The following is a 144,179-nucleotide window of genomic DNA, read 5'->3' as shown; positions in this document are numbered from 1 at the left end:
ATTAGAACGAATTCTCATGAGCTCCATAGTGAAACAGGTCATTGGGCAGTTCCTAAAACGCCATGGACGGAAAGGATCTGCCATATATGTGAGAATAGGAACATCGAGGATGAAAACCACTTCCTCTTAGAGTGCCCCGCGTATAACCACATTAGATCTCAATTTCACAATCTTTGTTACAATACTGACCTTCCTAGCCTTTTACAATGTCAAAATTATAGTGAGCTCGGGAGGCTTCTCTCCAAGCTTTTTGAGCATAGGAATAAAATCTTAAATCAAAATAGATAATTTGTTTATTTAGATCTGATAGACCATTATTTGGTCTCAGCGGACGTTAACCATCATCATCATCATCATCAATTGATTAATTATAAAAGAAAAATTATTTATTTATTATAATTAACAAAAAAAAAATTTTAATTAAATAAAATAGGAATTAAATAAAATAAAATAAAAATTAATTAATTTATTAGTTTTAGCTTAATAGGTTAAATCTTTAAAAAAATTAAAAAAAAAAATTAATTAATTAAATCAATGAAAAAATTTTAAAATTGATTAATTAAATAAAAAAATTTAATTGATTAATTAAATAATAATAAAAATAAAATAAAAAACAATAGGAAGAATTAGAATTAATTATTCAATTAAATTTAAATTAATTAATCAATTAAATAGATAAAAGCAATTGAAAGAATTATAAAATGATTACTTGATTAATTTTAAAATAAAAATTAGAATTATTAAATTAATTAAATCAAAGCTTATTAATTTAATTTAATCTAATTAATTTAATTTAATTTAATTACATCCATTTTAATTAATTAATTAGATTCTAATAAAAATTTAATATAAAATAATTAGTCAATTAATTAAACTAAAATAATTATTAATAAAACAAATAAATTAAAGATTATGAAATATAAATTTATTAATTAATTTATTAATTAGAAAACTAGGGCTAAATAATAAATAATAAATATGGTAAATGACGATAAATAAATAAATAAAAATTATGAATCAGATTAAACTAACTAATCAAACTATAAACTAATAAATTAAATTATAAACTAATAAATTAATCTTTGAATAAAATAAATAAGAAATCATACATATGAGTGTCGGCTTCTTTAAAAAATTAGGGATCTAGGTTTATTTATTCTGAGGTCGTTTGACTCTTCTCTCAATAAGCTTTCGTTCATATTCTATTAGCCCTGATGATGGACCCTCTTTAGGGTTTGAAACGTCGACAGAATGAACACAAAACTGTGGATAATCCAGATCATACCACTGCAAGAATCAGGGAGATTTCCGAAATACCCTTGCCTCACAATAAGAAAGCTATGCAATCCTTCCTTGGCTAGATTAATTTTGTAAAGAGATTTGTTCCAGACTTTTCAAGGATCATATATCCCTTACAAGCAATGATTAAAAATAATTAAATCTTTAAATGGGGCCAAGAAGAATATGAAGCATTCAATCTAATTAAACAAGCGGTTGTAAACGCCCCATCTTTAACCACTCCAAATTTCTCCAATCCTTTCATTTTGTATACATTTGCCTCTGATAGATCATATGCTGTAATTCTCACTCAAGAAAATCAAGATAAGGAGGAAGCCCCAATTGCCTTTTTCAGTTCAAACCTACAAGGGGCTGAATTAAATTATTCTGATGTCGAGAAGCAAGCTTACGCTATTTTTAAAGCGATCAAACATTTCAGACCCTTCCTACTTAAAAATTATACAAAAATATTGTGTTGTTTCCAGCAATAAGAAATCTTTTAGTACAGAAAGATGTGGGTGAAAAGAGAGCAATTTGGGTTACTGCTTTACAAGAATACGATGCTGAAATTAAACTAGCAAATATTGTAAAAGGTCAAGGCTTTTGTAAAATGCTGGTTGGAGTATCACTTATTTCCGAAATACCGTCTTCAGAAGTACAAATGTATGAGGTAAGCCTAAACGATATTGAATCATTATATGCTAGTATCATATTTTATCTAAAGAACGGATATGCTCCTTCAAACCTAGATTATACAAAGAAAAGAGCCCTAAGGTTGAAGGCTAAGCAATATCAACTCGTAAACGATGTACCTTTTAGGATGAATTATGATTTTGTTCTCCTTCGATGTCTCGAGAAAGCTGAAGCTGAAAAGGTGTTGCAGTAACTCCATGATGGACCAGCAGGTGGACATTATGCTGGAGATACTACAGCACATAAAATATTGTGCGCAGGGTACTATTGGCCTACATTATTCAAAGATGTGCATAGCTACGTAAGGAAATGTCAAGTTTGTCAAACTGCTACTAGGAGACAAAAGAAACCATCATTGCCCTTGCAACCAGTCAATATTGATCAACCTTTTGATCAATGGGGATTGGATATAGTAGGTGAGATCGTTCCTCATTCTTCTAAATAGCATAGGTATATCCTTACAGCTACATATTATTTTACTAAATGGGTAGAAGCAGTTCCTCTCAAGACAGCTAATGCCGAACACATCATTGATTTCATAGATCAGTTCATAATCACCAGGTTTGGTTTACCCTCCGCTTTAATGTTTGATAATGCATCATATTTTTTTGGCAATGCTATGACTGAATTTGCACTCAAAAGAGCTTTTAAGCTTAAATACTCTTCCAATTATTACCCACAGGGAAACGGGTTAGCTGAATCAACAAATAAAAACTTAATCAGAATCATTAAGCGAACATTGATCAAACTCATAAGAATTGGCACAAATCCTTAACATATGCTCTATGGGCAGACCGAATAACACAGAAAGCATCCATTGGCACTTTTCCCTTTAATTTGGTTTATGGGAAAGAAGTGGTCCTTCCAACTATTCTAGCAATTCCCTCGTTGGCCTTAGTTCAATTTATTGATGAAACACCAACTTCTTCCTTACAACTAAGGCAGCTACAAATCCTTAAGCTAGAAGAGCAACGAGAACAGGCTAAAATAACTCATGCCCATAACCAAGCATTAGTAAAAGCTTCTTTTGATTCAAACATGATATCCAGAAAAGACTTTCAGATTGGAGATCTAGTTTTAAAATGGGATAAGGCTCACGAGGAAAAGGGTAAACATACGAAATTTCAGTGAATGTGGCTTGGCCCTTTCCAAATAGTAGAAATCATAGGTCCATCTACCTTTATGTTACAGGATTTAACAAGAAAAAGAGAATCTTTACCTGTTAACGAGCAAAACCTCAAAAAATACTTTCCATAGGAGATCATTCTTCTATTTTTGTAAATTAGCTTTTCCTTTATTTTGATAAATAAAACCAGTTGTAAATGGTTACATTTGGAATTCACGAAAAAGACTAGAATTTCTTTTAAATTTTGTTTTTTCGCTTGTATAAATAGGACTGATTTAGAAAATTGGACATTATTATTGAAAGATACAGTCAAACGCTATAAGCTTGAAAATGATACTAGTTTCAACCTTGTAAATTTTCATAAAAAATGACCTTTAGTGGGAATTTGTTTTATATCAATCAAATGAATAGTATCAATAACAAAAACGAAGATTCTCTGTAGAAAAGCTCTTTCCAAAAACTCTACCATTGTCGTCCAAACCTATTCTTAAGGAAACAATGACTTCCTCCCCACCTAGGGAATTACGAGCTTCAAGGAATAATCCAGCGATACACTTTAACTTAAAGAATAAGAGGTTTCATCACGAGCTGACTTATCATGACCATAGATATTATAGCTTGTTGACTTTGCCAAAACTGCATATCACAACAGGGCAATGACTCAAGATTATTGCAATCAAAAGACAAGGGGTCTCATCATGAGCCAGCTTGTTCAACAAATTTATAAATCAAGTGAGTGGCACTGTCATAATTTGGCTACCAAACCAAAGTATTGTTCTTTAAGGATTAAAAGAAAATAAAAGAAATAAGTGTGGATATGGATTTCCCTTTGAAAATCGTATATTTCTCCAAGTAGGATACAGGATCATTGCTGGGTAACAGATAACGCTGTCAAGGTTATAAACACCTGCTGGCAGCAGAGGCTCTACCTATGACAAATGAGCATATTTAAAACTAATTTACGGAGAAGACTTTGCTTTTATCTTTATAAACCAAGTAGTGGCTGATGTAAATACAATGACTAGCTCTAGGAAGTAAATAACCAAAGTTAACATAGAAGAAACAAACTATCCTCAACAACTCAAAGCATGATGTACTTTATCTTTCTATAATAAATTTTGGTTCTCTAAAAAACCTTCTATTTTGGAAGTTTAGAAAAGTCAAAATAAAAGCAGAGATAATTGGTTCTTCCAAGTGAATCGCCAATTGTTGTGGCCAGCAACAACCCCCCCTTCTTATTTAGTTTTCTCACTAATACTAAATAAGTGGGGACCCTTATCCATGAAATTTTAAAAAATAAATTAGGAATTGTATTGCCTTTTTGAATAAATCTTACTATCATAAACTTATGAGAATACCCAATAATCTAAAAAGACTTAAGTTTTATGATAAGTTTGAACAAAACCATTCTCTCAATAAAAAGCGTCGCATCGCATCGCAAAAAGGTAATAGATGCTTTCCTACAAACCGAATCCTAACATTGCGAAATCACGATGTGAGATCACATACTAAAGAAATTCATCACATCGCAGTTTTCATGTGTTTCAAGTATCACTTAAAGTGAAATACCTCAAACCGTCAATATCAGGGAAAATTTTAAGAACCCCCCCTAAATTTATAAATATAATAAATGGGCGAATCTCCATGGTATATAGGAAAAATGAAAGGCGATTTTATCAATAATATAATATGTATATATAATTTTTTGGCGAATATCTCACCAGGCATGGCGAATATTTTACTCAATTATAAAATCTTGTAAGATCTTGGCGAGTCTTTCACTAAATAATAAAACTTTGTAAAGTCCTAGTGAATATTAGCATAGGCTACATGCTGGTTTAATTCCCCCATTTAAATAGGCTACATTCCAGGTGAATACCATGGGTCAATACCATGTGCCATTTTGGTGAATACCATGGGTCAATACCATGTGCCATTTTTATTTTTATTAATTCTAATATTAGGGTTAATAATGGTTTTTTGCATGGTATTAATAACAATCTAGTCCATGGTATTTGTCCCATAGTATTTTGGCCATAGGTTTCACCTAAATATAACCCATTTTTTGAGTGTTCGTAAATATAAGGTGACTTATGGAGTAAATATAAAAAAATGTTTTATTTGTTTACCATACCTCTCGTTTATTTATATTTTTATTAATTTACCATACCTCTTTTACAAATATGGTATTTGGCCCATAGGATTCACTTAAATCTAGTTTATTTATATTTTTATTTATTTACCATACCTTTTGAGTAAGTATAAAAAGATGTTTTATTTATTTACCATACCTCCACTTTACTTATATTTTCATTTGTTTACACCCTTACATGTATATAAGGTGACTTATGGAGTAAATATAAAAGATGTTTTATTTATTTACCATACCTCTTATTTATTTATATTTTTATTAATTTACCATACCTCTTTTATAAATATGGTATTTGGCCCATAGGATTCACTTAAATAAAACCTATTCTTGAAAATGGGCGAATGGAAGGTTATAAGTCCTAATTTCAAGGGCTAAATTTACCTTTTTTACCCTGAATGGAAGGTTATAAGTCCTAATTTCAAGGGCTAAATTTACCTTTTTTATCCTCTCCCTTAAAATAAGGCAGGCTATTTGAGGTGATTTGTAAAAATGTACTATGATACAAAATATTCGCCCACTAAAAATTTAAAACCCCTTAATTTCGCCAAAAGGCAAACATTCGCCCCTAAAATTATCCTTGGTCGATATGCGATGGCGTGTCTCGCAAATCGCATTGCACAGAAAACATATGGTAATAGATGATTGCCACACATAACGGATCAGCGATATTGCGATCTGTGATATTGCGAAGAAAATCGCAAAATTGCCTTATCGCAGATCTGCAGGGCTCGTCGTTCGAAAAAGCTTTTCCATAAACCGATGCCTAGTTATGTGCGTTAATGTTAATTTAATGAGTTAGTTGGAAATCATTAATGAAATATGGTTTTGATCTGATCGAAGAGCCATTTCACGTAAGGTGATATATTTTATATGATTTCGACATTTAAAGCTTTCCCGTCACCTTTTTCTTATCATTACTCTTTCCTCATTTGCAAATTGCAGGAGCGAAAAGTAGAGAGGTATACATAGCAGTGTTCAGAATATTATGGGAAAGAAAGGAAAGGCTCCGAGTTCTGAAGACAAAGAAATGACGCCCTTATACACAGACACCACTTGTAATAAAGATGCCGGCATTACTACTTGGGAAGGCATGCACAGTCTACTCGAGGAAGAAAATCCCAGAGTAATGGAGGTTACAGCTACTGCAGACTCACGCGGGTCGTCTGAGGCGTCAATTACAGAACTAGCATGCTCGTTCTTGCACTGGATAGCGGCAAGGCCCAAGATTCTTCCATACACGGACATGGTCAAATGGGTACTGGATAGTGCTGAGATAACAGACCGATAGTTTAAGACTCAGAGCTAAGAACTCATGGAGTCATTCTTTCCACAAAATTTAAGGTTTACATCCTCTAACAAAAAGCGCGCAAGAGGCGAAAAATAGCACCAGGGAAGCCCGGATCAAGAAACGGAGGCAGTTTCCGATGCGCAATTAGCAAAACCTCTTGAAAAGGAAAGCCTCTAATCACTCAATCGCCTGTGAGCCCAGAAAATTGTAGGAAAAAGTACTAAAGGCGAAAGGAAAAAGCCGAGCTCTAAAAACAAGTAGTATTTATCAAGGATATCTTCAAGTGGTATGTAAATTTCTACCAAATGTGCAGCATCTACAAACAAGCTGGAGACAAAAGGCTCAGGAAAGAGTAGATTCCATCAAAAGGTTAACCAAGTTAAATTGGGATTCTTACTGGCAGTTCTTGGTTAAACCACACAGTCAATGCATGACTCTCAAGTGTCTCACTAACTCTGCCGAGAAAATGGCACCAGCACTTGTCGATTCCGTTTTCGCAAGATAGCTAAAGTCGAAGGTTGGCTAGCCAACTCTCCTAAAGCCGATGTTGGATGCTTGCGACTACAAAGATCAGATACATAGATAGTTAATTTCCAGTTTTACTTTTAGACTCAGTTTTAGCTTTAGTTTTGCTTTATTTTTGCCTGAAATGAGGACGGTCATAAAGCACCTCCTATATTTTTGTAATAAACGATTTTTAGATTTAGCTAGTAGTATTTAAACCCTTCTCATGCATTTAGAGAAAGGTCCTGAAATTTATCAAAAACATGTCCTCAAAACATGCACTTCTGCACCCTCCGAGGAGGTTTTGATGAACGAATGGAACAATATTTATTAATATCTGTTTAATATCTGCTACTAAAATTGCACTTTTGTACTCTTAGTAGATGTTTAATTAAGAAGAGATAAATCATTATTGCTGGAGCTCATCAGTAGAACTCGTTATAAATGGTACTTTTATCTCTTAACAATTTATGCTTATGTGTTAAGGTGATATTCTTGTTTAGTTATTTATATGTGAATGCCTGAATGCTTGAGTTATCATTTGGCACTTCTATACGGTGATAGCCATTTATTTATGCTTAATATATGAGTGACTTATTATGTGATATGTTTTTCAAAGTTCGGCTAACTTTTTATACGAAACAGTTCATCTTTATTGAATTATTTTCTTATAGCAATTGAATGATCTTTATTACTAATTGTTGTAGAAACTATTGTAGATAGCATAACTAAAAGATTAAATCCCAGGTTAGCTTTAGTATTAGATATTTCTGTTCATTAGAATACAATTGCATGTTGTTAAATTAGATTTAGAATAAAGGCATTTTACTTAGAAATTATTAGGAAGGAAATATCAATTCTCAACACACACACAGATAAATTGGGAAACTGGTCCCATATCCCCAGTCGGACCCACTACACCAAACGGAAACGGAGCTGCTAACCAAGGTCTGGACCGGGTGGGTATCCCCCTTGTTGTAGACCCGATTTTAGGGGCTTCAACACAACCCTCCTCTCGCATTCATTGCATTTGGTATGTTGTCTTCAGCTGTTGTTCATGATGCTACTCAATGTGATGCTTCCGCTTGATGTCTTCGTAAGTAGGCAAGCTCATAGACACTTGATCGACTGCATCCCCAAGCATGCTCTAAACAGTGTCCTCGTCTCTGCTCTCATGGAAACCATTGTACCTGTACTGCTGAGAGGCAGATGAACACCTATGATACCTGGAGACATGGAAACACTCATAGCAAGCAATCTGTCAGTCAAAATCCAAAATGAACATGAGAACTGACTTGCAACATACCTGGTGAATGATCATGAAGGTTCCGCAATTTCAGCCGGGAGGTCGAGAGACCGATTGCCAAGACTTCTCAAGGCACAGTCTAGGCTACTGGGAGACTGGCTAACTGTTGGAACTGCACAATGCACATTCTAGTCTGGCTACTGACTGTTGGGATTATGCAATGTGAAATTCCAGCTGGGAAGGACTGATGGCCTAGGGATAGATCTGCGTAATTTCTTGGGCTAAGCATCCACTATCCTCCAGAAAAGCACAAAACAGTTCTAGAGGCTAGTGTCAGGCAAGAATGCGCAAATCTGTAGAGGAAGGTGAGCCTTCCTTTCCCAGATTGCGCAATGCAGCCTTGGTGAAGGCGGAGCCCAAGCCAAGGTTGGCACAACTCACCAATGGGTGACTGAAAGCAAGTAAGTCAGTGAATGCATGGCGACACTAAGTGATAGTAGAAGTGATTGACACTGCCTGAAAAACATGAATGAAAGATTCAATAAACAAATCAACATGCATGTGGGTGATGTAGTTCGTCGGTTGGGCGAACATTCATGCAAAACAGTTTCATGCATGCGACAACAGTGAGTTAGCAACGAAAACTAAAACAGAGCTAGGACAAGCTAGTATATATGTAAATGACAGCAAATGTTTAAAGAAATCAAGCAAATATTACTCCTACAAGCGATAACACAAAAAGCGATAGAAATGAAGCATAAGGCATGGGAAGCAGGCTTACCCCAAAAAAATTGAGCTAAATGTGCCGATTGCTCCTAGATGTGATGTGGGATGTCAGAGCTGCAAGGTTGATGTGAGGGATGAGCTCTACAACATCCAGTTGAGGAGTTTTGATAACATCAAGGTTGTGACACGCATGCCACGAATCTAGGGGAAGTGACACTTAGTGGGAGGTTTTAGAATTTCTCCTTGCATGTAACCTCCAACTACTAAACATAGATCCCTAAAATAAGGGATGTCTTTGCATGCTTCCTTGGGAGAAGCAGCCCATGCATGCAAGTCTGTTTTGCTCAGTCCCAGAGGGAACCGATCAACTCAGCTGCACATGCAAGAGATTGCTCGACTGCTGGAGAAAAATGTGCATTTATGGCTGGGAACTAGGCTGGCTGCCTAGGATATTTGCACAATTTCTGGGCAGAGCAGTTGATTGTTGCCCAAGTTTGCGCAAATCCTGGGCTGAACAACCTGCTGCTGGGAAAATTTGCATAAATCCTGCTGGGAGGGTTGGCTGGCAGGATTGCACAATCTTGGAGCCCAGCAGTATGTTAGAGAGGATTGTGCAATTCCTGGAGGGAAGGTTGGTTTCCCTCCAGAAATGCACAATTTTCAAGGGGAATCCACTAAGCCTATGGCTAGACCAAGTCCGAGTGAGCAGCCTGTGAGGGGAATGGATCAACTGTGATCGACAGGCTGCCTTTGTGTGAGGAAAACACAAATCTTGAGTACTTGACAAAGCAAGACAAAGTGTTGTGTAAGGTTGGTAGGGAGGCTCCAAAATAGGGTAAGGCAAAATTTTGGAGGGTGGTCGTAGTCGCTATAACACATCCATTACACGTTTGGGAGGTCAAGTGTTTGATTCTCGCAGAATCTTGTCGGCCAGTCAAACTAATGTCTGGCACCAATCCCAAGGCCACATGGCACCCTCTCATTGGCCTACGTGGTGGCTCAGGATTGTCCCAACTCAAGTACCTACAACCTAATCATCGTGTGCCACATGCCTCACGCCATTGGTCCACTTGCCTATCCATACAACCTAGTCAGCTGATGACATCAACATTATTTCATCATACATACTGTCGTATGGCATCCATACCCTGTACAATCAACCCTGCAAGTTGACTTTTTAGTTGTTTGCCAAAAAACTTCATAACATGACAACTTCCTCATACAGTTTTGGATTGAGGTTATTCAAGTTTCATTGGAATCAGAACGACGAGATATACAATTTGGTGCCAATGTCAGGAGATTTTAAGCACTTTCATTTTTTAGCATATTTGTTTATCCCTTGGATCATTCCTCCACATTGGAAGATTTTGGACCGCCAAAAGTCAATTTTTACTCAGCAAGTGAGAATATAACTCCTTCACTTTACCAATCCCTATCCACCTTACATTTCTTGGGTTGGTATCTTTGAGCCCCACATGAAGATACTCCACATTGCCTCTACATGAAGTTCTTATCCTCCTGTCAAGAATTGAGTCTTCCTGCAACACATTTAAAAATTTAGGGGAAAAATATTCTATAGATGGGATCTGAACATTCTCTTCTTGATAAACAATCATAGGAGGCTCATACAATCTCAAGTTTTCCGCATTCATAACAAAATAAATTTACATGTAAGGTGGAAAATCTAAAAAAAAAGTGTTGTTAGCAGTATTCTCCAAGATTTTGAAAGGACCATATTTGATTGGCTTGATATTTTTGCCTTCACCTTGTAGTATTTCCTTGCTAATGTACAACCAAACTTGATCTCTCACTTGGAAATCATGATCAACTCGATGCTTATCATGTATTGATTTGTACTTGGTTTGGGTTTTCTCTGGTTGTTCATGTACCTTTTGATGCACTAGCTGAATTTGTTTAATGAAATGCTTGGCTTTATCCACATCATTATGTCCATCTACTGCAATATTTTACCAAAGATGAAATCCAAAGGAGACTTTGGAAAATAACCCAAACATGCTTCAAATGGAGATACTTGTGTAAATGAATTATTGGTACAATTGTAGGCATGTTAGATGTAATGCAAATGCTCATCCCAAAGTTTAGGATGCTTACCACAATATCCTCTGAGGAGATGCACTATTGTTATGTTCAGTACTTTTATCTGGTCGTCAGCTTGTGGATGAAATTTTGTGCTCTTCTTCAACTGTGTGTCCATGAGTTCCCATTAACTTGACCAAAACTTCCTGATAAATCGAGAATCTAGATCGGAAATAATCGAAGTAGGTAACAAAAAATGAACCCATACATTTTGGAAGAACATATTTGCGTCGTATTCAGTTGTAACCTATTTCTTACATGGAATCAACACACACATTTTGTTGAAATGGTCCACTACAATATATAAATATTCATGACCTTTCCTAGAGATTGGTAGTCCCCCAACAAAATCCATAGAAATACTTTCCCAAGGATGAGAATGGATATGAAGTGGAGTGTACAAACCCAATTTCCTATTGTTTGGATTTCTAGTAATGCACATAGAACATCCTTTTACATATTTTAATATATTTGCATTCATGTAAGTCTAATTAAAATACCTCTGTAATTAAGCAATTGTTTTGCCTACACCAAAGTGACCATCAATAAGAGAAGTATGGGCTTCCCTTATGACATTGACTCTTTCACCCTATGGAACACATAATTTTCCAAGATGATACAACAATTTTTTATGAACATGATAATCCAACTCTTCAACATGATTTCCTTGATTCAAAGTTGCATAAACATCTTTAAAATATTCATCTTGAGCATATTGTTCAATATAACTTTCATGCATGATTGAGTTATTCTTAAGAATAACATATGCATTAACAATAGGCCTTGATAACATATCTACAACGTTTTTGTATATACATTTCTTATACCTGATTACCAAATGAAATTGCTTTAGGAATCCCATCCATTTGAAAAATCTAGCTTGTTGTAGCTTGGTTTCCGATTGTAAATATTGGAAAGGTTGATGGTCAATATGAATAATCGTTTCTTTACCCATCAAATAGCACTTCCACTTCTTCACGCTTTATACCAAATCATATAACTCTTTATCATATGTTGGATAATTAATCGTTGCATTGGAAAATGTTTCAGAATGATAACATATTGGCTTACCATGTTGAATCAAAATTTCTCCCATAGCATATTTTCTTGCATCAGTTTGAATTTCAAATGGTTGCTTAAGATCTGGAAGTGATAGAACTGGTGTTGTACTAATTTTCTCTTTCAAAGTATCAAAGGCTTTATGTTGCTTGCCTCCCCACTAAGAGACGTACTTCCCACTTTTTAAAACATATAATGGTGTTGCAATGAATGAGAAGTTAGTGAGAAATTTTCTCCAATATTGGGTTGCTCCCAAAAAGCTCCTAACTTCTGTTACATTGTTGGGTTTAGGTCAAATCACAATAACATCAACTTTGGAGGGATCAATATTCAATTCACCACCTCCTACAATATGACCCAAATTAACTAAAGAGGCTTTCCCAAAATTCACATTTAGACATCTTCAAATACAAATTTTCTTTTTTCAAGACATCTATAACTTGCTTTACATGCTTGACATGCTCTTCATGAGCCTTACTGAAAATAAGAATATCATCTAAGTAGACTATGACCAAATCATCAAGGAATGGTTGCAATCCATCATTCATAACTCTCATGAATGTGGCAGGTGCCAAATGGCATAACGAACCATTCAAACAGGGTTTGTTTTGTCTTGAAAGCAGATTTCCAAATATCATTTTCAGCAATCCTTATGTTATGATAACTGCTTCTCAAATCTAACTTAGTAAAATAAACAACACCATTTAGCTGATCTGGAAAATCATCAATGTAAGGAAGAGGATAGGGATTCTTTACCTGATCTTGTTCAAGGCACATAAATCCACACATATGCACCATGTACTATCTTTATTTGGAACCAAAATAATAGGATACCCACAAGGAGATGTACTAGGTCTGATGACCCCTTTGTCAAGCAGCTCTTTAATTTTCTTCTTAATTTCTACATTCTCTAAAACTAGCACTATATACATGCCAATATTTAGAAGTGGTGCATCCAGTTGTAATTGAATCTCATGTTGGATTCCTCTTTTTGGAGGTAACGCTTCAGGTTCCTGAAGCATCTTGTCGTAAGTGTTAACAAATTCAACCAATTCATGTTTGAGTTTAGAATCACATCCTGAGAAAGCTTCAGATTCATCAGTATCTTTAGTTAATCATCAACAACACAAAATTATTACTAGAATTCACAAGCCTTTTCATTTTACCAGCACTAACAATAAATAAGTTCATCTTCTTGTGATTTTGTCTAACAATATACTCAACTACATATTTGAAAAGATGATATTTGTTCTTATGACAATAGAATATGGCTTTTCAGTCATATAAATATGGACTCCATAAGACAATCCCACAAATATCAAGTGGTACAATATCAAGCTCTACCTCATTTATAAAATTAGCAATGATGGAAAATTTGAGTTTACATTTCCTTGTCACTTGCAATTTGGCATCATCACTTTCCCAACCCAAATGGTAAGGTTTTGCATAAGGTGTCGTCTCTAAATTAAGTTTCTTGAAAATTGCTTCAGAGATAAGATTGACTTGAGATCCACTATCAAATAATGTATCAACCTTTGTATGTTTTGTAATGACCCTGATATTGAAAATCTCACTTCTTTCTTTATCATTTTGAGATTTAATAGGATTTTAGAAGAACTAGTACTTGCATTATAAATTATACCTTTCATTCCCATGGCTGTGATTTTGGTTTCGTCACCTAAATCAGATCCTAGATCTTATTGAGTTGTAGTAGCATTCTTTTGTTTCCCCTTGCTATTGAACTTATTTGGTCTCAATTCTGGATGTAATTTCCAGCAGTGGTATTCATCATGGCCATATTTTGAATAATGTTTACAAGTAAGTTTCTCTCCCTCTTTCTTGATAGTAGCATTCTTCTTACCCTTTCCTTTAAACTTACCCTTTCCTTTGTCTCCATATTTAAAGGGTTTCTTGTTGGACTCTTGAGGAACATTCTTTCCTCTTGATTCTAAATGAGTTTCTTGAACACATACTTCATCTAGATTGGTGGGATTAAACATAAGTATAGTATGTCTCAAATAACTATGTAATCCACCTATATACTTAAGGAGAGTATCTTGTGAGGTTAAATCAACACCCAAGATTAAAGCTCTTCTTCTAAATTCTTGTGTGTAACTTTGGACACTCTGACCTTTAGCTTGTCTAAAAATTTCCAATCCATAATTTCTTTTTGCATGTAAGCTAATGGATAAAATTTCCTTCTTAATGCAGCTATAAAATCATTCCAAGAAGAGATAATTTTACCACTTTTCTTCAAATATTCTTGAGTTTTGGCCTCCCACCAGATGAGAGTTGCACTTTCCAAGTGAAGAGAAGCAAGTTGGATCTTTGTAACATCATCATCAATCTTTTGAATCCTACAATAGACTTCAATTTAACGAACCCAATTATCCAACTTTTCAGCATTTACTTCCCCATTATACATTGACAATTCAAACTTGACATCAAGCTTAATCAAAGGAGTCTTAGCATGTCCTCTTGGAGATGTAGGAGGAGTAGTTCTATGGGGTGAAGGAGGTTAAGAAGGAGGTGAGGATGGAGGTGTAGATGGAGTTGAAGGAGGAGGAGGAGGTTGAGGATTTCTCCCATTACCACCCTTACATTTTTATTTGATTAGAACTTCTCCTTGCAACCTTGTTGCTTTCTCATTGTAAGACACTTTCACCATCTTAGTGATATAAAAAAAATCCTTTCTAAAAGTTCTCTCATCCTTAGAAATGTGATCATTTCTTTGTCCTTCTTCATGTGCCATGACGTTTGGATTTTGTGGCCTCCTTCAGCCAATTTGAGGGTTAGGTTCTTCAAGTGCTCCTTCTCCTCGTCTCAATTTAGACCTTATAAGAATTTAAAACCCTTGCAAATTCTATCAAACCATCACAAAAAAAACCATTCTCTGGTAACAAACTAATCCAAAATTAAAAAATGAAGGTTTCATGAAATGATTTGCAAGCTAGTTTATGTGTTTTAGGCAATGGATCGTGATTGAAAAAGCACACAAACTAAAATAAATTTTGGAGATTTTCAATAGTTAAAATGGACAATATGCAACATCAAATCACAACAAACTGATGATAGACGTCAACTCTCCTAGGCTACGTCTCCGAGTCCACCTTCTAATGGTGGCCTTTTTTATTATATGCTCACATGCTCAATTACATCAATATACAAGTCTCGATTTACAAAAATAACATTTCCATTGTGTCCAGAATGCCCAAAAAACCCTATGTAGGTTCTTCTTAGGCTCAAAAAGGTTGAAAAATGGCCAAGATAGATCTTCTTCAAATTGTCTGCAATGGCTCTACAAATTGTCTTGCTCTGCAAACATGGAAATAAAGTGACTTTGTGGTGTATTAGTATGGTGCTTAGTTTGGAACCAAAAGGTCTTGGTTTCGATCCATGATTCTCGGCGGGATTGGTGTTTTGTATTAAATATTAACCAAAAAAAATTAAAGGTTGAAGCCCCCTCAGACTCCCACGCATATGGTCATGTGGGATCATATGACCGCGGGGTACGGGCCATAGGCCACGCACCCTCTCGTTACCTCCACCCCAGTTATGTGGAATGGAATGTGGCCTAGGGTCATTGCCTTAGGCGTGGGTAGGGTGACACGTGCCATCCCCCTTATCTCTATCAATGGTTCTATGTATGAGCCACATACCAAGGGTCAAGCTAGTCAATGGCACCCACAAAAATGCACTTCCCCCCAACCATCGAACCATACCGCTTTAAATAAAAGTCGTCCACCATGGTTAGCAAGAACCACATGTAGTCTAGTTGGTCGGGCACCCGTTGTGTGTTTAGGAGGTCATGCGTTTGATTCCTGCGAAGGCTTATTGATTAGTCAAATCAATTTTTGGCGCCAATCCTAGGGCCACGTGGCACCCTCTAATTAGCCCGCGTGGTGGCTCGGGATTCACCCAACTCATGTACCTGCAATGAAATCACTGTACACCACATGCCCTCATTCCATTGGTCCACTTGCATATCCATACAACCCATTCAATTGATAGTGTCAACATGACTCCATCGTACGGACTGCCACGTGGCATCCATACCCTGCACAGTCAACCCTACAAGTTGACTTTTTAGTTATTCGCCAAAAACTTCATAACACGATAACTTCCTCATACAGTATCAGATTGAGGCGATTCAAATATTGTTGGAATCAAAACGACGAGATCTACAATTTGGCACCTAATTCATGATATTTTGAGCACTTTAATTTTTTAGCATATTTTTTATCCCCTAAATCCGGTTCTATAAGGAAAGAATTATTTCTAGTAAATATTTGGTTCATAACATGGTGAGAGATTGGGTGTGGCAGCCAAAGTCGAAGGTCAGGTATGCGTTGAAAAATCCAAACAAGAATTTTTTATAGGCCAAAAGTTTGTTCATTGGCTCACTCTTAATTAAGTTAGGCCTTCAAGCTCATATGACCTAGTGGTAGGACTAAAAATACAACACGACTATGTCTTTCATTAAGTGAAAGTATGTAGATGGTTATAAATTGTTGTGCTCGAGACCTATTCTTGATGGTTGATTGAACACATAATGGAGTTTCAAAATAAAAGAGAAAGCATGGATCTTAAACTATATAATATATGGATATCTATCATGGAACTCTATAAAAACTTACTTTGCATGGTCATTAATAATGGGGTGCCTGCTTGTAAATAAGAGACATACCCACCTTGGGGTTTAGAGACCTAGTTATTTTTGGTGTTGCGTTGAAGTTCTTGAACATCTATTATGGTTTTGTCCTTTTTCAAAGTATGTATGGGACACACATAAGGGTTCAAAAAACCTAGTTATCTTTAGTGTCAAGCTAAATCTCTCAAACATTTAATCAAATTTTTTCCCTTAACCAAGTATGTATGGGGGTGGGTTGAGTCCTTACATGTTCAATTTATCCCTACACCCACTACGTAGAAAACAATTCAATTGAGAGATAAACTTTCATGGGTTATGCAATTCTAGACCTCATTGCAACATATTTGAATGAAAAACCTTTTTTTATTAAGTAAATTGTAGCATGGTGTAAGTTTATCATGGTTTGACAACTTCCTAACTAGTGTGAACATGTCCTTGCAAGTTATTGTTCTATTGCATAGGACAAAGATTGATATGGCCAACATATGACAACCACTAGAGTTCTATTGAGGTGCCCAATGCACCATGAGTATTGAACCATTCAGTGCCTGTTGTACCTGTTTCCCATAGGCATTCCTTGGCTGCAAAAACTACGCTAAGAAACCAACTCAACTAGTCTTTAGGCTCAAGTTGGCCCTTGAACCAAAGGGGGCTCCCTCAGTTGTTATGAGGCTTTGTTTAACGTTGTTCACTTGTCACTGAACAGTAGCCTTTGAAGCACAATGGCCAGATTTATGGTTTTAATTGGGGGTGGTTGGCGATCAATGACAATCCCTATTCATAGTAAATGCCTCTATCATATGGTCCCTTCTGAACGTGTCAGCTTCCAGCCTGACAGAACGACTTGATTTGTATAAGAATTTGACAGAAGAATGTAAGAAGATTCCTAATAATTGAGTAGTGAGACCGATTACTTAACAACTAGGAAGATTTGGATGCGTGTAGAAGATTTCTTCAGCCCGACAAAACATATTCAGGAGAAAATAGAAGGACAAACAATAACCAATTTCAAAGAGGAGCTAGATCAGACAGACAGTCTTTTATACTAATATCTTTAAGAAATTATAAATCTGCAAGGGATTTCAGAGAGATTGAAACACAATCTGTTCTTACCCAAGTCTTCTATAATACTGTGAACATGTGCAGAAAACGGATATGGAAATACTGAAAAACATACAAGAAACACAAAATTTTGTCAAACTAGAGCCATAAGGCTTTCATTAGAATTATACAAAAGAAGTTATTACATAGTTTAAGCGCCTTGGCATCAAAAACGCACCCCTGTTTATTACAAATAAAACAATATATAGACTAAATATCCCCTAAATTGTTACAATAATCTTGGAATGAAATTCTAAACTGTATATTAAAAATAAATAATATTTCCTTATTAGTTGCAGGGAATCTGGAACTGTTGCAAGTATCTGCCTTGAAATTTGGAGTTGGTTGAATGACTATTGAAAATCTACAAAATTATCCTCAATCTGTTGATCTTTTGATGTTCTGAATGTTGATATCTCCATGCCTTTAAAACCTAGAGTTGTTGTTTCTATCATTTTCCTTTCAATTGATATTTATGTGCCTTGAAATCTAGGGTTTGTGAAGTTGTTGCTGAAGATGTGTTTGGAATGCATTTATGTCACTTTTTGACAATGCTTCACTAATCTCAAAATCATAAATGTTTTCAAATATTCCGTGAATAAGTTTGGTATTTTCATGAATTTAATAAATAAATTCATAAAGTATCTCCTCAAATAATAAATTTATGGATAAATTCATCCACATTTGAAATTATGTGGTGTTTTTATTTCTCATGGGTTTACAAAACTATGTGTGGTTTTGTAAATCCATGTCTTGTTTCTCCTTCCCTATAAAAACTCATTTACTTTCACACTGTAAATTTCCTTTTGAATTTCATTTACAAATTAAAAATCCATATGTGGTTTTGTAAATCCATGTCTTGTTTTCTGTAGTTGGTAGAATATTTTACTTTTCTCTTTACTTTAACCTCATCCTGATTTCATAATCTTACTTTTGTAACTCTGACTTCAATTTCAATCACCGGTAACTTGATTTCACCATGCCTATAAATTATTCTTACTTTTGTAACTCTGACTTCAATTTCAATCACCTGTAACTTGATTTCACCATGCCTATAAATTATTCTTACTTATGTAACTCTGACTTCATTTCACATGTATTGACGTAAATATCTTTTTGCTCTCTTGTACATTAATTTCATTAATATATGATTGCAAAGCTTCCCTTTATTCATTTTCATGCACCCATAATTTATTTTACCTGCAATTCCATTTTACCCACTTTGCCTTCCATCGTGAAATAAATTTATATTTATTTCATAATAGTATTCCTGCCATATAAAATTCTAATTAATAGTGGTTATGGTTTTCGGGCCCCCTACCAGTATGGTTTTCGAGCCCCCTCCTCAGTGGTAAATGGTTTGGGATTTTAAGTCCCAAATAACTAGAAGTCGGGGGTTGGTAGTTTCAGAGGGTGGTTTCCAAAATTGCCAAATTCGGACCCCCTGTGTTAACGGGAAATGGCCAACGGGGTCCGAAATCACTTTTTAAATGTTGGATTAAATTACCCATATCTCGAGGTATGAAATATAAGGGGAGTTTAATTAGTTAAATGCACGGTGGGCCATAGGCTTTGACCTTTAGCTTTGAGTGAGCTTATGATTAGGATTAAATTTTATTTTTTATAATATAATTTTAATTTTAAATAAATATTTTCATAAAAATATATAATTATATTTTTATAAAAATTAAAATAATTTTTAAAATTAAAATTATTATATATAAAAAATGAATAAATCATTCAAAAGCATAAAATTTATATGTGCCCTCACTATTTAACTAAGAAGGAAATAGCAATTTCACACTGAAAATTAAAAATTCTTAGTGTATGTTACAACATCGGTTCCAATGGGGACTGCTTCCCCCCATGGGATGCAGAGAACTAGTAGACCAGCTACCTTATGTGTTGGGCCTGGAATCATACCATAAAATCATTGATCATTGATTGCCATCATGTAATGTATAGTCAATCCCCATCATCCAGCTACTGCATATTAAACCTGCAACCGTAAATGAAAACTTATATTTCCTGCACTAATCCAGAGACTTATTCATTTTGAAATCTAAAAATTGAAAACAGCTGAAGTGAAACAACTGCCACTGTAAGTGGAAATAAGCACAAGATTCCCTAATTCATGGGCTATGGAGTCAATCATTGAATCCCATGGAAGTCATTGCACTCAACCAAACCAAACTTAAAACTGCAATCTTGAAATATAACTGAAATAATTGTAGATCTATTGCACCCTGAATCTGAAAGTAGTTAATCAATCATGTCAGGCCAGGGTAACTCCACATTGAACAAAGGAAAACTGAGATATTATTTCATAAGAGAACAATTGTTTATATACACAAAGTGGACGGAACAGTTCATCTTCTTGATGACTGTTCACGTTCCAGTTTACCCAACCGCCTTCAGATTAGGTGTGAACATTCCCCCCTTAATCTGAAGGGATGTTGGTGAGTCCACGCATCGTTCTGAATCTTTCAAGCTTTTCTCTTCCAAGCGCTTTGGTGAAGATGTCTGCAATTTGCTCATTTGTGGAACAATGACGGAGATGGATTGTTTTGGCCTCAACATGATGTCGGATCAGATGATATTTAGTATTGATGTGCTTAGTACGATCATGAAACTTTGGGTTCTTGGCCAACTTTATTGCAGAGGTGTTATCAATCATGAGTGGAGTTGATTGTACTTGTTTTACCTGCAAATCTTCAAGAATTTTCCTGAGCCACACAATTTCTTTCGTTGCTTCAGCTGCTGCCACGTATTCTGCTTCTATTGTGGAATCTACTGGTACTGATTGTTTGCGTGATCTCCAGGAGACAGCTCCTGATCCAAGACTCATAGCATATCCTGAAGTAGATACCCCAGTTTCTTTGTCTCCATCGAAGTCTGAATCAGAGTATCCAATCAAGTTGAAGTCGTCCACCTGTGTATACTTGATTCCAAGGTCTTGAGTTCCCTTCAAGTACCTTAGAACTCTTTTTGCAGCAGACCAATGTCCCTCACAAGGCTTTTGCATAAACCTGGAGAGGATTCCAACAGCAAATGAAATGTCTGGTCTGGTAGTAGTGAGGTAGATGAGACTTCTTATAAGCTGTCTATACTTTGTTGCATCCTCAAATTCCTTTCCTTCAATAGATGTGAGCTTCAAGTTTTGTTCCATTGGAGTAGAAAGAGGATTGCACTCTGTCATGCCAAATCTGTTTAACAAATCTCCAATGTATTTTTTTGAGAAAGAAATATGGATTTTGGATGTTGGGTTACTTCAATGCCAAGATAGTAATGAACATAACCCAAATCAGTCATTTCAAAACTTTTTCCTAATTCTTTCTTTATGGATGCAATATAGCTTTCATTGTTCCCTGTCATTAAAAGATCATCTACATATACCACAAGATATACAACTGTTTTGCCAACTTTCTTGACAAATAAAGTTGCATCATCAAGATCAAAATGTTTGAAGTTGAGTTTCAGAAGATGCTCAGTTAGTTTTTCATACCAGGCTCGCGGTGCTTGTTTGAGGCCATACAAGGACTTCACAAGTTTGCATACTTTGTGTTCATGTCCTTTCACAGCAAATCCTTCAGGCTGGGACATAAAAACATTCTCTTTTAGATCTCCATTCAAAATGCAGTTTTTACATCCATTTGATGGACTTTCCAACCGTTCTGAGCAGCTAGTGCAAAGAGTGTCCGGATGGTTGCCCATTTTGTTGTGGGGGCAAAAGTTTCCTCATAATCGACCCCTTCCTTCTGTGCAAAACCTTTTGCCACAAGCCTAGCTTTGTGCTTGTCAAGTGAGCCATCAGCTTTGTACTTGTTCTTGTAGACCCACTTGCAGCCAATTGGTTTGGTTCCAAATGGAGGATCAACCAGCTTCCAAGTGCCATTATTTATGAGGGCATCATACTCCTTTTGCATCACTTCTTTCCATTCATCATGAGAAGCAGCTTCTTTGAAGGAAGTTGGTTCAAAATCTGTCGACAAGTTCAATTCACAATCATAAGTAACATCCATATCAACAGGTGAATTAGAGTTATCTACATCACCTCCATCTTGTCGGTTTATATTTCTGGTTCCTGTTTTTCCAATTTCATCAGGATGAACACTTTCAAGTGTCTTTGTCAGCCACTTTGGGGGACCTTTCTGAGATGGTCCAGGCTGCTCTGTTGATTGAGTTGGGTCTGAATCAAGATTGAGTCTCCCAATTCTATCAATTACATCACTTAAAGCATCATCCGTTGTTGGAGTGTCATGCAGGGGAGATTGTTCTTCAGAAGAAGATTCCACATGTTGATCTAGTATAGGAATCCCCCCTTCAAGATGTGGAATCTGATTTCGGTTTTGTGAATCTATCCAAGCGATCAAGTTTCCGCTCAACAACACTGTCAGATTTGGATGATTCAAGAAAAATGACATCTCTAGATAAAACAAATTGTGTATTTACCTCATCATAGAGGCGGTATGCTTTAGATGTGTTTGAATACCCCAGGAAGATACACTTACGACTTCTAGCACCAAGTTTGTTTCTATGTACCTTTGGTATTAAAGCATAACAGGTGGAACCAAAGATCCTGAGATGTTTTACCGAAGGAACATGTCCATACCACAATTCATAAGGAGTCTTGTTTCCTGTTAGCACTAGATGGACATCTATTCTTTATATATGCAGCACATAGAACAGCATCAGCCCAAAACATTGTCTTTACATTTTTGAAGAAAAGCATGGATCGTACCATATTCAAGATTGTTCTATTCATTCTTTCTGCTACACCATTCTGTTGGGGATTATAAGGTACAGTTGTTTGATGTTTAATCCCATGTTGGCGAAGATAGTGTTCAAATTCATTTGATGTATATTCTTTTCCATTATCAGTGCGAATAGACCCAATATGAGATTGTGCATCATTTTCAATCCACTTATGAAAATTCTTGAATGTTTGAAAAGCATCAGATTTGTTCTTCAATAAATAAACCCAACACATTCTGGTGTAATCATCAATAAATGTCATGATATATTTATTTCCATTTGCAGAAGAAATAGGCATTGGACCACATAAATCTGAATGAATGAGTTCAAGCTTCCTATGTGCTCTTGAATGTGAATCATGAAAAGACTGTTTGCTATGCTTTCCTAGAATGCAAGCATCACATTGCTTATGTTTTCTAGGAATTGTAGGCAAACCAACAACACCATTTTTCTTCAACAAGCGAGACTATCATAGTTTAAATGTCCAAATCTAGCATGCCATAATAAACTTGACGGAAGTGTACCTTCTTCATGATGAGAAATATATGAGAAATGTTGTGCATGAGCAGAAGTTCCTTGCAGTTTAAGAAGTCTTTCTTCTTCTATACCCCTCATGACAAGTGAGTGGTCAGATGCCTTTCTTACCTCAAGCTTGCCATCAAACATGTGAATGGAGTGACCTTGCTGGTGGATGTGGACCAGGGACAACAAGTTTCTCTTGAGCTGTGGGAGATATAGAACATGATCCAGAAGAAAGTCTGGAAGACCAGGCAGTTTAAGCCTGATTGTGCCAAGCCCTGATGGCTTGATTTTTGACTGATCTGCAAAGTATACTGCTCCATCAACATTATCAGTGAAATCTTCAAAAAAATCTTTCCTATGAGTCATATGACAGGTTGCTCATGAATCAAGCAACCAATCATTTTTCGAAGAAGCAAGTGAAGCATTAAACAAATCTTCATTTACTCCAATGTTACATTGTGCCTCAATATAGTGAGCGGATTCAGGTGCTTTACCTTTGTCTGTGTCATCAGTTTTACCTTTCTGCTGATTTCTTCTCTGCTCAATTTTGTCCCATGGTAGCTTGCATGTAGAAGCATCATGTGATCCATTTCGTTTGCAGCGAATGCAATGTAGATCTGCCTTTTCTGCTTGAAAATGTCTGCCCCCCCTGCCTCTGGAGTATCTTCCTCTTCCTCTTCGTCCACCTCTTCCTCTTGTAGAATCTTGAGCAGGATGCTTTTCTTTATGAGCAAGGCAAACAGTCTCTTCAGAAGATTCAGGGACTGTTTTCTTTCCAAAGGCTTTCTCTCTTTCAGCAAACTTTTTCACAAGAGAGTCAAAGGTTATATCTTTAAGATTTCCATTTGCTTGTAATGACTCAAGATAATTGGAGTAGGTAAAATAGAGTGCTTTGAGAAAGGCAATAAGAGAGATATCCAGCTCAACCTTAGTGGATTTAATATCATGCATTATGGACTTTATTTCAGATGCAAGAGCAAGAGGATCATTATTTTTCAGTTCAAGAGTGAAGAGTTTAATCATGAGCTGAACAACTTCAAGTGCAGAATGTGTATCATAGAGTTCTTTCAGCTTTTGTAAAGCTTCAAAGGCAGTGGAATAGGATGAAATATGACGACTTACTTCTTCATTTACAGATGCTGCGATCAATGCATAGGCTTTGTTGTTCTTGTTTTCCCAAATGACAAGTTCTTTATCTGATGTAGGCTGCACAGGGTCTTTGTCTTCTTCTCCGACACACACTCCTTTCCACAACTCATTGTAGATGAGGGTGTGTTTTACCATTCGAGACCATTCTGAATAGTTCTCCTTGCCAGTGAGAACTATTCCTACCATAGAAATGATTGAATGCATTCTGTAAAAAAAAATATCTCTGCCAAAAAAACTTTTGTTGATAAAAGACTTCTGCTAAAAAAAAAATCCTTATGCCATAGCCTTATGCACTTTATTTTCTTCTAACATTTGCATCAGCATTTCTTATATCACTGCAACACTATTATGTTTTGAAAAAAAGCGCAAGGGATCACTTCAATATATCACTTTAATGTATTAATATATCACTTCAATATATCAATGCAACACTACAAATGTTTTGAAATATAAACACTCTGACTGATATAACTTGAATGCTTTGAAAACTGCCTTGAATGATATATATATAAACGCTTTGAAAAACAGCGTAATACACTGAATGCTTTGAATGATACAGCGCAATACTCAACACTTTCAACTATCCCAGTAGCATGGAAAATGACACAGTAGTAGACATGAATGAGCCTCATTCTATGTAGATTTTCTTTCAGTGGTATCTTAGAGATTATATGCTATCAAGTTTGAAATATACCATCTTGCATCCTTCGTCAAGGGATATGATCGTTCCCTTTTTATATAAAATCAGAAATAAGATATTGTACAGACTCTGCGAAGTTTATAAGTTATCCATCTGCGAAGTTTACATTAGACTAAAAAAAATACTCTTTCCAAATAGCAGCAGACAGGAATGAGCCTCGTTCTACGACAGATTGCCAACAGAATCTGGAATATTACCCACTAGATTACAAGAACGAGCAAATAGAATCTGTAACTTTGCTCGTTTCCCCAGCTCCGGAGGTATCACACCGAGGACAAAGCTGCAAGGCAGACAGTCGAAGCCAAGAAAAAGAACAAGCCATTTTAACGCTCTCTATCTATCACACAGCAAAAAGACGCGAGCTCCCTTGGATTCAGAGGAACAAACCACAGTAACCTCGATAGCTTGTTACAAACACAAGGTGAAAACACAAATAGGCGAGAAGTGAAAACCGATTGCTGTGAGGAAGCACAGGGATGAACGATATTTAAGTCGGGGAGGCTGTGCAAGTGGGGCGCGATTATCAAGAGGTGAAGGCAATTACGAATTTGCAGTCAATGGCACATCTTGGGGGAGGAGCCGAGGCTCACGCCCGTTTCAAGCAGTATGAATACAGAGCAAATTCCAGTTTAGTTCTAACTACAGACTCTAGAACCAGAAATACGCATGAGCCCACAGGAGAACCGGAGCCTCTTTTGGGTAAAATTGATCCTAGGAATTTCGATGATACCAGCGGAATGTACCTGAATGTTTCTGAGAGCAACGTGCTGCAAATCGGCGTCAAATCTCCTCAACGGAAGAATCTTCAACGTTCTCAGAGACAGAGGCAGCGCTGGTGCGCCAGAGAGCAGAGAGCGTTATGTCAGGCAAACGCTCAGGCAGATGCAGCGCTAGTGCGCCAGAGAGCAGAGGAGTTACAACTATTTTTGGGACTTGTGCTCTGATACCATGTCAGGCCAGGGTAACTCCACATTGAACAAAGGAAAACTGAGATATTATTTCATAAGATAACAATTGTTTATATACACAAAGTGGACGGAACAGTTCATCTTCTTGATGACTGTTCACGTTCCAGTTTACCCAACCGCCTTCGGATTAGGTGTGAACAAATCCCACACCTCTATCTAACTGAACTAGAAAATTTTACATTGTTAGGTGTAATATGCTTTCCAATGTAACCAAGTGCAGAGTGGATTTATTGACAAACCACGTTGCCAGTAGCTGAAAATCTGAAGAATATATACAATATGAACATAAAATCCTACAGAAAACTTATACTCACAAGTGTACTTTAAAACCTGCATCCTCTGTAGACATTTTAGATTTATGACCATGGTTGAGAGGGAAATACATATACTGTTGATTGCAAGTATCAACGAACCTTGCATAGCAGTAAAGGCAGCTGAAATTTTGAAATAGTGGGATTAGTTACCCAATGGAATTGCCATATGATAAAGTGGAGTTGTCAAGTGAAAGAAATGCAACGAATAATAAATGCCTACTCCTTGTTCACCGGCAAGGAATAGATCTAATCTTTATCATTCCCCGAAGAAAGATATCTTCGTTACTTTGTTCCCCGACAACAACGCCAAATGTTGTACATGTTTCCTGTAGGCAGTCCTTGGCTGCAAAAACTACACTAGGAAACCAACTCTACCAGTCTTTAGGCTCAAGCTGGCCCTTGAACCAGAGGGGGATCCCTCAGTTGTTACGAGGCTTTGTTTAACGTTGTTCACTTGTCATTGAACAACAGCATTTGAAGCACAGTGGCCAAATTTATGGTTTTAATTGGGGGTGGTTGGTGATCAATGGCAATCCCTATTCATATTAAATGCCTCTCTCACAGGGTCCCTTCTGAATGTGTTAGCTTCCAGCCTGACAGAACGACTTGATTTGTATAATAATTTGACAGAAGAATGTAAGGAGATTCCTAATAATTGAGCAGCCAGACCGATTACTTAACAACTAGGAAGATTTGGATGCATGTAGAAGATTTCTACAGCCCGACAAAACATATTCAAGAGAAAATAGAAGGACAAACAATAACCAATTTCAAGGAGGGGCTAGATCAGATAGACAGTCTGCTATACTAATCTCTTTAAGCAATTATAAATCTGCAGGGGATTTCAGAGAGATTGAAACACAATCTGTTCTTACCCAGGTCTTCTATAATACTGTGAACATGTGCAGAAAACATATATGGAAATACTGGAAAAACATACAAGAAACACAAAATTCTGTCAAATCAAAGCCAGAAGGCTTTCATTAGAATTCTACAAAAGAAGTTATTACATAGTTTAAGAGCCTTGGCATCAAAAAGTTAAAAACCCACCCCTATTTATTACAAATAAAACAATATATAGATTAAATATCCCCTAAATTGTTACAATAATCTTGGAATGAAATTTTGAACTGTATATTAAAAATAAATAATATTTCCTTATTAGTTGCAGGGAATTTGGAACTATTGCAAATATCTTCCTTGAAATCTGGAGTTGGTTAAATGACTGCTGAAAATCTGCAGAATGAGCCTCAATCTGTTGATCTTTTGATGTTCTGAATGCTCATATCTCCGTGCCTTTAAAACCTAGAGCTGTTGTTTCCACCATTTGCCTTTCAATTGATATTTATGTGCCTTGAAATATGGGGTTTGTGAAGTTGTTATTGAAGATCTCTTTGGAATGCATTTATGTCACTTTTTGATAATGCATCGCTAATTTCAAAATCATAAATGTTTTCAAATATTCCGTGAATAAATTTGGTATTTTCATGAATTTAATAAATAAATTCAAAAAGTATCTCCTCAAATAATAAATTTATGGATAAATTCATCGAGTTATTTGAAATTATGTCATGTTTTTATTTCTTATGTGTTTACAAAACTATGTGTGGTTTTGTAAATCCATGTCCTATTTCTCCTTCCCTATAAAAACTCATTTACTTTCACACTTTTCCTTTCTATGAAATTCATTTACACATTAAAAAACCATATGTGGTTTTGTAAATCCATTCTTGTTTTGTGTAGTTGGTAGAGTATTTTACTTTGCTCTTTACTTTCACCTCAATATAAATATCTTTTTGCTCTCCTCGACATTAGTTTAAAGCCTCCTTTTATTCAATTTCATGCACCCATAATTTATTTTACCTGTAGTTGTAATACATTACCCTGTAATTCCATTTACCCAATTTGCCTTCCATCGTGAAATAAATTTATATAAAATTCTAATTAATACATAAAATTCTAAAATTCTAATTAATACATAAAATTCTAATTAATACTGGGTATGGTTTTTGGGCCTCCTCAGTGGTAAATGGTTTGGGACTTTAAGTCCCGAATAACTAGAAGCCAGGGGTTGGCAGTTTCAGAGGGTGGTTTCTAAAACTGTCGGACCCCTCCTATGTTAACAGGAAATGGCCAAGGTGGTTTCTAAAACTATAAATAGAAGCCAAGGGTTGGCAGTTTCAGAGGGTGGTTTCTAAAACTGTCGGACCCCTCCTATGTTAACAGGAAATGGCCAAGGTGGTTTCTAAAACTATCGGACCCCTCCTACGTTAAATGCGGGGTCGGCCATAGGCCTTGACCTTTAGCTCTGAGTGAGATTATAATTTTAGTTCATGATTAGGATTAAATTTTATTTTTTATAATATAATTTTAATTTTAAATAAATACTTTCATAAAAATATATAATTATATTTTTATAAAAATAAACATAATTTTAAAATTAAAATTATTATATATAAAAATTAAATAAATCATTCACAACATAAAATTTATATGTGTCCTCAATATTTAACTCTCAGAAAGAAATGGCAATTTCACACTGAAAATTAAGTGTGCCGAAATATGTTACAACAATGCCTCTACTATACTTGTTTCAAATATTCACAACAATGCCAAAGATCAAAAATTCAAACATGTCATTTTTTCGGTTAAGAAATCAAAGAAATAAGAGGGTGAAGGCATTAACGACCCCTCCAACATACACAATGCAATGACAAAAATCCAATTTTAACACTCATCATATTTTAAGTTGATAAGCCAATCAAGCTCGAAAAATACTATTGGGATTTAATCATCACAGTTGTTGCACGCCTGGAGCTAACCAGCCATATATTGGGTATTTAATGCCCTCAGAGCAGCACGCCACTTAGCCCGATAACACGGGAGCGGGCAAATATTATTTAATACCGAATTTGCCCGCTCCCGTGTTATCGCAGTAAGTCGCGTGATGCTCTGAGGGCATTAAATACCCAATATATGGCTGGTTAGCTCTTTCCGTTGTTGCACTTGCTTATACTAGTTGGGAGCCAAGCCCTAAATACCATGATGACCCGTTTCCCAACGCTAGGTTCCTTCCTATTACAACTTGATTTCTTTGTTTGTATGTTTATACCTAGCACAAGATCACATTTATGTCTCATTATTATATGGACTTTTGTTTATCCCCTTGATTAATAAGACATAGGGGTGTTTCAAGTGATTAACCAACTAGTTCTTATACATAATTCATGATTTATGTCCATAGTTTTAATTAGATAAATAGTTAAGGGAAGTGTTTTAATGGTTGTACTAGAGTTTGAAGTGAGATATAATGAGGGTGTACACCCTCACTGCATCTTGTCATTGTCAAGGCCTCAATGGTTGCTTCATTTGTTTTGTCTATTAATGCAATTCATGTGCCTCCAAGGTGGAGCACTCCCTTCTCCTCCAAGACATGACATGTTATTCCCTTCAACACATGCCTTTGATCAATTTTAAAGAAGTCACCTCTACAATGAAGATCACACAAGTCCTAATGGATCCATTCCCTAGTTCCCCTCACAAGATAACAATCTCCTTCAAATTTGGACCATCCAAATCTATGTCCTCTTCAATATTACCAATCTTATACCCCTAGTAAATCTCATAAAAATTTCACTTAGTGGGTTGAACCAACTATAGAAGAGTACCTAATCATTAGGGGACTTTTGAGGTTAAAAAAATGGCATCAAAACATAAAATGTACTAGCAAAATCAACTTTAAAAGAGCTAATAAGATTCAAGATGATGATGTCATTTGTAGGGGTAAATATTTTTTTGAGGAGAAACAAGAAAGTTGTATTTTTAATTTAATTTTTAGTTTATCTCCTTATTTGTTTATTCAAATGTTAAGTGTAAGCATTCCGCATCGAACAAGCACTGGCTTTGCATATTTTTAAGTAAACCCACATTGAATGAAATTGAAAACACATTAAACAAATTTTTTCATGAATTTTCAATTTTTTTAGTGTTGTTATACTCAAAGTAAGTAGTAAGTATGTAGAGTAGGTACTTGTTGGATGAGAAATTAAGTTATGCATCCAACGTGCTACACTTAACGAGTAAACCTATAAAGAGAAAAATCGAAATAGTTTTCTTTCTTTACACTTAACGAGTAAACCTATAAGGAGAAAAATCGAAATAGTTGTTTTCTTTCTTTTCCCTTTAAAAACGTACAACTTTTATTTTATTATTCTTCTTAGGAAGCCCATTTTAGACCTCAAAATTCTGCTAATGTAGATATGGCCTTCCCATGACTACCTTTAGAGACCAATCTAACCCTAATTAAAAGCACTCACACCAGTATCAAAAGGAAGAGGAAAGGACTTTAGTGATTCCAAAAAGTCTACAAAACAAGCTCTTTCAGTTGAATCAATACTACAAACTCCACTCCAGAAACATTAGGACACAAAATTGTTGCAACCTCTAGATCCAAAGGAAGTTGCAAATGCATAGAGACAAGCAATGGGAAATAATATTAACCCACTACCTACTTAAGATTAAAAGTTGCTACATCTCTTCACACCTACTCTTTGAGGAATTTGCCTCCTCATTCCTCCTCATAAAAGGAAAGAGAAAGTTGGTTGATGTGGGAAAAACACAGAATCGAACCAAGAGATGAAAGCACAACAAATTAGAAGATGGCGAATTGCAAGAACCAATTATACTATTCCAAAAGCAAATAAATCTCGAAATTAGAGGATAATGAAATTAGAGGATATCATTATGACATTTTGTAAAAAAAATTATTAAAGAAATACATAAATTTTTACTAAATATAATTGTATTTCAAAATAATCTAATTAAAAAAAACTTATTTTTCAGAAATAATATATTAACACATATATAAATATTTCCTCTTGTTAAATTAAATAATTTAACACATTTCAACATTTTCATACTTCATCAAATTGTGGAGATGTTCAATCTCACCTTCCACTACATTATTTGTACATAGCTTTCTCTACAATCTTTTCAAGGCAACTTTCCTTAGAGTACAATCTTTTCATGGCAGCTTCCCTTAGAGTAAAATTATATTTAACCATGGATAACAACTTAGTCATGTAATAATATATATTTTTTAATTAAAAATAAAAATAAAATGTTATTTAATCAAATTTCTTTTATTATCCATTATTTCAATTTATTTTTCTTTAAAGATCATTGTCCAAATCAAACAAGTCGAATTTGATATTGGTTATGTGTTAATTGTTTGACTATTGGCTGAAAAATAAGAAGTTCATGTTAATTCTTCAAATACCTTTTACCAAATCCGAATAGATTTAACAGAGTGGTGGAAAAACTTCTCATTATGTTGAGTTCCGTGAGAGGTGAGGGTATACTTGACTTCGTAGTTCTCCACCTCAACTTTTGAATGATAAATTTCAACCTCCTGATTGTTTTGGTTAGGTTATGTGAAAGCATGGTGAGTGATTCCATATTTGGTTTCTTAGTTCTTTAAACTTTTAAATGATAAGTTTAGTTTTTGAATTCTGATGCTCTGTAAAAGTAATAAATAATATATAGTAAACAGGGTTGGAATTCAAAATTCAAAATAAATTTATTTGTTAAATGTGATAGTTTTCACACTTTCCTGGCCAATCAATTTCTACAATTTCAACCAAAAATCTTAACTGTTTTTGTAAAATTTCAAACTATATTTGACAGGCAAATTACCTTGCCCATCAAATTCCACCCTTATATAAACGCTGGAAACCAAAATAGTTTTTGCTATCCTAATTGTTCTTGCATCTCGTAAAGAAACGACACAATCTAACTCTAAGCAAAAATACAAAGAGGGAGATAGCAAAGCTAAACTTAGTTATACACTGATATGTAGTTTGCTTTTTGCATAAGCCTTGTTGTATGACAATGTTGTTTTTTATACATTGATATGCACCCTGCATAAAGTATTTTTGCATAGGCCTTCTTCATGAGCTTTGCAATGTTATTTTTATATAGAATCAAGTGACAAAAAGAATGGCTCAGGATACAGTAAGGTATGTATTTGAGATTTAACAAATTCTAGATTTGGTTTAAGTTTTGAATGTTTTTCTATTTTTATATGGGAAAGGAAAATTGACAATGCTTTTAATGATAACATCAATATTTTTCCTTATTTCTGCATGTCCATTGTAAATCCCTTTCCAATATGAGCTCCGTGGTCTAAAGGCTGCAGGCTCATTGTAAATATCCAATCAGTACTAAGTCATCCAGAATGACCTGTATGAATATTATGAAAATGTTTAGGAGCATAATTTTCATTTTCAATTCAGAAGATAGTTCCCTGAATTGTAGGTTTTGTCTGTTGAACATGAAGCAGCTATAACAGTGTACTCTTATGACTTTGCATCTGCATAATGCAAATACGCATCTTTCATATTTGTACTACACTTCCAAGGATCTCATAACACTTAGACGATCTATTTTACTTCAATTTTTTTTGTGACATTCATCAGATTTGGGCCAACAGCTTGTCATCTCCGTAGATGCTTTTAAGCAAGTTCTGTTCTATTAAAATTTAATCTATTCAAGCAAACAGAAGTTGAGTTTAAGGGCTCAGCTGATTCTAAAAACTGTACAAAGTGGAAGAAAAAGAAACCAAGGTTGTGATAATGCAGATAATCTTACAAGAAAAGCCAAGAAAAAGAAGCCAAAGGTTGGGTGAATACAGATAATCTTACTATATAAACTTGACAACTAATGGAAATAATCTTACAATATAAGCTTGGACAACTAATGCAGATAATCTTACAAGAAAAGCCAAGAAAAAGATGCCAAAGGTTGGGTGAATACAGATAATCCTACAAGATTAACTTGGACAACTGTCCCAAAATAATACACATGATATATTTTCTCCGCTACTGCGCAATAATTGATATAGGCAGTGTCATATTTCTACCAGTGAGTAGAATTTGTATGTCTTTGCGCAGTGTCATCTTTCAACTTAAGGAAGAAGGTGTATGTCTTTGCGCTTTGAATGATATTGTATAAACCCCCAATAGATGCCACAGTCATGAGTAGAACCCCCAAGATGATGCATATCTGCATAAAAATTAAATTAAATATATTAGAGATATGTATATGCTTCTATATGTGCATCTTTAGAAAAGTCAATAATATTAACTTGCATCATATATCCAAAACAACTTTCATGAATTCTTATGCCCTGTTTTCTTTGTTATAGTTTTTTTTCACTTATATATCTTTTATATTGTTCCCTTTGTCTTTCTTAACCACTGGAATGTTTATTCTAACACATTACAGAGTGATGCCTTAAAGGACGGTTCAGAAACTAGAAGACTAACCCAATTGGTCATCCACGACAAGCTGAATCTTTTTGGTTTGTATATTGCGAGCCACATGATGCAAGGAAGCTGCCATGGTGAAATACATAACACAAGTTAATGACAGTTTTATATACATATGTACATATAAAAGCAAGTTATATACAAGAATGACTAAAACAAGGCCAATACACTAAAGAATGAGTCAAACAAGGTCAATAAACTAAATTTGAAGACTAAAAGATGAAAGTCTCATCTTCATTATTATAGAGTAAAGAATGACTCAAGGTCAATAAACTGAAAGATGAAAGTCTCATCATAGTTGTTAGAGTGTACTTACAAAGTAAGTTGTTGGAGCGAAAGCAAATCCTCCAAAGAACCCAAGCAGACTCCCAAAGAAAGGTAATGATATGCCAACGAAGCAAGTTAGGGCTGGCATTAAGAAAGGGTGTGTTAGAACAATCTTTCATTTAGAGAAAGTAATTTAAAATGTTTGTGAGAATGCAAAGTTTCTGCTTAGTTTTGTAAGACTGATTCCACTTACCAACGTAGGTTGAGCGAGCAACCAAACGAAGTGGAATCCCTGGAGTAAAGTGAAGTTTCTTGACCAGCACTGTTTCCATCATATCAAATACTGGCATAGCATAAATCTACAAGAAACACTAAACAATGTCAGAAGCTGAATAAGTTACATTGATATTTATCAAGTTGTGCCTCGAAATGAAAAAATAATGTACAGGTTTCCTGGCATCTCTTGAATTCATTAATTTAAGTAATAGGATTTTTTAAACTGCGGGTGTATTGTAACAGAGAAATGAATTTTGTACTGGGTTATAATCCAATAACGTCAGCCGATTACTATAACCAGCACAAGATTAAAAGATTAGAGCTATACCTGATAGCTTCCAATCACATGGACTACCACCATCATATTGGCCATTGCAATAAGCCATGTGGGCTTTGCAACTGTATCAAGAATATCGTCGTCAACAGTATTTCCGAAGGCCCAATAGCCGACTAATGCGACTGGAAAATAACAGAGAGCAACTACGATATATGCAAAGATAACTCCTCGCCACATAGGGATCTTGGATGGCTTCCCTGGCTTCGAAGGAATAGTAGCTTGGATCTCTAAGACGACATTATGTCCTGCATAAGCAAAGGCAACGTCTCCCAAGGCATTGAACACATTAAAGACAACATCCTTAGTTGATTTGTTTGGAATACCATAATCCACATTTGGCAATTGTCCTTCATGAGCAGAGGCTGCCCAAGCAATTGTAGAGTAGCTGAGCAATCCAAACAGAGTAAAATAAGTATGGCTCCTCAAAGAACACAAACATATTTCCCTATATTAATTTTGCATAATTGCCCAGAAAAAGGAGGAAGAAAAGTTATTACTTAGGTGAAATTCAACTCTTTAGCCAAATAATGTGTTAGGGAAAAAGGTGGACACGAATGAATAAAGCAGAAAACCAGTTGGCAAACGCAACCAATAATTTTCAGACACTCAAACTACAACAGAAGCATCTACTTCCGGCAACGACTCTTAAAAAGCATACCTTAGGGACATGACCGCTGCAGCCAGCGAAATTCCAACCACTGAATTGAAATTAGGCAGTTGTGATAGCACAAAATGGACTGAACCAAAAATAGCAATGAAGTAAGACTGCCTTATTTTTTTACAACTTGGACAAACAATATCATGAAACCGCTTCAATGATTTCCCCCCAGTAACCATGTAGACTATATCAACACCAATTTCAACTATCAATTGTTGTGGAACAACAATCCATAAACCAAGTTTTTCACCGAAAGCTTGTTGCCCCAACTCATGATACCGATCAAAACGTTTTCCTGGAATCATCTCATGCATCTCAACCATCTGCCAAAGTGTATATAGGGTAATTACCCATGATAGGACAAGCACTACAACACCCGGGCCCCTGCAATACCATCAAAACTGTTCAGAAATATAATGAGATAATCTTGATGAATGATGTGTATTCAATTAGTGACTAAATCCTTCTACCAGACAAACATAAACTCCAGAAAAGAGTACAATAAGCATGCTAGCATTTTGAAACCCTTCTTGAAAACATAAATGGAAGCTGCCGCGTACAGAGTCAGTTCATGGCTATGCCTTAAAGTGTGGGAAAGAGTTGGATAGGTGTACTGGGTCATCATTACACAGTTCCAGAAAATTCTATGGTAAGAGTTAATGACGTTACCATCCTAAGCTTGCCATCGCAGAGGGCAAACTGAGTACTCCAGCGCCCACCATGGCAGTGACATTGTGGAATGTTGAGTACCACCACTTGGCATGACGAGATGATGTAATTGGCAGCCAGTCATCGTTAGATATTCCGGTTTTTTTACTCCCTTTGGTGCCATTTGCATGATCCTGCGAGGAGTATCACAGCCATCTTCAAAACTTGACAAATAAAAAGAAGAGAAGACGGACTTCAGATTTCTGCAATTCAGTTAACACTTGAAAACCGAAAAAGATTTTATTTAATTTCCGTTGTCCGAGAGAAGAGGATAAGTTCTCTAATTAAAGCTTAGAAAATGATTTGTTCTATGCTTGGGATAAGCAGCGGTTAAATTACTGTTACATAAAAATGGAGTTAAATAAACGGGCTAAATTACTCTATGTGCCTGATATATAATACATAAATAAGCATGAATCTGCTTATGATTATGTATACATTTCAGTGTGTATGATACCAATCGCTCTACTGTGATATTAAATAATTTAATGAAAGAGTAAACGCCTAACGGTTCAAACTACGGTCGGAATTAGAGCAATTTCAGTGTTTAGAAACCAAGATTTGGGAGTCCCGCGATCCGGCGGCCATTTAAGACGAAAATGGAAAAAAGGCGCGTAAATTTTCACAGAAACAGGAGAGCACCGACCTGTTCGGCAAAAGAACCGTCGTCCACTGCGTTCTCGGACGCCATGGTCGATCTTAACAAAAATCTTCGTCTGCAAGGGGATTTCAAATTTCTACCAAAACTTATACAGCAACAGACTTCCGCTTTGAGCTCTGCTCAATCCTAACTCGATTAGTGCTTTATCCAAACTGAGAGCAATTTAAAGCTCTGACCTACGGAAGCTGGAAGCTGTCAAAGGGAGCTTCCAAGAATGCTATTCCGCGCAGCATAGACCCGGGCTTTATAGCAATCTAATCCACCGCAGAGCTAAACCCATGTTCAAATAAAATATCTGCATAGTAGTATAGCAAGCTCCAAATATTAGTCAACGCTCAAACGGCATGATTTATCCCTCTTTCGGAGTTCCAGCCGTGAAGTTTCAAATACTTCACGCGGAACGCGCTACTGTCCAAACTTCAGAACAGCACAAACTGCTCAGGCCATATATTCCACCAGCTCACGCCACTGCCAGTTGGCTGTCCGTCTCACGTTCTTCAATCAATCACGTTTTTCCACGTTGTTTCCCTGATCTCACGTCCCACCAATCGCTGACCCAATCTAGCGGCAGTGTGCTTTACCGCGTTTTCCACCGCAGTTTTGCTGATAGGGTTTGCCACGCTGGAATTTGATTCTCACCATAAAGAAAGCGAGGAAAAAATATTTTAGCAGTATTCTAAACATTATGCTTTTTTGTTTATGGAAATTTTGACTATATTTTGAAAAAATTTGGCAAGGATTTTTGTAAATCCAAGTAAAAGCGGTCTAAATTCATAATTTTAGGTGTCTTAGATATTTTTGATGGTGTTGAATCTATTTCCACCTTAAAAAAAACAATTCAAACACTACCTTTATAAAAAAAATTGAAATATTTTTGCCCATTCCAGCCACTTTCGGCCTCTGACTCCATTATTTTAAAGCTCATGAAATTAAAGATAACTTACTATTAAAGTATTTTTATTTTTAAAACACCCAATTGAAATACAACACTTATAAAAAGAAGTTAAAATTAAAATTAGAAATAGTAATTTTGAAAAAAATTATTTATGATGATGATGATGGTTAACTTGGACTGAGACCAAACGTTGGTCTATCTGACCTAAAGAAACGAATTATTTAGTTTGATTTAAGATTTTATACCTATGCTCAAAAAGCTTGGAGAGAAGCCCCCGAGCTCACTGTAATTTTGACAACGTAAAAGGAAGATTTTGAAACTAATATCTAATGTGGTTGTACGCGGGGCACTTTAAGAGGAAGTGATTTTCATCCTCGATGTTCGTATTCTCACAGAGATGGCAGAACCTTTCCATCCATGGTGTTTTAGGAACTGCCCAATGAGACGTTTCACTATGGAGCTCATGAGAGTTCCTTCTAATCTTGGCTATATTAATTTTCTTCTTTGAGCTAGATAAAATAGAGAGATACTTTTGATCTTCTAGGGTGGGTTTAATGAGAACTTATAATATCTTAATTTTCTTTTAGCTGCTACATCTTTCTCACACCACATTTTTTCTTTGAACTTAGAAGTAACAATATTTTTAATGTTATTAATGTTTTGCAATGCAACATTCTCGTCGATCTCCCAATGGTTTAACCAGGCACTGGTGTTTTTATACCAACCTCGTTTGAGCCTTAGGTGGTTTTGGCTAGAATTCAAAGCTAGCTTAGGAAGTCTATGGTCTCCTATGTTATTGAGTTTGCGCTTGTATAACAGAAGCCTAGTCATAGCTAGGCTCTCGATAGGGGAAAGACCCACTTCTATAAGGAGAATAGGATAGGATGTGTTGCTTTTAATCTTGAGGTTATATGTTATAAAACGCTTTTGGATTTGCTCAATCTTTCTCTAGGATTCTCTAGAGATGCTACAACCCCAAACCTCACATCCATATAAGATAACCGGAGTGACTAAAGTTTCAAAGAGGAACTTCTTTCTATCCCATATTACGAGGTTTTCCATTTTACAATTATTTTAAAAACCAAAATAAGCTTTCCATCCCCCATTAATCCTTTTCTGTATGCTATAGTTCCAATTGAGCTTGTGATGAATATCAATTCCTAGGTACTTGTAGGAAGACACTTCCTCCAAGTTACTATTGTTATACATAAAATTAGAGTAAGTGTCCTTCTTGGATTTGACAATCATAACTTTTGTTTTGTCAGTGTTAACAATCATTCTCATGGTAGAGCAGAAATCCTTAAGAAGTATAAGTTGCTTATCAAGATCAGATGGGCACCTTGCGAGAAGAACAATATCGTCAGCGTAGAGAAGAAGGATGATGACTATCCCAGCTAAGATCATGCCAGCATATCCTGCTTCCTCTAAACAACCTTCTAGCTTGTCAATGTAAATGCCAAATAGGATAGGGGAGAGGGGGCAACCTTGTTTAACTCCGATATTACACTTAATATCTTTTGACCACCCCTCATTGCTCTTTAATTTGGCAATTACATTCTCGTATAACCTTATAGCGGCAGCTCTCAACTCAAAAGGAATCTTTAGCTCTTCTAAAATGTTCCAAAGGTTGTTTGTAGGAACCATATCGAAAACCTTTCTAAAGTCCACAAAGCAACAAAAGAGATTGGATTTATCATTGTGGCATTCCTCCACAATGATCCTAAGCATAATGAGGTGGTCTGTTATTGAGTGCTTCTTTCTAAAACCCGTTTGGCCTTTAGCCCGCCTACCTTCACTTTCAAGTCATATGCTCAACTTCCTTTCCAAAATAATACCATATAACTTGGCTAAGAGAGCGCTGATCATAATTGTCAAATAATTAGAGGGATTATTTGTATCCCCACTTTTAAAAATAGGGATAATGAGGCTTTGAGTCTATGGTTTAGGGAACCCTTGCTTGACCGCTTGATTGAAACGCTTGTGAATGCGGGGGACGAGGACAGGACCTTCAATTTTTAAGATTTCTGCTTGGTAACCTTCAATGTCCTTAGCTTTTCCATTAGCCAAGCGATTAACCCCAAAATCAATGTCTTCCAATGAGAAAACTTCTTTCGTTGTGAACAGGGTTTCAAAGTTACCCATGACATTTGGAGATTCATAAAGCTTTTTAAGATAGGAATTCTAGTCGTGTAAAACAATTTTATTATTATTTTAAGTTTTCCTAGTTAGAATCCGCCTCCAGAATTTCTTAGGAGCTACCTTGGAGAGGTGTATGAGATTCTCTTGTTTTTTATGAATATATTGCCTTTTTTTCCTTTTAGTTAGGGCTTTGTATATTTTTATCTTGCCAATTTTAAGAGATTGATCAACAACTTCCTTAATAGTTCTCCTCGCACTTTTACAATCTATGTCATACCATGGGTTGGTTTTGCTATTTCTTTTTTTACTTGAAACTTCAATTGAGAACTTGTTAATAGAATATGAGAGGGTTGTAGTAAAATTATGATAGAGATCTTCTATGTTGTCTATACTAGATAAAGAAAGCAAATTAGTTTTTAATTCATTTAGAAATAGATCTTTTTTATTTCTATCAAAGATTAACTTCTTTTGGCTATAAGGATTATCTTCTATGGGAGCTCTATGCATGACAAAATTGAGAATTATAACGAAAGGCCTATGATCAGAGTCAGGCTCGTGGTTTTTTAAGATGTCAAAATTTATTATTTCGTTGTATAGAGGGAGATCGGAGATAACATAGTCTACCACGCTGCTACCAAGCCCATGGATGTAGGTCACCTGGCTAGGATTGGGCCACTTCTTTAGACCGTTGCAAATTATGAGATCTTGAGCACTACAGAGCTTAACTAGCTCTGACCCAAACAAATTCTCCCCGAGGTCTTCAGAGCTCCTTTTGTACCGGCTAGCCAGAGGAAGGTCTTTGTCTAACCAAAGAATATTAGGGTTGGAATGATTGCTTAGAAGAATAGCTTGGTTGCTTGAAGTTCAAGCATTAAACTCACCCATTAAAAGGATATTGTCTTCATTCATTAGGCTAAAAATATCATTCTCTAAACCATTGTAAGGACTATTTTTATCTAGATTCTTTTTCTTATAGAAGTTAGAATTGATGGGGGGGAATAACAGATTGCTACGTAGGTCTTTTTATCATAAATGTCAGTGATTTCTATCCAACTATATTGGTTGTAAGGGTTGTTTTTATAAATCCTAGCATGGGGAGAGATGTTCTTCTTAATGTGACAAGATATACCCCCAATGCCTCTACGGGAGGATCGCTTATTTCAGGTAGACCATGTAAAGTCATCTATGTTAGGGACCTTAGATTCTTCATGCTCCCAAGTTTCAACAAGAAAAATAATATCAACATCATTCGAGATCCAACTTAGCTTGGGGTCTTTGTTCCATGGAAAGCCCCGACAGTTCCAAGAAAGAATATGAAGCATGTTGAATTGCTATTTATTATTATCATTTTGGTTTCTATCTCGAATAGCGGTTTTTCTATTTCTGATTATTGCCAATTTTCCTTCCTTCCTAGCTTCCTTTACCTTTTGAACCTCCTTTCTCAATTATGCTTGATTTTCTGGAATGAGATCTTCATTTATAAATATTCTCGTTCCTTTTAAACTTGAGGTTTTACTAAATATGTCATACTTATGGTCAGTGGATCTCACCTTTATTCGGATCAGGCTTCCTTTATTCTCAGTTAGTTTCCCCAACCTTGTTGCTTCTATGAGAAACGTTGTTTCAATTTGTAATCTATTATGTAATTTTGTATGGGCTATAGCTAAAGTATCTTTGTCTACCTTCTCTTTCAAACCGAAGATTATAAAGTTCAAGTACCTTTTGTTACGCTCATGGTCTAATTCTATCAATTTTTTCATTTCATCTTTAATTGGTGTCCTTCATTTTAAGACTCTCTAAAGTATCAGCATCTACTTGCTGAGATGTTTGGTTCATATTTTGGTTTTTTTCTATAACCTGCAACCTAGTCTCCATTGCCTCCATATTATTCTCCAATAGCTATATTTTATTTTCTATTTGTTTTTGGATCTTGTCTTCAAGAAACGTGAATTTATTTTCCATCATGGCTGCTAAGTTCGTTTGTAGCTTGACTTCTCTTTCTTCTCTACGTTTCTCTAAAGAATCTATATACTCATAGAGGCTCTGTAGAGTAACTGTGCTAAGTCTACCTTTGGTAATCTTTGGTAATTGTGGTGAATTATTCATACTTGAAAATATATGAGCAGATATGTATTAAAAAAATATAAGAAATCTATACACATGATATCAGCAAGCCGGACCACAAACGCATGTGCCCCAGATTGTTTTTCTATTACCGCAAAGAGATCATGAATTATTACTACAGAGAATTCGTAAATTATGACCGCAAAGATTGTAAATTATTACTACAGAGAGATCGTAAATTATTACCACATGGAGATTGTAAACACATCACCCTAAATTATTACCACATAGAAATGGTAAATACATCACCCTAAATTATAGTTAAAATTAGAAACAGTAATTTTGAAGATTTTTATTTATATAAATGGTTAAAAATATTTAGAGGATATATTAATGTAAAATATATTAAAGTAGTGAGGAAGAAGTTTGTAATTTTTTTAAGATTGAGAATTATTCCTCAAGTTTTGAAATGGGACGATTAAATGGAAAAATGTATTGTTAAAAAAATTTGTTAGTGTGACATAGGGAGGTTACCAATGTAGTTATTTTGTAAGGTATTGTTAAAAAAAATTGTTAGTGTGATATGGGGAGGTTACCAATGTAGTTATTTTGTAAGGTATTGTTAAAAAAAATTGTTAGTGTGATATAGGGAGGTTACTAATATAGTTATTTTGTAGAGAGTCATATTTGGATAGAAAAGCACAATTTTGCATATATAAATAATTTTTTATATATTAATTTTTTTTTATATATAATTATCGAGTTGTCACTAGTCTTTTTTTTGTTTCGGCTTTTTCACATTACAATGAACATCAAACTTACTAAATATGGAAATATGCAATATCTAACTATACTTGACTCCTCTTCTGCTAATTGTGAGTTGTCACTCTTTTTTCTTGTTTCGGCTTTTTCACATTACAATGAACATCAAACTTACTAAATATGGAATCATGCAATTTCTAACTAGAGTTGACTTCTCCTCTGCTAATTGTGAGTTGTCACTAGTCTTTCTTCTTGTCTATGTTTTTTCACATTACAATGAACATCAAACTTACTAAATATGGAATCATGCAATTTCTAACTAGGCTTGACTTCTCTTCGGCTAATTGCACATTACAATGAACATCAAACTTACTAAATATGGAATCATGCAATTTCTAACTAGGCTTGACTTCTCTTCGGCTAATTGTGAGAGTTGCCACTCGTCTTTCTTCTTGTCTTTTTCACACTACAATGAACATTAAACTTACTAAATATGGAATCATGCAATTTCTAACTACACTTGACTTCTCTTCTGGTAATTGTTTCATGCAAAATGGACTACATTTGACTTGACTTAACTGAAACCTTCATGCATCACTCTACTTAACTTCCTTAACTCAATTCATCATCCATTGCATGCACATCTAGTAATTATTATGTCTAACAACTTCACCAGGGGTGGAATTTGACAGGCAAATTTAGTTTAAAAATTTACAAAATCGTCAAGATCCTGGCTTGAAACTATGAAATGTGCAAATTTAGTTTAAAATTTTACAAAGCTATCAAAATCCTGGCTTGAAACTATGAAATGTGCAAATTTAGTTTAAAATTTACAAAACTATCAAAATCCTGGCTTGAAACTATGAAAACCCGTCAGGGAAGTACGAAAAACAGGGCTCTTTCGAAATTCCAACCCTGAGCTTCACTCCTTCATTACTTCACACAAAATCGACTACACTGGACTTAACTCAAACCTTTATTCATCACCCGACTTAACTTCCTTAATTCAACTCATCATGCATTGGGTGCACATGGGATCAATTATTGTTTCTAACATATTTTATGCTTCACTCATGTGTTTAACTTCTATTTTAAATATGTCTATTTTAAAATAATAATACTAAAATGTTCTCTAAATATAAAACATTGTCAGTGATAATAAAAAATAAAAAGAATACACATGTTTAGTTAGTACTAATTAAAAGCATTATAAAACATCAAGAATGTCACTCGTTCGCTTAGTTAGTTGTTAGTATTATAACTCACTATAAAAGGTAAGTGTTAAAAATATCTCTCACTCTCAATCATAAATAAAATATTTTGACATAGATATGAAGTAACGCAATTTTATATCAGGTAAGTGTTAAAAATATCTCTCACTCTCAATCATAAATAAAATATTTTGACATAGATATGAAGTAACGCAATTTTATATCAACATGAGAAGAAATAAAATAATTAAAAGTAAAAAACATATATTTTTATTTCTAATGTGAGAATTATACTTTTTAAAAATCTTTCAATATAAGACTTAAATAAATAATTTGAATATGCATCATATATATATATATATATATATATATATATATAAAGAGAAAGTTATGTGTGTACCATGATAAAATATCTGGATACCAAAAAAAAGTTTAAAGAGAAGAAGTCATTGAAAGTTAAAGAAGTCAAGTACTTTATGTAAGAGTGATCATAGGAAGATGTTTAATTCATCCAATTCTTAATATAAAATTAATACGTAACATTTAAAAATTATTAGTAATAATAAATAAAATTATATTATATTAACATTTAAAAATTATTAGTAATAATAAAAAATTCAATATGAGTCATAAATAAAATATTTCAAAATTTAAATTAAGTAATATTGACATAGGAAGATTTTTAATTCATTCAATTCTTAATATAAAATTAATACGTAGCATTTAAAAATTATTAGTAGTCCCTTTTAGTTATATATATAAACAATTTTGTCTAAAATATAATAAAGATTTGTATGCAAGTGTCCAACTAGATTTTCAAAGAGTTGGATCCATTTATGCACTCAATATATCTATATATATATATATCTTAACCATGTATATATTAAGTGCACAAATGGATCAGATCTCTCAAGATTCAAATATTTTTTTAAGTTTTGCACTCTCAAAGAGGTTTGCAGCTCAAAATATTTGATCCCTCTCATTGCTTGTTAGATCTGCAATTAAGATGGGTCTATATTGGTATAATGTAAAATGGTTGGTAAATTCTGAAAGCACTTACTTCATGATACATCCCAAATTTCCAATATTAAAAAATATTATAGAATTTAACTAAATTATAACTTTATTTTAAATTATTATTACTTATTTGTTAATGGGGGTGGAACCCGACACTCTGTCGCCTTCCATTGCATTTAAGAGAGGAGGTGTTGTGGCCAACCCAACCAATGCAACATACATACAAAAAACTATTTCCACCTTTCAATCTCATGATAGTCTACTCTCTACTTGAGCGCTCAAAGATGAGAAACCATGCTCTTTGGTTTTTTTTGCCATGTCCGGGTTATAGCAGGTGGGACAATTCCTTGTGGGTTTCCTCTTTTGGTATGGGATATGGCTTTTTACCATGGTCATGGCTCAACATGCATCGAAAATTTGGGAGACTTAAGTTCTAGGTTCGAGCTTCTCCAACTCATACATTGGATGTTCAACAACAATGAGGGGAAAAGATGGAGGCAAGTAGTGGAGGCATCACCTAGGACACGGATGGAAACCACGGTGAAAGACATTGTAGGAGCGAGAGACGAAAACCTTCAACCAACTCTCACGATGATGTAGGTTCATGCCTAGTAGGTCGATCAACATTGAGTAATCCATTTTATGCCCAATTCCTTTGGTTTTGATAACTTCTTCACAGGTTTTGGTTCTACCTGGTGGGTGCTAGCATGTAATGATTTGAGCTCAACAAGGGTGAGTAATGGTTTTGATGTTGTTGCCTCTCGGAGGTTGTTAAAGCCTACCTGGAGTATTTTCACTACTCACCCCCTTCCCCGCCCCGTCCCCCTCTCACAATGTTTTTCATTAGGAAGCCATCACAAACCTCCCTGGAAATTCATGACTCCCTAGGTTTTACTTTTATTTGTTTTCTCAACCTCAATCTCTCATGTTTTGGGTGTTTTGAGCGAGAATTCTATCCTAACCCTTGGTAATCCAATGCGACATGCTCTGACAGTGAATGTGTTGTCATCGAGGCATTAGGGGAATTTTGAGGTAAAATATGGGCCTCAAAGTGAAAAATGCACTACCAAAATCAACTTTAGGAGAACCAATAGGATTCATGATGATGATGTCATCCCCAAGGAAGAATATTTCTGGAGGGAAAAGAAGAAAAATAATTTTGTAATCATATTTTTAACTTATCTCCTTGTAGGTTTATTCAAATTTCAAGTGTGTACACTCATTGGATGTGGAATTCCAATTCCACATCCAACAAGTACCCACTCTGCATAGTTCTGAGTAGACCCACATCGAGAAAAAACATGAAATAAGTTTTTTCATGTATTTTTTTTTCGATGTGGGTCTACTCAGAAGTATGCAGAGTGGGTACTTGTTGGATGAAAAATCCAATTTTGTATTCAACGAGCGTACACACCTGAAATTTGAGTAAACCTACAAGGAGATACATCGAAAATACAATAAAAAATATAGTTTTCTTTCTTTTCTTTTAAAAATTTAGAACTTTTGTTTTATTATCTTTACTATTATTTTATAATTTTCCTTAGGAGCCCCATTTTAGACCTCAAAATTGCCCTAATGATTTGCAGGTAGAGATTCTCAAGGCAAACCGCAAGCCCAAGCCCATGATATCATAGTCAAGGATCAAATTTGAAGTCATCATTGCCCTTAAAGAGCTCTTTAGGTTGTCATAAAGGCGATAAAATTGTTTCATATGCAAATGGAAGTTGAAATGAAAAATTACTTGTCAAAGTTGAAATCGAAATTGTTTATGATTTATTTAAGTGAAGGGTAAAGAAATTTTTCATAATATGTTTTATTTATCATTATTTTTATAGAATTCTCCTTTATTACTCATTTTGCCATGTATCATAACATATAAAAAAACAAATAATGTTAACATTTTTTCTCCATATCATAATAGTTCTAAAAAGGAAGTGTTATCATTTTTATACAATAAGACCCTTTTGTTATGGAGCCCATGCATCCATGTATCACCTATTTATTTAAATTATATCTTAGTGGTAAGCATTGAAAATCAAATACTTTGGTTGTTGTGAATCATTTTGCTAAATCAGATACAATTCCAATTCAAATCAACTCCCCATCCTCTGGGGTTTGGATTCAAAAATGGTACGTAAGAATCCTCCATGGTTCCATCTATAAATATTCTTACTTCTTAGTGGACTTGCTTGTATTTGTTGCATACATAACTTGTTTGCATTTACTACTTGGTATTCTTGCTTGTATTTATGAATATTACATTCATGTCTTCTTTATGCCTACTTAATATAAAGACACTAAAATAGGCACTAGGTATCAAAATTGATTCAATGCATATACGATTCTTTATTTTTAGAAATTCAATGCTAAATAATAAGTATTATTCTTTCATTTTTGTTGAAAAAAATAATGTTATATAGTTCTTGTTGTTGTTGTTGTTTTTTTTTTTTCAAATTGGAGATTGCAATGATATTTATAAAATAATACTATATTTTGATTTCTTTTTAAAATCTATGGAAATTTTTTTGAACTACTAGGAAAAAACAAATTTATTGTATTTAAAAAATGATATTTTTGAGATGAAAAATTAAATGGTCCTATTAAATTTCATCCATATGATTCATATATAAGTTATAAGTAAATGGTCCAATTGAATTTCCTCAATATGATGGCAATATAGAATGTAATAGTGGTGAACCAATGTCGTCTATGTGTACTCATTCAAGTCTACCTAGAGTTTTGGTTTGTATATAAGATTCTTTGTTTAAGGTTTGCACAACTTGAAATAGTAGAAAATTTGATGTGTGAGTTAGATATGAAATTTAAAATTATTTTTCATTTTCATATGGAAAAAATAACTTATTTTAACTTGTCAATATTGAAAATCTAAACTTAAGTTAATCCTTCAAATTGAAATGTAACCATTCCCTTCAAATTTGATCCCTGGTCATAGCCATTTTCCACTTTACCACTCCTCCATAAATTCAAAAGGAAATTTATTAACTTGAATCCTTGATCGCTAGTGACCAACAAGCCTACTCTAACTCAAAATATCAAGTTGAGGTAACCAATTGGGTTCCTAGCCCTAGACATACCATGGGAAAATGGAGCTAATACTTGAATTCCATCACCCTTCACTGGCAGATGAAGGCACTCTCGAGCAGGGTCCTGAAGGATAAACATCAAGAAATCACAATAATATAATCTCTTCCCTAAATGGAATCAAGCTTGTGCAATACTACCAGTGTTATTGTATAGCTATTTTCGATGCTCGGCTTGCTCACCTAGAAAGTCATAGCTGGAACTAGTGCTCAAGATCTGGCCCTACTTCATTTTAATCTTGATATTATGTTTAGTCACTTTGCAGTTGTCTTTTTTTTGTTGTAGTCCAGTCTATGTTAGTTGTCATAAACATCATAGTGATAATTGTTATCATTTTGCATTATCTAAACTATCCATGGTCAACATATATGGCTTCCCTTGAGGCTGACTATCAAGGAAAATTTTAGGGGCTAAATTTCACATATGGGCAAATTTTTCATGTTTTTTCCAAAAAAGATTATTAATTTCCATTTTTTCAAAAAAAAAAATGATTCGCCCAAATTTTCCAGGATAACTTTTTTTTCCCTTTAAAATATGTCAAAATTTTATAGAGATTATATAAAATCATTACAAATTTTGAGTATTTTTGCAAAAATGTAGTCAAATATTTTATAATTTGTGTATTAGGGAATAGTAAGGTTCGCCTAAGTTTCTACATGTTAAAATAAATTGATATCCTTAAACATTTCCTTGCACACTATGACGAGACATAGCATGAACAATGATATATTTTATTGTTGTATGAAAACATTCTTAAGCAATACAATCTAGATTCTCGCACACACACATATTACATGAAAATATATATATATATATATATATATATATATATATATATATATATATATATATATAGCAAGATTCTTTGCCATGAAGATTTACTCCCATTTTACCATGGATATTATTAATTTGTATATATGTTGGGTGGCTCAATACCATGGTTTACTAATACCACATATCCAAAAACAAACATTACTTGTTCATATCACATTGTTTTAGTTAATTAATTTAATTAAAAGATAAAAAAGACATAATGTTTTAGTTAATTAATTTAATTAAGAAGATAAAAAGACATATTTACTTTTAAGATAAATCTCAAACTTGAATTTGTGATTATTATTAAAATATTTTATGGAGTTTATATTTCTACCATTTATTTAATAATTATTGATAATTAAACTAAAATTCTAAAACACCCTATTTCAAAATAAACAAAATTATTAAATTGTGTTATTATTATAACTAAATATAAATATCACACTTAAACTTTTAATAAACCATTTATCACATATGTTTTTAATTAAATATAAAGTAGATTGTGGTTAAAATGTTTTTTAAAAAAACTTAAATTTATCCATTACAAAACTTTAATATAATAAATAATAAAATTTTAATATATTAAGTAACGTGACAGTAAAATTTCAAACTGGGGTTAATTATTATAAAAGTATTAAAAATAAAACAATATTTTAACATTATTTTTCATACTTTATCTAATTTTATAATTATTTAAAAATAATAATAATAATAATTATATATATATATAGAAGATAGTATTATATTATAAATTGAATAATAATATTAATAAGTTTAGATTTAGAGGGGTAGCTAATTTGATCAAATTTAAAATTATAATGGATCTAAATTGGCACTCTTGTATTCTATAATGGATTTCTTCACACTTTTAAATAGGCTTCATCCTAACAAATATCAATACCATGGGTTTGTAAACCACTATCAATAACTCAAACTTATTTTAATAATTATTATTTTTTAATTTTACTTTTATTTTAAATAGATGATCTAGATCCATCATAACTCTGGATCTACCAAGCATATCCAAGCACCCAGAGGGATCAAATCTCCTTTCACTCTAAAATAGGCTTGCATCTCAAAAGATTTGATCCCTCTTAGCACTTGCTAGATCCAAAGTTAAGATGGATCTAGGTTGGTTTAATTTCCCTCTTTAAATAGGTTATATTCACATGAATACCATTGGTCACTTTTATTCCTATAAGGTTATTTTTTTTCTTCTTTTATTTTGAGTGAGTTAAAATGTTCGCATTACATTACATTAACTTTTTATTCAATTTCATTTTTATTTTATTTTTATTTTTATTTACAGGACATTACATTACATTATGTTACAACATCTCTACTATTCTAGGCTAAAGAGTGTCACAAGGTGCAAAAACAAAGTAATAATATTATTTTATTTAACATAATATTGAAATAATTTAAATTAGAAGAAACATAGTTTAAATATTTTATGTTTGGGATTTGATCCCTCTCAGTGCCTGGTAGATTTGGAGTTAAGATGGACTTAGCCTAGTTTAATCCCCCTTTAAATGGCCTATATTCCACATGAATACCATAGGTCAATGCCATGGGCCATTTTTATTTTTATTATTCTTTTATTTTTATAGTTATTTTTATTTCGTTATTTTTACTTTTATTTTCATTTTCTTTATTTTATTTTGACTAAATTAAAATGTTTACATTACATTAATCTTTTTATTTTATTTTATTTTTTAAATTTTGTGTTTATATTTATTTTTATGTAATTTGACTTAGTCAAAATGTTAAACATTAAATCACAACATCTCTACCATATTGGGTTGGAGAGAGCCTTTTGGCACAAAAACAAAGTAATAAATACTATTTTATTTACCATAATATTGAAATAATTTAAATTAGAAATAACACTGTTTAAATATTTTATGATTGGGATTTTTTAACCTTTTTTCGGAAAATAAAAAACCAACAAGCTTTTTATTAATAAAAAATTGTTTACATGTTGCATATATGCCGAGATTTTCACCATTTCTGGTATTGTAGCCCATGTTCACAAAAAAGGTATCTCATCCAAACATATATGCCGAGATATTCACCATTTTGGTAATAGCCTATGATCACACAAAAAATATCACATACCAAATTGAATTTTTGTCTTTGTATGTAGTATATCAAGTTAAAACATAATATTTTCCCTACATCACAAAATTTATCATTGATACTATAAAATGAAAAACAAATGTTCCATATCAATAGGAGAGAGTCTATATAATATGAATTTTAGGATAAAAGCTATGAAGGTAGAATTTAAAGCACCAGATATTTTATGAAGGGTCCTTTACTCCTCCACTAATGAAGCAAGTTCGACCCCATGATGTCCATGAAATGAAGAAATAATTCCACAAACCACATGCTTGGACTCAAACTTTTGTCCTTGTCGAGAGACTTACAATCTATTCCATTTAATCAAAAGTGATCGTTTGCCCAATAATATGGTTGTCTTCTTCACTGAACATTTTTAGAAATGCTTGGATGATCCCCAATTGATTATCTATGTCCATTCCTTCTTCTTCACTGAACATTTTTAGAAATGCTCAGATGATCCGATTATCTATGTCCACCCCTTCCTGAGTTCAATATGGATTGCCAAAATGATAGATAAACTCCTTATGTAGGTATTTTAGGGAGGATATGTTCCTACCCTCACCATCCTTTAATTCCCAAATAATATTTTCGCTCCACCTTTTTGAGGAGAAATTGTGACAAAATTTAGTGTTTTTGTCACTTCCTACAATCCAAATGGGATATATTTTTAGCCTCCATTCTTCCTCTTGTAGCTTTAAAATCAAAGTTTTATGCCCTTCAAGAGCTAGGGCCAATTTCTTTTGTGCATCAAATATAAACCCAATGCTATAGGATTTGATATCTCCAAAAGTTTTTTGTCGGCAATTAATTATTTTATGTTGTTCCTATTTTTTCTCTTTCCCACCTTCTCACCACCTTTTTCAGTTCAATAATTTTTCGATTAACAAATTCCATCCGAGAGGTCTCCCTATGAAAAATTGTCTTTGTCCATGTATCCAAACCAAACTTTCAAATTCCCCATTTTTTAGCCAAGAATGATTGAATTTAAAAGGAAGGCCCTTCCAATCACATTCCCCATACTAATGAAGGAAAATTGGTTCATGATGAGACAATATCGAGGGGGAAACCCAAGATCGCATCAACCCAAGCCACTCCACCATGTTTTCATGGAGCAAGAAATGATCCAATCTATTTGCAGTCCCATCCATACCTAAACAACCATTCCTCCAAGTAGGAATAAGAGGATCCAACAAGATAACCACTAGATGGTTTTGCCCAAACAACTCTTTAAATTAACCCCCCATCGGGTCCAATTTTCATTTGAGCCCCAAACTTCATTTGCAACCATAGTCAAATTGAAGTCTCTAGCTAAAATAAGAGAGCCAATCTTTAAAGAAACCACTACAGTTCAACATATGGAGTCTGGAGTCACATGGAGCATAAACATTTAAGGTGTGTAGACAAAACTTTGAACCCCTAGAAAAACTCGAAAGAAAAATCCCTAAAAATTTATATAAGCCATGAAATTAATGATCTGAGGATCCCATATAGCAACCCAACCCCAGATTGATTGGAGGCACTCGTTGCACAAACCATCCAACCTAGGGACAACTTCAAAAAATAAGGCCAAGCCTTTTCCCCAAACACCAAAGTCTCCTATATGAGGACAATCGATGGTCGATGTACCTTAATTAAATGACACATGGAAAACCACTTTGGGGCATTTCCCAAGCCCTAGATGTTTAATGACAGAATCTTCATGGAGGTATATATTTAACGAGTGAAGAATCTTTAAGAGCCTGAGATGAAGATTACACAGGGGGGAATTAATGTGAGATTCTATACCCTCTAGAAATTTTAGTGCTAATCCAAAAGAAGTAGGACCCCTTGATGAAGCCATTTTATGTTTACCCCCCCCACCCCCCCGAACTTCTTCCTAATAGTAACATTCCCCCTCAAATTTGGACTAATGTGCAAGAAGACCAAGGGGATGAAGGATGAATGAATGGGTAATGGCTCCATGTCCAAAGCTAAATTATGTTTCAGTATCTTTAAATCGCTACCAAAAGAATTTGTGGGAGAGAGTCCCCCCTTGAAAGAGCCAAAACAGATAATAGAAGAAAGTTGCAACGAGGGAGGACAAAATTGTCTAACTCGAGGGTCAGGGGCACAAACCACTGAAGAAACCACAAAACAAGTCGAAACTGAGGCGAGGGGGCTAGACTGCAAAAGGGAAGGAGATGTAAAAATAGTAGAAACCTTCACAGATCCCTCTTGAATCACAGATTCATACATGAAGATTTGGGTTTTCCTACATTTTCCACAAATTTATGGATAGAAAAAATCCACAAACTTTTCAAAATCATCAAATGAATCAAATGAGGGAAAATATGGATCGACATATTGTTCAATACCTATATTAGAATGATGAACAGAAGCATGATTATCAGCGAACAACACTTCAAAACGCACAGACCCGACTTGTTTTCGCGGCCACGAGATTCGCAACTATTGGTGTGCATGATGAGCAACCCAAAACCTATGAGGGAATTTTGCAATTAGATGGCCCATCGAATGACACCCCAAACACAAAAAACGGATTCCCCTATAATCTATCCACTAGTGAAAAATTGTGTCACCCCATGTCAGGTCCCTATAATACTAGTGATTCCCTCATTATTATTGTCATTGTAGCCCTTATTATTATTGTTGTGCCCCTATTGTCCCCATATTGTTATTATTGTGCCCCATAGAAGCTCGCTATTGTTATTGTTGTGCCTTTATATTATTATTGTTATGTTGGATTTGATTATATTGTGACCCCTTAGTCTCCTATATAAAGAAATGAGGTTTTGTCATTTGTATCATCCAATAATTGGTCCTTTGTGTAATGTAAAGGAGGTTTCCCCCTCGAAGAGTCTGATTTTGAAGTCATTGATCTATCTTTTCTTCTATTTTATGATTTGGTTGCATAACATTTGGTATCAGAGCTTTGGATTCTAGGGTTTCGTTGCTCCAAACATGTCATCAAGGAATTTTCGCTATAATTTTTTTTCTATGATGTTTCAGAAGCTTAAATTAAAACCCATTTGAGTCGAAATCTTGATGAAACTTGGGTCTGAATTTCAGATATTTTCTCACGAAATTTTCGGAGATATGATCCATGGAAGTTATGGTTTTTGCAGACCGAATTACATCCCAAACAAGTGACCTTCGGAAAATCGTCATAACTTTCTCTCTAAGAATCAGATTGAAATTTCGTAAGAAGTTACAAAAATTGGACAAACTTTAGTTTTTTGTGTATCATTTTCATGTTCGAAGGTCAAAACAGTGACACGTGGAACTTCGTACAAATTCTCTCTACTGAAAAAGTATATAATCAAGTCATTTTTGGAGATTGAGCATAACTCTTTCTTGGAGAATCCAATTTCGATCACACTAGTGGCATTGGAAAGAGGACGTAGAGGCTACTACAGTTTTCAATTTCAGACCTTGGAGATCCGAAATTTCAGAGATACAAAAGATTCAATATCTATCTCCTACAAAGCAAAAAAAGGTGTGTAGTTTTTTTTTTTAATTTGCATAAGTTTGGTTTGAAAAATTAGTTTGAAGTGATTCAAAGGGCCTAGTGAGGCATAATTATCATTAGTTGGTGCCCTGAAGAAAGAAAATGGAAAAACCTAGTAAGAAACCTGAAATCTCTACCATGACTCATGAATAAGAAGAAGAAATGTAACATGATATATCAAAATTACGAGACCAAGTGCAACATCTCACAAAAAGTAACATAAGCTAAGATGGATGGATTAAAGAAAGGCATGGAAGCTAAGATGAATGGCGTAGAAGCTAAGATAAATGGCGTGGAAGCTAAGATGGATGGCATGGAAGCCAAGATGGATGGGATAGAAGTAAATCTTAAAGGCAACATGGAAGATTTGAAGATAGATTTGACAAAGTTGCTACAAGAAATGCTTACTAATGGTGAAAGGGTAGTAAAGGAAACTCATGAAGATAACAAAATAAATGTTAATCATGATTTCATAGACTCTAACATTGGATTGAAGACCCACCATGTTCCAAAGATTGATAAGAGGAAGTTTGATGGCAAGGATCCCGTAACATGGATACTACAGATGGAACAATATTTCGATCTCCATAATGTGCAAAACACTCAAAAGGTACGCATTGCAACTTTATATTTGGAACCAAATCAGTTTGTATGGTATCGATGGCTTTTCTCTCGTAAACAAATTGTCACTTGGGAATTTTTTACGGAAAAAATGATAGCACGTTATGAGGATACAAAAAGTAACACCTTTTTTAGCCAAATGATAAATCTCAAACAAAAGGGTTCAATAATGGAGCACATTGATGACTTCCGAAAATTGAATATAAGGGTAAAATATATTTCAGAGGAGCATAGGATTGATGTGTTCATAGGGACTTTAAAGGATAACATCCAACATGAGGTTCGCCTTTGGGAACCTAATTCATTGTAGAAGGCATTCAGGTTGGCAAGAAAAAATGAAAGAAAAAACATGGCAACAATGAATCCTACCACTCACAACTATAAAGATGGAAGTGTTGTTGCTCCTAGCCTTCCACAACCTACAAGGTTGACACCACAATAATTGGAAGAAAAAAGAGAAAAAGGGCTTTGCTATAGTTGTGATAGAAAATACACTAAAGGTCATAAGTGTGCTGAGAAGAAATTATTTTACATAGATTGTGAAGAGGAGGAAGAAAAGGAACAAGAAACATCAAAAGAAGAGGATATACACTAGGAACAAACCCTAGAGAAAGAAGAAATGAATCTGACCATATCTTGTAATGCATTGGCCAGAATTACCACTCCTCAAACTCTCAAGATAGAAGGACATATCAAGAAGAAAAAGTAATAGCGTTGATTGATTCGGGCAGTACACGTAATTTTATTCATTGTAAGATAGACAAGGAATTGAATGGCTTCCTATATCCAACACCAGAGTGTCAAGTGATGGTTGCAAATGGAGGAACCATAAATTGCTCTGGAAAGTTCCATAATATCAAGCTATCCATGGGAGAATATGTATTGAATAGCCCAATGCTTTCCATTCCAATGGGTGGTGCTGATGTTGTACTGGGAGTCCAATGGCTATAATATTTGGGTACGATAACTTTTAATTTTCAAGAACTTTTCTTGAATTTTTTTCAGAAGAAAAGGAAGTTGAATGAAGGGGTATCGCAGGGAAACCAGGAAATATAATCAGCTCTAACAGCATGACAAATCTTCTGAAGTAAGAACAACGAGGCATAATTGCACAATTATGTTCGCTAGAGGTTTCCACATCGAAATCACCTATTTCTCCAAATCTCCAAAAAGTCTTGGACAATCATTCCAAGGTATTTGAGACTTCCAAAGGCCTCTCACTTATTCATGATCATGATCATGCTATTCATTTAATTCCAGGAAGTGTTCCTCCAAACATCAGGCCTTACAGATATCCCTATTCCCAACAGAGTGAAATTGAACGTATGGTTGCAGAAATGCTAGAGGCTGATATAATTCAACCTAGTCAAAGTTCTTTCTCTACTACAGTAGTATTGGTGCACAAGAAGGATGGATCATGGTGCATGTGTCTTGATTATAGGGAGCTCAACAAGCTCACTATTAAAGATTAATTTCCATTCCTGTCATTGACGAATTATTGGATCAATTGCATGGATCAATTTACTTCACCAAGTTGGATCTTTGTTCAGGATATCATCAAATCAGAATGAAGAATAAAGACATTCTGAAAACAATATTTAGAACTCATGAGGGTCATTATGAATTTTTGGTCATGCCTTTTGGCCTTACAAATGCACCTTTTATATTTCAAGGTTTCATGAATTCCATTTTCAAACCCTTCCTTAGAAAATTTGTGTTAGTATTTTTTGATGATATACTAATCTATAGCAAGTCTTGGAAGGATCATGTTCAAAATGTTGACAGGGTGCTCAAACTATTGGAGGAGAAACAATTACATGCAAAAAACTCCAAAGAAACTCCAAATGTTTCTTTGGAGTACAATGAAGTTTCTTTGGAGTACAAGAGGTGGAATATCTGGGTCATATTGTATCTCATGAAGATGTTAAGGTAGACCCTAGCAAAATTAAAGCCATTAGGGAATGGAAATCCCCCACATCCATAAAGCATCTGCAAGGATTTCTCAGGTTGACAGGGTATTATCACAAGTTTATTAAGAATTATGGGAGAATAGTAGCACCTCTAACAACATTATTGAAGAAAGATGCATTTTCATGGACTCCAAAAGCAATGAAGGTCTTTGAACATCTTAAAGAGGAAATGTGCCAAGCACAGGTCTTAGCTACGCCGGAATTCACAAAAACCTTTATTATGGAATGTGATGCCTTAGGAAATGGAATTGGTGTTGTTTTAATGCAAGAAGAAAGACCCATTTCTTTCGAAAGTCGTCCAATCAAAGGAAAGTATTTACACAAAGATATTTATGAGAAGGAAATGTTGGCAATACTACATGCACTTAAGAAATGGTGACCCTACCTAATGGGAAGACACTTCAAGGTAAAAACGGATTATGATAGTCTTAAATACTTTATAGAACAAATATTATCTTCAAAAGAGCAGCAAAAATGGGTCACAAAGATGTTGGGTTATGACTTTAAAATCATCTACAAAAAAGGGAAGCAAAATGTTGTTGCAGATGCACTCTCAAGAAAGGATGAGGATGTGGAAGCATTGCTTTGCGTCATTTCTATTATCCTACCAGATTGGATAAACGAAGCAAGGGATGAATGGAAGAATGATGAATAAGTGTGGGCACTCATTCAAAATATACAACAAGATCCCTGTACATTTGATACATTTAGATGGAAAAATGATTCTTTATGATACACAGATTGCTTATACCTCTATAAGAATTCCCAACTCAAACAAAAGATTCTTGTGGAATTGCACACCTCTCCCTTAGGAGGGCACTCAGGATTTTTAAAACTTACCACAAGGTTAAAAAGGGTTTTTTTTGGGATGGCCTTAAATATGATATTCAAAAGTTGGTGGCGAAATGTTTGGTTTGCCAACAAAATAAAGTTGAAGCAATTAAGACCCCGGGTCTATTACAACCTTTATCAATTCCAAGTCAACGTTGGGAGGAGGTTTCAATGGTTTTTATCATAGGTTTACCCAAGTTCGAAGGAAAGAGTGTCATCATGGTGGTAATTGACAGACTTACCAAGTATGCACACTTTTGTGCATTATCTCATCCATTTAAAGTCAGTACAGTTGCTACTGCATTTATGGAAACAATTCAAAAGCTACATGGAAACCAAAAGATTATTGTAAGTGACAGAGATCACATTTTCACTGGAAATTTTTGGACAGAATTATTTTCTTGTTTGGGTACTCAGTTAGCTCATAGCTCATCTTACCATCCTCAATCTGATGGGAAAACTGATATAGTAAACAAATGTTTGGAAGGATATCTTCGTTTTTTTGTATCTGATAAACATACACAATGGGTCAAATGGTCGCCTCTGGTTGAATGGTGGTATAACACTTCCATACTGAAACAAAAATGACCCCATTTATGGCACTTTATGGATATTATCCACCGTCCATCACATCATATTTAAGAAGAAATTCCAAGGTTCAAGTAGTGGAAGATCACATTGAGCATCAACAACAAGTTCTCCAACCCTTAAAGGATAACCTCACTTTGGCACAGAATAGAATGAAATAACAGGCAGATCAACATCGCAGCGAAAGAAGTTTTGATGTAGTAACTAGGTATTTCTACGACTACAACCATATAAACAAATGTCCCTCAAGCAAGCTAAGAAGGATAATAAATTATCACCAAAGTATTATGGTTCGTACAAGGTGTTGCAAAATATTGGTACTATGGCATACAAATTGGAGCTTCTTGCAGCTTCCCAAGTGCACCCAGTTTTCCATGTTTCATGCTTAAAGAAGGCTATAGGTGACAAGCTCCCAGTTCAAACAATATTGCAAGAACTTGACGAGGAAGGAAAACTCATATTGGAACTTGAAGCAGTCACAGAAACAAGAACTCGATAACTATAATCAATAAATTTCATAGCATCTCATCAAGTGGAAGAACTTACCCCACTGAAAATTAGGCATGGGAGTATGAGAATTTTATACAAAAGCATCCAGAACTACTCAAGCGTTGAGGAAAACACTTTTTTGAAGAAGAGGGGCATGTTAGGTCCTTATAATGCTAGTGATTCCCCCATTACTATTGTCATTGTAGCCCTTATTATTATTGTTGTGCCCCTATTGTCCCCATATTGTTATTAGTGTGCCCCATAAAATCCCACTATTGTTATTTTTGTGCTTTTTATAATAATATTATTGTTATGTCAACTTTGATTATATTATGACCCCTTAGACTCCTATATGTAGAAAGGAGGTTTTGTCATTTGTATCATCCAAGAATTGTTCATTTGTGTAATGTAAAGGAGGTTGCCCCCTCGAAGAGGTTGATTTTGAAGTCATTGATCTATCTTTTCTTCTATTTTATGAGCTAATTGCATAACACCCCATACCAACTCCAACTCCAGAGGAAGATCACCCATTTCCAATCCACCCAAGTTGTGGTACTCTAGAAAATATATGTTTTCCAATAAAATTTTTGAACACCATTAAAGTCTATCATGACCATAGATCCAAAAGGAACCCTGAGAGCTTAAGCTAGATCATTTTCCATCTCAGTACCTCCTTGAAAGGATTAAATCCCACATACCAATGCTGCAAAGATAAGAATCTTCGACCTTACACCCAAGGAAGATCCATGATTTTGGCCACATCCTCCAAATGGAGGAAGTGAAAATTTAACTAACCATTCGGAACAATATACTAATTTTTGGATTGTAACTGATAATGGGGACTAAGTGGGAGTTGACCCATTTCTTCGTTGACACTCCATTCATCTTAGCGAATTCCCACAGCCCAACGAGTTCACATTGTTGCATCCTTGAAACCTGATCCCAAAAAACATCTCTACCAAAAATATGTTTTAGGATGTTCTCAACAAGCCAAACAACTTTAATTCTACAACCACGGGAAGAAGGAAAAAAATGACTAGGAAAATTCCAAGCAATACAATGTTCCTCCACCACCACAGTTTCCTGTATTAGATCCCTTGTATCTGGGGAACTAGGAAATTGCATGGCAATTCCAACTGTCCCCAGAAACAGTACCCAAGCATACCCATCACATGTCAACCCATATTTAATCGAGACACACGTAACACCGATACATGGGAAGATACTTTGCGGCAATAAATAGGCATAAATCACCCATCAAAGGCAATTGCGGAAATCCTCCATGTTGGACCCAACAATAAAATCCACTCATATCTGAATTGGAAATAAACAAGAAATATGTACCCAACAAAAAATGGAAAATATGAGAGGGTACATGCACATTAGATAATCCAACCCAAAATTATAGCACCAAGTGGATTCTCCATTAGAAAATAGTAATCAGACCATCCAACAGCCTGCCAATACGCACCCAAAATCCAATTAGAGAGATAAGGTCGGCGACAAGATGGACATGAAGAAATTATTTTCCACCAATGGATATCTTAATAAATCAACCTACCAGCAAGTATGGTGAAATGACATAAAACAATCCCAACCACAAGAAGTTGAAAAAATTAAGCCACCCAATGTAGACTGCAACAAACTTGGAATAGAGGTGCATCCCCAACACAAGAACTAAAACAGACAGGAGGAAGAACAAAAGCCATCATGGAACCACATTTGCTCTAAATACCCAGAGAATAAACCCACCTATAATCCCCTCCAATTTCAACCAATTAGAAAACACAAAGATGTAATATAACACCCGAAAAGGGAACCAAAGAAAAAGTTTGATAAAACGTTTGATATGAAGTTCCTAATATCCCCTAGTGACCTTAGAAAATACACGTAAATCAGGAAACATGGCTCGATATAGAATCAATATGCATGTATTGATAACCCATCCCAGACAAAAAAAACATTATATCTACATATGCCTACATAACGACCAAGTTAATCCTTGAAAAAATTTACATCAAAAAACTAAAATGATCAAAGATGAATAACCACCATTCTCAATGTATTGCACCACCCCCACAACTGCATCCAACCCTTGTAAATGCAACAAGACTCTTACAATACCACTAAACCTGACCACCAGTCTCTACTCACATCCAAAGCATAGTAAAATTGAGAGATTTTCCAACCAAACCATATATCCAGAAACTTGGGATTTTGTTCAGTTGTCACATTAAAACCATCATATGTATAAGTGATATGGAAAACAAACCAAATTGTTTCTAGACATAAGAAAACCATTTTGAAATAGAAAATGGATCAAAAAACCTCCCTAAATAATAGCACAACAAGAGTGTATAATGAGAATCAAAGCCATTACCAAAACAAAACTCCCCTACAACCAAACCCAAGAGCACAAGTAAACAACGACTCTTTTAGCTCTATTCATGATTTCTATACTACTCCATTGCTCCCTCCCCAATGTTATCTAGATGTAGTTAAAGATTGTTGAAATGGAAGATTTCAATTATTAAATTTATATAGACCAAGCATCTTAAGAATTTTTAAGGTTTTGAATCCATGTATGTTTTTGAAATTACATTTCAATAATAATTTAACAAGAAATTGGATTGGTTTATGGGAATTTAGATTAATTGTGTATAGGTGTACTATTAAGACATTCCTTGCAATGGATCATCAATTTAGTCTCTTTTGTAGTTAGTGCATGGCGCAAATTTACATTGATAAGGGTGTCTATTTTGGAATAGGACTTCTATATTTTTAATTTAATTATCAATAAACTAGCCTAGATCCATCTTAAATTTGGAACTACCAATCATTGAGAGGGATCAAATCTCTTTTATTTTCACTATAAAAGAGGTTTGCATCTCAAAAGAGAGATTTGATCCCTCTCGTTACTTGGTAGATCCAAAGTTAAAATGGATCTATGCTAGTTTGATTCCCCCCTTTAAATATGCTATATTCTACATGAATACCATGGATCATTTTTATTTTATTATTATTTTTAATTATAGTTTTTATTTTATTTTATTTTATTTTTATTTCATTTATTTTTCTTTTTATGTAATTTAAAGGACTCAAAATGTTTTAATTAATAATTATAATTATTTTATTTTAATTTTGTAATTTTAATTTTGACTTTGAGTAATTTGACCAAGTCAAAATGTTTACATAACATAACAGGATAGGACAACATCTCTACCATTTTGGGCTCCAGAACACTTCTCTTTTTGCACTTTTAATTAAAATCAAAGTAATGAACAAGTGTCATATGAAATAAGTTATGGTTTTTTGGGAATGTTTAATAAAGCCTATTTACAAATTAAGCATCCTCATGATAAAGTGAGAGTGAATCTCCATAATTAAGAACCTTGATATGTGTGTAAGTGGGGCCGAACTTATATACGAAGTGGTAGTTTTAGAGCATTTTTCTAGTTATTTAATCGATGGAATTCAAGTGTCCCATGGGTTTCCCATTTATACATTTAAAAATATATTTTAAACAACAATAAATCACAATCTTGCTTGAGAATGTGTGGTCATATTCCAGAGAAATCACCATTATATATATAGTCTAACTTATAGAAGAAATAGACTTTTTCGTGGGAATCCACATTACAATTTCAAGCAAGAATGTGATTTTTTGTTGTTTAGAACACATTTTTGAATGCATAAATTGACTTAGCTCCTTGATATACCCCTAAGATGTTCAAATTCTAGTTTTTAAGAAATTATGTAGATTTTTATTCAAAATAACTAGAAAAAATGTCATGAAAAAAGTCATTTCCCCCCCCTCCCCCCCCCTCTCTCTCTCTCTCTCTCTCTCTCTCTCTATATATATATATATATATATATATATATTAACAAATAAAATGACATTTTCCAAATTATGTTTGCTAATTAATTTTAATCAAAATCCCGTAAAGATTTTAAAAATCTTCAGTTTAAGTTGTTTAATCTATATAATTCAAAAGTTTTAGGGGTTTTGTAGGGCGTTGAATCCATTTAGGCATTTAAAATTGTAATTTAAACAACAAAAAATCATAATCTTTGTTGAAACTTTAGTGTTAGATTTAGGTGGAAAAGGTTATATATAGAGAGAGAGATAGATTTTCAGGGATTTTGTAGGGCAATGTATTTTAAACAACAAAAAATCACAATGTTTGTTGAAACTCTAGTTCAACATTTAGGTGGAAAATCTATCATAACTCAACACTTGTAACAACCATCACTAGCTGCTATCCCAGAATGTAGATTAAGTCATCACCACTATGCTTTTGGATTATTCACTTTTTCCTTCCAAAGAAAAATTAACTCATCACCACTATTCAAGGAAAACCACACCACCTCGAATTATCGCTGGATACTCAGTGAAAGAGACTCTTGCTAGATGCTTTTGAATTATTCACTTGTTCCCTTAATTCAAGGAAAACCACACCCCCTGGAATTATCAGTGGATAATCAGTGAGAGAGACTCCTGCTAGATGCTTTTGGATTATTCACTTGTTTCTTTACTTCCAAAGAAAAAATATCTAGGCCAAACACAAGTAATTTTAAGCATAATCCAAACTCAATATTTTTTTTTTTTACTTATATATCCATTATTTTTATAATATAATTAATTTTTATAATTTTTTAATTTTAATGAATTGATTATGGACATTTACCCACCATGGCTATTCTAGTAATTGCGGTTTTTAACAAAGTCGTCTAGATACAACATTCACTGTCGTTGAATATAGCCTCATTTCTTCGAGCATGTGACGGCGGGCCCACGGGCAAGGGCCAGCGCAGCTGTTTTGTTTTAGATTAACAAACCTCCACATCCCGGGATCCATTCCCACTGCTTCCAAATTCCCACCGCCACCCAACTCAGGCTGATAAATTGGTGGCGCCCACTGAGTTGACTCTCAACTCTACCTGATTCGGATGATTCCGTGAAAGTCGTGGGTTTTCTCTAAAATTGGAGGTGCTGCTCCCTAAAGGCGGAAACGTACCTTCACGCTTCCGTCATTTGACTCGACTTCTTGTTTCAAAGCCAACCCCCTCTCATGTGAACGCCCAGAAAATCTGCCGCATTTCGCCATCGAACACGGTGTCCCTCACATCCCTCACAATTTTTATTTGGAATGCGCATGACTTGAGCCAAAGTCATGGCATCAAATGTTGCGAGTCAAACACTAAAAGAGTGTGAGAACCGCGGCTGCAATATTAAATGTTTCTGAGCGCAGCGGCTGCAATCACATTATTGGCCACCACTCTCACTGACAGCGATTTGGAAAGCTATTGAAAAATAATATGGATATTTTTTCCGATTCCAACGGCGAAAATCGTTAGAGATTCCACAATTACGACTTCACCTACCACCACTGATCGAGTACAAAGAATATGTACATTGAAATGCACTCGTTTCGGAAGGTGAAGGAATTGTTCCGATGGTTAAAAGCCGCTGGTATTCTGGTAAAAAATGTCCAAAATTTTTATAGAGGTAGCATTTGAATCATATTTTTTATGATAGAAATGGATTCAGCGCCATCAAAAACTTCTAGGACACCTAAAATTATGAAGATTGACAATTCCTAGGATTTTTTCAAAATATAGCCGGAATTTCCATAACTTCTAGAGCAGAAAAACATAATCATTGAAATAGAAAGGTTGATTTTCACATAACCACAATTTGAAAGCTATTTTCATGTATTTCAAATTTTTGAAAGCTATTTATATGTATTTCAAAATAATTTTAAATTTGCTATAGATCATTATAGATTTTTAATCTATCCTAAAATGATTAAAAATATAGATTAATTTGCTTCAAAGTTTTTGAGTCAAGAGGCTCATTCTACAGCCCAGTGTGATGTGTAATGAAATATATTAATTTTATTTAAAGATGATGTGTAACAAAATATATTAATTTGCTTTAAAGTTTTTGAGTCGAGAGGCTCATTCTACAGCGCAGTATGATGTGTAATGTTGTACGTATGTCATCAAAGTTGAAAATTTGCTCATGTCGACCAAAAAAATAAAATCTATAAAAAACATTTAAATAATGTCAGTTCATAAACAAATTGTACATGAAGAAATTGGATCCCTCTCGTATTGAAAATGGATCTTTATATATTAAAATTTAATTATGTTTATTTTGAGATCTTTTAAATTTAATAGAAGTGTAACACTTCTCGTTACTTTAAATACTTATTTATTTACTATCATTTATTTTTATTGCACAAGATTTAATAACTTATGGGCTTAGTTAAAAGCCTACTAAAAACTTTATTGTTTAAAAATTTATTCAATTATTTTTGTTTAACAAAAGTTTATGATAAGTCTTGGAATTTACACCTTAAATTAATTTTCAACTTCCATACAATTAGATAGAGTTACCTTCTCTAACTCCCTAGAGATAAAACATCTTAGTGGGAAAACCAAGGGTGGTTGGAGAAGAAAGTTGAAGATACCTTGGAGAGAAAGAAGAGATAAAAGAATTTTGAAAACCTAAACAAGACGTTGAGAAGGTGTGGCAGGACGTTACATGTGGGGTATTCTTAAGTTGGATTTCGAGCCAATGGAAACCCTAAGACAAACTTAACTTTGTAAGTTCTAGGTTGGACTATGTGTTAAGTTTATAAGTTCTAGGCTGGATTATGTGGCCTTGATGCCTGATCTTGATAGGTGATTGTCAATTGGATGTTCTAAATTGAAATCTCAGGGGAGAACTGGACGTAATTTCCATTCTCGTGGTTGGGAGGAGTGTTTTTTATCCTAGTCGAATTCTATGACTATTTTGACTAAAATAAATGAGCACAAATACTTTCCAGAAACTTTTTAATCTAGGATCATTGTGTTTTTTGTACTGTTTGTAAATATAAATTTTCTTAAATAAAAAAAGTTAAGAGTACCTAGATGATCTCAAGATGCAATGTGCTTCTATATGAAGTTTGTAGACTGTAAGTGTTGTTTCAAAGGCGAGAGATATTTGGAATTATATGTGAATATAAAAACAATGGAATTCTCTCTGAATACTAAAGAATATATAATGTTGTGTTTTCTTTTTAAATAGAAAGGTAAAGGGATTTCTGTAATTGCTTGTATCTAGAAAGATTTTTTTTGAGATACAGATCCTAGACGGAAATTAATGAGTTGAGTACACGAGGGAATTTGGGCAGAGTTGCAAGAGCCAAAAAGACAAAAAAGAAGAAAAGGTATCCATGCATAATAATAAGTAATCGAATAGGTTAGTCCTAACCAACGAACTGGAGTTCATGAAGGAATCATCCTAGTCCTGAGTATACAAATAGTCTAAGACCAGTGGGCAAAGACAAGCCCTGGAATGAACCAAGTCCTGTTCGACCCTGACCTATTATTGAATCAACCTAACATTAAAAAGAAAATATAAGTGGCATGACTAACCAGCGAATAGAATCACAAGTCCCTTTCCATGAAGGAAATAAATAAAAAGACACAATAAATAATCTTTTTTTGCAAACATAAAGATATATGTCAATTCTCAACAAAGATGCTCAATTTACAGGTATGTTGATATTGTATAAAGCTCAACGACTGAGATGCAAACAATATATTTCTACAACATATACAAGAAATTAACCAGTCGATTGTATACATATATAATAATAAATAAAGTTCATACAATTGAAACCCTAGGTCGGATGATCCCCTGGAAATGATTAACAAAGCATATGAACAAGCTCGTAGGGTTCATAGTGAACTCTAAATTTGACATTATGGAAACTTGTTCTAATGGCCTAATGAATGATCCGAATTTAAATAGGAACACAACAAATTACAGATATAACCATAAATACAATGATGCAGTAGAAATAACACTTCATTTCATTAATATCAAATACTCAAATATGCTTACAAACATAATGGAAATAATACTAGCTCATGTGATGGTAGCTTATCTCTGAGAAGAGATGTGGTAGCTACATGCCTCTGAACTGTGTTACAATGAGGCTCAAGGGCCTATTTATTATTGAAAAACATGAGAAAACCCTAAACAATCAAAATCATAACCCTAGGAGATGTAATGCCAAGAGTTTGTGGACCCCGTTGGGGTTAGTTGAGCAGCCAACTTCCCGGGGTTAGAAAGGTCTCTCTGAGTACTATAGGTTTTGCCGCAATCCCCTACCTACTGCTATGGGCCTACAACAGACCTCAAAAAAACGTTGTGTAGGGGGTCAAAACTGCTCCAGAAGCTCAAGGCCCGAAAAAATGCTAAAAATAGTAAATGATGAACAAAATAAATTGATTAGAGATCTAGGTGGGATAGGTGGGTGGGCACCCATATCCACCTAGACCATTCCTCCCCCCTTAGGAAGCAATGGTCCCCATTGTATGTAGAGCCTCCATGAGGTGAGGAAACTTCTGGTGAACCTGGTCCTTGGTGAGCCACTTTCCTTGGTGCAGGAGTTGGTAAGCTTAGAAAACCCGATATATTTGGTCTTTTGTTGGCGAGTGCTCTTGACCTGTGTGTCCATAATCTGATCAGTTGTGGCACGTTCCATGCAGTCTGGGTTTAACTCTATTGGTGTGAGTTGTTTTGCAATGTTTTTTGTGTCTAGCAATGGTGGGAATTATGGTCGAAAGCAGTCCACATTGAACACTAGATATAGGCCAAGGAATGGGGGAATGCTAAGCTCAAAAGAATTGTCTCCCGCAGCCTTGATAATTGTGTAAGGACCATATCGGAGTGGTCTCAGCTTCTGATGGGCTCCAGTAAGGCATTCTTTCTGCAAATGCAACCAGACTTTGTCGCCCACCTGAAATTTTTGTGGCACCCGATGTTGATCATGTCGCTGCTTGTACTTGGAATTTGACTTCTCCAGGATGTCGTGAACCTACTGTTGGATGTGTTGGATGTGTTCAATAAATATGTTCGCTTTATCAGCCTTGTACAATGCATGTGTGTATTATGTCTACGTAGTCGCATGAGGCATGACAACATCAATCAGACACAATGGTTGAAATCCTAGACCCACTTGAAAGGAACTATGACTAATTGAGCTATGGAGAGCTCTATTATAACTGTGTTGCACATATGGAAGAATCTCATCCCAGGTTTGTGGATGCTTGGAGTTGTACATGCGGAGTATGTGCACTATCATCCTATTGACGCCCTTCCTCTGACCATCAGTCTAGGGATGGAAGGCAGTTGATTTGGTGAGCTTGGTGTCTAGTGTCTTGACCAGAATGTGCTCAAGAACCTGCTATTCCGATCTAATATAATGGTCTACGGGATCCCAAAATGTACCCATACTCATTCAAAGAAGAGTTTGGCAGTGTCCTTTGGTGTGATACTCTTCTTGCAGGCCGCCAATATAACCATCTTAGAAAATATGTCGACAATGACAAATACACAAGCATTACCATGCTTGGTAGAAGGGAGGCCAGATATACAGTCCACGGAGATGGATTCCCACGACTCGTTGCGAGTAGGCATAAGAGTGTACATGCCTTGCTTCTTGATGGTTGGCTTGGCAATGGCACAGGCAGTGCAGGATCTAATATATTTCCCAACATCCAGTCGGAGTTTGGGCCAATAAAAGTACTTTTGTAGTACAACCATTGTTTTCTCCACACCAAAGTGTCCTGCTACCTGATTGTAGTGTGCCTCCCAAATAAGCTTGGCACGCTCACTTGAAGGAACACAAAGGTGGCCCAGGTAGCATAATAATACGTCCTGGAGGTGGAAATCAGGAACTTGCTTTCCAGCTACTAGCATCTAGTATGTCGAGTCGAACTCTAGATCATTTTTGTATAGTTGCGGCCATCCAGAGGTCTTGTGACCATAAGAGTTGAGAACATTAGTCAGTGCTGCAAATGGGGCCGGCTGAGACAGTCTGCAACATGATTGGTGTTACCCTTTTTGTATTTAATGTTAAGGTGGAATTGTTGCAGATATGTAGACCACTTATGAAGGCGATCATTTTGCAACTTCCCCTGTGTCTGTATAAACTAAAGATGTCAATGATCGGTGTGAATGACCGTCTCCTTCCCCATAATGTAGTGCTTCCATTTTCAGCAAGCCTGCATGATGGAATACATATCTTTATCATAGGTGGGATACTTTCAAATTGTGTCGAAAAGTGTCTCACTATGATAGGCCACTGGATGCCTGTGCTGGGTGAGGATTGCACTAATAGCATAGTTTGAGGTGTATGTCTCAATTTCATATGGTTGTTGCAGGTTTGCTAGTGTGAGTATCGGTGTAGAGCAGAGGCGATGCTTCAACTCAACAAATGCCTTCTGTTGGGACTCAGACCATGAAAACTTTTCTTTCACCCCACCCTTAGTAATCTGACTCAAAGGCCAAGTGATATGGGAGAATCCCAACACGAACCTCCGATAGAAATTTGCAAGGCCCAAAAATTTGCGAAGCTCCATTAGAGTGGTCGGGGCTGGCTAGTCTTGAATGACTTGGATCTTGGTTGGGTCCACATGCACACCATGCTCATCTATGATGTAACCCAAGTATTGGACCTGGCTCATGCCAAAGGTGCATTTCTCTAAGTTGGCACACAGTTTGTGTTACCGAAGGGTTTGAAGGACCTACCAAATGTGTTGCAAGTGTTCTTCCCAATGCTTGTTGAAGATGAGGATGTCCTCCAGATAAACCACCACAAACGAGTTGGTGAAGGCCCACAAGATGTCATCCATTAGCCTCATAAAAGTAGCAGTGGAATTTGTCAACTTGAAGGGCAAACCAACCATTCAAAAAGGCCTTCCTTGGATTTAAAGGCAGTCTTCCATACATATGTGGATTCTATTGGAACCTGGTGATAACCAGACTTCAGATAAATCTTGATGAAATACTTGGCCCCCTTGAGTTGGTCTAGCAGATCATCAATCTGTGGGATTAGATACTTATTCCTGACAGTGGTTCTTTTAGTGCCTGATAATCAATGCAGAGTCTCCAGGTCCCATCTTTCTTCTGTACAAGTACAATCAAGCTCCCACAAGGTGAGGAACTTGGTCGGATGTGCCCTTTCTGCAACAACTCCTAGATTTTCCACTTGATCTCTTCATTTTCCAGAATGGAACGACGATATATTGACCCATTTGGTAGAGGTGTTCCCAGAGTTATATCGATTGAATGCATGACCTAAAATGCAAGGGTACTCTTGTGGATGACGAGAAGTTATCCCTGTATTCTTCCATGACCGTATCCACATGTTTCTGCTTCTTGGAGGAACCCTTCCCGGGGGCCATGGTTGTGGCTACAACCTCCCCCTTACTTTGAGAGTGAATCAGGAAGAAAAAAAATCTCGGTTTGGGAGATGACCTTGCTTGCATTTCTTAGCGGAGATCAAAGAGATGGCGGTAGGTGGGGTTACCTCTGGTATCATGTATAACTTAGTACCCAAAGAAATAATAATAGAGCGAGGTCTAGACTCATATACAACATGTCACTTCCATAAGTATGGTTGTCCTAATAATACATCACAAACTTCAAGAGGAGAAACATCACATAGTACCTCATCTGTGAAGGGCTTGATGTTGTAGGGAAGGCGACATTGCTGGTTGACACAGAGATCTCGTCCTTGGTGAAGCCACCCGATGGTATACGGATGCAGATGTGTTGTAGTCGGTAGGCCCAACTGCTTCATGACCTCTGTTGAAATGAGGTTCTTTTGGCTCCCATTGTTGACAATGAACTGTCGCGGAGAACCCTTCACCCACATCTATGAGTGGAATAGGTCCTCCCCCTCTTCTAGATCTTCAAGTTCAATCTTCTAGATCTTGGTGGTGGCCACAATGGCACTGTGCTCCGCATCAATGATCTACTTCCCTTTGTCATTCCCCTTGTTGGGTTCTGACTTAGAGTCAAAACATGTGTCAGACTCAGAAGCCTTCATCTCGTCCACGAGTGACTGCTTGGCCCGAAACTCACGTGTGTTGTGAGTGGATCTCTTATGGAACTCACACCACTTTCACATGTCCTTCTTTGTCTTTGTGGTGTTGTTCTTTGTTTGCGTCTTCAACAGGTTATCTTGGGTCTCCCCGCCTTGGCTTTTCCCCTTTCTTCGTGGTTTGGGAGCACCTTTCCCTTGCTTCGGATTCACAAATCCAAAGTCTATCTTTTTTTGTTTAAGCTTTTGCTCGATCTTGACAACGTATCAGTATGTCGTGCCAAGTGAGGAGATGTCCAGGAACTCCATCTCATCCATGGAAAATTTTAGGGGCTAATGTTCGCCCAGTGGGCTAATTTTCCATGATTTTTCCACAAAAAAGATTCGCCAATTTCCAATTTTATAAAAGACGATTCGCCCAAATTTTAGAATATAAAATTATTTTACCTTAAAAATCGCCAACATTATATAGAGACTATATATAAAATAATTATAAATTTGAATAATTTTACAAATATATCAATAAACATTTATAATTTGCATATTAGGGATTAGTGAGATTCGCCAATGTTTTAAACTTCAAGAAAATTTTCCATCCTTAAAATTTTCCTTGAGATTCTCATCTTAGATGTACCTATGTAGACAACCGCGATACTTGAGTACCAAATGTTTCTTAGAATCCTTGATACCCAAATTTGTGCGAAGGGTATGAAAAACATTGGTAAACTTCAACACGTCTTGGTCCCTTCCCTGTCACAGTGTGGTCCACTTTTTGTATTTATCCTCATAGCTCCCGACAGGGTAGTACTACTCCTTGATGGCGTCTTGGAACAAATCCCAAGTGGGTGCGGTTGAAAATAGTGAGGGCGTACATTCATCCTTCCTCTCACATTAGGTTTCCAACCAGTCCTTAATGTGGGGGGTGGATTTGAGAAGAGAAAAAGTAATCGTTTCACGGCTGGAAAAATCATGAACAGAAAAATATCCTTCTAGCCTATTTCACCATTTATCTACGGCATCTATATCTATCTGACCCTCAAATATGGGAATATCAAAGTTAACATGTACCTTAAAGGGTGTGACACTTCCAGAGTAGTTGTTGGAAGTAGATGTGTCATCCTTGGGTAGACGCTGAAGGATCTGGGCAAAGTTGTCTATCATTGCGTTCCTTTGACACTCGAGGGCTTCTTTTAGCAAGTTTTTGAAAGGATCTCCTACCCCCTCGTCTTTATTTTCGTCCCCATTGGGAGGCCGTCAGGATTTGCGAGGCTAGTCTTGCAAAAGGTTCGACCAGTTCAAGCCCTAACTCCTTATCCTGAACTCGTCGGGGACGTGCAAAGAAAAATAGAGAAAGTGCAGACCGCTCTGATACCACTGATCCGAATTTAAACAAGAACGCAACAAAGTATAGATATAACCATAAATACAAAGATGCAGTAGAAATAACACTTCATTTCATTAATATCAAATACTGAAATATGCTTACAAACATAATGGAAATAAGAGTAGCTCAGGTGATGGTAGCTTATCTATGAGAAGAGATGTGGCAGCTACATGCCTCTGAATTGTGTTACAATGAGGCTCAAGGGCCTATTTATTATTGAAAAACATGAGAAAACCCTAAACAACCAAAACCCTAACCCTAGGAGACGTAACGCCAAGAGTTTGTGGGCCCCATTGAGGTTAATTGGGTAGCCAACTTCCCGGGTTCATAACTTAGACATATTATCTTCGTTAGGAATGTACAATACCTTGTTAGAAAGGTCTCTTCGAGTACTACAGGTTTTGCTACAGGTCCCTACCAATAATTACGAGCCTGCAACGAACCTCAAAAAAATGTCGTGTAGGGGGTCAAAAGTACTTCGGAAGTTCATGACTTGAAAAAATGCTAAAAATAGTAAATGTTGAACAAAAGAAAGTGACTGGAGATCTAGGTGGGATAGGTAGGTGGCTACCAATATCCACCTAGATCAATGAAAGAAAACCCCTTCACAAATAAACGACAGGGGGATGTCGTGAATGTTTAACTAATACCCATGTTCAGCTGCAGAAAAGACGACCAAAGAACCTGAGAAACAAAACGAAAGGAAAGAAGGGTGAAAACCTAGAAAGATGTGAAATATGGCTGACCCTAATTGTGCATCCGATCAGACAGCTCTTTGTTCTCACCTACAGTTGTTAAACAAAAAAATCAGTTTAGATATTTTCCACAAAACCCATAAAATAGGAAACAATGTCAATGATCCAGGTATTGGTGGCCACCTGCCTATTCCACCTAGACCTCCATTCAGTTTCATCTGTTTCCTTATTTATTGCATCATTTACTACTTTTAGCAATTTTTCATGTCTTGAACTTTTGGAGCAGTTTTAACCCCATAAACAGTGTTTTTTTTTTAGGTCCGAAACAAGCTTATTGCCATAGGTAAGGGCCTACTGTAAATCATGTAGTACTAGGAGAGATATTTCCAACAAGGTATCATATGTGCCAAACGAAGATAATATGACCAAGTTACAACCCCGAGAAATTGGCTACCCAACTAACTACAACGAGGCCCACAAACTCTTGTCTTTCCATCTCATGGGGTTAGGGTTTTTGTTGTTTAGGGTTTTCCCTTTTTGTTCAATAATAAATGGGCCCTTGAGCCTTATTGTAAAAAATTTCAGAGGCATGTAGCCACCATATCTCTTATCAGAGATAAGCTACCATCGCCTGAGCTAGTTTATTTCCTTTATGTTTGTAAGCATATTTCAGTGTTTGATAGTAATGAAATGAAGTTTTATTTCTGCTGCATCTTTGTATTTATGGTTACATATGTAATTTGATGTGTTCCTGTTTAAGTTCGAATCAGTGATATCATAGAGGTATGCTCTTTCTTTGATATTCTTTGAATGTCCCCAACGAGGTCAGGATATAAGGAGTTAGGGCTCGAACTAGTCGAACCTTTGCAAGATCAGCCTCGCAAATCTCGACGACCTCCCTTGGCGGAAGAGAAGATAGATGAGGGGGCGGGAGATCCTTTCAAAATCTTGCTCGAAGAAGCCCTCGAGCGAGAGAGGAACGCAATGATGGACAACTTTACCCAGATCCTTCAACGTCTACCCAAAGGTGATGCATCTCCTTCCAATAGCCACTCTTGAAGCACCACACCCTCTAAGGTACAAGTTAGCTTTGACATCCCCATATTTGAAGGTGAGATAGATGCGGATGCCATATATAAATGGTTAAATATTCTAGAAGGATATTTTTTTGTTCATGATTTTTCTAGCTGAGAAAAGATTACTTTTGCACTTCTCAAATCCACCCCCCACATCAAGGACTGGTGGGAAACCTACTGTGGGAAGAAAGATGACAGTACACCCTCACTATTTTCAGCCACACCCACTTGGAATTCATTTTGAGACACCAACAAGGAGCAGTACTACCCTGTCGGGAGCTATGAGGATAAATATATGAAGTGGACCATGCTGCAGTAGGGAAAGTTCTAAGACATGCCAAAGTTTACCAATGTTTTTCATACCCTTCACATGAAGTTGGGTATCAAGGATTCTGAGTGACATTTGGTACTCAAGTACCACGACTATCTACATAGGTACATCCAGGATGAGATGGATTTCCTGGACAGATCCTCTCCTGGCACAACGTACCGATACATTGTCAAGATTGAGCAAAATTTTAAACAGAAGAAGCGAGACTTTGGATATGTGAATCTGAAGCAAGGGAAAGGTGCCCCCAAACCATAGAGCAAAGGACAAAGCCAAGGCAAAGCGACCCTTGGACAACCCGCTGAAGCTCCAAGCAAAGAACAGTACCTCAAAGACAAAGAAGGACACATGAAAATGGTGTGAGTTCCATAAGAGCTCCACTTAAAACATAAGTGAATGTCGGGCCACCCAGTCACTGGTGGCTGAGATGAAGGCCTCAGAATCTGAGGCATGTTCTGACTCTGAGTCAGAACCTGATAAGGGGAATCACAAAGGGAAGCAAATCATTGATGCGGAGCCTAGTGCCACCGTGGCCACCACTAAGATCTAGAAGAATGAGCCTGAAGATCTAGAGGAGGGGGAACGCCTCTTCCACTCATAGATGTGGTTGAAGTGTTCTCCACTGCAGTTCATTTTCCACAATGGGAGCCAAAGGAACCTCATTTCAATAGAGGTCATGAAGCGGCTAGGCCTACCGACTACTGCACATCCGCATCGTACACCATCAAGTGGCTTCACCAAGGACAAGATCTCTGTGTCAACCAACAATGTCGCCTTCCCTACAACATCAAGCCCTTCACACATGAGGTACTATGTGATGTTCCTCCTCTTGAAGTTTGTGATATATTATTAGGACAACCATATTTGTGGAGGCGACACTCTATATATGAGTCTAGAACTCACTCTATGATTATTACTTTAGGAAATAAGTTGTACAGGATACCAAAGGTAGCCCCGCCTATCGCTGTCTCTTTGATATATGAAAAGAAATGCAGCAATATCATTTCAAAAACTAGGAAATTTGTTTTCCTTATGATTCACCCTCAGGGTAAGAAGAAGATTGTGACCATGGCTTCCAGACAGGGCTCCTCCGCATAGCAGAAGTAGATGGACAAGGTTGTGGAGGAGTACAAGGACATTTTCGCCTCACCTACGGGGGTACCTATGCATTGTTAGTTCATGCAGTCCGTCGATATGACCCTGGGTGTGCCACTACCGAAAGGACCAATCTATCGATGCTCTGTTCTGGAGAACGATGAGATAAAGAGGAAAATTCAAGAGCTTTTGCAGAAAGGGCACATCAGGCCAAGCTCATCACCCTGTGGGAGCCCGATTATATTAGTACAGAAGAAAGATGAAACCTAAAGACTCTGTATTGACTGTCAGTCGCTGAATAAGATCACTATCCAAAATAGGTACCCAATCCCATGAATTGATGACCTTCTGGACCAACTCAAGGCGACCAAATATTTCAGTAAGATTTACTTAAAGTCTGGTTATCACTAGGGGCCTATCGAACCCTCTGATGTGTGGAAGGTTGCCTTCAAATCCAAGGAGGGCCTTTTAGAATGGTTGGTCATGCCTTTCGGGTTAACAAAAGCCCCTGCAACCTCCATGAGATTGATGGACAACATATTGTGACCCTTCACCAATGCATTCGTGGTGGTTTATTTAGATGACATCTTGATCTTCAACCACAGTTGGGAAGATCACCTCCACCATATTCGATAGGTTCTCCAAACCATACGACAACACAAGTTGTGTACCAATTTGGAGAAATGAACTTTTGGCATGACCCAGGTTCAATATCTGGGGTACATCATTGATGAGCAGGGTGTGCATGTGGACCCAACCAAGATACAAGTCATTTGGGATTGGCCAGCCCCAACCACTCTAACAGAGCTCTGTGGATTTTTTGGTCTTGCTAATTTCTACCGCGGGTTCGTGTTGGGGTTCTCTCATATCACTTGGCCTTTAAGTCAAGTCACCAAGGGCAGAGCGAAAGAAAAGTTATTTTGGTCTGAAACCCAACAGAAGGTGTTTTCCAAGTTGAAGCATCGCCTCTGCTTTGCACCAATGCTCACATTACCATACCTACAACAACCATTTGAGATTGAGACAGATGCCTCTAATTATGCTATTGGTGCAGTTCTTACTCAGCAGGGACATCCAGTGGCTTACCATAGTGCGACACTTTTAGACACAGTTCGAAAGAATCCCACATATGACAAAGAAATGTATTCCATTGTGTAGGTCTGCCGCCAATGGAAGCATTACATTATGGGGAAGGAAACGGTCATCCACACAAACCACCGACCCCTACAGTTCATACAGACACACAAGAAGTTGCAGAATGATCACCATCAGAAATGGTCCACATACCTGCAACAGTTCCATTTGAACATTAATTACAAGAAGGATAACACCAATAATGTTGTGGACTGCCTCAGTTGACCACTAATCATGGCGCTTATAACTATGCTCGACTCGTGTGGGCACGAGACTTTGGTGTTGCCACATCTTTACAAGAGTGATCCAGAATTCAGCAACACATACCATACACTCTTGGAAGGTAAGAAAGTTCCAAAATTTGACCTCCATGATGCACTATTATGCCACTTGGGATACATCTTTGTTCCTTCATGTGAGTGTGCCAAGATGATTTATGAGGCGTACTGCAATCGGGTCGCTGGACATTTCAAAGTAGAGAAAACAGTGGCAGTACTGCAGAAGTATTTTTATTGGCCGAACCTTCGTCAGGATGTTGGGAAGTGCATTATATCTTGTGTTTCTTGTGCCATTTCCAAACCAACCATCAAGAAACAAGGCATATATACTCCTCTTCCTACTCCTAGTCGACCTTGATAATCCATCTCCATGGATTACATGTCGGGCCTTCCTTCTACTAAGCATGAAAACGATTGTGTTTTCGTGGTCATCAATAGATTCTCTAAGATGGCCATTATGGCGGCCGGAAAGAAGAGTATCAGAGCAAAGGCCACTGCTAAGATCTTCTTTGAGCAAGTGTGGATACACTTTGGGATCCCACAGTCCATTATCTCATATCAGGACAACATATTCCTAAGTTCATTTTTGTCAAGTCTCTAGTCGATGTTGGATACAAAACTTACTAAGTCCACGACTTTACACCCGCAAATTGATGGAAAAACAAAGGTCGTCAACAGGATGATCATACACATTCTGCACATGTACAACTCGAAGAATCCATGCCCATGGGACGAAAGCCTCCCCTATGTCCATCACAGCTACAACAGAGCTCTCCAAAGCTCAACAATCCACAACCTGTTTCAGGTAGGGTTGGGATTTCAGCCATTACGTCCCATTAATGTTTCCATACCATTTGTAGCTCCTCAGGCAGATTTGACTCACGTCCAATCTAAAGATGACAGGGCTAACAACTTCATTGAGTGCATTCAACACATTCGATAGCAGGCCCATGATATATTGGACAAAGTTAATGCTAAGTATAAGCAGTGCCATGATCAACATCTGGTGCCACACAAGTTCCAAGTGGGTGAAAAAGTTTGGCTACATTTGTAGAAGGAGTGCATCACTGAACCCCCACCGCAAGGTTCGCCCACTCCGATATGGACCATACACCATTGCCATGGCTGTAGGGGACAATGCCTTTGAACTCAGTGTTCCACCGTTCCTTGGTCTGCACTCAATGTTTAATAGACCGCCTTTGACCATACTTTCCACCATTGTTGGACACATCTGACATTGCAGAACAACTCACACCAACAGAGCTAAACCTAGACTGCATGGAACATGAAAAAATTTCTTAGATCATGGACACACAGATCAAGAACACTCTCCAACATAGGATCCAGATATATCAAGTTGTCAAAGAAGGCAAATTCCTTCACTAGGGAAAGTGGTTCACCAAGGACTAGGTTGAACAGAAATTTCCTGACCTCTGTAGGTTTTAACCCTGTACAGAAATTACATGCATACGAATTCTAAAACACATAAAATAAACAATGCGAGAGCATAACACATAAAACACATATACACAAAGATTTTCCCCTGGATCCCAAAACCGAGACTACCAGCTTGATTTTTCATTTACATTCCTTTCAATGTTACAATACATATTTATACATGTCGAAGCATCCAATACCATGGACCGAAAACCATCGCGTCCAAAACCATGGACCAAAAACCATCGCGTCCAAAAACATGTGCAAAAATCATGCACAAAACCATAGGTGGGTCCGCCCAACCTAATATAGGGTCCAAAACCAAAATTTTCTGGGGCGTTGCCCCGAACCCATAAAGTGGGGTTACAAGTACCCCTCAAACCCCCTATGACCCCCCCCCTGCTACATAATCGGCGCAATGAAGGGAGGCTCCGCCTCCCTTCTAACCCCCCGGTTAACTATGTGGGCTAGTCGTGGAAAGAATATAACACAACCCGACATTCTCCCACTTGTTGTTTTCTTTCCACAGGGGGCCACAAGAGAGCTTAGTCATTTTTACAGTCCTGAAATGCCCATTGTCTCTCTACAACAAAAGAACTTCTCAGAGCTCACAGATTTTGCCAATGCATCTGCAATATTCTTCAAAGCGTCCACCTTTACCAGCAACACCTTTTTGTCTTCTATCATATCCCTCACAAAGTGATATTGAACATCAATGTGCTTTGTCTTTGAATGATATGTGGGGTTCTTTGCCATGAAAATTGCACTTTGGCTGTCACAGTCTATCCTTATAGCTCCCTGTACTAACCCCATACTTGAACACAATATCTGCAACCAAACTGCTTCCTTGCTTGCATGAGTGGCTGCCATGTATTCAGCCTCTGTAGTTGATAGTGCCACTACAGATTGTTTCTTACTCATCCAACTGACTGCACCTCCAAATAGGTTAAACACATACCCACTTGTAGATCTTCTCTGATCCAGATCTCCAGCCCACTGTGCATCAACAAAGCCATGAATATCCAATACTCTATCCAATCCTGGTCTTCCTTCGTAGCAAAAACCATAATCACTAGTGCCACGCAAATACCTGAAAACCCACTTCACTGTTGTCCAATGCTCCTTTCCTGGTTTTGACATAAAGCTGCTCAATACTCACACTGCATGTGCAATATCTGGTCTAGTATAGACCATTGTATACATCAAGCTACCGACTGCACTTGCATATGGAACACGAGACATGTCCTCTTCCTCTTCTTGTGTCTTGGGACATTGTTCAACAGATAACCTCACACCCACAGGAATAGGAACCTTCACCGGTTTACTATCCTGCATATTAAACCTCTGCAGTATTGTCTCGACATACTTCCTCTGGTTTAACCAGAGCTTCCTCTTTGCCTGATCTCTTTTAATTTCCATGCCCAAAATATAGTTTGCAGCACCAAGATCTTTCTTGTCGAATTTGGAGGACAATTGGGCCTTCAAATCCTGGATAATTTCTTTGTCATTTCCAACAAGCAACATATCATCCACATACAAGACCAAATAAATAACACGGTCACCAATTAATTTAAAATACACACAGTGATCTGCTTTGCTTCTGGTGAAGCCAAGTCCCCATATAAATGTATCAAATTTATGATACCACATCCTTGGCGACTATTTTAACCCATACAGAGACTTCTTTAACTTGCATACCAATTCTTTCTTACCCTTCACCACAAAGCCTTCAGGTTGCTTCATGTAGATCTCCTCTTCTAGATCCCCATGAAGAAATGTTGTCTTCACATCCATCTGTTCTACCTCAAAAACAAAAGCAACAGCAACAGATAAAAGTAATCTAATAGAGGTTACCTTGGAAACAGGAGAAAAAATATCACCAAAATCAATTCCCGGCACCTAGGAATAACCTTTTGCTACCAACTGAGCTTTGTATTTCTCCACCTTTCCTTTTGCATTTGTCTTCTTCTTGAACACCCATTTGCTGCCAATGGGTTTCCTTCCAACCGGCAACTCCACCAGATCCCAAGCCTCATTTTTGTGCAAAGATGCCATTTCATCAACCATGGCCTCTTTCCAGAGCTTTCCATCCTCTGAATATACTGCTTCTTTCACAGTTCTGGGATCATCATCAGTAATAGATAAAGCAAAATTTGAATAGAAAGCAGATGGACTATACCTTTCTGGCTGCCTTCTTTCTCGAACTGATCTTCTCACACCCGAAGTTTGTGGTTCTTCATCTTCTGATTCCTCCTCTACTGTAGAGTCTGATTCTTCCTCCTTTAGCTCAAACTCTATCTTCTTAGGTTCCTTTGGTTGAACTTCATGTTTAATAACATCTTTCACCTCTCTGAACAACACATCTCGGCTATACACAACCTTCCTTGTTACTGGGTTCCAAAGCTTATAACCCTTTAAACCATCCTTATACCCAATAAAGATGCACTTTTCAGATTTACTATCAAACTTGGTTCGTTTCTCCTTTGGAACATGTACATATGCATCACATCCAAATACCCTCAGATGTGAAAGAGAGGGTTTCTTACCAGTCCATACCTCTTGTGGAGTATTATCCTCCAATGCTGATGAAGGTGACCTGTTGACCAGGTAACATGCAATATCCACCGCCTCTGCCCAGAATTCTTGTCCTAACCCAGCACCACTGAGCATGCTTCTTGCCCTTTCCATCAACATCTTGTTCATTCTTTCTGCAATTCCATTTCGCTAAGGTGTATATGGAGTAGTCTTCTGCCGTGCTATACCACACTTCTTATAGAATTCTTCAAATTCCTTACTGCAAAACTCTCCACCATTATCTGTCATCAACACCTTTATCTTCTTCTCTGTCTGGTTTTCCACTAGAGCCTTAAATTCTTTAAACCTGTCAAAGACTTCAGATTTCTTCTTAAGGAAATATATCCATGTATTCCTTGAGAAGTCATCTATAAATTATAAATAGTACATAGAGTTACCCAGTGATGGAACCATCACAGGTCCAAACACATCACTGTGCACAAGCTCTAATATATGTTTGGCCCTCTTACCACTAGAGGGGAAACTCACCCGATTCTGCTTCCCGTATACACAATTTTCACAGAAATCAAAATCCAGAGAGCTATTACTCATACCTTCTACCATAACTTTACCATGAAGTATTCAAAGGCCCTTCTCTCCAATATGTCCAAGCCTTTGATGCCACAACATGGTCTTCTCTCCAGAGACCACAAGATTTTCTTCTCCACTTTTAGGAACCACGGAACTGTTGCACCCATCAACAACAGTGCTACCTTGCAGCTTGTACAGAGTTCCAATCCGAACTCCCCGCATCAATACCAGTGCTCCTCGAACCATCTTGCAGGTATCCTTCTCGAACACTATTTTTACACGTGCATCATCTAGCTTGGTAACAGAAATCAGATTTCTAGCTAATGCAGGAATATGCAGAACACCCGGAAGTGTTCTAACCCTTCCACCTTGCAGCTTCAACTTTACTTTTCCACGACCAATGATTCTAGCCTTCCTGTCATCCTCCAAGAAGACATCACCACCATCATATTTCTCATACTCGCAGAACCACTCTCTATGGGGAGTGAAGTGAAAGAATGCACCTGAGTCAATTAACCATGCCTCGTGATCTACATGTGTACTTGAAGAAACTAAGTACACATCCCCACCTTCATCTGAGGTGGTTTTCGCCTCTGCAGAAGGAGCATCATCAGATCCATTTCCTTTATTAGGAGCTTTAGATTTACAGTGGCTTTTGTAGTGCCCTTCCTTTTCACATTTCTAGGACACCACCTTTATAGGTTTTCCTGGAGATTTAGATCTCCCTCTAGATTTAGACCTCCCAATCGATGACTTATTTTTGTTTCTATTCTGGGACCATCCTCGTACAGACAAGGCATCACCATTTTGGCTCTCCTTTCCGTCTCATCTCCTCCGTTAGCAAGGATGAGATTATTTCATCAAACTGCAAGGCAGTTGCATTGCTACCTATTGCAATAACCAGACTATCCCACGAATCTGGTAGAGAACACAACAAACTGATGCACTTATCTTCATCTGAAATTTTAATATCAACAGATGCTAACTGACTTACCACAGTATTAAATGCGTTTAGATGCTCTGTCGACGAGTCTCCATCTTTCATCCTCAGGTTATACAACTTTTTCTGTAGAAACAGTTTATTCACCAGAGACTTAGATTGGTACAAAGTCCCTAACTTGTCCCATAAAGCCTTCGTCGTAGCTTCCCCTGATACATTCAGCAATACTGAATCTGAGACACACAATCGTATTGTGCTCTTTGCCTTCCGATCCAACTTCTTCCATTTTTCATCGGACACTCCCGTTGGTTTAGTACCTGGATCTACCCCGATCCATTGATCTTTATCCACCAATAGATCCTCCATCTTGAGTTTCCAAAACTCAAAACTATGACCATTAAATTTCTCGATCTTTATCTTTCCACTGTTCGCCATCTTCTTTCACCACCAAAATCGATCTTGCAGATCTCCCACTGAATAGGGTCTACCACAGGCCCGAGCAAAACCCCTTAGCAACAAAGGCATCCCCTTGAAGCCAAAACAACTTTGATACCAAATGTAGGTTTTAACCCTGTACGGAAATTACCTGCATACGAATTCTAAAACATAGAAAATAAACAATGCGAGAGCATAACACATATACACAAAGATTTTCCCCTGGATCCCAAAACCGGTACTACCAGCTTGATTTTTCATTTATATTCCTTTCAATGTTACAATACATATTTATACATGCTGAAGCATCCAATACCATGGACCGAAAACCATCGCATCCAAAACCATGGACCGAAAACCATTGCGTCCAAAAACATGTGCGAAAATCATGCACAAAACCATAGCTGGGTCCGCCCAACCTAACATAGGGTCTAAAACCAAAATTTTCCAGGGCGCTGCCCTGGACCCCATAAAGTGGGGTTACGGGTACCCCTAGAACCCCCTGTGACCCCCCCCCCCCCCCCCGCTACACAATTGTCGCAACGAAGGGGGGGCTCTTCCTCCACTCTAACCCCCTAGTTAACTACATGGGCTAGTCGTGGAAAGAATATAACACAACCCAACAACCTCATGGAGGCTCTACACTCAATGCGTACCATTGCATCCTAATGAGGGAGGACTTATCCAGGTAATGGTGGCCCCCCACCTATTCTACCTAGAACTCCAGTCAATTTCATCAATTTCCTTGTTTATTGCAGCATTTACTATTTTTGACAGTTTTTTCGGTCTTGAACTTTTGGAGCAGTTGTGATCCCCTAAACGACGTTTTTTTTTACGTCTGCAACTAGCCCATAGTCATATTTAGGGGATTTTCGTAAACCCTCTAGTATTAAGAGATATATTTCCAACAAGGTATCGTACGTGCCAAACATAGATAATGTTTACTAAGTTACAACCCCAGGAAGTTAGTTGCCCAACTAACCCCAACGTGGCCCAAAAACTCTTGGCGTTCCATCTCCTGGGGTTAGGATTTTGGTTTTTTAGGGTTTTTCCTTGTTGTTCAATAATAAATAGGCCCTTCAGCCTCATTGTAACACAATTTAGAGGCATGCAGATGCCACATCTCTTCTCAGAGATAAGATACCATTGCTTGAGCTAGTTTATTTCCTTTTTGTTTGTAAGCATATTTCATTATTTGATAGTAATGAAATGAAGTGCTCTTTATACTTCATCTTTGTATTTATGGTTATATCTTTAATTTTTTGCATTCCTATTTAAGTTCGGATCAGTCAAAGGGTAGAGTAGAGGTAAAAGATAACATTACCTTGAGATCCTATTTTCCGCTCTAGCGTACTCAACCTTTGTCCTAGGCTAGCCATGGACCAATATCATCAAATATTCACAATTGGAAAACAATTTATTAAAATGAAAATACCCTCTCAAACAAATTCAAATATGTTCTCACCTCACTCCTCGATGATTAAGGGTTTCAGTCATCCTTTGCAAGTCTGGGAGCCTCCTTCTATCTAGAAGCATGTAACCAGAAAAAAGAAAAATGCTTAAGTAACGTCACCCATGGAATTGGTAATTCCTATTAACACATGTAAGAACATTGAAGGAACATAATTAAGATGTTAATGACCATATTAATAACTCACTATGTCATGTAACATAGCTATAGGAGGAATTCTCAGCAACCTCATAGAGCCTGGGGTTTTTGATGAGTTGTAGAACCTCCTGACAACCCCATCAGAGTGCAAATGATTAAACTGTGCAGCGATGTGGGTAGGAGGTAGTAACCCTAACCTCCCCATAGATATTTGGGATAGTATGATCTAGGGTTTGGATATCAACGACAAAAAGAATTTCACCTAGGGCATGTCCCATCAGATATCACATCCCCTCATGCATGACAGCTAGAGCTAAGGAGCCTTCGAGAAAACTCACGTGGCAAGGCCAAACTCACCCGAGAACCTTATTCATTTGAGTATCAATCTTAAAGTAATCATATGAATCATGGCTAGATCATGTTTAATATTATTAATAACAACATAAATCTAATAAACTATGAATAACCTTGCACATGAGGTAAGACGAAATAAATCAATGAAGTTCAATCATATCTTTAAGGAAACATGACTATGAGCTAACAAAACTCATACTTGCTAAAAGTAACATATGTAAAACTATGCCATATTCAGATAATAGCTTAGTAAAAGTAAGTAATTATGCATATTTTTTTTTTAACTTGGTGGGTGTTACAAGTGGTATTAGAGCCATGGTTCCGATATTGTGGCCTATTTGGGCAAGTGTGAAAATAGAAAAATGTGTTAATGATGCACATAGTGGAACCAAGATGAGGAGAGGAGATGTAATCACACCACCAATGAGACCAATTGTGGGATATGGACCTGTACCATTTGCAGAAGCCAATCTAAAAAATGTTGGTTCAGTTGGGGGAGGAACCTTGCAATATAAATGTGATGCTGCTGGAAACAGTTCAACAATTGCGACTTGAGATGATAAATTTAAGGGCTGACAATGAGAGATTGAGGAAATAACCTAAGAGAATCATGAAAATTTTATCTAATAGACAAAATCAAAATCAAATAAATCCAAATCCAAGTCCTGGTAATGGAAATAGGATTAAAGCACATCGACAAAGGGAAGACAATCTAGAATTTGAAGGAGGCCAAAATGATAATGAAGAAGGATCTAAAAATGTTTATGGTGGAAAAGGGACTAAGAAACAAAAGATTGAATTGCAAGGGGAGTTCAAGAAAATCAAACCCCCAATGCTTGACAGAGAAGTGGAAGAAGCTATTGAAGGCTGAATAATTAACATGAATAAATACTTTTATATTTATGAGTATGATGACAATTTAAAGGCCAGGTTAGCAATTTTCCAGTTACAAGGTAAAGCCACCCTATGGTAGGAAGAAATTAAAATTGTGCAGGGAATCAACGAACAAGAAGTGACTTGGGACAATTTTCAAAAACATTTTAAGGATAAATATTTAATAGAATGTTTCTACAATGAAAAAACAAAAGAATTTCGTGATCTCAAATTAGGACAATAGTCCATGGATGAATTTGTAACCAAGTTTAAATCTCTTTTGAGATATGTTCACCACATTCTTGAAGAGAAAGCTAAGGTGCAATTTTTTGTTAGTAGTTTACAAATTTTCATGAATGAGAGGTTAGAGTTCGATAGTCCAAAGAAAATGGGCGAAGCTATTCAGAAAGCCTGAATTCGCTACCAACAAATGAATCAAAAAGAGGGAAGTGGCAGGAACTGGCCAAATAAAAAGGGACAGAAAAATTTCCAAACCACTAAGAATGAAAAAGATACAAGGTTAAGAATGCACACAGAAAACAAAAAATATACTTTCGGAGAAGAATAAACAAAAATTTAAGTTGCAAAGGGAAACTAGACAAGTTGAGGTGTCAAGCAAATGAGAATCTAGTCAATTGCAAAAATCCCCCTTACAGTGTTGGGGTGGTGGGGAGCCCCACTATTATAAAAACTGCCCTCACCACACTTGAATGGAGCAAGCTGCTAATATTCAAAAAGCCTCTACAGTTGGGGAGATAACGAGAAATATTCCAAGAATTAATGCTGCTTTAGATGATCATTAGGCTAAATATCAATCGACGATTATAGAAATTGAAGGTAAAATAACTAACCATGTTGTTTCTATTTTAATAGATACAAGTGCAAGCCTGAGTTATGTCAGTCCAAAAATAGTTGAGTTGTGCCATTTGCAAGCCATCAAATTTTTAAACCCCTAGTTAGTACAATTGGCTACTGGGATAAAAGAAGAGTGATTACTAAAGTAGAGAATTATCCTATTGAAATAGTGAGACAACAGATTAAGGTGAATTTAAATGTTCTTCCTTTAGGATCCTATGATGTGCTAATTGGAATGGACTAGTTAGAAGGACATTGGTCCTTGGTGAACTGAAAGGATAAAACCATTAGTTTCCTCACTGAAGGGGGTATTAGACAAGAGATACATGGAATTAAAAGGCCTATTAAGTTACGACCTATCACAACTACCTAGCTAAGAAAATGCACCATGAAGGGTTGTCAAGTATATGTTGTTCAAGTAGAATATACTAATACTAAGGATAAGATAACCACCTTGGAGAAAATACCAGTCATTCAAGAGTTTACAGATGTATTTCTGGAGGAGATTCCAGGGCTACCTCCTAAGCGGTATATTCCTTGGAGTGACCCTAGTGTAAAAATATCCCTACCACATATGCATACCTAAACTAACATAACTTAAGATGTAGTTGCAAGAATTACTTGACAAAGGGTACATCTGCCCAAGTGTGTCACCTTGGGGAGCCCCTATGTTGTTTGTGAGGAAGAAGGATGGCACTTTATGATTATGTATTGATTACAGACAACTCAATAAATTAACTATAAAAAATAAATACATGTTGCTAAGAATTGACAATTTATTTGATTAAGTTAAAGGTGTTGTCGTCTTCTCTAATATTGATTTGCGGTCGGGTTATAACCAAATAAGAATAAAAGAAGAGGACATTTGTAAGACAACGTTCAAGGCTTGTTATGGTCATTACGAATTTGTTTTTTTTCTTTTTCCATTTGGCCTTACTAATTCCATAACAACCTTTATGAGTGTGATGAATGGTATTTTCCACCCCTACTTAGACAAATATGTTCTATTTTTTATTGATGGCATTCTTATTAACTTAGGAACTTAGAGGAACTTAAGGAACATTTGAAGATAGTGTTGTAGACCTTACGATAAAATCATCTATATGCTAAGTTTAGTAAATGTGATTTTTATAAGGACCAAATACAATACTCTAGACATATAATTTCATTGGAAGGGATAGATATAGACCCCGAGAAAATTAAAACCATTATGGAATGGCTAGTCCCCAAAAATGTTGCATATATTCGATCTTTCATAGGTTTGGTTGGGTATTGCCGTCTTTTTTTTTCCGAAGGATACTCTAGAATCGCTTACCCCATAACTTCTTTGCAAAAGAAAGGAAGAGCCTTCAAGTAGACATCAGAATGTCAGCACAATTTTGAATAATTAAAACAATTATTGACTACAAACCCAGTGTTGAAAGTTGCAGAACTAGAAAAAGAATTTTTAGTCTACACAAATGTGTGCCAAGAAGGAGTGGGAGGGGTTATGATGCAAGAAGGCAGAGTAATAACTTATGAATCATGTAAGTTGAAGGATCACAAGCAAAGATATTTTTCCTATGACTTAGAATTGACTGTGGTAGTTCATGCCTTGAATGTATGGTGACATTACCTACTAGGTAAAATGTTCATTTTAATGATTAATCATAGCAGTCCGACAAGTTTCTTTAAGCAGCCTAATATTACTGCAGGTCAAGCCAGATGGACCAATTTTTGGAGTTTGATTTTGACATAAAGCATCTTAAAGGAAAAGAGAATCGAGTCGCTGATGCGCTAAGTAGGAAATTGCATTGTGTGTATGATAGGTCCTAGATTCATATATAAGTTAACTTCTTTGATCAAATCAAAGAAGTTTCCCTAAAAGATCCATAATATAAATTCTTATGGTAGCAAGTTAAACAAGCAAATAATTCTGAAAATCGATATGAATATGGTATAAATATAGATAATTTGTTGAATTTTAGGGGAAGGATATATGTTCCTAATCAAATGACTGTTAGATAATTGATGTTGGATGAGTTTCACAAAAGTCCCTATACCACACATCCAGGCTATAAAAAATTATTCTCTGCAATGAAGAAATATTATTTTTGGCCTGGTATAAGGAAGGATATTGCTGAATATTTAGCCAAATGCCTGGAATGTTAGCAAGTTAAGGTTGAGAACCAACACTTAGCTGGTTTTCTTCACCCATTACCCATTCCTAAGTGGAAATGGGATACCATTACATTATATTTTGATAACATGCATGTCTAGATCCAAGAAACATAATGATTCAATCATGGTGGTGGTAGACAAATTAAGCAAAACAACCCATTTGATCCCTATCCAATCCGCATATAAGACTGTACAAATTGCAAATATATTTATCAAAGAAATATTTCGGTTACAAAGGATGCCAAAAGTGGTAATTTTTTAAAGGGATGTGAAGTTCACTTCCACATTCTGGAAGGCTCTTTTTTCTAGAATGAGTACTAAGATTCAGTTCAATACCGCATATCACCCGCAAATGGATGGGAAAATTGAACGGGTGAATCAGGTACTTAAATACATGTTAAGAGTGTATGTAATGCAACAACCAACTAAGTAGGAGGAATATCTTCACCTGGTTGAGTTTTCATATAATAATAACTACCATGAATCATTGAAGATGAGCCCTTTTGAGGTATTGTATGGAAGAAGTTGCAAAACACCTATTAATTGGAGTAACCTTGAGGATAAGTTAATTCTAGGACCTGATATGCTAGAAGAAATGGAGTATACTGTGAAAAAGGCTCGACGTGACTTGAAAGCTTCTCAATATAGACAAAAGACTTATATAGATGAAAGAAGGACTTGTAGATAATTCCGAGTGGGAGACCATGTATATGTGCTAGTTAAACCCGAGGTGGGGTGGTTGTGAAAACTAACACCACGATATTGTGTACCTTTCAAAAGTTTGGAAAGAATTGGACCTTTAGCATATCAACTTGCACTACCTAGTCACATAGAAGTCCACAATGTGTTTCATGTTTCATTATTAAATAAGTATGTGTATGATCCTAGACATATCATTAACTAACAAGATATGTAGGTAAAATTTAATGTTGAAAATTTTGATGTATGTATGTTGTAACACCCTCCTCCCACAGTTACCCAAGCTTACAAGTCCACTAGGGTAAATATGTGATGAAGAATTACTATGATATGACTTGACCTCCTAGATCACCTTAAGTAAGTGGAATCGACTCAAGCAAACCTTACTAACCTCCCTCAAATGCTTCTTGACCCCCAAGGGTTAACCCACCCTTCCAAGTGCCCAAACCCCAATTTAAGCCTCCTTTTCACCAATCTGGACCCTTGGATGCTGGCATAACACTACCTTGTTTCGAATACAACTCTCTAGTCACATGCACAAGCCTGCAAGGGAGCGACTGCAATATTTTTTTCTTAGTATTGTGCCAGTGGCAACGAGATCTAATCTACTTTTTTAGGGCTATGATCCAGACCTCTGCCCAGAACTTAATGAAACTCTCATAAATGGTAAATGGCACATGTACAAACCCTTACATTCAAAACTTAGACAAGAACTTAATCTAACCAAGCCTAACCATGGCGAACATTCCATCAAATATGTTGTACCTCTGAAGATAATTCTAGGTCAGGAATTATGGCATAACATCTATAATGTTTTGTTGTTTCTTAAACTTTGTGGATGGCCAAAGCTCTAAATTGTTTAAACATGTGCAATTTCTTAATTACTTATGATTTATTAGAAGAGTTAATTCTTTACCTCTAACAGTAATTTAGCTTTGATAAGATATGTAAGGTTGAAAATTTAAAACTATATGACATGTTAAACATCAAACATATTATTTAACTAGCCATATATAGTGGATGTGTGTAAAATATTTTTACATCCAAACAATATATGTTTGAAACTTAAGGTAATATGACGATTTAATGATGTAGAGGAGTTAAATCAAACAGATTTGTAATTAACTAATCTCTATAAAGGATTATAACTTCATGGGGGATTTCAGATAAATTGAAACTCACTATTATCATACCCAGAACTCCCATAAAATTCAAGCATATGCAGATTAAAATAGAGTGAAAATATAATGACAAAGAAGAACTTACAAGGACACAAGCTGTTTTGAAATGAATCCAAAATCCTTTTATTATTTCAGAAATAACTTCGAAGGATACAAGTCTGCTCAAAAGTCTATCACAATGGTTCAACCATTTCTAAGTCTCTTTTCTAAGTATTTATAGAAACTTTTACATCTCAGACTAGACTTCAAATAAAATATATTTAGAAAATAATATCTGTTTAAAGACAAATATTTTTAGATATAAAGGGAAATATGCTGAAAATTTGTTGTGTTGTTGAGGCTATGTAGGAGTCTGGTGATGACTATTTCTACTTTGCTGGAAATGTTGTTCCTTTAGTTATAATTCACTCGATCAATTCTAGCAACCGGTCCCACCTTTCTTCACTTGAGATAGAAAAGCTAACCATATTTCTGAATCTTTCATCCACCTCAGTTTGAGTGTCAAAAGTTTGTTTATTTACAAAAGGGTGGTGGACCTCATGCTGGATATTTAAATCAAACTGTATTCCCTGTATGAATGCTTCCCCACTGATAATTCCTTTAGCTTTTGTAAACTTGGAAGAATCAGCACCTATGTTGCACAATTGTTCTTGGTAGTTTTCTAATGGGATCAATTGGCCATTAGAATTCTTGAGAGTAGGCAAGCCTTTTTCCTACAGGAATGTAAATTTTCTGTTGAACCTTCTGACCTGCAACTCAAGATCTTTGCATTTATTTTCCAACTGTATCATCAAATTATTTTTGGTCAAGATCCTCTTAACCTCCATGATTGTTGTTGTTCTGTCTGGAATGTTCAAGTCTTCTAGTTCCTCCTTGGTTTTGGAATTTAGCAGCTTGATGATCTTTTGTGCTTCTTCTGGCCTGTGCTCCAAATCTACCTTTGTATTTTCTATTGCTGCCTTAACTTTGTGCACAAGTTCTTCTTGTTCAAAAGTAATCTGTATTGAAGGCCACATGTCTGTTATGTTGGCATTTATATTCTGCCAAATACTATTCTTAGCCTCTACTAACATTTGAATGACAAAGGATTGGTCTTCATATTTTTGTACCTACTGCATGAGTTTGTAGTTTTTTTGGAGTTTTGACAAATATGCATTGTCAGTTTTAAGTTTATTCTCTTCCATCTTAACCAATTTTGCTAATAAATTTTCTTTTTCTAACTGAACTGTTGATAATTCATCCAAATCTCTGGTAAGATCTTTTGTAGATTCTAAAATTGTAGTCCTTGTTGAAGTTTCTGCCACTGTACCTATGCCTGTAGATGCTCCTGTTGCTTCCCATTGTTCTTTTTCTTTCAACAATGCTTCCATGCCCTGCTCCATCTTTTGTATCTGTGCATTTTTCTCAACCACTATAGTAAAAAGTTTTTCTTTCTCCATTTCTATATTGGCAACCTCTTTAGCTTGAGGATGTTCTGTGGAGGGTAGCTTCAGTTGCTTCCTCAATGCTTGAATGTCTGCTTCCTTGTTTTTGATGAGCTCTTTTGTTGCTTTGATATCCTTAGGATCATGTCCTAGCTTTATGATCAAATATTCCAGAGATTTGATCCTGTTATCCTTAGAAAAAGATGACATATTTTCAATTTTAAATTGAGAATTTATGTTATTCAAAGATGATTGTAATTTGGAAACAGTCATTGTTGAACTGGTGAGTGATGAAAATATCAACTCCCCTATTTGTTTATGTAAATCGATCTGATCGATTTCATGTATTTTCTTGGTATCAATTGAAAAAATGGAGGCTTTATAGTCTTCATCACTCCTGGGGGCTGGCACTAGAGGTTACATGAAGGCCATCTGAAACTGTCCTTTTTCTGAATTGAATGCAGAAAGTAGTCTGTGTTGAGTCTTAGTTGTCTTCTTCCAAAACTCAGAGTAGGTGGAAGCCTTCAAAGCTTCATTCTTTAGTTTTATTTCCCTATATCTTGAAAAGATACTCTGCTGAGTTGAAACATGTGAACTGGATGATAATGGAGATTGGACTGTTGCTTCTACAGTAGGTGATTGTACTATTTCTTCTACTTGAGTAGAAGGAATGATAGGGGTCCCTGATAAAATCACTGTGGTTGGATGCTCTGTGTCCCTTCCCTCTGTAGTTTCATCTTGAATAGTAATGACTTGAGGATTGACTTGAGAATCTGACTTCTGAGTATTAATTTGGTCATTGGTCTTTTTCCTTTTGAAAACAAGAAACTGTGCAGCTTCAGAGTCAGTTGGGGACATGTATTCTCTTTCCCTTTTGAATATATTTTCTTTAGAAATAGGTGTTTGCATGGATGATTGGCTGACCAGTCATTCTTCTGCTTCATGTAAATACCTTCTGTCCATTCTTCCTTAAAATCGTAGAGTTAATGTTTCTACGAGAAGAGGAATTTTGATTTGATATATCTGGATCCAGCACATTAAAAATTTTAGTCGGCATTTCGAGCCAACAAATTTAGCTCATCATCAGGACACTAATAAGAAATTTGATCAAGCTTTGAAAGATAAATATGTGAGAGATGCACGGTCAAGAAATGAAAAATAGACGTTAGATCTTTTCTATCCATCTTAAATTCGGATTTATCAATCACTGAGAGGGATCAAATCTCAAAGTTAAGTCTTCTATGAGAAGAGCAATTTTGATTTGATATTTTTGGATCCATCACATTAAAATTTTTAGTCGGCGTTTCAAGCCAACAAATGTAGCTCATCATCAGGACACTGATAAGAAATTTGATCAAACTTTGAAAGATAAATAGGCGAGAGATGCAAGGTCAAGAAATGAAAAATAGATGTTAGGTAAATGTTAGATGGTTAAGAATAATTGCACCGTGAGGCGCTCTACAACCCAGTAGAGGGAGATGTTTTCACGTAATGTTATATTGAAAAAAGTTTAAAATATATATGTCGGCTAATTAATGAAAAATAAAGAATAATATTGAATATGTTGGCTCAAATAACTTTTTCATCAAAAACCACATGTACAAAATAATATTACCAATCACAAAAGGAAATAAAACATAGACAAAATTCAAGAAAAAATAAAAGAGTAAAAAGTTTGTTTAGCCTAAATTTTCAATATGTTTGTTCTTCAAAAAAATCTTAAATTATATAATATGTAACCTATAATAATGAAATAAAATTACTTGTCTCTAAATTATGCATTGGAATTTTATGTAATGTAAAAAAACCAAATAAGATAATTTGCCAAAATGTGAAACTGAATAAACCTAGGCAGACCCTTACTACTTGTGCTGACCCTTACTACTTGTGAAATGTTACATGAAATATGTTTCTTCGAGGTAAATTTTTCATAGTAGAAAATAATTAGTATTTCAAATATATAAATTAAGGAAAGTGATATGATAGTTTAAAATGTTTTTGTGTGAGTTAAATTTTATGAAAATAGTAAAAAACAATAAGTATTTCTCATGTATAAATCACATAAATTGATATGATAGTAAAAATGCTTTTGTGTGAGGTAAAATTTAACCAAGTAAAAATTAATAAGTATTCTAGATATATAAATTATGTAACTTGATATTATAGTTAAAATGATTTTTTGTGAAGTAAATTTTATAAAGTGAAAATTAATAAGTATTTCAAATATATAAATTGATATCATAGTTAAAATGTTTTTATGTAAAGTAAATTTTATCCACATAAAAATGAATAATTATTTCTCTCTCTATATATATATAATAATAATTCTATAATAAATTACATAAATAGATATCATAGTTAAAATGTTTGTGTGCGAGGTAAATTTTATCTACATGAAAAATAATAATTGATTTTTATTATGCCGAGAGCTTCAAATTCCCAATTTCCACTTTAATAAAGTAATTGAAAGTTGAAAAAAAATCAATTTATTTTTATGTACAAAGGAGATATGTAATTTCTTCACTATTTAATATGGAGTTAAAAATGGCATGTAAAAATAATGCCAACCTAGACCCATCATAACTTTGAATCTACCAAGCATGGAAAGGCATCAAATTTACATCTCAAAAGATCAATTAATTAATACCAGTAATTAAGAGAATCATGGAGAAAGATTGAGCAAATACAGAAGCGTTTTATAACTTATAACCTGAAAATTAAAAGTAATACACCCTATCCTATTCTCCTTATAGAAGCAAGTCTTTCCCCTATTGAGAGCCTAGCTATGATTAGGTTTCTGTTGTACAAGCACAAACTCAATAACATAGACAATCATAGACTTCCTAAGCTATCTTTAAATTCCAGCCAAAACCACCTAAGGCTCAATCGGGGGTGGCATAAAGACACAAGGGCCTGGTTAAACTATTGGGAGATCAACGAGAATGATGCATTGCAAAACATAAATAACATTAAAGATATTGTTACTTCTAAGTTCAAAGAAAAATGTGGTGTGAGAAAGATTTAGCGGCTAAAAGAAAATTAAGTTATTATAAGAAGGTCATCAACCCACCCTAGAAGATCAAAAGTATCTCTCTATTTTAACTAGCTCAAAGAAAAAAATTAATATAGCAAAGATTAGAACGAATTCTCATGAGCTTCATAGTGAAACAGGTCGTTGGGCAGTTCCTAAAATGCCATGGATGGAAAGGATTTGCCATATATGTGAGAATAGGAACATCGAGGATGAAAACCACTTCCTCTTAGAGTGCCCCGCGTACAACCACATTAGATCTCAGTTTCACAATCTTTGTTACAATACCGACCTTCCTAGCCTTTTACAATGTCAAAATTATAGTGAGCTCAGGAGGCTTCTCTCCAAGCTTTTTGAGCATAGGAATAAAATCTTAAATCAAAATAAATAATTTGTTTCTTTAGGTCCGATAGACCAATGTTTGGTCTCAGTGGACGTTAACCATCATCATCATCATAAAATATTATAATAATATATGAATATAAATACTATATTATTAAAATAACAAATTAAATATGAATAAAAAAGTAATAATATCCTTAAAATTATGGAGGATCTCATGTTTCAAAAAAGGAGTTGTCTTTAGTGCGACTTTTTGGGCATAGGCGGAAAAAATGAGGTGAAATCTTCATTTGTGTTATTTAAATTAGTTTTTTCATTATATATATGGATTCAGGACCTGACAAACCCCTATGGCACTTTGATTGTGTAGGGATTACCCATCAAACTTGTGATTTCAATAAATTCCTATTAGACCAAAAAAACCCACCAAAAAAGCTTCCAAAAAATCACACTAAAGACAACTCGTTCAAAAAATATATAAATAATAAAAAAAATTAAAAAATTAATAAACAAAAATTAATTAATTCAAATCAAAATTCAAATATTCATTATAAAAAGTAAATAATCAAATAAATTAATATAAAATATATATATATATATATATATATATATATATATATATATATATATATATATTATTTTATTTTATTTTTCTAATTAAGACTAACCTAAGTACCCATGGGGATTTGAACTGGTGACCTATCGCAAGAATTGGCTTAACAGCACACCCATTCACTGTCAATCCAAAACCCCGTAGGCATAAATATTATATTATTAAAATACCAAATTATATATAAATAAATATAACAATAATAATATTTTTATAATAATGAAATAAATTAATATAAAAATATAAATATTATATTATTAAAATACCAAATTATATATGAATAAATATAATGCTTATAGAGTAAAGAATTATAAAAAATTATAATTATATATATGTTAAATTGAGAGAATAATAACATAATATTTAAAAGATAAAGAATAAAATTTTAAGTAGGAAAAATAATGGAGGGGATTTATAGGGAATAAAATAGATAAAAGAGAAGGTTAGCAAAAAGGAAAAGGAAAAGGGTTTGTTTAATGAGGAAGCAAAACAAGAAGAGAGGGTAGGAATCTAATTCTTGTTAATCTTACAATGTCATCTATATTCATATTGTTCACTCACTTTTCAATATCAATGGCTTCTCTGAACTTCCTGTGATGATAGTGTCTGACTTTGGCAATGAATTGGTAGTCTTCAATGCAAATGTGGTGTTTTATTTTCTCGGTGTGTTCAATTACAGCTAAGGAATGGGACCAACTATGCTTGATGTCAGCTATATGCTTCCAAATCATATGTTTAATAGATCGATCTATCTCACCAATATAGGGAGCCCCACATGAGCACGAGATTAAGTAGACCCCTTTCATGTCCGAAAGGTCAACAAGATCCTTGACTAACCTCATGATACTGCGAATAGTGTTTAACGACTTGAAAGTGGTCGAAACCTGATTTTCTTAAAATGTGAATGATCTTATCTATGATTCCTTTGATAAAGAGACATTGAACCTTAGAGATAGAATCAACGAAGTCCTTTTTTAATTTAAAATTCTAATTGAATTTCTAGAAAATCTTGATACTTTAGTATTTCTTATAGCCATTTTTCAAAAAAACATCCCAAAGGTAAACTTTTTCCTCATTAAAATGTTCTTCATTAAGAATCTTTATTGCCTAAATAACCAAAATGTTTAATACACCAAATTTTTAGTTCAAATAATAATAAAACTCAACATAGAAATATTGCTCCATATAAATCCTTTTACTAAACACTTAATGATAAATAAAAAGTATAATTATAAGTATTTACTTGCAAAGAACCTATGCATTCATGTCGTAATGGTCATTGTTTTTCACTTTACATTCACAAAGGTTTTAATTACGAGGACTAGTACATCTTTGTGATAAGCATTAAAGAAGATCCCACACTTCGGTTTTATTCGGTGTAATTTTAGTGATTTGTGTTTTTCTAATTGGAATCTAGCCACTAATCATATGGGTAATTTGTGTTTTACTTATTGGAATCTAGCCACGTAATCATATGAGAAGATTTGTAATGTTATGGAATTAAAATTTATAATATTAAATGTAAAAATGATTTCAAATATTTAAATTACATTATTAAAACTTTTAAAATATATATATATTAAATAATTTACAACTCAATATAGATTCTAATAACCATATAAACTTTATAATCAAGGAAAAGTTACAATATAAATGTGGCTTATATTGGAATATTATGTCACCATGAGATTTGAAGTCAAGTGGGGACGTTACTTCCAATTTCTTAAGACAATGACAATTATGTCACAATGGGATTTGAAGTCGAGTGGGGACGTTGCTTCTAATTTCTTAAGACAATGACAAAATTTACTTATTAGTAATTTTGTTGCACTTTTAAATAAATAAATAGATTTGTTACATTTTTTGAGTGAGTAGATAAATTTAGTGTGAAAAATTAGTTTAATAGTTGAATTTGTATTTTATACCAGGAATTTGATAAATTAATTTAATGGTTGTTTAATTAATTTAATGATTGGTTTTAAATTTCATATAAAAAATTTGAGATATTTATAAATTAATTTCCTTTATTAAATATTTCATTTTAAGAATTAGTATAATTATAAAAAAAAATTATCGGGAAAAAATTAACAAGTCATTTTACACATATATTAAAGTGTATATATTTTAATATAAACACATTAATTAATCATATTCCTAAATTTTGTTGATGACATTCAATAATACTTTATCAGTTGTTTTATTTTTGTGATGAAATATTTATGTCTTTATTGTTTTTTACTTTAATTTAGCTATATTTGAATGTTTTAGTTTATAGACGAAATAGTCTTTTTCACGGAATCGAAAATACAATTTCAAACTAGAATGTGATTTTTATGTTATTTAAAATACATTTATGAATGCATAAATGCATTTAGACACTCGAATTCTAAAGATTAAACATCTTAAACCCAAGTTTCTAAAAATCTCTTCCATCTCTGCCAGATTTTGATTTTAAAAAACGTCGTGAAAAAAAAGACCATTTCATCTATAAATCGGACTATGCTTAACTAAACAATAAGTACTAGCTACCATGTAACCCTTGTTTTTATTATTTTTCTAAATTAAATCAAATATTATAACTTTTTATTATATGAAATCTCATTTAACTTATCACCACAACAATTCTTCTTATTGATTTGCTTCTAAATATAATAAAAATATAATTTTATTAATTATAAATTTTATTCCTATAATTTTAAAATAATTCTTGAAGAATTAATATCATTATTACTATAAGAATTGATGATTTCTTAATTCTATAAATTAAAAATAATAATAATAATAATAATTATTGTAGAAACTGATGATTTATTAACAACAACAACAACAACGTGTTTGACACATTCTATGATCTTAAAAAAATCTATTAGTTCTGTCGTCCTTGTAATATACCAAATATGGAAATTATTAAATTTTCTCTCATTCAAATAAGTTAACCTAAACAATTAATAAATCTAAAGGATTTTAAAATATTAAATCCTAAGAACATAAACTCTAAGATTAATAAACCTAAGGGATTAATATTATAAACCCAATGGATTATGAACTAAAGGGATCAATATTAAAACCTAATATTAATATTATAAACCATAGGCTTAATATTAAACCCTAGGAATATAAGCCCTATGATTAATATTAGAAACCTTATGATCAATATTATAAACACAGTGGATTAATAAACACAATGCATTAATATTAAAAACCCGAGGTATTATAAATCCAAGAGAATAACATTAAACCCCGAGATTAATATTAAACCCTAGGAAAATAAACCCTCAAATTAATATTATAAACTTTAGGATTAATATTATAAACCCAAATTGCCGACGGGTGGCACTCTTGCCTTTGCTCTGTTTTATTTTATGCTATGTGTCTATGTTTTGGGTCTCTGGTTATGGGTCTGGTCTCAGTTCTCGTTTTGTATCGGTGCGAGCCAACCTGTTCTTGATCTGCAGCAACAACTCTTGGTTTGGCGAGTTTTGTTTTGCCTCATTTTTGTCCATGGCGGGTATGACAGAATGTTTACCAGTAAAGCCATTGCAGGCGATAGTAATGCTGTGTTAGACTCAGAACATAATTATTTTTTTTGTGTGTCAGGGTCTAACAAATCATGTTTTGAAGTCTTTTAATCTTGAAAGGGCAGATAGCAAGATATGTATGTCTCAGAATCTCTGGCTGAGGGCTGGCCTCTGCCCCCTCTGAGGTTTCGACCTCCATGTACATATTTTTCTCTTTTTTAATAGAATTAGTATTTACGCAGAAAAAAAATATTATAAACCCAAAAAATTAATAATAAATTTAAGGAATTAGTAGACCTAAACAATTAATAATATAAATTCAATGTATTATCGATGAAAGGGAATAATTTTAAACTAAAAAATTAGTATTATAAATATAAGATATTGATAAACCCAGGGATAAATATTTTAAACTTTTTTAAATTTATTAATTGTTTAGATTTAAAATCTCTTAGATTTATTAGTTGATTAAGTTTAAAATCCATCCGATTCTTTCAGTGTAAAATCCCTTAAATTTAATTATTTAAATTTATTATTATCATAAAAATCCATGATTTATTAATTTTATAAGTTAAATAATAATAATAATAATTATTATAAGAATCGATGATTTATTAATGACATAAATTAAAAAATAATAATAATGTGTTTGACACATTCCATGCTATTTAATTTTTTTATTAATTATTTCGTCATTGCAATAGACATAGGACAGATCAGCCAAAGAGGGAAATTAGTTTTATGTAATTAAATAAATATCATTTATCTTTTCTCATGCACGACGCAATAAGCCAACATCTAGGTATACTTTCAAAATCATGTATCCACGACATGCTGCGTGTCCTTAGATTCCAATCATGACTCACAAAATCATGTTGTGTAATATTTAATTTTTAAATCATTCCAATTTCATTTTATTTAATGGTGTCTTATAACGATTTGATATCAAGCTGCAAAATTTTCATCGATATTTTATTTTTTTGAATTTTTTTGGTTATAATTTAAACTGACTTATTTTTTATTAAAATGTTATATATATATATATATTTATTTATTTATTTATTTATTTGGTTCGGTAGTTAATTTTTATTGCATTAAATATATTTTTAAATATATAAATAGATTTAATGTTTTGAAAAATTTATGAGGTATTTTAATTGTGTAGATTTTATAATTTAATTTTTTTATTTTAACTATAGTTATCAAATTCAAATTCCAATTTGAATTAGATTTGAGTGTCTTATAAATATCTAAATTTATCAATATTTATTTTTATTTTATTTTAAAGTTGAAATAAACATTTATTCAAATTCAATGAACTATATTTACAGATAGTTTAAAAAATTAAATTTGTCAAAATTCAACAATAATAAAGACTAACAAAGAATAGTGTAAGAAGACAAACATTTTCATGGTAAACCATTGAAAATGAACCTCTGTAATTGAATTCCAAGCCAATAATGATTGTTTTGCAGTAAACTTGGTAATAGCTATCATCCAAAAGAACAATGGGAATGTTGAAAATGCACTTTAAGATTTTTTTTCAATTTTTATTATGTTTAGAGGCACATTCTACAAGCCAGTGTAAGGAAGATGTGTGATTCGTCAATGCTTAACCTTGAGTAGACATGTGTTCCTTTTAAAACAAAAGTACAATATTAGACATGTTTAAAATTAATAAATTCAAAAAAATACAGATTAGATCTAGTTTTAATTAAAAGTAATATAATGCAGTACTAGAAAAGAGAAAAAAAGAAAAGAAAAAAACAAACAAACATTTTACTATGGACTAAGGGCTTTATAAGTCTTTGGGGATTCCTTGCTAGTGGTCAATTGGATTCAAGGAAGATAGATGATTCACCTTTTAGAGGTACAAGAAAAGAGAAAAAAAGAAAAGAAAAAAACAAACAAACATTTTACTATGGACTAAGGGCTTTATAAGTCTTTGGGGATTCCTTGCTAGTGGTCAATTGGATTCAAGGAAGATAGATGATTCACCTTTTAGAGGTACAAGATCTGGTACTACATGTGAAAGAGGTAATTTCTATTTTTCAATACTCTATAAACCACATCAGAAAGATGTTAATAAAAAAAAAGGTATAAGTGTACCCCGTAGAGAATTAAATAAATAGGATGATGAATTATCAAGAAAAGGTATAAGTGTACTCGCTAGAGAATTTCTTATGGTTAAGGTTACACAAAGCTAAATCCATGAATTTAGGTAAAACATATGAGACAACAAGGACGAAATTTTTACTATGTTTTTGTTGATAAATAAGATGTAGTCAAATATAAGAAAGAGTTGGTTATGTTTAAAAGTTATAATTTTTTTAGTGTAAAGTCAAGTTTCAATTATGGAATCAATTAATATAATTAACTTATAAGGAAAATTTTGATAGAAAGTTAAAGAAATCTAACATGTAAAAGTATTTGAAAAATATATTTTATAATTTTCTATTTATATTTTTTTCAAATTCAAAGCATATAATTTTCTATTCAATATATTTAATCATTTTAAATGGTAATGGTAATGGTTTAATCATTTTTGAAATTAAACTTCTCTTGATAAACTAAAAAAAATAAATCAATACTTTAACTACATTGAAACTATATTACATTTAGTGTTATTTAAAAATTTAAGACTCTTTAAAAACAGTTACTACTTCTATACAAATTCAAGGGAAACGAACATTGCACCTGAGTAGGAAGTTGCTTCATAAATCGTGTAAAGAATCCACATCGGTAAATGCCCTTTGAGAGAATATATTTATATGGTGTAAAACAATCAAGTTGAAAAAAAGGTTAAGTAAATTAAAATGTGTGACTACTTTTATTTAAACTCAAAAGTAAAAGAGGGAGAGGAACATGGTTAAGTATATTTTTATAAGGTGTAGAATAATCAGGCTAGATGCATTTTAATTTTAGATTTATTAAGTAGGGAAAGATATTAAAATTTTTAAGATGTAATTTTCTTTTATGTAAATTTAAAAAAAAAAAAAGAGTATTTTGAAAAATTTGATTTTTTAAGTAATTGATAAATTTAAAATTAAGATGTATGTATGTTGTTTAATAATATTAATTATATTTATATAAAATTATATTTTTATATTTATATTTTTAAATTTATTAAAACTCTGATTTTATATATATGTGTGTTGGGGTATTTTTCTTTAACATGTTTTAATATTTTTTTAATTGTTTTTAAATCTGATATGTATGGTATTTACGATATGTAGAAATAAATAGATACATAGTTTATTGTAATACTATATTTTTTATGCTTATTAATTAAATTTAAATATGAAGTTCTATTACAACAATATTTATCGAAGTATTATAAGTCATTATGTTACTAGCAAGGATTTGAATCTAGGTGGGGAAGATAACAACCATTTTACCCAACCGCCAGAGATAATCCCAATTGACATCATGATATATATATATATATATATATATATATATATATATATATATATATATATATATATATATATAACCTCAAAATTGCACAATACATCAATCCACATAAGCACAATACATGATCATATATTTACTACAATCCTAGTATTAAATCCAAGGATTGTTCATGGACTTTTTCTTTTTTCCTTTTCTATTACAAATGTCAATCCATTCTAAGGAGTTTTCAGGAACCAATGTAGATGAGACAATGACAACATTTCTTTGAGGCAGTTCCATTGCGAAAGGTTATTCCATATTTGTTATTTCCTTGTCGCTATTCAAGTGATATGACTCGTGGATGCACTTATACCAACTCATTGCTCAAGCCAAAATTATGGCTGAGTCTCTTCCATTTTTAGTCAAAGGATGGCCCTCCTCTGTTAAGGGATGAGATGGCACCTCATGAGGCTGAGCTCAGTCTAAAGGATTTGTTTTAGTAGTAATTGTCATCTATTGTTGTGATTTGTCTTGCTCCTGAGCTAAAGTATTCTTGAAACCTTTTGTTCCCTTTGGATCTTGCCATCCATCATTTTTTTTCTAAGTATCTGGGTGAGGATAGGACCCTTGTGAAAAAGGTTAGGCATGTTGAAGATGATTAGGCTATTGACATGTCCTGCAACGAAAGGTAGTGTTTTCGTAATCCGCCAATTGTGAATCAACCCTACCCCTCCACTTAAGAAGGATTTTATCAGGCATCCCTTTACCAAGGTTTGTTTCGACACATATGCAAGCATATGTGATGATTCATTTCGAAATCCTTTCAATGTCTATTTTGATGAAACTACCTAGTAAGTTTCCCACATCAACTAAGATATCAGGTTGTGTCAAATAGATGTGTAGGTTAGGAAGCCTAACTGAAACTGGAGTTGTCAAAGTTGTCTTGGAAAGAGGATTAAAATCAGGAAACCATGGTTGGAATGAGAGACAAGAATGATCCCAAAACCAAGGTCCATAATAAAAAACCTTTTGTTGGTCCTCTAAATTTCTGAAGAGCACCACAAAGAATCCTTTTGAGTAAAAATGAGGCTCTAAATTTTGAGGCCTATTTTGTTTTACCCATTCCCTAAGAGCATATGTCGATGGCCAAAATTCATTAAAATGGAAATAATCACTTAAAGTTCATAATCTGCATCCATGAAGTTAGTTATAAGGTTATTCACTTTAAGAGATGGAATGTCCGCTACCCAATCCAAAATGAATGTTAGCCCTAAGAGATATTAAGGATTTAGAGGCGAAAGTCCTGACTTTAGGGCATCCTTAAAGGACTTGGCTTGGGAGGAGGAGGATGCACCCCTTCCTTTGGTCCCACCTCTTAATCTTGAGATTAAATAAATAGAGGCATCCTTAATTATGTTGCATTCTATAATGGATTTCAGGTCTTGTAGCTACCTTCCGCCATGTAGGAGCTTGATACTGCTAGAGGGGATTTGCAACCGATCCTAAATTTTGGCATCAAGTGAAGAGACAAGATCTAAGACTTTAACCAACAGATAGAAGGAACCCCTTGAGAATGGTCTCACAAAGACTGTAAAATCCACTAGATCTAGATTAAAAACTCATCCTAGATGTAGGAAAGACTCTATAGTAGATAAGAATTTCCTTGATAATTAAGATCTTGAGGTAGGGCAGGTTTCATCAGACCCTCCTTTGAAAGAAAACTAATGGCCTCTGAAATTATAGATTTGTTGGCAGCATAAAAAATGACATTGAAATCAAACTCTCTAAGAGGATTTCCAATTCCATAAGCCTGCAAGTCCCCAATAGCACCAGTGATAGAGGTTGGCTCAAAGGTATCAACAGGAGATATAGGATTGGTTGCGACAGTGGCAACAAGAACATCATCAATGGCTAGCTCGAAGGTAACAAAAATAGAACTAAGATTAGCCATGATGGCGGTGACAATATCAGTGATAGAGGCCGACTTGGGAGATCTAATTTGGTTAAGCTTTGTGACCTCTGCTAGCAACTTAGGGATATGATCTGTTTCAATTGTAGGAGAAGCAACTACTAATGTGACAACCATTTTCGATCTCTCGATCTTCTTCCTTTCAAAATATTTTAATTTTTAATTATATGTTTATTAATTAAATTTATTAAGTTTTTATGATTATTAATTATAATTATACTTTTTACTTTTTATTATCTTTTTTATTGAGTCGGAATTATGTTTTACTATTATTATTTTTTGATATAATACTTCACTTTAAGGACACTACAACATCTCTCTCATATTGAGTCAACATTTAAATATTTACATTCATTTACAACTGTGGCAACAACTCCCCTGATATTGAGTTGTGGAACGCCTCTCGACACAATTAAAATAATTATTCTCATTATCAATTAGACACTAAATTATAATAAAATTTATCGCTTTTGAATATTAGCCACCAAATTATAATAAACATCATCATCTAAATAAATAAATAAAAGCCAAAAATCTCATACAAATCAAATTAAAACCTAATAATTTAATGCAATTCGAACAATATTAATACTACTTTACAATCCATCATTACATTTTATTTTTAAAATTTTTGACTTTCCTTTTTAATTAAATTAAATTTTTAATAATTATTTAGTTATTTCCTAATTAAATTAATAACTATTTTATTTTATTTTATTTCCATATTAATTAATTAATTTAATTTTAATAGTTTTTAGGTTTATAATAATAAATAAAATACCACTAAAAAAACCTACACATTCAAAATCATTATAATTTTTGAAAAGCAAAAATGTTACTTCATAAACTTCTTCTTAAATTTTCGCTTATCAAAACATTACTCAAACTAATAAATAAACTCTTAAAATGCCTATAAGTCTTTAATGATATTCTACTTTATTTGAATTAGAATTATTTAAATCGTTCCACCTCTTCCCATTTCATATAATATAAATGAGGAACCTTGTTGTGACTCAAAATGAAGTGCTATAATCTTTATTACTACACCACCTCCATCGAGCATTCTTTATAACTGATGGCAATAATATTCTGTGAAGAGTTACACCCTATATAAAGATATAGATATAAATATATTATAAGTTAGATACTTTTATATTAATATGGTATTAAAAAAAGTTTACCATTAATGTGTTTTATCGCTGGCCAAAATTGAAATTAGGTTATTGAAAACTTTGAAAACCTTAAATTAGCATTGAGAGGATATAATATTATTAGAATTATGTCTAATATGTTGGTAAAGATTTTGTTAGGCCTTTATAATATTAGTGATTCCCCATTACTATTGTCATTATAGTCCTTATTGTTATTATTGTGCCCTTATTGTCCCTATATTGTTATTAGTGTGCCCCATAGAAACCCACTATTGTTATTGTTGTGCCCTTATGTTATTACTGTTATGTCGGCTTGATTATATTGTGACTCCTTAGACTCCTATATATAGAAGGGAGGTTTAGTCATTTGTATCATCCAAGAATTGTTCATTTATGTAATTTAAAAAAGGTTGCCCCTTCGAAGAGGTTGAATTCTAATGCGTTGATCTATCTTTTTTATCTTTTTGTGAGCTAGTTTCATAACATTTGGTATCAGAGGTTTAGATTCTAGGGTTTCGTTGTTCCAAACAGATCATCGTGGAATTTTCGCTATAACTTTTGTTCTGTGATGTCTCAGAAGTTAAAAAAAAAACTCATTTGAGCCGAAATTGTTCTGAACTTTAGGTCCGAATTTCAAAGCTTGTCTCGCTATATTTTCGGAGATATGATTTGAGGAAGTTATGGTTTTTGCAGACTCCCAAATTACATTCCAAACAGGTGGCCTGGGGAAAATCGTCATAACTTTTGTTCTGAGCATCAAATTGAAATTTAGTAAGAGGTTTCAGAAAGAGGACGACATGTAGTTTTCTGTATATCAGTTTCAGGTACTAAGGTCGAAACAGTGACACGTGGCACTTCGTACAAGTTCACTCTACTAAACTAGTATATAATTAGGTCACCGTGGGAGATTTGGCATAACTCTTCCTTGGAGAATCCAATCTTGATTAGACTTGCGGGGTTAGAAAGAGGACTGAAGGGGCTACTGCAGGACACAATTTCAGATATTAGATATCCATAGTTACAAGGATACAACAGATTCAATATCAAGCTCTTATAAAGTGAAAAAAATGGTGTGTAGTTTTTTTTTAAATTTTGCATAAGATTGGTTTGAAAAATTAGCTTGAAGGAATTCAAAGGGAACAGTGAAGAATTATTAGCATTAATTGATGCCCCGAAGAAAGAAAATGGAAACACCTAGTAAGCAACTTGAAAGCTCTAGCATGACTCGTGAAGAAGAGGAAGAAATGCAACATGATATATCAAAATTACAAGACCAAGTACAACAAATTTCACTCTCACAAAAGGTAACTAAAGCCAAGATGAATGGCGTGGAAGCTAATATGAATGGCGTGCAAGTTAATATGGATGGCGTGGAAGTTGAGATGGCATGGAAGCTAAGATGGATGGCATGGACGCTAAGATGGAAGAATTGAAGATAAATTTGAATAAGTTTCTACAATAAATGGCCACTAATGGTGAAAGGGTAGTAAATGAAACTCATGATGAGAACAGAAGAAATGTTAATCATGATTTCATAGACTCTAATGTTGGATTGTAGACCCACCATGTTCCAAAAATCGATATGAGGAAGTTTGATGGCAAGGATCCCAGAACATGAATACTACAGATGGAGCAATTTTTCGATCTCCATAATGTGCAAAACACACAAAAAGTACGTATTGTAACTTTATATTTGGAACCAAATCAGTTTGTATGGTATTGATGGCTTTGCTTTCGTAAACAAATTGTCACTTGGGGAATTTTTACGGAAGAAATTATAGCACATTATGAGAATACAAAAAGCAACACCTTTTTTAGCCAATTGATAAATCTCAAACAAAAGGGTTCAATGAGGGAGCACATTGAGAACTTCCAAAAATTGAACATAAGGGTAAAAGATATTCCAGAGGAGCATATGATTGATGTGTTCATAGGGACTTTAAAGGATAATATTCAACTTGAGGTTCACCTTTGGGAACCTAATTAATTGGAGAAGACATTCAGGTTAGCAAGAAAAATGGAAAGAAAAATTATGGCAACCAGGAAGCCTACCACTCACAACTATAAAGATGGAAGTGTTGTTGCCCCTAGCCTTCCACAACCTACAAGTTTGACACCACAAAAATTGGAAGAAAAAAGAGAAAATGGACTTTGTTATAGTTGTGATAGAAAATACACTAAAGGTCGTAAGTGTGCTGAGAAGAAATTATTCTACATATATTGTGAAGAGGAGGAAGAAAAGGAATAAGAAATGTTAAAAGAAGAGGATATACTCTAGGAACAAAACCTAGATAAAGAAGAAATGAATCCGACCATATCTTGTAATGCATTGACTAGAATTACCACTCCTCAAACTATCAAGATAGAAGGCCATATAAAGAAGAAAAAGGTAATAGTGTTGATTGATTCCGGAAGTACCCATAATTTTATTCATTGTAAGATAGCCAAGGAATTGAATTGCTTCTTATATCCAGCACCAGAGTGTCAAGTGATGGTTGCAAGTGGAGGAACCATAAATTTCTCTGGAAAGTGCCATAACATCAAGCTATCCATGGGAGAATATGTATTGAATAGCCCAATGCTTTCCATTCCAATGGGTGGTGCTGATGTTGTACTAGAAGTCCAATGGCTACAATCCTTGGGTACAATAACTTTTAATTTTCAAGAACTTTTCATGAAATTTTTTGCTGAAGGAAAGGAATTTGAATTAAGTGGTATTATAGGGAAACTGGGAAAGATAATCAGCTCTAACGGTATGACAAAGTTTCTAAATAAGGAACAACGAGACGTAATTTCACAATTATGTTCGCTAGAGGTTCCCACATCGAAATCATTTATTTCTCCAGATCTCCAAAAAGTCTTAGACTATCATTCCAAAGTATTTGAGACTCCCAAAGGCCTCCCACCTATTCATGATCATGATCATGTTATTCATTTGATTCCAGGAAATGTTCCTCCAAACATCAAGCCATACAAATATCCCTATGCCAAAAAGAGTGAAATTGAACGTATGGTTGTAGAAATGCTAGAGGCTGGTATAATTCAACCCAGTCAAAGTTCTTTCTTTGCTCCAGTATATTGGTGCACAAGAAGGATGGATCATGGCACATGTGTCCAGATTATAGGGAGCTCAACAAACTTACTATTAAAGATAAATTTCCCATTCCTGTCATTGATGAATTATTGGATCAATTGCATGGATCAATTTACTTCACCAAGTTGGATCTTCGTTCAGGATATCATCAAATCAGAATGAATATTGAAGACATTCCAAAAACAACATTTAGAACTCATGAGGGTCATTATGAATTTTTGGCCATGCCTTTTGGCCTTACTAATGCACCTTCTACATTTCAAGGTTTGATGAATTCCATTTTCAAACCCTTCCTTAGAAAATTTGTGTTAGTATTTTTTGATGATATACTAATCTACAACAAGCCTTGGAAGTATCATGTTCAACATGTTGATAGGGTGCTAAAACTATTGGAGGAGAAACAATTATATGCAAAAAGCTCCAAATGTTTCTTTGGAGTACAAGAGGTGGAATATCTAGGTCATGTTATATCTCATGAAGGTGTTAAGGTAGACCCTAGCAAAATTAAAGCCATTAAGGAATGGAAAATGCCCACATCCATAAAGCATCTGTGAGGATTTCTCAGGTTGACATGGTATTATCGCAAGTTTGTTAAGAATTATGGGAGAATAGTAGCACCTCTAACAACATTATTAAAGAAATATGCATTTTCATGGACTCCATAAGCAACAAAGGCCTTCGAACATCTTAAAGAGGCAATGTGACAAGCACCGGTCTTAACTACGCCGGACTTCACAAAAACCTTTGTTGTGGAATGTGATGCTCCAGGAAATGGAATTGGTATTGTTTTAATGCAAGATGAAAGACCCATTACTTTCGAAAGTCATCCAACTAAAGGAAAGTATTTACACAAAGATATTTATGAGAAGGAAATGTGGCAATACTACATGCACTTAAGAAATGGCGACCCTACGTAATGGGAAGACACTTCAAGGTAAAAACGGATCATGATAGTCTTAAATACTTTTTAGAACAAAGATTATCCTCTGAAGAGCAACAAAAATGGGTCACAAAGATGTTAGGTTATGACTTTGAAATCATCTACAAAAAAGGGAAGCAAAATGTTGCGACAGATGCACTCTCAAGAAAGGATGAGGATGTGGAAGCATTGTTGTGCGCCATTTCTATTACCCAACCAGATTGGATAAATGAAGCAAGGGATGAATGGAAGAATGACGAATAAGTGTGGGCACTCATTCAAAAGTTACAACAAGATCCCAGTACATCTGATACATTTAGCTAGAAAAATGATTCGTTATGGTACAAAGATCGCTTATACGTATGTAAGAATTCCCAACTCAAACAAAATATTCTTATGGAATTACACACCTCTCCCTTAGGAGGGCACTCAGGATTTTTAAAAATTTACCACAGAGTTAAGAAGGAATTTTTTTGGGATGGCCTTAAATCAGATATTCAAAATTTTGTGGCAGAATGTTTGGTTGTCCAACAAAATAAAGTTGAAACAATTAAGATCCCAGGACTATTACAACCTTTATCCATTCCAAGCTAATGTTGGGAGGAGGTTTCAATGGATTTTATCACAGGTTTACCCAAGTCCGAAGGAAAGAGTGTCATCATGGTGGTAATTGATAGACTTACCAAGTATGCACACTTTTGTGCATTATCGCATCCATTTAAAGCCAGTACAGTTTCTAATGCATTTATGGAAACAATTTAAAAGCTACATTGGAACCCAAAGATTATTGTAAGCGACAGAGATCCCATTTTCACTGGAAATTTTTGGACAAAATTATTTTCTTTTGTCAGTACTTAGTTAGCTCATAGCTCATCTTATCATCCTCAATATGATGGGAAGATTGAGATAGTAAACAAATGTTTGGAAGGATATCTTCATTGCTTTGTATATGATAAACAGACACAATCAGTCAAATGGTTGCCTCTAGCTAAATGGTGGTATAATACTTCCTTCCATACTGCAGCAAAAATGACCCCATTTATGGCACTTTATGGATATCATCCACCATCCATCACATCATATTTAAGAGAAAATTCTAAGGCTCAAGCAATGGAACATCACATCGAGCATCAACAACAAGTTCTCCAACTCTTAAAGGATAGCCTCACGTTGGCACAGAATAGAATGAAACAATAGGCAGATCAACATCGCAGCGAAAGAAGTTTTGGTGTAGGTGACTGGGTATTCCTACGACTACAACCATATAAAAAAATGTCCCTCAAGCAAGCTAAGAAGGATAATAAATTATCACCAAAGTATTATGGTCTGTAAAAGGTGTTGCAAAAGATTGGCACTATGGCATACAAATTGGAGCTTCCTGCAGCTTCCCGAGTGCACCCAATTTTCCATGTTTCATGTTTAAAGAAGGTTATAGATGAGAAGTTCATCATTCAAACAATATTGCCAGAACTTTACGAGGAAGGAAAAATCATATTGGAACTGGAAGCAGTCACAGAAACAAGAACTCAACAACTACGAAATCGATCAATTTCGGAGTATCTCATCAAGTGGAAGAACTTATCCGCTGAAGATTCCACATGGGAGGATGAGAATTTTATACAGAAGCATCTAGAACTACTCAAGCGTTGAGGACAACACTTTTCGGAAGGAGAGGGGCATGTTAGGTCCCTATAATACTAGTGATTCCCCCATTACTATTGTCATTGTAGCTCTTATTGTTATTATTGTGCCCCTATTGTCCCCATATTGTTATTAGTGTGCCCCATAGAAACCCACTATTGTTATTGTTGTGCCCTTATGTTATTACTGTTATGTCGGCTTGATTATATTGTGACCCCTTAGACTCCTATATATAGAAGGGAGGTTTAGTCATTTGTATATTCATTTGTGTAATGTAAAGGAGGTTGCCCCCTTGAAGAGGGTGAATTCTAAGGCGTTGATCTATCTTTTCTATCTTTTTGTGAGCTGGTTTCATAACAGATTCAAAACTTTATAGAAAGTAAATAGAACTAAAAAAAAAACGGAACTAATTGTAGAGGACACCAGAAAGAATGATTACATAGAGTAGCACATATGATTATTGTAGAGAGAGTCAATAAAAGGCTTACCAAATTTGGTCTAGAGATCTTGGAAACCTTGATATATGAAACTTTGGGGTTACATTGTCGATGTCCCACTCTACATCCTCTTCAATGATAATTGGGTTAGAAGAGGTTCCCTAGGAGTCCATGGTTTCCTCTCCTTCTACTAAGTAATACTTATTGTTGGCTTACCAATCTGCCACCTCAGTTATGATGCCAAAAACAACCTTGTAGAAAACCTCAAACTTGGCTTCAAATAGCATGAACCTATCCAAAATTTCCTAGTATTAATCTCCTCATTCCTCAACCACTTGGAAAATAAGGGCCTCGGTGAGCCAATACTACTCAATTTCTTAGAAAACTTTGGTGTCTCTGCTCCTCAAGAAACTAGAATCAAAGAACCAACCCTAGAAATCTTGTTCAATTTTCTCTTTAACCACTTTTTTTCAATTTTTAGGACAATGTCCTCCACAACGTCCACCTATTTTTCTTTGTACGATCTATAGGGAAGAGGATTTCTCCCGAGTTTTAGAGGCATGGGTACCATGTGCATACATTATTACCATGTAAGGGAAGAATTTCAATTAGGGAGTAAGCATCTCTAATTAGCTCAACATCATAATCAAACAAGCTCATAACCCTAAATCATGTATACCATTTATCCTTGTTATGTCTTCCTACTTACTTGACATAATATGTGGAAAGAATTCCTTTACCAAGTTATAACTCACTTGGAAAGTTTAAAATCCATTAGTCCACATGTTCTTTGATATTTTATGGAGTAACAAGTATAAATCTCTAACTTCTTTATAACACAATCTTATGTTTGGACAAGAATGCCCTAGACTATCCAAACGCGCAAAGAAAATCTTAATACATAGAGGTAATTGGTATTTTAAATAGGATCACACTTATATTAGGATATATGGCGCCACTAGTCTTTCTCATCTCTTATATTTATGCCTCTTAAAAATATATTGAATTTCTTAATGAATAGGAAAATAGTTGGAAAGGAAACTCTATATAAGAAGCACCAAGGAAATGACATCAAAATAAGGACAATTTTTTTTTTCCAAACTCTTATCCCCACCTTGGCTTGAGGAATATTGTTGGCTAGAAACACACATATTTTTTAGGGTAAGGACAACATGCCTTACAAGTGTGCTTCTTATAAAGTCTCAATATATCAAGTGCTTTTTCTCAATTCTCTACTGTCCCTCCTCGTGATTGGATATTGAAAATGTCATATGAATGAATACTTCCCTGATGTTTTCTTTGATGGAGCCATAAGGGAATCCCCCAAATGAAGGAGTTGAGGGAACCATTTTTCTCTCCCAAGACTATTTCTTCTCATTCAAAGTATGAATTGTTCATGCTTTAAACAACTATAGCTAAATCACATTTATTTTACACACATATACAAATATAAAAACTTTGAAGAAAATAAGTTGTTTAAGGATGGATTAGGGCTGAAAGAAGAAACCTAGGAGATCGATGAGTCCCATCAAGAACACCTTACTTCTTATCTTAATGTTTCCTAATTTAAATTTCTCTCTATTTTAAAGATGACATATGATTGTCCTGAATTTATTTTGAGTTGTTTGGTAGCACTTTATTGGATCTTTTATTCTATTCACCTATGTTAATTATCTATAGAGTGTAGATGGCATCTTTTAAGCATTGCGTAACCCCAAATTTGCATAAAGCATTGAAAATTTCTTCACTACTATTAATTATACACATAGGCATAAAACATATAAATAATTCTTTGAAGCAAACTACATGGTGAGTTGAAGCAAACTACATGGTGAGTTGAAGCAAACTACGTGCTCATTTCGTTTTAAATCCCTCAGAGATAGCTTGAAACACCTTATAGTATTCTACTATTTGTAATTTGTTTACCTTTAACAAAGTAGGTTTAGATCCCATTTAGATTTTATTTTTCTTATATCTATATATATTCTTCAGAAGAATTGTAACGACTTGGGCTAGATCCCAATTTTATTAATACAATTTCAATATATATATGGAGAGAGAGAGAGAGAGAGAAATGGGTATTGAAATTGTATTAATAAAATTGGGATCTAGCCTAAATCATTACAATTCTTCTGAAGACAAGGGCTACCTTAATTACTTGAAGGTTTGGGATAAAGCACGTAGGATCATCTCAAAACCTTACATGAGGACCCCACTGTACAAAAAAATTGTTTTCACTCCAACTAAAATCTTTCCAAAATACTCCTAAAATCCAAATATATTTGCATCCCATTTTCAACATAAATTCATTTTAACTTGGATTGACTACTAGTGCACCTTGGAGAGATACTTTTCATCCTTTTTCCAACTAGGGTCCAACCCATGTTTTCTAAAAAATCCATCTTATCACCTTCCTTTGTGTGATCTCTATTAACATCTTCATTTTTTGAGACCAATGAAGACTCTTCTGCAACCACTTGGTCTACCCAATGAGGAACCTTTTGAACTTGATCCCTAAAGGGACATCCTTAGGAAAAATGGGGCTTGGTACATTCTTGCCTCTGACCATGTTTGAGTGCTCTACAACAAAAGCCTTTTTCCCACTAGAGTTCTCTTGAGAAATTCTTGGAGAATCAATTGAATTTTTTATTTTTAATTGAAATTATGGGAGCCTTTGCATTAGTGCTTATCTTTTCTTGATTTTCAAACAATTTGTTTCATTTGCAACTTTTCCTCTTTGTGAAAGCTGGAGGAGGATCCTCCTTTGAGATTGAATAGTGATAAAAATTGGAAACCTCCCACCATCAATGATTTCAACTTGGTTTCTTTTCTTTATTCATCCTTTCTTTGAGGAAATATTTGAGGATATGACAAGTCTCATAACATACTCTAAAATGAAAAGAGATATTTTCATAGTGCATCTTTTGCATCCATGAGAATCCAGGACCAGCTAACTTTATTTCTATAGGAAATCCATTACTAAAATCCATATCCACATATATGTAAGCATATGTGGGCTTCAAATAAATTCTTGTGTCTTCACTTTGGTAACATAATTTTCCTAAGGCATTACCAATTGCAATAAAGGAGTCAAGGTTCCACAAATGCAATGGAAGGTTGGGGATCCTTACCGAAACCAAAGAAGATGGAATTGAGGCTGTGAGTGGGTCGAAGGAGGGAAACCAAGGCTACATAAAGAGCCCTGCAGTTCCCCTGAACCATGGACCAAATCCAACAGTCAAAGCTTTGTCTTCAACTTTGTTAAAAAATGATATTAAAAAACCTCTAAACAGAGGGTAGATGTTCATAACATCTGAGATTAACAATTTTCACTACTCAAAAATCCAAGAGTGGAGGTCAACCATCTTTGGCCACATACCGTTGAACCTGCATATTAATCCATCTTCTGAAAAAATGTAGCCTCACATGTACACTCAGCCATAAGTGAAACCTCAATCACAGGGGCTTCAAGAACATGGACCACAATAGAGTGGGATCTAGAGACAAGGTTTTAAAAATCATGCAAAGAAGACAATCCTGAAGCACGACATCCTGAAGCAAACGTCACGACATCACATAAATTCAGAGGAGATGTCGCTAGTTGAGAGCATTCCTAGCTTGAAGGGAGAATGACGCTTGAAGAACAGGGAATTAAAACCAAGTGCTAGTGAAAATGAAAAAAGAAAATCCCAATTTAATTTTGTCCTTGAATTAAATTAGGAATAAAATTTTAATTACACATCTCATGACAACTTTTATTAGTTAACTAAGTTAATTTTACTTATTTGGCTCAGTTAATTCGAGTTGAGGGTCTAACTTGAGTCATGTAAAGTGTCTCCTACTTTATAGGATCTCTGGTTGAGTTTAGTTTGAGTTGTAATTAATTAATTTAGTTTAACTGAGTTAAAGTCAGTTAAATTAGTTCCAACCCTTGGAGGAACTAGTGGGAGGTATAGTAGTGTGGTGCTTCTTGTGGTGATCAACTAGTTAACTGATGATTCACTCATAAATCACTCATGCATGTCATATTTGAGAGTTACCTAGTTGAGGTTTGAGTTCAGAGACAATGTACTATCAGTTGTATAATCATCTGAATTGTACAGGCAATGCATGTAGTCAGAGGAAAGGATATGATGGAATGCGCAATTCTTTTGAGGAATTTCCCTAATTAATATGGGGTTATTTCCCAAGAAAACAATGCAAGGAAATAGGGACTTAGGAAAGAGAGAAATTGGTTAAGTATTGTCCTAGGCTTGTCTAGGAAGCTGTGAGACAGATACAGATATTGCAGAGGTTGCTCGGGCTCGAGAAAAGCATTGTAATCTTCTCATATTTTCTGACTAATGCAATATACAGATAGTAGGGGTTTTTAGTTGTGGCTTTCCCTAGGAAATAATTATGTAATGTGTTGATTGGATTCTTTCTCTTGTATGCTTTGTGATTTCGTGATTGTTTAATTGTTTCCGCTGATGAGTAGAGTAGATTCAAGTCTATTGTTTTAGTAAATTACAATTATCAGTTTGAATCTATAAGGAATTTTTACATGATATCGGAGTAGAAATCACTCTAGAAGAGGAGAATATGAGTTTTTCTTTTGCAGGTGAAATCGAATTTGTAGTATCATACTTCAAAGCTAGTAGGATGTCATTCTACAGATTGAGACTTGAATATGCCCTTGAGGGTAGTTCAAACTATATTTCTTGGAAGGACAGGATGGAGGCAGTGTTGGAAGACAACGAGCTTAAGGAATTCATAGACAAAGGTATTCCTAAGCCTCTAGCAACTGATGCTCAAGATCTAGCAGAGTGGATAAAATGTGTTGCAAAGGCGAGAAGGATTATCCTAGAAGGAGTTCGAGATCATATTTTCTCGAACCTCCATGGTAAGGAGACTCCATATGCAATGTGGAAGGCCTTGACAGACCTGTTTCAAAACAAAAGTGACCCCGGGATGTTGGCACTGAAGGAGAATCTCAGAAAAATCAAGATGGAGAAGAGCGACACAATACCAAAGTACTTGACCAAGTTCATCCAATGCCTGGATGAGATTGGAAGTGTCAGTGTTACAATTGTTGAAGATGATCTAGTCAACCTAGCACTTCTAGGCCTTCCCAAGAGTTGGCATAACTACTAGGACTCAGTAAATGGGAGGGAGAAGCTACCAGAATGGGAGAATTTGTGGTCCAACTTAGTGCAAGAAGAGATTCAACGGAACACTAGAGATGGATCCTCATCTAAGCATGATGATGAGGAGAATTGTGCCTTAGATGGAAAGGTAAAGAAAGGGAAAGGGAATTCATCCCATTCCAAATTCTATTCCATTCAAGGCAACAAGAATAAGGAATTGTTGAAGATTAAATGTTTTTACTATCATGAGCTGGGACACTATGCCACAAAGTGTCTACACAAGGAGCCCTTGGGAGGAGCGACAGGTGAAGCCCTTGCTTCACAATTCAAGTTGGATTTCACCCTCATCACTTGCATGGTGACATCGGTGATGGGTAGTGTGTGGTATCTGGATAGTGGAGCTTCATTCCATATGATCGACAACAAATAATTCTTCAATGACTTGGAGGAGAAGGACCTCTAGATGCACATCGAAATGGGAGATGATGGAAGGTATAGTGTGACCGACATTGATACTGTTACTTTTCAAAGGGAGTCTGGTTCTCCTCTCACATTAAAATATGTCATGTATGTTCTAGGTCTGAAGAAGAATTTGGTTTCAGTTGCTATGTTGGAGGACCATGGCTACGGTGTGATATTTAGAAAGGGAAAGTCTTTCCATCGTCACATAGCCTCAGGACAAGTGAAGTGGATTGGGGTTTGAGCAAAGAACCTCTACAAATTGGATGTAGAATATTATGCTTCTTTGAGCACAAAAGAAGATAAGGTGCAAAGCCAAGGCATTGGTGAATTGTGGCATAGAAGATTGGGTCACTTGCACCATGGAGCCTTGAATATCATGGAGTAGATTTCTACAAGACTTCCCAAGGGTACACTAGAGCAGAGAGATACATGCAAAGGGTGTACATTGGGGAAGTACACCAAAGCCACCTTTCATGATAAGGACAGTTGAGCGCAAGCGATCTTTGGAAGAGTTCACTCAGATGTGTGTGGACCATTCTTGACAACCCCCACGACCAAGCACAAGTATTATGTAATATTTGTAGATTATTTCTCACGTAAGTGCTCGATTTTCTTCATGCAGAAGAAAGATCAAAAGTTATAAAAATTTTGTGAATTTAAAGAACTTGTTGAGAAAGACACTTACAAGAAAGTGAAGGCTCTTAGGAGTGATAATGGTGGAGAATATGTGTCAAATGAATGCAAGAACTTTTGTGCATGAGAAGGAATTCGACAGGAGTTAATAGCACCCCATAACCCACAACATAATTGGGTGGCTGAAAGGAAGAAAAAAAGTATTGTGGGAGTTGCACGAGCAATGTTACATGATCAAGACCTACCATTGCAGTTGTGGGTTGAAGCATGCAACACAACTATATATGCGCAGAACATGAGTCCTCATCAGATTCTCGAGATGAGTACACCAAAAGAATATTTTTCAAGTAAGAAACTAGATGTGGCACACTTCGGGATATTTGGTTCATCAGTTTACTGTCATGTTACCAAGGATGCAAGGAAAGAGCTAGAGCCAACAACTGAGTTGGGCATATTTGTGGGGTACACTGATACACCTCACAACTATCAAGTGTACCTGCCATCTCATAGGATAATAGTGGTTCATAGAGATGTGAATTTCGATGAAGAGAAGGCCATGAGATGTTCCCTTGAGAGGGAGCTTCAGTTGCATGGATAAGAGGAGATTTTAGCTCCAAAGGAAGAACCTCAGGATGATGTGGATCATCCACATGTAGAGGAGTGGAGAGTGGAAGTGCACTAGAGAAGCTGAAAGATTGATGCATGATGATAGAGAGAATGTGGGAGCACCCACATCATAGCGTAGGCAGAGGAGGTCACCAAATTGGTACACTGGCTACATGGCTCTTATGAGCGAGAGTGTAGATATTGAGCCATCCTAATTCGAGGAAGAAGTGGAATAATCAGTATGGGTTGATTTCCTGGTATAGGAGTATGACTCCATTATCAGAGACAATGTTTGGGGAGTGGTCCCAAGACCAACAGACTAGTTAGTGGTGAGTTCCAAATGGATTTACAAGGTAAATAAAGAAGCATATGGGAGTGTGGAGAAACACAAGGCCAGATTTGTGGCAATATGGTTCTCTTAGGTGGAGGGAATTGATTATGAGGAGACCTTTGCTCTAGTAGCAAGGTACTCTTCAATTAGATCTATTCTATCACTTTCCACGTAGATGGGATGGAAGATACATCAGATGGACGTGAAGACATCATTCCTCAATAATGTGATTAAGGAAGAGGTTTGCATTGAGCAACCAAAGGATTTGAGACCTTCAATAGAGAGTCACATGTGTGCAAACTCAAGCCAGCATTGTATGGATTGAAACATGCACCTCGTGCTTGGTACACCAGGATTGAAAACTATTTCACCAGGTTGGGCTTCACCAAAAGTGAAGCAGATGCAAACATTTACCATATTGTGGTTGAAAGTAAATTATTAATTATAGTATTATATGTCGATGATTTAATTTTAACGGGTGATGAGACGCTGGTAAAATCTTGCAAAGAGGATCTTGTAAGAGAATTCGAGATGAAGGACCTGGGGTTCTTGCATTGTTTCCTTGGTATGGAAGTATGGCAAGGAGATGAAGAATTGTTTATCTCTCAGGGAAAGTATGCCAACGAGATGCTGAAGAAGTTCCACATGGAGAACAACAAACCCATGGAAACTCCTCTAGTAGGAAATTGGAGGAAGGAAGATGTTACTTCAGGTGAAGTAGTGGGGGCTATTATTTACAGACATCTTGTGGGTTCACTTACGTATTTTTTCAACACATGAACGTACATATGTTTTACAGTCAACCATCTTAGTCAAGAAATGGTTAAGCAAACCAAAATATATTGGAAGGCAACTAAACATATGTTGAGATACCTCAGAGGCACCACTCAGTTTGGTCTTTGGTACAAAAAGACAAAGGGAGTGAAGCTTCAAGGCTTCACAGATGAAAATTGAGAAGGGATTACATCTGACAGGAAGAGTACATCAGGGGAATTTTCAGTATTGGGTCAACAACAGTTTCTTGGTACAACAAGAAGTAGAGATCAATTGCACTCATTTCAACAGAAGTAGAGTACATGGTTGCTAGTCAAGTAGCTTGTGAGGCTATCTGGATGAGGAAGATCCTTGTTGGGTTATTTGGTTAGCAAATGGATCCTACAATGATTTACTGTGACAATCAGAGTTGCATCAAACTCTCCGAGAATCCAATTTTTCATGATCAATCCAAGCATATCGACATCCGGTATCACCATCTACGAGATTGTGTATAGAGGAGATTCATGCTACTGGAGTACATTCCTACAGAGGAACATGATGCAGATATTTTGACAAAGGCATTTTTAAGATACAAACTCGAGTTTCATAAAGGTAGGATCAGGGTAGTAGATAATCCCTTTCTTGTTGAGAGGGAGAGTTGAAAATGGAACAAGAAAATCCTAATTTAATTTTGTCCTTGAATTAAATTAGGAATAAAATTGTAATTCCACATCTCATGAAAACTTGTATTATTTAACTAAGTTAATTTGACTTGGTTTAGTTAATTCGAGTTGAGGGTCTAACTTGAGTCATGTAAAGTGTCTCCTACTTTATAGGAGCCCTAGTTTAGTTTATTTTGAGTTGTAATTAATTAATTTAGTTTAATTGAGTTAAAGTCATTTAAACTAGTTCCAACTGTTGGGGGAACTAGTTGGAGGTTTATTAGTGTCATGCTTCTTGCAGTGATCAACTAGTTAACTGATGATTCACTCATAAATAAATCATGCATGTAAGATCTAAGATTTACCCAGTTGGGATTGGAGTTCACAGACAATGTACTATCAATTGTATAATCATCAGAATTGTACAGGTGGTGCATGTAGTCAAAGGAAGGCCTATGATGGATTGCACAATTCCTTTGAAGAATTTCCCTAATTAATAGGGGGATAATTCCCAAGGAAACAATGCAAGGAAATAGGGACTTGCACAAGCGAGAAATTGGTTAAGTATTGGCCTAAGCTTGTCTAGGAAGTTGTGAGACAGATAGAGATAGTGCAGAGGTTGCTCAGGCTTGAGCAAAGCATTGTAATCTTCTCATATTTTCTGACTAATGCAATATACAGATAGTAGGGATTTTTAGCTATGACTTTCCCTAGGAAATCATTGTGTAATGTGTTGATTGGATTCTTTCTCTTGTATGCTTCGTGATTTCACGATCGTGTAATTGTTTCTTCTGGTGAGTAGAATAGATTCAAGTCTATTGTTTTAGTAAATTACAATTAGCAGTTTGAATCTACAAGGAATTTCTACAAGCCCAATCATATTGTAACATCACTAGAGACAATATTTGTTACAAAGGTCACCGCAGAGGAATCCAGAGACGGGACACATGAAGCGACAACATATTTAACTTCACGAGATCCAAAGGTCGAGCCTGCAACCTTAGCAAACTAAGACGCCATTTTAATCCCCATAGAAGCCATGATGTGAGAAAAGGAGGTTGTAGTGGCAGAGGTAGAGAGAATCGATGAAACCACTGCAGAGAATAAGGGTCCGGGACAGAAGCAAAGGCATAATCTAGTGAGGAGCATCCATCGAAGGAGAAAGTGTACAAGAGGAACGATGCTCGACTAGGGCTGAACCCTAGCCACTGCAGTAGAGCAACACACACAATCCATCTTTCTTGGACTAGATATATATAATTGAAATTAAAATATTTCTTATTTTCTCATTGGTACTTTCTACATCCATTATGAAGGATATGTGTAATTCCTTTAACACTTAACATATAATTATCACAAGGCATCTAAAAAAATATTAATAACAAAAATAAATAAATGTAAGCTATAAATAAAATATCTTAATGCCCAATTATATATATATATATATATATATATATAATTAATTAAAAAGATACTAAATTTAAAGAAAAATTACACTTTTAGAAATGTAACCCCATTTAATACAAACCGATAAAAAATTAATATATATCAATATTAATATATTGAATCTATTTAATTATCTAAAACCTTTGTAAATCATAATTAATATAATTTATTTTAATATATTAATTATTATTTAAATATGATTAACATTCAATATTATCAATAATTTTATTTAGTATAAGAAATTTCTTTGATTGGAATTTATTTCTTTATTTAATTTTTTTTCAATATAATAATTTTGCAAATGAGAATGTCTTTCAGATTAATCACATCATTAAGATTTGGTTGACATTTCAAACTAGTTAATATGGTTCATCGTGAGGACAAAACTTCCAAACAACTAATGTAGTTCATTCTAAAGAAAAAGGTTCCAAACAATGATGAACCACTTTAGTTGTTTCAACCAACTAATATGGTTCATCCTTGGGACAAAGGTTCCAAATAACTAATGCAGTTCATTCTTAGAACAAAAGTTCCAAACAATGATGAACCATGTTAGTTGGTTTGAAATGTCGACCAAATCCTAATGATATTATTAATCCGAAAGATATTTTCATTTGTAATATAAATCACAAAAATCTGAAATCTAATAATAATTTTAATTAATATAAAATTTTTAATTTATACACTTTTATTTATACCCATTCCAATATTTGTGTATGAATTAATAATTAAACAAATTAAAGAATATTTTATCTTTTACTACTAAAAAATTCTTTCATTATAAAGATATGAAACATGATGTAATAATAATATTTTAATGCTAATGAATTTCTTTTAAAATATAAATGAAAAGTCCATGAAAATATTTAATTGTGATTTAGAATATTCAATGAGAAATAATAAAATGAAGTTGGAATCATTTAAGAATTAAATATTACTAATATGATTTTTTAAACCATACGTAGAATACAAGGAATAAGAAAAATATTTAATTATGATTCAGAATATTCAATGGAAAATAATAAAATGAAGTTGGAATCATTAAAGAATTAAATATTACCAATATGATTGTGTGAACCATACGTACAATATAAGGAATGATAACCGAAGCATACATAGAATCTAAGGAATCACAACATGTGGTGGAAAGCATAATCCTTACCTTATTCTTTAATGGTTAAGAAGATTCATGGGATAAAATAATATTTATTTAATTATATAAATGTAATTGCCTTATTTGTACTACTTGTACCATGTCTATTCCAACGATGACATAATTAAATATATTTTTAAAGCAATAGATGTGTGAATCACGTTAATATTAGTCTTAATAATATATAATAACAACGTTGAATTTCCTTTTTATTAGTTATATAAAGGTTGAGTTGGCTGAATTATTTTTATTTATATGAAGGTTGAGTTGGCTGAATTATTTTTTATTTATATAAAAATGTGGGTAGGTGGAAAAGGATATATGTATATATATATTACTCGTATTATATATATATCTATATATACTACTACTAGTATTTTAAATTGATATTTTCGTTATTTGGAAAAAAATTGAAATGATTGATTTATGCAGTTAGATCAAAGAACAATACATTAACGTGGGCAAAATATATTGGTTTTTGCCGTTGGAGTCACGGTATTCATTGATTGGAATATTTCAGTTTTTCTAAATTTTAAAATAAATTTGAAAGTGCTCACCTCACAAATTGGAAGGTTATTTGTGGAAGGTTTGCTCATTGTTGGGCAGTTATTGGATGAAAATTATAGTTGTAATTTTATTTTATTATTATTTTTTAGGGTTATTGTGTTTAAGGGATGTTTTCGAATTTAGTTTATAAGAGATGTTGTAATGTTTTGTTATATAAATATTTTGACTCAATCAAATTGCATAAAAATAAAAATAAAAATAAATAAACAGATTAATATAATATAAAGTAAACATTTTAAGTTCATCAAAATAAAATAAAATAAATTTCATGTTAAAATAAAAATTATTTCAATATAGATTTATTTTTATTTTATTTCAATATAGGGTTTTTTTTTATTTTATTTTGATAGAGTTAAAATGTTCATATTACATTAATCTTTTTATTTAGTTTTAGTTTTAATTTTTAATTTTATGTATTTTGACCAAGCCAAAATGTTTATAAGACAACATAAGATGAAACATTACAGCATCTATTGTTTTAATTTTATTTTATAAGTGAATTTTATTTTATCTTATTATTATTTTTTTAAATTTATTTTTAAAAATGTATTTACTTAAATGATTAATATTTATTATGATTTATTAAATTTTAAAAAGTAAGAGATTATTTAAAATTCTTTAAAATTAATTATATATATCTATATATATATATATATATATATATATATATATATATATATATATATATATATATATATTGTTGTTTATTGTTTTTTGGGTTGGTTTTTTGCTAAATAATAATAATAATAATAATTATTAATATTATTATTTCAAAAAGGGTTTTGTATTTAAGAGACCAAATCTTTTGATGAGCAAATTTTTTCTCATATGGGTGTGTGCACTTGCACTTATGCCACATGTCAACTCAAATTCCACCATGAAAGGAATTACACCTCCCTCATATTGAAGAAAAAAATATACTATCTAAAATTGATCTAAAATTATTTTATTTAAGGTGGATACTGAAATATTTTATTTATGAGTTACATTGAGATGAAATTTTTATTAGAATGAAAGAATTAACGTCTCTCTCACACTAGGATATATAAAGCACATTTCATTATAGTACATAAATCGAAAAGATCAACTATAATAATTTCATTTATGATAATAACTACTTGGAAAAAGATTCTTCATACAAATATAAGGGAATTGACATCCATCATCAGCTCAATTGGAATTACAGCTTCAAGAAAAGGATAATTGGAGGTTGGAAAGCTTATTATGGGCTTGAAAACACTTGTAAATTGATAGATCTTTGGGTATGGAGTTAAAAAGAAGTCAAAAAAAAGGTTAATCTTTGATACTCTCGTCATTATATGGATGTGAGGTTTGGGTTTGTAGTACATCTAGATAATCTTGGAGGAAGATTGAGTTGATCCAAAATCAATTTATAACCTATAACCTCAAGATTAAAGGAATACTCTCTACCCTATCCTCCTTATTGAATTTGGATTTCCCCCCATTGAAAGCATGACTATGACTAGGTATCTCATGTATAAGAAGAAATTATACAACATAGAAGCCAAGAGGTATCCTTAAATTGCTTCGTATCTCATGTATAAGAAAAATCTATACAATGTGGAAGCCAAGAGGTATCCTAAAATTGCTTCTAACTCCAGCCAAAACCCCCACCTTTGGCTCAAGCAAGGTTGGCATAAGGATGCCTACTTTTGGCTAGACCATTAGGGGGTAAAGGAGGAGATCATGTTGAAGGATAAGGATAATATAATTAAAATATTATTACTTCCAAATTTAAGGATAAGCTATGGGACAATAAGGAGTTAGAGGGAAAAATGAAGGTAAGGTATTATAAGGATGTGACCAATCTTAATCTTGAAAACCAAAATTATATTTTTGTCTTGACTAGTGCTAAGAAGAAAGTGAACATTGCCAAGATAAGAACTAATTCTCACTAGATTCAAAGTGAAATAGGTTGTTGGTCTATTCCCAAAACTCTCTGGGATGAAAGACATTGTCACATTTGAGTATCGAAGATGAAAAACACATTCTCTTGGATTTCCCAGCTCGTACTCACATCTATTATAATTTTCATAATCTTTGCCACACTACCAACCTTCTTGACTTGTTAAGTTAGTAAAACTACAAATATCTAAGAATACTTCTCTCTCTTCTTTTTGATCATAAAAATAAAATGTTAAAAAATCTCCATAAATTTCTTACTTTCTTAAATTTCAAAAAATCATATTAATTTTAATGAACATTAATTATCATCATCACATACAAAAATTTCTATTTATAACTTAACCTTTTTAAAGCCCACCTACCAACCTCAAAAAAATTACATATAAAAAATATTAATGAAATAAAATATCTCTCCACACATATACTAAATTTTAAAAAGTATTTAAATATAATGAGTGGATAAGTCCTAAAATGGCTAGTATATATTTAAATATAATAAGTGGATAAGTCGTAAAGTAGTTAGTCCATATCAAATATAGTGGAGAAATTAAATAAGCACTAGGTTGAATATAAAAATTGAAAAAAATACAAAATTTATAATATCATTAGTAATTGTCTTATAAAATAAAACAATAAAATAAAACTGAGTAGAATGGATCATCAAGAGCAAAATATCACTTGAAAAGTGACCATCACAATTAAAATAATTTCGTAAATAAAAATCAATAATAACATTTAATAAATCTATATTAAATGTTTTTATTTTATTTTTATATATTTTTACAAAGAAAATATTAGAAAATTTAGCATGATTTCACGAAATTTTGTTGAAATTTTTGAAAATCTAAGTTATAATTGTCAAATTTCAGGATTTTGAGTGTTTGAGGGTTGCATTTCCACCATAAAAAAATGATTCAAACACTTTCATAGTGAGAAAGAAAACACCATATTCCAATGAGAAATTCACTATCCAAATGAAATTGTCCAAATTCTATAGAATAAAAGTATTTTTTTTAATACTAGAATTTTCTATAAATTATATAAAATATTTAGAAAATAAAATATTTTTACAAAAATATTCACAGACATTTTATAGTGGGCATTTTAAGAAAGAACTGAATCCAACTATGGAACTGAATCCATTTCTACTATCAAAAAATGATTCAAACAATTTCACAGTCCGAAGAGAACACTACTTCATCAAAATAAAATTGTTCAAATTCTATAGAATAAAAGTACTTTTTTAAATGTTAAAATTTCCTATAAATTATATAATTTTTTTTTAACAAAAATATTCTAAACAATAATATTTAGAGTTAGTATTTTAATAATATTTGTAATAGTTTTTATTCTTTAAAGTAAGCACAAATCCTTAAAATTTCCTTTATTTATTGTAAGTTTTGAATATTTACCTAGCCATATCTTACATTATAAGAATATGCATGATCATGTTTTAGCTCATAAATGTTGTTATAGTGGGCTACATCAATGCATGCATGATATGATGGTGTTTAGTGATTTTAATAAATTGGATTTATAAGTTCCTTGTACTAAATTCAGGATTCTCAAAATGAAGACTACAATAAGTTGCATACATGATAGCGTGGCAATTATTCCTTTTAATTGATTGGATGTTATAGGTATTCCTTAGGGTTGTTTTGAAGTTTGTTCTCGCAACACTTCTCGTGAAATTTACAATAAAATTGATTAGAGCCAAAAATGCTTCATAGTTTATAATTTCAAAATTAAAGATAATAATGATAAGTTGTAAGAGTACATCTTATTACACACAAAGATTGTGTTCGAGCATTTTATAATAGTATAAATATAAATACATTAGGGTATGTTTTAAGATAAGAAAATTATTTTGGCCACATAGTGTTTTAGCTGATTAAATATATTAATTTCACATAAAATTAGGAAGCTAATTAGTTGGAGAGAATCTCTCAAACCAACTAGGTCTCAACGACATCGTAAATATAGGAATAGATTTATTTTTATAGAGACTATAACTCTACCTAATAATGACCAATAAACTAAATAATAAAATAAACTTGATCACACAAAGAAAAGGCAAGTACGAGATACATACTCTCACACTCCCCCTTAACTATTACTTGTCTTAATCCTGATCCAGGTGAATATTGGTGGCCACCCACCTATTCTACTTGGACCCCCATCGTTGTTACTTTTTTGTTTCCTTAATTGTATCACAACTTACTACTTTTGGCAGTTTTCAAGGCCTAAACTTTCAGAGCTATTTTGAGGGACTAAAATACGTTTTTAGGGAAAATAGAGAGAATGGAAAAGTGCTAAACTAATATATAAATTTATTTTTGGCCTCCTCTTTGACATCTTCGAAACAAGGTATTATGATAACCAAACGAAGATCGTATGCCAAAGTTACAACCCCGGGAAGTTGATGTTCCAACTTACTCGAACAAGGCCCACAAGTTTTTGGCGCTTCATCTCCGAGGGTTAGGTTTTTAGATGTTTATGGTTTCTCAAAGTTTCTCAATGATAAAAAAAGCCACTAAGCCTCATTATAACATAGTTCAGAGGCGTGTAGTTGCCACATCTCTTCTCAAAGATAAGCTAGCATCGTCTGAGCTAGTTTATTTCGATTATGTATGTAAGCATATTTCATTTCTTTGATATTAATGAAATGAAGTTTTATTTCTATTGCATCTCAGTGTTTATGTTTGTATATGTATTCTATTGCGTTCCCGTATAAGTCCGGATCAATGGTATCAGAGCGGTCTACTCTTTCTCTGTTTTTCTTTGCATGTCCCCAACAAGGTCAGGGTATAAGGAGTTAGGGCTCGAACTGGTTAAACCTTTACAAGACCAGCTTGGAAAACTTCGACGACCTCCCATGGCAAAAGAAAAGAAAGACGAGGGAGCAGGAGATCCTTTCAAAATATTGCTCAAGGAAGCCCTTGACTGACAAAGGAACACGATGATGGATAACTTTACCTAGACCCTTCAGTGGCTACCCACAGAGGACACATCTTCATCTAGCAGCCACTTTGGAGGTGCCACTCCCTTTAAGGTACAAGTCAACTTTGACATTCCCATATTTGAAGGCCAGATAGATGCAGACACCATAGATAGATGGTTAAATCTATTGGAAGGATATTTTTTGGTTCATGACTTTTCCAATCGGGAAAAGATTACTTTTGCACTCCTCAAATCTACTCCCCATGTCAAGGACTATTGAGAAACCTACTGTGAATAGAAGGATAAGAGGGAATCCTCATTTTTTTCAACCACACCCACTTGGAATTATTTCCGAGATGCCATCAAGGAACAATATTACCATGTCGGGAGCTATGGAGATAAATACAAAAAGTGCACCACACTGTGACAGGGAAGGGACCAAGACGTGCCAAAGTTCATAAATATTTTTCATACCCTTTGTACAAAGTTGGGTATCAAGGATTCTGAGCGGAAATTAGTACTCAAGCACCGTGACTGTCTACGCAAGTACATCTAAGATGAGATGGAGTTCCTAGACATCTCTTCACTTAGCACTGTCTATCGATACATTGTCAAAATTGAGCAGAAATTTAAACAAAAGAAGTGAAAATTTGGATCTGCAAATTCGAAGCAAGTGAAAGGCACACCCAAATCGCACAAAAAAGGACAAAGCCAAGGAAAGGTTACCTAGGACAACCCGCTTAAGCCGCAAGTAAAGAAAAAAACCACGAAGACAAAAAAGGACACATGGAAATGGTATGAGTTCCATAAGAGCCCCACTCACAAGACAAGTGAGTGTCGAGGCAAGCAGTCACTGGTGGCCAAGTTGAAAGCTTCCGAATCAGATGCATGTTCCGACTCTGAGTCAGAACCCGACAAGGGGAACGACATAGGGAAGCAAATTTTAATGCGAAGCCTAGTGCCATCATTGCGACCACCAAGCTCCAAAAGATTAAGCCCGAAGATCCAGAGGAGGGGGAGCGGCTCTTCCACTCATAGATGTGGGTGAAGGGTTCTCCGCTGCAATTCATTTTTGACAATGAAAGCCAAAAGAACCTCCTTTCAGCAAATATCATGAAGTGGTTGGGCCTATCGACCACACCAGACCCACAACCGTACACCATATGTTGGCTTCACCAAGGATGAGATCTCCACGTCAACCAACAATGTTGCCTTCCCTACAACATCAAACCCTTCGCAAATGAGGTACTATGTGATCTTGCTCCTCTTGAAGTTTGTGATGTATTATTAGACCAACTGTACTTGTGGAAACGTCATGTTGTGTATGAGTCTAGACCTCACATTGTTATTATTTCTTTGGGAAATAATTTATATAGGATAGTAGAGGTAGCACCGCCTACTGCCATCTCTTTGATTTGTACGAATCAATGCAGTAAGATCATTTCCTAGACTGGGAAATTTTTCTTCCTTATGATTCGCCCTCAGGGCAAGAAGAAGGTTGTGGCCACATCTGCACACTCCAGACAGGGCTCCTCCTCACGGCAACAACATATGGACAAGGTCGTGGAGTGGTACAGGGATATCTTCACCTCTCATAGGGGTACCCCTACATTGTAAGGTCAAGAACTCCACCGATCTAAATCCAGGCGCACCGATACCCAATGGGTCAATCTATTAGTGCTCTGTTATGGAGAACGATGAACTCAAGAGGTAGATTTAGGAATTGTTGCAGAAAGGAAACATTAGGCTCAGTTCATCACCCTATGGGAGCTTGATCGGTTGTTACAGAAGAAGGATGGGACCTGGAGACTCTGTATTGACTATCGGGCGTTGAATAAGAGAAAGGTCTGGAATAGGTATCCAATCCCACATATTGATGACCTTCTGGACTAGCTCAAGGGGGGGAATATTTCAACAAGATTGATTTGAAGTCTAGTTATCACCAGGTACCAATCGAACCCTTTGATGTGTGGAAGACTTTCATCAAATACAAGAAGGGCCTTATTGAATCGCTGGTCATGCCTTTCGGGTTGATGACTTCCCCCGCAACCTTCATGAGGCTGATGGAAGACATCTTGTGACCCTTCACCAACTCATTCATGGTAGTGTATTTGGACAACATCTTGATCTTCAGCCATAGTTGGGAAGAGAACCTCCTCTGTATTTGATAAGTCCTCCAGCAAGAGGGTGCTCGTTGGGAGATGGTTCTTCCCATCTATGGAGGATTCGCAAATTCGTTCATGGATTGCGGCCAGGTGGGCTCCTGTTTTGGGATACTCCCCTACAATTGTCCGCCTCATGAACAATTGGTATTGTTTTCACTTTCTTCGGATCCGTGACCTGGAATTCATATTTTCGAGACCCTGGGCAAAAGAGAGGAGTTTTTTAGCTCTGCACAGATGGTTTATCAGAATTAATCTGCTCCGTTGCACGCCCTAGAATAATTATATTTGGCTTAAATTGCCAGGATTGCCTCTCGAATTGTGGACCAAGGAATCTATGGAAAAGATTGGGAACGCTATCGGGCGCTTCATTTATGTTGACCCTCGCTGTATTGGGGCCAAAGACAAACGTGTGGCCTGGATTCTTATAGAAAAAGAATTCAGAGGTGGTTTTCTTGAGACTATTGATCTTTCTTGGGAGCTTTCCAAAATCCAACAGCGTTTAGACTACTGGGGCGTGCCTTTTAGGTGTTCCATCTATCATAATACTGGTCACCTTTTTTCAAATTGTCCTCGTTGCCGAGGCGGCAAGCAGAAGAAGAAGGTTGTTCTTATTCCCTCCTCGACTCATGATAGAGATGCTTCGGCCTTTGATGGGCCTTTCCCCTAGGAGATATTTCGGGCTCTTGTCATTTCCAATGCCGCTCCTCATCCCCGGATGAGCCGTGCCCTTGATCGTTCTGTGAGCCTCCCACATTCTCGTTCTGTCTCTGTGGGCCCATCTATTCGTATTCCTAATTTTTCTGCTGAACTACAGAGATCTTCAACTATTTCAAAGTCCCATTCTCTGCCCCTATTTGACCCATCGGCCCGAGCTTCGAGTTTCTCCAATATTTCACCGCCAATCGAACCGGATCCTGACCCCATTGTTCCTCTCCCGCCCACATCATCTAATCCCCCCGGTATCGACCCTGCGGTAGGCCACATTTTATACATTTCTTCGTCTCCCCAATCCCCCCACTCCCTCACTCATCCTATCCCGGGACCCTCGTCTCTCCCTCCGCCTGGTCGCTTTTCTGATATTCGATCTCCTTCTCCTTTTAGAGCTTCCTCCCCTATCCCCCCACCTCAGGGATTGGTACCTGATCGCAAAGGGAAGGCACCATTTATCCCTATTTCCCCTCCACCATCCCCCCGTACCTCTCCTCATAATTCTTTTAACTAGGACATTGACATCCTCCTCAAAAGAGCGTCATTAAAACTCCAGCCTTTAACTGTTCATCGACCTTCTCGTTCCCCCTCGCCTCATATTAGCCCTAAATCTGCGGGGAACATTACCGTCCATTGCAAAGAGAAGCGTGGCAGCAGGCATTTTCGCGGAAGGAAGGGAAGACGGGATTCCTCTACCAAAGATCTTTCCTTAATCGACATTCCTGTGACTGAAATTGCAGATGAAGTTTTCTCTGAAAATAGGCCTCTTAGAGCTTGTCGGCCTCATGAGGTTCCCAAATGATTGACATCTTGTCCATGAACATTTGGGGCCTTGGTACTGATCACAAATTTCTGGCCCTTAAACATCTTTTTGTCTCTTCGAAATCTAAGATGCTTCTTATTCAGGAAACCATGCACGAAAGCTCTCAAACCATCTCATACTTCTGGCGAATTCTTCTGACATGGCATATGGTCGCTTCTAATGCTGAGGGCATGTCTGGGGGACTTGCTGTTTTGTGGGACCCCAAGTGGATTACTGTTGTGGCTTTCCAATGCTTTGCAGGCATCCTTGTTCTGGCTCATTTCCGGGGATCCACTGACCCCTTCCACATTTTGAATATTTATGCTCCTTATAAAAATCGATTCCCTTTCTGGAATCATTTGCTTTCATCTGAACTACTTGATATAGACTCTTTGATAATTGGCGGAGACTTTAACTGCACATTTTGTAATGACGAAATATGGGGCAATGGCAGGAAACATGATCCAATTGGGAGACTCATCCGGGAATCTATTTTTCAAAATGATTTCATTGATGTCTTGCCTGTTGATCAGGGACCAACCTAGGACAATGGAAGATCGAACAGCTCCTACCTGGCGAAGAGGATAGACAGATTTATTTTCCATGAGCGACTGATAGAAAAATATGGGCCTCCCACTATGAACATCATCCCATCCTTCATTTCGGATCATCGGCCCATTACCTTTCAATGGAAAAATGCTGGACGCAGATATGGATATCCCTTCAAGTTCAATCGTACTTGGCTTGCTGATGCAAAATTCAATAAATTTATAAATGATACTTGGAAGCAATCTCCCATGCTGGTTAATGACTCTCCTCGGCATTTCATTGATCGCTTGCAATCCCTTCGAATGGAGGTCAAAAAATGGCAAAAAGAGAAAGCAACATCCAAACTAAAAGAGCTAAAGAACATATGCATGGAATTAGAACGCTTATCTTTACTACTTAAAAATCCTTGCATGCCGACTTACATCAGAAATCCAATTTGGGTCTTCGAAAAAAGAAAATATAAGATTTTAAAAGAAGAAGAAGCCTCGTGGAGGCTCAAAGGTCGCGCAATGTGGCTCAGAGAGGGTGATCAAAACACCAAGTTCTTTCACAGGTATGCTAATAAGAGAAGGGTGACTAATGCTATTTGGGAGATCAGGGACGAGCATGGAAATTCACACTCCACACTGGACGCTATCTCTAAAGAGGCTGTGAAATATTTCAAAAAGGCATACAACGAGGATTCTGTCCGTGATTTTGAGGATATACTATGGGGGATAGACCGATACCCCACCATGTTTGATGTAGATATTAACAGTGCTCTTTTTGCTGAGGTTACAGAAGAAGAATTATTGGCAACAATGAAAACATTCCAAAAAGACAAGTGCCCCGGGTCGGATGGGTGGACCATCGACTTCTTCATCCACTTTTTTGAATTATTCAAGGAAGATATCCTCAAGATGGTAGAGGATTCGAGAACTCAGGGCATCATCAGTCAGAAGATCTCCTCTACTTATATCGCCCTTATTCCAAAGAAAAAGCTCTCATCATCATTTTCAGACTATCGGCCCATCTCATTATGCAATGTATTATACAAGATTATATCTAAGACTATAGCTCTCCGTATCAGGAACACTCTATCTCTTCATCTGTCCACAGAGCAACACGGGTTTCTTAAAGACAGAAATATCTTAGAAGCGGTGGCTCTCACCCAAGAATGCTTACACTCAATGCACTGCAGAAATATTGATGCGGCTCTTTTGAAGATCGACTTAAAAAAGGCATACGATTGTGTGAGCTGGGGCTTCATAAGATGCCTTCTGTCTAGGATTGGCCTTGACGTCAGGTGCACTCAATGGATCATGGCCTGTGTGGTGGATGTAAATTTCGCAGTCCTCATAAACGGTGTCCCCACTCCTTTTTTCAAGGCGGCCAGGGGATTACGTCAGGGCTGCTCTCTATCTCCACTTATCTTCATCCTTGTCATGGAATCTCTGAGCTTACACATAAAGATTGCAGTACAACAAGAGAGATTTAAGCCTCTTCCCATTAGCAAGTATAATTTCATGTCTCACTCACTTTTTGTCGATGATATCCTTCTGTCAGCCATCTTGTGCAGAACTACATGGTTATGTATCTTTGAAATCTTGGAGCGATTTCAAAAAGCCACCGGCATGTTTATCAATGACTTAAAATCTTCCTTTCATGTCGCTGATGTAAGTGGTGATACAATCACCTTTATTACAGATCTTTTTCACATCAAAGCTCTTCCTATTAAGCAGGGTTTCAAATATCTTGGTTTTTATTTGAAACCTGTGAGCTACAAAGTGGCTGACTGGTCGTGGATTCTGGACTGATTCTACTACAAAATATCAACATGGGAATTCAGATGCTTATCTATTGGAGGGCGCGCCATCCTTTCCCAATCCGTGCTGGTACAAATCATGGTTTATTGGGCTCTCCTATTCTATATTCCTCCATCTATTATAAACAATTTAAACAGAATGATTGCCAACTTCATTTGGGGTGGACAGAAAGAGAAGATTAAATTTCATCTCAGCAAGCTCTCGAAGCTAACTCGGCCAAAAAACATGGGAGGCTGGGGCATATTGGATTTACACTCTTTCAGAAGAGCGCTTCTTTGTAAAACAATGTGGAATGCGGTTATGGGGGAGTCCATCTGGAGTAAAACATTCAGAGCTAAGTATATGGAAGACCTCGACATAACTTATTGGATCAGGCAACGATCCATTGGGCCCGCCAATGGCTCATTCATATGGAGGGGCTTTAAAAAATTGGAGCCATTTTTCAAAAAAAAATTGATTTGGAAATTTCATACAGGATCCAACATTATTATTGGTATCGATGACTTTGCTGGAGCAGGTGAAATGATTCATATCTCCCCTCAACTTCTGAGATATTTACATAGCAGGGGATATTTCTTTTGGGCCAATGTAATTAAAAAATGGGACGGTGCCATCCCAATCTGGAAATCTGCCTCGGATTTGCAATTGACCGGTGTTCTTGAATCCCAATGGAACGATATCACTCTCTCCCTGCAGTCGCGTGGTCTATATCGTTCGATGGACAGGGATTGCATCATTTGGAAAGGTCTCGGTGGCACTTCGGTAGTTTATGCAAGGCATATTTACCTACAGATTTTACTAACAGAAGTCGATTCATCAGACTATATCTTTCCGCCTACATTCTGGAAATCAGGTTGTCCTCTAAAAATCATCATATTCGCCTGGCTGGTTTTTAATAACAAGAATCTCACTTGGGAGAATCTCCAGAAGTGCAAATGGTGTGGGCCTGCTATATGCCCCCTCTGCAGATCGAACACTGAAAATAATTTACATCTTTTCCTTCAGTGTCCTCAGTCCCTGTTGATTTGGTAGCACTTATCTACACACTTTGGATTCGCCAATGTCATCGCTCCTTCCATCCACGAGGCTTTCAATTTATGGAGTAACATGTGTTGCAAGTGGAGGCCGATTCCTCTAATTACTATCCGGACCATCTAGAAATGGCACAATCAGATGATTTTTGACTCCAAAAGGGAACCGTTCAAGATTGTCTACAAATCTACTCTTAGTTTAAATGAAGCACTTGATCGGCATCAACAACCCAAAGTCAAACATGGAACGAAACAACAGCCCATCAATGTCTATGAATATCCCTGTGCTTTCTTTGATGGTGCTGCTTAGCATGACTTATGCGCCTGTGGTGTTTATATAATCCCAGAAGAAGGTCAAGCTTTTGAATTACATTGGAACAGAGGACCTGGAACCAACAGCAAGGCAGAAATTATGGCTCTGGCCAGTCTCATTTCCTTCTCTGATTTCCTTGGTCTCAAAAACCTTCATATTTTTGGAGATTCCAAAGTCACCATTGACCATGTTCTGTCCAAAAATAGCATAAAAAATATTCACCTCTCTGGCTGGCTGAACAGGCTTGAGGATTTGTGGCACAACAGGAAGGACTACTCAATCTCCCACATCGTCAGGGAAAAAAATCGGACAGCTGATGCTTTGTCAAAGCAGGGGCTATCATCGCCACGAGGATTATGGAGGCTGCAGATTACAGTGGACAATATCTCCTATCAGATCCAAGATTTTTTCATGCCTGGTACATAATTCTCTATTTTCATGAAGTCAAATCTGGTATGAATTATGCTACCCATCCATTGTCCTTTTATATGTTGTTTCTACATACATATCAGTGGCTCATGGGACTGTTTTTTTGGACTTCTATATGAAGATATGTCCATATTGCAATATTTTTCCTCATAGGATACATATATCCTTTCTTCTGGAGATCTTGGAACATCTCTTCTCTTTTTTTTTATCAGATACTATATATTTCCGTTTTGGATAAACATAATATAACTATATCGCTTTTTTTCGTGCTGAAAAAAAAATATATTGAAATATTTTATTTATGAGTTACATTGAGATGATTTTTTTATTAGAATGAAAGAATTAACATCTCTCTCACACTAGGATACATAAAGCACATTTCAATATAGTACATAAATCGAAAGGATCAACTATAATAATTTCATTTATGATAATAACTACTTGGAAAAAGATTCTTCATACAAATATAAGGGAATTGACATCCATCATCAGCTCAATTGGAATTACAGCCTCAAGAAAAGGATAATTGGAGGTTGGAAAGCTTATTATGGGCTTGAAAACACTTGTAAATTGATAGATCTTTGGGTATGGAGTTAAAAAGAAGTTAAAAAAAGGTTAATCTTTGAGACTCTCGTCATTATATGGATGTGAGGTTTGGGTTTGTAGTATATCTAGATAATCTTGGAGGAAGATTGAGTTGATCCAAAATCAATTTATAACCTACAACCTCAAGATTAAAGGAATACTCTCTACCCTGTCCTCCTGATTGAAGTTGGATTTCCCCCCATTGAAAGCATGACTATGACTAGGTATCTCATGTATAAGCAGAAATTATACAACATAGAAGCCAAGAGGTATCCTTAAATTGCTTCGTATCTCATGTATAAGAAAAAGCTATACAATGTGGAAGCCAAGAGGTATCCTAAAATTGCTTCTAACTCCAGCCAAAACCCCCACCTTTGGCTCGAGCGAGGTTGGCATAAGGATGCCTACTTTTGGCTAGACCATTAGGGGGTAAAGGAGGAGATCATGTTGAAGGATAAGGATAATATAATTAAAATATTATTACTTCCAAATTTAAGGATAAGCTATGGGACAATAAGGAGTTAGAGGGAAAAATGAAGGTAAGGTATTATAAGGATGTGACCAATCCTAATCTTGAAAACCAAAATTATATTTTTGTCTTGACTAGTGCTAAGAAGAAAGTGAACATTGCGAAGATAAGAACTAATTCTCACTAGATTCAAAGTGAAATAGGGTGTTGGTCTATTCCCAAAACTCTCTGGGACGAAAGACATTGTCACATTTGAGTATCGAAAATGAAAAACACATTCTCTTGGATTTCCCAGTACTCACATCTATTCTAATTTTCATAATCTTTGCCACACTACCAACCTTCTTGACTTGTTAAGTTAGTAAAACTACAAATATCTAAGAATGCTTCTCTCTCTTCTTTTCGATCATAAAAATAAAATATTAAAAAATCTCAATAATTTTTTTACTTTCTTAAATTTCAATAAATCATATTAATTTTAATAAACATTAATTATCATCATCACATACAAAAATTTCTATTTATAACTTAACATTTTTTAAATCCCACCTACCAACCTCAAAAAAATTACAATAAAAAATATAAATTTTATAAAATATCTCTCCACACATATACTAAATTTTAAAAAGTATTTAAACATAATAAGTGGATAAGTCCTAAGTGGATAAGTCCTACCTACCAACCTCAAAAAAATTACAATAAAAAATATAAATTTTATAAAATATCTCTCCACACATATACTAAATTTTAAAAAGTATTTAAACATAATAAGTGGATAAGTCCTAAGTGGATAAGTCCTAAAATGGCTAGTATATATTAAATAGAGAAATTTTAAATATAATAAGTGGATAAGTCGTAAAGTAGTTAGTCCATATCAAATATAGTGGAGAAAGTAAATAAGCATCAGGTTGAATATAAAAATTGAAAAAAATACAAAATTTATAATATCATCCGTAATTGTCTTTATAAAAATAAAACAATAAAATAAAACTGAGTAGAATGGATCATCAAGAGAAAAATATGTCTTTATAAAAATAAAACAATAAAATAAAACTGAGTAGAATGGATCATCAAGAGAAAAATATCACTTGAAAAGTGATCATCACAATTAAAATAATTTTGTAAATAAAAATCAATAATAACATTTAATAAATTTGTAAATAAAAATCAATAATAACATTTAATAAATCTATATTAAATGTTTTTATTTTATTTTTATATATTTTAATAATAAACCTATATAAAATTATGTCGCAACTATAACTTTTTGACCTATCAAAAAATGAAATGAGTAATTTAAAATTCTATCATCTACTTTTATTTTTGTTAAATCAATTTTAATAAATTGTTTTTTGTGACTTTGGAATTTTTTTATTAAAAATTATAATATAAAACTGTAAAGTCAAAGAATTTTGATTTGCAAACGAAAAGTATACTCGCTTTAATAGGAACTAACATCAATAATAACATTTAATAAATTTGTAAATAAAAATCAATAATAACATTTAATAAATCTATATTAAATGTTTTTATTTTATTTTTATATATTTTAATAATAAACCTATATAAAATTATGTCGCAACTTTAACTTTTTGACCTATCAAAAAATGAAATGAGTAATTTAAAATTCTATCATCTACTTTTATTTTTGTTAAATCAATTTTAATAAATTGTTTTTTGTGACTTTGGAATTTTTTTTATTAAAAATTATAATATAAAACTGTAAAGTCAAAGAATTTTGATTTGCAAACGAAAAGTATACTCGCTTTAATAGGAACTAACATCATTCTTACATTGAAATATTATGAAAATGAAAATTTCAAAATATTATGATTTTTATAAAGATTGTGAATAGTTATTAATTGTTTTTTAAGTTTGGTAAATTTTTTCTGATTTTCAAGTTTACTTGTTTATTATTTACTTTATGAGGGAGGGTAGCCCAAGATTTGAACTTAAAATTTCGGATTTAGTGAGACAATTTTATTTTCTATGGCCACTAGCCCAAGATTTGAACCCAAAACTCCCAGTCCAATAAGACTTCATTTCTACGGCCATTGCCACTTGAGCTACCCCAAACGTACAAAGAGTTATTAAATTATAAGATAAGGGGAAATTATGTTTTATATTATTAATATGAAGAATTAAATATGACTTAGATTAATGATGAGTTAAGTTAAAATGAAATGATAGGTTAAGTTATAAGGAAATGAATTTTTTTCTTAACTTTATTTGTATTACATATTTTATAAATTCGTTCATTTGCTCATAGGTGTATATATATATGAACTTTATATGGAATGAGGTTTGTTGACCTATTTTTTTTAATTGAGAGTTTTGATTCTCAAGAGAATATGCTCAACATATGCTTAGTCTTAATGCTTATCAACAACTTTAGTGTATTACAGAGGTTTGTTAGGTTGCATTGACTTCTAATAAATTTAAAATACTAGATTCGTGTCATGTGGTTCTCTGCCCATGAATTTCCTAGGGATTTGAGATTATTCCAATTCTAATAAGTTCCTCCATGATAAGTTCATCATTATTATTTATAACATTTATTTATATATAAGAAAATTTTATTTAGCAAAATGGTTCATTACTTTTAATAAATTTAAAAATTATATTTGTGCCACGTGGCTCCCCACCCACCAATTTCCTAGGGATTTTAGATTATTCCAATTCTAATAAGTTCCTCATTATTATTTATAACATTCATTTATATATAAGAAAATATATAACAAGGTATTTTTGTACGTCTTCTTTACCAGTATTTGAACATCTTCCCTGTCTTCTTTACCAGTATTTGAACATATATATTTTTGTATGTTGTCACAGGTTTCTCATAGTGGAAAATTTAATGCGGAAAACTTCTATGAGAAGTTTGGGCATTTGATATTGGATCACGAGGCTGACTTATGGGCCCTTGACTCTGAATTTTCCTATATTCGTGGCAAGAACTTACTTCCCTGTCTGCTTTACCAGTGTCTGAACATACATATATTTGTACACTGCCACAAGTGTCTCATAGTGACAAATTTAAGGTGGACAACCTCTATGAGAAGTTTGGGCATTTGATATTGGATCATGAGGTTGACTTACCAGTTGAAGGAATATGGGTCGCCACAGGAATGAGGAGTACAAGGTTTGACCGGCTTATGCCAGGAATAGATCAATTATGTGTAATAATAATATAATTTAATAATAATAATTATTTAATATAATAGTAATAATAGTAATAATAATAATTATTTAATATAATAGTAATAATATACTATTAATTATTATTAATATGATTCTTATATTTATATTAATAATATTGATAATAACATTAATTCTTAGTATTATTGATAATTGATATATGAGCTTATATGGGCTTATTGGTGTTTATCAACCACATTTATTAATGCAGTTGTCCTAGTACTAAAATACTTTTGAGATAGTTGAGGAAGTAATTTCATTATGGAGGTGATAAGCATTAGCCATGAAATTAGCAATATTTATTTTGTGCTTTAATCTTATAATATGTTGTCTTTTGAAATTGGCAATATTTATTTTGTGCTTTAATCTTATAATATGTTGTCTATTTTTATTGGTGTAGTTTAATTATTGGACATTTTCGCTAGAATTTGTTTTTGGTGAAATTAAAATTCTAGTTATTTAAAATATGTTTTTACATGCATAAATAAATTCATTACTCTCAATTTTTTTAAGACGTTTATATTTTATTTTTATTTTTATTTATTTATTTTTTTTCAGAAGAAAAAGCTGAATAATTCTTTCATTATGTTTCAAAAAAGTTCCATATACATATGTAAAGTTTTCATCCCCGGCATAAAATCAAAACCAGCAAATATTTGCAGCATTACATCCATATTACTAGAGTCGGTATGATATCTGTCAATAGATCTATTCAAATTCTGGAGAATATACCTATATAAGAGAAGTAAAATTGACTGACCTGTAATAGACCTTTTCCAATATAAAGAAGCCAGATGCATACCAGATTTTGTTCTTTTAAAATCCTGGCATAGAAAAAGACTCTATGGAAAATGTAAAATGATCCACAGAGATACATAGATGCCACTTATCATCTGAAGACTGCATGCCCTCCTTAGATAGTTTGTCCGCTTCCTCATTTTGTCCCCGCTTTATGTGAGTGATAGGGAACTGTGATGGCTTCCATAGGGATTTAATCCTGCCTATCCATCCAGAAAGATTGTCATTTATCCTATTTTGGTTCCCCTTCACTAGATCTATGATTATTTTGGAATCCCCATAGATGTTAATGGGTCCAATGTCCATAAAAGTGCAGAAGATAAGCAGGCCATGAAGGGCCATGGCCTCTGCCTTGTTATTAGTGCCTATGCCACCATTCCAATACATGAAATATTGTAGCTCTTTTGAAAGACAGATATAAACTCCACATGCACATTTTCCTTCTTTTGCTGCTCCATCGAAGTGTGCCCGTGGAAAAAGTAGCTTACGGGAATCAGTGACAGCTTTTTGTTGTATCGACTGTTGAGGGATGTTTGGGAGGATCGAATAGTAGTAGGTGACTATCTCATCAAATATATGCCCAAAATCCTCCTTGCTGTTCTGAAATATTTTTTTATTTCTCCACTTCCATATGAACCAGTTTACTATTAAAGGAATGGGACGCCAAACAGTTTTCTGGGAAGCCCACCATTCGTATGCTTCTGTTGTGGAGGGATGTGAAGCCATAGGAAAACCGAAGACAATGCCATCCTCTTCCATAGAATCTGAGATAGTGGACAGTTAAAAAAAATATGCATATTATCTTCAGTATTAGCAAAACAAATAATGCATATGGCAGGTCCCTGCCATCTTCTTTTTTGTAAATTAGTCCAGGTGAGATTTTTGTTATTGTAGACAAGCCATGAAAACAAAATTATTTTTAGTGGACAGCCAGTTTTCCAAAAGGGGTATGGAAAGATTTTCTGAGCTCTTTCTCTACTCTGTTCTATCAAGGCAAGATATATATCTCTGACTAACACTTTTGGCTGACCTTTCTTCACCTACCAAACAATCCTGTCTCTGTTCTCAGTTTTGTATATCCCGGCATTTTTCAAAGTCCAGGTAATCTTTTCCCATTGGGCAGCCAATGATCCCTGCAATCCCAGCTCTCTATTCGATTTCCATATAGGAATAGCATCATTCCATTCAACGATTACTTGTGCCCAGTAAAAGAGTCCTTTTTTGTGGAGGAAACCGAGAAGTGGTTGAGAAACCGGGGGTTCCATCTCAACCCCTATGATTGCATCAGTTCCAATGAGAATGTTGTTTCCTGTTTGCAGTTTCCAGATTATGTTTCTTTTGAAGAAAGGGAGGATTTTTTGAAAACTTCTCCAGATCGCCGATCCTTGGGGCGACCACATAAAATTGTTCCTGTACCAATACTGAATATCTTCATTCCCCATATATTTCAATCTGATAGCTTTACACCATAAAATTTCACCAAATACAGCTCTCCAGAATGATTTGCAAAGAAGCGCTAAGCCGAAAATACGGAGGTTCATTATGCTCCAGCCCCCCATTTTTTTTGGGAGAGTTAAGTTATCCAGTTTAGTGAGATGAAATTTTTTCTTCTCTTTACATCCACCCCAGATAAAAGTAGCCATTAGACTGTTTAATTTCTTGATAATAGTTGAGGGAATGTAAAACAGGTGAGCCCAATAAACAGAGATCTGAGCTAAAACCGATTGAGAAAGTATCATTCTGCCAGCGATGGATAGGCATTTATTTTCCCACCCCGAAATTCTCTTATAGAATCTGTAGGTGATCCATGCCCAGTGTGTTATGTTATAACCCGTGGGCTTTAGATGGTAACCGAGATATTTGATACCCTCTATAATGGAAACCGCCTGAATGTTATATAATTGAGATATATATTCCATCACCTCCATATTAACGATTCCGAAATGGAAAGAGGATTTCTCTTTATTGATCATAAGTCCAGTGGCCTTTTGAAATGATATTAATATCTTCTGCATAAAAAGCCATGAATGTCTACAAAGCATAGCGAAGAGTAAGACATCATCCACAAAGAGATTGTGTGAAGTATAGTTACCTCTGGATATTGAAAATATTTATATCTTATATATTACATAATTGAAACTACTTAGGATTCTGACAATTCTTTATTAAAATTTGAACAAAACAAAAAATTTATACTAATTTTTTTTTTTTGATTTTTACATCCACAAACACTAAATCACTATATGAAATAATTTTTATTTCAGTGAATCATATAATACATTTTTGTAAATATAACTAAAATATTTGAATATCGTTAGTCAAACTTCAAGGAATAAAATTGACACACCATCTAGATGGTTCAAAGGTTAAAATACTGGCAACACTTACATTTCAATCACCAAAAAGACCAATGGATCCTTAAACTTACATTTCAATCACCAAAAAGACCAATGGATCCTTAAATTTTAAGAGAACGTAATTTTTAATAATTATAAATAAATTCAACAAAATGTGACACATATATATAACTACAATTAAATTCTCCCAATAACATTAAATTCCAACAACATCCTCATTTCAATACTTATTCGAGAACTAATTTATTGTCGTAACCACGTCATCATTCTCCCCGAAACCAACTATGGGAGATTCCACAAACTTCTCATGTGAAGCCATGGTTTTTTTTCCAGTGAGTAAAAAAAGCTGTATTATATTCATGGATAATTTTGATATATACGACATCAGTTAGATAGCTGGTGACAGCCTGTAGGCTCATATAGAGGGAACATAAGAAAGTAAGAACTATAAGTACCCAGATTTTAGCATGCAAACCAGTAGGCTGATATATATCCATATGAGTTCAGCAAAAAACAAATTACATCTCTAGACGTATAAAGATATATAAAGATCATCTCTAAAAAAAGCAACTGTGATAGGGATTGCTGATAAATATAAAA

The 144,179-nt window shown here is 34.9% G+C and overlaps 1 protein-coding gene across 1 annotated transcript; it reads right to left on the bottom strand.

The window, feature by feature from the left end:
• Window positions 1–32,932: 32,932 nt before the first annotated feature.
• LOC149207701 (lysine histidine transporter 2-like) lies at window positions 32,933–36,921 on the bottom strand. Its single transcript, XM_089395841.1, has 8 exons — window positions 36,550–36,921; window positions 35,865–36,037; window positions 35,196–35,579; window positions 34,529–34,922; window positions 34,178–34,283; window positions 33,974–34,065; window positions 33,655–33,723; window positions 32,933–33,391 (listed from the first exon to the last, which is right to left on the bottom strand). The coding sequence occupies exons 1-8, from the start codon at window positions 36,592–36,594 to the stop codon at window positions 33,245–33,247; spliced, it is 1,410 nt and encodes a 469-aa protein (XP_089251967.1). The 5' UTR covers window positions 36,595–36,921; the 3' UTR covers window positions 32,933–33,244.
• Between the last annotated feature and the right edge of the window lie 107,258 nt (window positions 36,922–144,179).

This window comes from Pinus tabuliformis, chromosome 1_2, assembly GCF_031772625.1.
Source record: "Pinus tabuliformis cultivar Carrire ecotype Pingquan chromosome 1_2, CPIR1, whole genome shotgun sequence".
NCBI lineage: Eukaryota > Viridiplantae > Streptophyta > Pinopsida > Pinales > Pinaceae > Pinus > Pinus tabuliformis.
Note: the sequence above shows the minus strand (reverse complement) of the source record. Positions and strands in the feature narration are given on the sequence as shown.

Bases quoted from the DNA above. Each gene is read 5' to 3' on its own strand.
- LOC149207701 (XM_089395841.1), bottom strand. From the start codon at position 36,594: ATGGCGTCCGAGAACGCAGTGGACGACGGTTCTTTTGCCGAACAG. The intron at 33,724-33,973 runs GTAAGTACACTC...TCACCATGGCAG, and splicing joins TCGCTCCAACAACTTACTTT to CTTCCTTGCATCATGTGGCT. The intron at 33,392-33,654 runs GTTAGTCTTCTA...ATTTTTATGCAG, and splicing joins TGTCGTGGATGACCAATTGG to ATATGCATCATCTTGGGGGT.